This window comes from Gavia stellata, chromosome 5, assembly GCF_030936135.1.
Source record: "Gavia stellata isolate bGavSte3 chromosome 5, bGavSte3.hap2, whole genome shotgun sequence".
NCBI lineage: Eukaryota > Metazoa > Chordata > Aves > Gaviiformes > Gaviidae > Gavia > Gavia stellata.
The window spans coordinates 33,886,765-34,030,943 of NC_082598.1; the positions used below are offsets into that span (position 1 = coordinate 33,886,765).

Below are 144,179 nucleotides of genomic sequence, written 5' to 3' on the forward strand. Positions count from 1 at the left end.
TGTAGCTAATGAAAACATCAGCAAGCTTGCTGAACTTTTTTCTTCAGTATGCAGGAACTTAAAACAATGTAACCAATACTATAAACATCCATGGTAAAGACAAATGTCTCTGTGCATGTCTCATGAAATAGGCTTCATGGAGAATGCTCCCCAGCTGCCTGCAATATTGTTGGCCTCTGGAAACAAGGTAGCTAAAAAAAAAGAAATTAAATATAGCAAGCAATAGGGCCAACTTTAAAGTCATAAGAGGCAGGCCCTTGGTAATCTTCTCATTGCTATTACAGAGTTAACAAGAATGTTACACTGTTAACTAAATGACTAAATAGTGTTACACAATTTCATAGCAATACCTGAAAGAGGTCTTTGTACCTCTTTTTTGGCAAGACTCCCCTCTGACCAGAGTAACTTTAACAATCGCTGAGCTTCTGGATGAGGTTGTGCAATGTGTTCATTCGTTTTTAGCACTTCCATTTATCAGAATAACATATTCCCCTTTGAACTACAGGAGCTGTGTCAACTTCTTAAATTTCAAACTGCTTTTGAGCCTTTAGTTCAACAATTGATTTCCTTTAAAATATCTAGCCAAGTGGGAGACAGTGTCACCTGCTCAGACTTGTTCAACAGCACAGCAGTTCATGTGGTAGCATCACTTCCTTGGTGACAGTACAGCAGGAGAGGGAAAGACAATGTAAATCTATTGCTGCAGCATTGCTCAAGTAGTCTCCCTCAGGTTTAATGGTTATGTGTACCGATCACATGCAGTTCTCAAGATTGACCATAACTACAGAAGCAGTGCCTTTAAGGAAGAATATTTGGTAGTTGGGATTTTTCCCCCCTTGCAAATGTCAAAATAATTATCATATTTGTATACTATGAGAATTATTTTACTATATATTTTACATAGTTTTTATTTTACCAAAAGCCTCCTGGGCAGGCCTGGTTCTTTTTACATTGATACAATTACACATTTCCACATAAATTAACAGTGACCCCAGGTAAGAGAATGAAGCCTGGGAAACAAAATTTAAGTGACTTGTCAAAGTCACATGCCTAAACCGGCCAGTATTGTTATTTCTATTTCCATATTTCCATACCCCAGTCACTGCTCTGCTAAGGCAAGGCAGCAGCAGTGGACGGAAGGTAGTTGTTTCTTAAGGGTTCAATGATTATTCCAACCTTCTGATGAGCTTTTTAACTCCAGCTCAACCTCAAATGATTTCCTTGGCTGTCAGGCAACAGCAGTTTTAAAGGTCAGTGGTTACTTACTGTCTAGAAGGTAGAAGGAATTTCCTGCATGAATGATAGCAGCTTACATGCAAGTGGCTTTGGTGTTTGTAACAAGAAACTTCAAGTCTTCAATTAGCATAAGGAAATGATTCACCTCAAATTTTACAGCAAATATAGCAACTTATACAAAGACCTTTAGAGAAAAGTATTGACAGGAGGTGAACCATGGTATAAATATGTTGAAGGGCAACAAACTCATTGGTACAGATACAAAAGTCACTAACTTCCTTTGAAACTTATCATTAGAGTTGGAACTACTGGTTAAGGTTGAGTATTTCAAGAAAATCACTTGTTTAATTGCTTGACTAGCACTAGACCTTTGGCATACATTTATGGTGAACAGGGTTCTAGCTTTTCCTGGAAGAAGCTTTATGCTAAAATTACCAAAAAATATGTAAAATATTTAAAAGTTACTGAATTGGACAAAGCATTTGCTAACACATGATATTTAAGTTAAAGCTCAAAATATTAATACTCAAATAGAGAAAAATATTGACACAGTGCTTACAGATAAACAGAATTATTTAATTATTTTGGACCAACAGGACAAAGACTAAGCAGGTATTTCTGTAGTCTGATTTCTGTATACAAGGATTCTTCATTACTTCATAACAGCATTCAAGATTCTACTTGCAAGAAGTTTAGAGCTGAGGAGTCTCCTGTATTGTGGAAGGAAACTATTGACAAATTAAGTCTTTGTATTATTTACTGTACCATACTTACTTTTCTGTACTGGTAGCCTGGAAAAGCTTTCCTGTTCTCTGTTACATGAAGGGGTACACTATATTTGATCTTCATACATTTGTATGCACTCCTCTTGCATGTTTTGTTTGAGGCCCTAACATTGCAACTAGATAAAGTAAGTTCTTACCAGTGGCTAGACAACTGTTCTTGTGACATGACCAACTGTTAGATTGCTAAACTCTATGTGGCTTTTCTCACACACACAAAAAAAACCCCTGAATAAAGTGAGCATTTGAATGAGGTGAGTCCTTGTAGGATGCCTTTACCAAGGATATGCACATTGGGTCCCTATATTAAGCCAACTGTACTCAAGTATTTTACTATTGCTTAATTCTGTAATGTTATCTACATTACTTTTTTTTTTAACAGCCATCTCAAAGTGAATCACTAATAATCACAAGCAAGCTCTGTGTAACTTCTGCCTACAGGAGCAGCAGCAAGGGTAGAGTTAAAATTTTCTAAGGGTTAGTGAACATTAATAATTTGTCCAGTGAGGCTTCACTATTGCTGTTCTGCTATGCTGAGTAGGTACTAAGAGTTTTCAGTATTTGGAGGAATATTCCTCCTTAAAGATCACTTGACTAATACAAGTAGGAGAAAAACCCTTCAATCAGTACAAAAAATTTATTTTTTAAGCATTCAGCTCAAATACAAGCGATCAAATCTCTTTGACCATAGAAAATAAGAATGTTCCAAGATATACTTTAAGCCAAGCTTTAGCCCACAAAAGATTTTCATTAAAGTTGAAACCGCTAGAAAACATTTTAAGTACTGACACCACTAACAAGTGGTACCCTAAAGAGGATTAAATGAGAGCATAATGTTCCACAGAAATGGCACCCTTAACTCATACATTATGGAAAATTAAGTAAATTTAATTATGAAATAGTCAATCACAAGTTTAAGCATATTACAAGTTTACTTACTGTAGAAGCACTGTTAACAGTCTTGTTCATATGTCTGTGTTCCTCATTACTAGCCAAGATTTTTCAAGTCTTAGGTAAAAGGGTTTGAAGTGCTTCTCCAGTTGAGTTCCCTAAACACTTTCCATCCCCTTGATTCCTGTCCCTAAGCTACTGGAAAACACAGGGAAACTCTGCACATATAATTTACCATAACAGTTTACCTGTATAGCCAGCTAACAGCATTAGCTAAACAGTAGTGTAACAATGGTCCTGGAAGCAGTATTGTAAATCCCAAGCTATTGTAAGCATAGATAGTGTTTTGTAATACTAATTTGAAGTTGAACCTGTGTTTAGCAAGTACAATGTAGAGATCTTAAACAGGTCGGAGCAAGGGTGTAGCAAGTCTACGCAATTACCTTGTTGCAGCTGAAGCTCAGCATATGACATTTCCAGAAACGCTGACACTCTCAGCCTCCAGTTCCAGCAGCCAGGACAACTTTTTTCCCTTACTCTACAGAATCTCTTGTACAGGATCTTTTGCCAAATGAACTGGCAAAACACTGATATCCTGCAGTCTAAGAGGGAAGGTATGGCAGAATTAGCAAGAAAGATAAATACACAGCTACCACCTTCGCCCTCTTCCTCAGGTGAATTTAGCCAACCCTGAAGAACGTTAATACAAATGCTAATGCTTAAAAAGGCAAAGTGTGTCACCAGATACATTGGAATTCACAAATTACTTAAGATTCTTCTTGAGAACTGAGTTAAGAATGCACCCAATGACAATTATTGCATTTTTCTCTTTGGCTTTCAAATATACATCTAGTTTATCCTCAGCAGACGGCCTCAGCAATGGACATGCTGTTTTGGGGAAATACGAGATTCTTTTTCAGCAGGTAAGATGATAGGTCTAGGTTTCTAAACCTGCAACTCAACTAGTAACTTCTGACCTTGAGGGCTACCGTGGTTCTGACAGTGACCCTTGTTGACTTGAAAGCCACAATCCACTGTATCCTGCAAAAAATGTCTCCTCGTAAATGGCAGAGTTGTGCATGGATATTAAACGAAGAATCCATGCAAAATATGGCCGCAATTCAGTTTGATTTTAAAATTAATTCAAAGTTGCATACTCAGGTCGGCCAAGACACTAATGAGTCCGTTGACAAAGCTTTTCATGCCATTTTTTTACTGAACTGAAACCAGAAAGATGAAGGAAACTAACCTATAGTACTAGTGGCAGTCTCTCCTCATTCCTGGGTGAGGGAATGCTAAAAGCATGCATACTGACAACATTATTAAGGAAGTACATGTCAATGTATAGTCTTCAGCTTTTATCCTTTATTACATACACAGCAAAGAAGGCAGCATTAGACACACGCACAGTGTGTTTCATCCATTCCATCCACAGCACACGCACGCACACATGCATACACACAGCCTTAAAAAAGTGTCTGTGATAAGGAACATATTATAAAGGTTGTGATCTTTATATCTAAGCCCCTGAGCTTTTTCTTATAGTTAGGTGAAAAGGCAATGAACAAGTCTTTCCTTGCTCTGTAAGTGCTTTGTGCAACAATGTCCATAGAGGTCATAAACAAGTCTTTTTGGGAGGAGCAACATGAATGTCTTACTCCCATATTCTCAGTCTCTTTTCGCCATTTTTGCACCAAATAGTTTCCAGTTGTGTTTAGTCATCATAGTCAGCTAATATAGCTCTTGCTCCTGTGATTAAAGTTGGGATCAGTTCTGCAGATCACAAATGAAATGCAATCCCCTCCTTCTCTCAAGAGATGTCATCTTGGTGATACTGTGGGACTAGAAAAGTTACCAGAATTTCGTGGGGACTGAAGAGGCACGGATGGAGAACTGGGAGAGAGTTTTCTTGGGCTGCATAGGTCGCCATTGTGCAACTTCCACAGAAGTTCTTCGTTCTCCATTGACAGGCGTTTGTTTACTTTTGATTCTTTCTCTAGTGACTCCTGTAAAACGGCTTGCTCCGTAGAAAGTTGCCTGCAAATGGAAGATCTACATCAGAACACATAACCCAAGTTGGAGGCTACAATATTGAACTTAATTGTTGAAGAGAGGTTTCAAATTGCATAAACCCCTGCTTAGCTTATTTCCTTAAAATGAGGACTTAGCATGTTCTCATCCTTGCTGGATTTAAACTGGTAGCTTGCAGAAAGCAGGAGGAAGTACCAATAGGAAACATCCCTGAAGACCAGAAAAGCATCTGAAAAGTGAGGCTTGTCCTGCTTACAATGACAGACGCTTTTAAATGGCCATGCTGCAGTCTTTGGGTCTTGTTGCAGGTTGAGCTCTACATAGAAGCTGCATTTCTTTAGTTTCCTTCAAACTGGAAGAGTTTGCCCATCCGTTTAAGCAATAGTTGAAGTTAGGAGAACCTCAGACCCATTTTATTAATGTTAAGTATTCTTATTATTGCTAAATAAAACACACTGGTCTTTTCACTGATCTAAATTGAGGGCAAATCACTCAACTGAAGTGGTTGTAAGTAAAACCACGTTTAGCTCTCAAGCCAGTAATACTTGAAGAGCCAATCTATAATAAGATGGTGTTTCTGAGTTGCTTTTTCTTCCCTGAAATACTGTTTTGGAGCACTGAAAAACATACTGAGCATTTACCCCCTTACAATCTGTTCCTGCTTGTTCTTCTACACAGGGATGCACATTTGTAGAGATACAAGTGGGATTACAGAGTACTACAAAGTCGCAGTCACTAATATTTACACAGGACTTTCTTGTCACAGGAACACCTTCCTGTGGTTCATAAGAACATCTAAAAGTCCACAGATATGTTTCACCTTGAAAGCTCCATGTGTTTGTCCATCCGAGCTTTTAATTCTTCATTTTCTTGCTGAACCTTCTTTAATTTATCCATTAAGATTGTGTTGTTCTCCAGCTTAGAAAAAAAAAGTCACAGTTTAAAATAAAACCCATACATGCACTCATCAAGATACTGACTAATCAGAGACATTCATAATCTAGAGTTTGCAGACCTTGTTATGGTAAGTGCAAAAACCTAGAGTAACGTGAGACTGACCTGCTATCACGGTTTAATATTCTGTAATTGTCAAATAGATCCTACTTACCTTATCCTTGCATAATGCTGGCATTTTGCCACCTGTGCTGATGAGATGCCAACAAAGGAGGACTTGATAAGGGATCTACTAGTTAACCAGCACATTCTAGTAACTTCTGCCAGTGACAGGCAGCAGTTTCAGAAGGTGTTGCAGACAGAAGACTGTCTAGAAATAACATGCTACTGTGACAAATTCAAGAGCTCCCCTGTGTAAACAGCTCTCCCTGTTGCTCTCCTGATTCCACTTCATTGCTGCAGGATGTTATCAAAAGTTAAGGAAAAACAGTGATTAAATGGTTGGATGGTCCAAGGGCTTCTAGACTGTGGCCAGCGTCTCTCAGAAAAGAGAAAGGTTTACTAGTAATTGTAGACCAGGGCAATGTATGATGCTGTACAATACTGAACAACTGAGATGAATGTATTCCTTTGTATCCAAACCTCTTTCTATACTTCTTCATTAAAATCTTGCTTAAGCAAGTATTACAACAGTCTTCGAAGGCCTCACCCAGGATAAGAACCTGTCCTGCCACAAACAAGAGCATGCTAAGTAATTGCAAGTTCTGCCCCAAAAATTGCCTTTTCATGTGGAATTATGCACAGATCAGGAGCAAATCCACACAGCTAAACAAGTAGCTTAAAGATAATAGCTAAAATGATAGACCTAAGCTAATCAACTCTAGATGAAAACATTTATTCCATTTCATATTTGATCCCTTCTTGTTTAATTAGGAACATTTCCATGTTAATGTTTTCCTGACAGTGCAATCTATCTTCCATAACACTCAAGCAAACATAGCAGGTAAGGATTTTTTCTTTGGGGGTGGAGAAGAGAGGGAAGAGGAAAGGAAATGTTGAATAGGGTCCCAGATAACCCCATACTAACTTAGCTACAGTTTATGCAAATCAGTAATTGTCTTAAGAGGTTAAAATGTCATTTACAGCATCTGGTGATTCCTTCCCCCTCTTTACATTACAGCCCAATGCAGATACAATTGTACCTGCAATGTGAGCATGTCCCATCATCATTTCATGTTTCCTTTTAAACAAAAAAACCCAAAACTAATCCTCGCATGTAAGGCTGACCAGCCCGAGTTCATTATCAGAATATAACTCGGAAACGTGGTCCAAACCTGCCAGACCCCAAGGAAAACTCACCAGTTTTTCCATCTTCATTAGCTTTACATCCTGCTGATGGAGTTTCTCATTCTTGATCTCCAGCACTGCTTTCAAACTTTCCAGCTCCTGTTCCAGATACATAATCTGTGGGTTTTTCTGAAAGATTTGCACAGAGTTTGCTTAGTACCCTGAGTTTCAGGAACAATTTAAATATCTCTGCTATTTAAAAAGAGTAAGAAACTAAATATGGTAACAACAGTTACTTGTTCTAAATGAAATCAAAGTTGAACAGTTTAGAATAAAAAAAAAATCTGCTACCACCTTCTCCTCTGATTTTGTTCGTCCTTTGGTGTAGGTGGACAGTTGCAGTTTTCCTTAGAAGCTGTTCAGAAAACGCTTTACGCCACAAACGTGAAAAACCCTTGTGAGTCAAAGGAAGGCACTAAAGCTGTCACAGCAAAACTTGTTTTGCAGGAGTGCCCAAGGGCTCCCTTTAAGGCTAGGAGTTCCAAAATTTATTTCATATTACTCATAACCCATCCCAAGAGGTAATTAGAGTAAACATCTGAAGAATTTTCAGATGCTGGAGTAGTTCAAAAATACGAGAAATTTAAAGCTATGAACTTGACTGCAGCTGATTTTCCCTGTTTTGTGTCTGAAGGTAGCTGGTTCATAAGCAGAAATTGAAAATTTTCATTTTTACATTCTTCTTAAAGCCTTGAAATGCAATTGCACGTAAACATCTTGCACTGCTGTACATCCATGACATCTACAATACAGCAAGTTAGGACTTTCTTTTTTATTTTTCCTTTTTTTGTTGTTTTCTGGGAGGTGGAGGGGAGAGCAGGAAGGGGACAGGGCAGGTTCAGATCTAGTTTCCTCAAGGACCTCTTTTGCAGAGTTAGGAACCTTTCAAACACCGCAGAGTAAAACATACTCTCTACATTTCAAAGACAAAGTCACAGACAGAAATAAGGAGAAATAAAGCAAGTCTTAGTTCACTTCCAGATAGTGCGAGTGGAACACAAACAGAAATCAATGATTAAGTGTATTGTGTAACTAAGTTTCTTTAAAAACAAACAAAACTTGTTTTAGCATATTTGGGTAGGAATACTAGTGTACCACCTTGAGTAACAGCTTCACTGCCGCATCAGAAACCTAAGACTCGGAGGGCAATAACTGCAGTTTTGTGGGGTACATTTCACACCTAACAAGGGCCTCATCACCTACATATTTCATTCTCCTGCCTGTTTTTAAGGTCTGTGGCATTAGTGATTCTTGTTTAATTTCTACTTTTGAACAGAAGTGCGCATGAGGGTGGGGTGTGCTGTGCTACCTCAGAGGAGGAGGCAGACTATTTGAACTTCGTTCTTCCCTTTTGTGGCTTTACATGTGGCTTTTTACTAGGAGCTAGTGAGAAAAGTGATCCTGAAAAGTTTAAATGCAGCTTTGTGTATGTTGAAAATTTTTTTCCTCTTTCCCTCCTCTGCCCCAATGGTCTTAAAAGGTCTTTTTAAAGTTAAATCTGAGCCACCACATTAGCTACTTATAGTAGAGCACAGAGCCAGATAAAAAGACTGAAAGGCCTGCATAAGATTTTAGCAAAAAAGCTGGGAGTATCAAGTGACACTATCTAAATAATACTGGAGAATTGGAAATACACCTCTGTCTTTAAAGGACTAATGGGAATTCTGATAGTGCAGAATTTGTGTTTAGTACAGAAAAATACACTGGGTCAAATCAGTATTTTTCCATAGAGAAGCCTCAAGCTTATGATGTGTCTTATGCTGTCAGGATGCAAAGTGCATCTGCAGCTCTGTAAAGGCACTTGACTTACTCCTTTAAATTAAACAACATCTGAGCATGTCTATGGAATACAGTTCAAACTCCCAAGTGCAGTATAGAACACCTTCTCTTTGGTATTATCTCTCCTAACCACAGCAACATATTGTGGTTGCAGATTCTTCTTCTGGCAGCTCTGTTCTGCCACTAGAATAAGCAGTAAGAGAAAAAAATCAATTTAATTCCAGTGAAAACTAGGGCAACTTCTCCTAGGAGCATCCTAAGTGAGTTTTTAAGCATGGAATTTCTCTTCATGGGATAAGCAATACTTCTGGTATTCTAGTTATTTCCGGGTAACCAGAAAGATAAGCATGTTTGTGTCTAACCCTCCCAGTGTATGAAAAACGTCTCTCAGAGCACATTTCTAACCCAGGAGCATCCCAGGTAGCAGCAGCCTTGGGAGGAAAGGCAGGACAAAAAAGAACTTTATCTGAAGGATAAATCAGCAACAAGTATGAATCAATGTTTGAGTAAATGCATTTAAGACTCAAGCACAAGAAGTGGGTTTTGTCATAGTGATGTAAGCACACACTGATCATAGCACTGTTAGAGTGTTTATCAACTGTCTAGAAGAAAACTATGGCACAACTTTTGCATACATGTAAGCCTTCAATTTAACTTAGGCTGTAACTTACACCACTGACTTAGATATTCAACAGCTTTGTAGATTTATAATGGTACATTAATACACAACACTGTAGTGATTGAGAAAAAACTTTTGGCAGGCAAGCCATTTACATAAAATACTAGTTTAGTATGGGAGCCCTACCAGGCTTGATTGCAAACCTTTCATATTATAAAATAAAATAAACCCAGGCTTACAAGATCTGCTCATCTGCATTGCTTTTGAAAATAAAGACTTACAAGATTAGCTTTTTCTTTGGCTATTTGTTTTTGCTCTTCTAATTTCAGCTTCTCACTCAGAGAGTCGTTTTCACATTTTAATTCATCAATTTTTTTCTGAAATTGAAAGATATGGTATAGTTAGGCCAAGAATTCAGTGCACATCTCCAAACCACCTTTTAAGTTTTAAGACTGTTGCAATGACCCCAACCCTTAACAAACCTCTAGCAATTCCTGCTTCTCTTTAAAGGAATCTTCAAGTGACTTCCTTTCAGATTCATGGGCGCTCTTGAGCTCTGCAACAAATTATTTTTGCAGATTTTTAACACCATGTTAGACATGAAAATTCTTTTTGAAAAGAAGCAGCACCAAAAGCCAGCCAATACACATAAGCACAGATGCAGAGTCAATGACAACACAGAAAGAACATTTATCATCAACTGATCCAAAGCATGTACAAAGCATAAGTTATTGCTGCTTCAGATTTGTTGATTGCCCCCTTGCATATCCATTTCTTTAGTTGACAGCGTGTCAATTTTGAAAGCATTCATCTACATGCAGCAAATGGATGAATTGAGCACAAAAGCCACATCTGACAAAAGCTGAGTTTCTGATGGGAAACAGCAAAAATTCAAATTGTGTCTTCCAAAAACTAGAAAACCATTTCCTTTCCTACTTTGGAGATGCCACACACAGAAGTTTGCTCTTTGACTGCAGTGGAAGCGTCACCAGTTTTAATGATGTAAAAGTATCACTGGAAACTTGGTTATCAAGTGGAGTTGGAGGGAGGATGGAGATTATCATCACTTAAATAATTAGATGCAATGCCATTTCAAACTGAGCACACTCACCACCCCCTCCCTGAAGAACAACCTTTGCCCCAGTATAGTGTAAGCAGTGTGTAATATTTCAACACTCCTATGTCAGTCTGGAAAGCACACAAATCTGCTTACCCTCAATTTCAGTTTTGAGGTGCTCCTTACAGAACTAAGGGGGTGGAAGCAATTACTCATTAACTTGAGATTTTGAGGGTAGACTGCAATTCAGACATCTTTTACTGGAAGAAAGAGTCATCTCCACTCTTAAACTGTTTTAAAAGTTTCATTCAATTACAATGGGATCACAGTTATTTCTGTATGTAAAATGAGACTCGTTCAGTTCCAAAGGAAGGAATTCAGCCAACTTTTTTAAAGATAGCTGACCACCGTGACCAATGAAATGAACATATTGATGAAAAAGCTTGAATATTTTCGTTTGTGACTAGTAGCACTATAGCATATGTACTTGAATACAAAATACTTGCCTGAAAAAGAGGATTCATACTCTTTTTTCAGCTCCTCTACTTTTTCTGAGTGGCTGTTTTCGAGTTCCAGCTTAAAGTTTTCATGTGTGATATTTAAGTTGTCCACCTGCAATATGACAACATGATTTTTTTCCCCTTGCATGTGTCAACTTAACCTTTGTTTAAAGTATTGTTCCAATGGCTTTATGCAATACATTGAGTACATTTTAAATGGTCTATGTAGCACTTAACAGATGGTCACAGGAGAAGTTAAGCCACATACAACACTTGGTAGTAGTAAACTGTAAGGCATCATTCTCATCTACTAAAAGGATGATGTATGCATCTGTGGCACACATGGATTTGTTACAAAGGAAGGTCACAGGCTGGGTGTTTCTATAAATCTTAAAACTCAAGCTGCCTCAAAATATCCAGTGGAGCTCTAGAAGTCATTGAATTATACAGAACATGAGGAATCTCCATTACATTTAAAACACAAGCTTAAGATCTGGACAGCTTACTGTAGTAATATTTTTATAGTTGCAACAAAGCGGAGTTTCACATTAGATAAAATAGCTCCATTATTAGCAAAACCCAGGATTCTCTGAAGGGTCATTTGTAGCAGAAAGCAATTGCTAGAGAACATTTCTACTTTGAATGTCACAAACCTGCTCCTGGAGTTGCGCTTTGTACTTTTCAGCTTCTTCAATGCAGATACTTTGGAGTTTCTCACATTCTGCAGTGTAAAACTGTTTAAGCCTCTCCTCCAGCTCAGCTAAATCATTGTGATGTTGCTGGTTTAACTTCTGCAGAAATCCTTCATAAGCAACTTGCAGTTCATTCCTGTCTCTCTCCAATTTCTCACAAGCTGCAGAAGTGGTTACTGAAGATGTAAAAAAAAATAATTCAATTGTATCAAGCTCAATGCTAATTTCACCATCTTCATTGCAAGTATTGAAGATACTGAACACTGCATAGCAACATGGTTATATGAAGACAAATATAATTTATCCACAAAATGAGTGCTACCTCCAAGGACACATGAGATCTTTGCAAAAATACCGAATTCAGTGTTTCTTATGCTGAGAATTAATTGAATCTAGTTAAGCCAGGAAATATAACCATAGAGAAAGCAGAATTGTGACAGTTTGTCATGACATAGAAGAATGAATGACTCACAAGAGACACTGGAGTGCTCCAATAAAAAAAAAATAATTGGGTTCACTACTTCACCTAATTTGATCCCATTTCAGTAGCGTGTTTGTCAGAGTACTTCACTTTTTGATATATAAACCACTTAGCTAAATTTGAAAGTCTTAATATCCTGAAGACCATCCCTTCAACATGTTACTCCCACTCAGATATGCAGCAGAGAAGCAATTCCAGCCTGACATGGACTGCCCAATACAGAACCGCCAATCTGAAACATACTGCTAATATGCATATGCCTGAGATACTTAAGTATGCAAGATACAGAATAGTTTCAGGCAGAAAGTGCAGAGTATTAAGAAAACAGAAAGAAATGCTGTGTAATTCTCTTTACATTTATATTAACACAGGTCAGCTAAGAAGACTGCCTAGGTTTGTCTCCCCATATTTACAGCTGGTTAAAAGGCAAACCAGAGGTTAGTAACCTGTACTTTTGAGTTGGAAATTTAGCATTGCCAACTCCAGCCAGACAGGCCCAAATAGGAGGAGAGTCACTTTGCTGCTGTTAATATGACTGGAGCAAGCACCTTATGTGGTTCCAGCTGCACCCAAAGCCTGGAAGTAGGGTGAAACAGGACCTCTAACACAAGCATGTGGTCACTGACCTTAATTAAGCAAAACTGCTTCTATACAGACTCCACTGCGTGGGTTTAAAATAAATTAGTCAGATGAGTGCATACTTAAGAGAAAAATCAACTAAAACGTTAATTTGACCTTGAATCAAATACTGGAGAAGTCATACATATACACTATAGCAGCTTGGCACGCTGCCCAGTATCAATATAAACTTTATGTAAAAGCATGGGAAGATTCAAGGATTTTTGTACAGGCAATGCAGGAAATTCTCACCACATCTGTGCTTGAACCTTAAGACATAAATTACAGTATCTTCAAGGACAGATTCCCAAAGCAGTACTGGGCTGGGCTCTAGGGAAAGCAGCCTGCCCCAGCAGAGTGCCTTAAGTTACACGTGTCCAATTCCCTTTTTGCTATGGCTCATCAAGAGCAAGTGAGTAACTTGATGAATGACACTTGCACTCTCTTAGGGAAACTGTAAAGAAGTCTTGGCCCTGCTGCCATCACTTGGAACCTGCAGTTGAACTAGAAGGTGTAAGAGTGAGCTGCACTGCATGGAAATCAATCCGCATTTGTGTCTACCTGAATTAGTTTTAACACCAGGCTTAGCTCTGCACTAGGTCTGTGTGAATGATCTGCTGATCAGGACAGATGTAAGCCAAGCTGTTCATCCCATGACTGGCAACATTACAACTAAAGGCTCAACTGAAACGTACTGCAACATTCTCTGCAACCCAAGCAGGTTTCATAGTTTTCAGTACTTTCCATATCACCACCAAGGAAGATTTCTTTATTTCCCTATCTTTATTCCTTCCAAACACTCCTGTTAGAACTGCTCCCTTTGGAAAAAAAATGGAAAAATTAGCATTCACAATTCTATCACATCGCATTGGCGTAATGTTACTGAATATATATGCTTGTATTGTCATGTTTTTGGTGAAGAGGAAGCATCACAGGTAGGGGACTTTATTTTGTAATGCAAAGAACTAGGCAGCGAGCCAAATGCAGACATTACACAGCCAACCACATGCAGAACAAATCTGACCATCTATAGCAGAGTAAGAGGGGTATAGCCGAGAGGCAGGCAACTCACATGCCTCGTTTGAAATAATTGTAACAAAGTGCTTCACATGATCCACTTCCTTTAAAACCAAAAGAGGAAGAAGCAAACATCCAATTCTTTATTTGTAAGGCCGGAGCCATTTGTTTGCCTCCATTTGGCTAAAAGAATGTGCTGCCTATCATTGTCTTCTCTTTAAAAGTCAGCACACAGCACTTCAGATGATGCAAAACACTTCAGAAAAAAGCAAACAGCAAACCACGCCTTTATCAAAGAAAATAGACGCATCAGTTCTTATTCGGCCAGTTTGCAATTCAGATTTGTAAGACAACTAATGTTACAAAGGCAAACAAAAACTTTTAAAACTTGTATTGGCAGTTGAATGTTGTGTTACCTTTAAGGTAACATCTGGCTTTTGCAAAGCTGGAGGCTGCAATGCCTTCTTGCAGATTGAAAGCCTGACTTGAATCCTTGACATCCAAACAAGGATCAGAACCATGACACCACCAGTGAGCTCCCAGTATCATGGTGGCGCAAGAAACTGCATGTGTGAAGCTTCAGCAGAAGCACCAACTGAAGAATTGTCAATTTGAAATTATCCTGTAAACCAAAATTAGTCCCCATACTCAAGATTCAAGTGTCTGCAGCAAGTATTTTGCACAGCCCTATCCATCTCCAGACTGTATCATGTATTTTATGACTGTACATTGCCTTGTTTTAAGAAAGGGACAAGCCATGAAAAAGGCAACTAATCCTTAGTTTGGCCACTCATGCACTGCAAGAGGATGCTGCAAAACTCCTGACTAATCAAATGTGATGGCTACTGAACTTGAGAGTTTTCTCCTTGAACCAGTGCTTAATTTTCAAGAAAAAATTGTAACTGGAGCATGTGCTTTTCCAGTAGCACACACAAAATCTCTATTTTGACTTCTCATCCACTTCAGACACTTGAAGGGCATGCTTCAGAGTTTTTGTACATAACTACTGTGCTTCCTTTCCCTTCTTAAAGCGCTTCCCTCCGCAATTCTACATCTTCATTATGTCACACAGACCTTGAGCAAGAAAACAACAGGAGACAAATGGTCCAACAGTATTTGAGGGAAAAATCAAGCCATATAGATGAAAAGATGCACTATCCATTTGTCCATTAAGTTTGTTCAATCTCACCTGTAACACTAAACAGTTTAAAGCTTTAAGGATAGAGCATATGGAATGGTGTACTTGGCAGCCAGAAGCAAGATTTACTTCTTTATTCAAACTGCAAAGCCATTAGTATTTTTCTCCTACTTGGCTGTCCCAGCCTCTCCTCCCAATCACACAACACAGTCTCTCCCTGTATTATTGCAACAGGGAGCAAGATTAATCTGTATTTTTAGGCTTCTTAACACCTGTTTATTATAAACGAAGAGCCTGGTTCTTTTGGGCAGAACCATGACCTCTGGCAATCACAGAAAGTTTCTGAGATTTGGTAACAGCGTAACTTCAGATCAAAACTGCTGTTTTTGACATGTAAAATTAACATTCATCTGTAGTAGTTAACAATGGCCACTCACATCTTAGGTATTTCACTGAGAAGCTCTGTATGTGCCAGAACCATGACACAAAAGCCTGCAAAAGAGATGTATGGAGAACTAGGCATGTGGCAATTCCCTGCAATAGTGCAAACGGCAGCAGATCCAAACCACAAGAACCAGCACCAGCTGAAGGAGAGGACTACAGAAGTTGCCTTACTATCCCCAAGAAATCCTTTTCCTATTTTCAGTAAAAGTAGCCAAGAGATAAGAGCTTACAACTGTGCAGTATCTCCTTCTTACAAAATCTAGTTTTTTCTTATTCTAATTACAAAACACAACTCATCATCCAATTCAGTCCTTATGGCTAAACTGCTTACATAAAATCATTTTTCAACTTACATCCCCCTAAAAGTCACCATAACCATAGCTCTAAGACGACAACACATGAATTTATGAAAAGCCATTAGACTGACATTTTGAAAGAGGTCACTAGGACAGTAAACTAGCAGCATTTTAATAGATGTGAGGGATGTGAAAAGGGGATAATTACCAGAAAACATCGAGTATTTAGCATGGTGTTATGCCACAGCACATAACACTTTATTGCTCTAACTTCATGTTTCCCACTGCAAGATCTATTGTGTATGTTCTGTGATCAGTTAAGTCTACTGTAGACACAAAGGCTCATTTTCTTCTCCATATAATATTTTTTTTCAAATTGTTATCTAATAATTAACTCATGATTTTGGCATATTCTCAATATTGGAAATTCTTCTACCCAAAGATGCTTTCAAGTTTATGATCAAGTTTCTTGGTGTTACTTCTATAATGAGACTAATGGTATGGGACATTAGGCTTCATTTCATATTTTGGTTCCTGGGCAAGTTGAAACGAGGCAGGTAGACCAAAAAAGCATGCTTTAAACTACATTTAAGTGGGTATGGTTGAATACATATGTGAAGCATCCAGGTATCTGCCAAGAAGTAAGCTCCCACCCTCTAATGCTGCAAACACTACAGTGTCAGCAGGCAGGCAAGCGTATGACTTACGGCAAGTTAGGCCCTGCCCCAAATAATTGGCAGACATGTCTATCTACTATTAGGTATTCTTAAAGATCACGAAAACCTGAAAATCAAATCACATTCACTCCATCTATCCATAAAACACAATAGTCTTTATCCCAACCTCCAAAACATTTTAAAGGTCATTTATCAGTAAAAAATAGCATGAAGGTATTTAAGACGACACTGTTTATCAATTGCAATGCAGCAAATGGAGGGGAGAGAGAGGTTAGGCATTTGGCTGGCTGTACAGGATACATGCAAGCTTCTCCAGCGCACTGAAAAAGGCTCACGAACAGCAATTTTCAAAGGGCCAAGGCGGGCACGGGCTGCGTCAGCTCTGCACCTGCTGTTTTGTAGCAGGACTGAGCTGGATCACGTCCAGCATTGTTGCAAAGAGGCTCCGAAACAATTTGAAGCGTAATTAATTTAGAGGAGTAGTTTTGTACCTCTCAAGAAATACGCAGCTCTTGCAATTGCTACTTTCATAATTAAACAGGTAACTAGAAATAATTTACATGCTAGCTTGCATCTTAATAAGAGGGGAAACAGGTGACAAACAGGACATCCGTACCTGGTCCAGGCTCCCAGAACCAAGGCATTTACATTCAAAGCACAAAGTTTGTGGCTAGAGATTTTAAGGAAACCCAAGTTCAGAACCCGACTGTGAATGAATTTGAACTCCTTTGAAAAGCACATCCCCAAACACATGATCATGGCTAATCCTCGCACATGTTTCCAGCTACCAAGAGCAGAAAGCAGTGTCCGGCAACCATCCTTCCCACACTCCGTGCAGCCACACGGTCACTGCCAAAGGCAGGTTCTGGGATCATAATGCAGATTTAAATAATTACACAACCAGGAATTTTGGTAGAAAGGGTCATACAGAATAACCCAGCAAAAGAGACAATTTGACCGCAAGTCTATTTAGTCTTGCAAGGTAAACCAAGGAGCTTGGGAGCATGCACAATTAAACTTGAAAGGAAGAAACTGAGGAGTCCAAACTGTGCAGGGTGCAAGCTGCAGGAGACTTCACATTCCTTTCAAACTTGGCAACATGCAGGGCACAGACTACACCGAGCTGGGCACAGCTGGTTCCCCTTCCTAGCCTGCCTCTTCCCAAACTGCAAACTAACAGGCATTAAAAACATGGCAGCTGGGACTCCATAAAACATGTACACATGGCGAAAGTAAGATTCAAACTGTACTTAACTTTCTGAGCCAATCTGTGCCTTGATCATACTGTGAATCAAAATTCACAGTTCTTAAGACTTCCATAGGCTATTTTGACATAAGTTCAGCTATATCCATTTAACAGTGGCAACAAAAAGCTGATTAGCAGGGGTGTATTTAAACAGATTATTTTCAGCTAAAGCTACCATTACAAGAATGCTTTTCTCACACCTTGTCAGCAAATGAGGTCTGGCTGGCTTCATATATTTAACTTTTTTTTAAAAGAAAGAAATCTTTTTAAAGCTAGATAGAATTGAAGACCTGTGTAGTTTCTCATTTCTGTGATTAAATCCACTCCCTTTACATGCTGAGGAGAGAAGTACAGATAGGCTAGATGTGTGACATGGTTCAGACAAAGGAGCTGCAGGAAGATAAATGCTTCACTGAAACCATGATCTGGTAACCTTACAAAGGGAAGCAAGCCCAAGGCTGCCATTCAGATGCTCCTGCAGAGCTGACCCGGTAAGATCAGCTCCGTGAGGGCAACGGCTGACGACCTGATCCAGCAGCCCGCTAGCCAGCATCACTGGCTGACAGCTCTGTGCACTCGGGCACCACAGATCCATCAAGCTCAGTTGCATTTGACATTTTTTCTAGTTATCAACATATTGAATGACATTCTTGCAACTGGAGTCCCACATATGAGCTCAGCAGGCTGCTAATCAAAGCAGGAAGGTAGCAATTTTATGGGAAGCTCATTTAGAGTGAGGCACCCTTAGAAAGAACTAAGCTTTCAAAAAAACAAAAAACCAAAAAGTGTTAATGGGCAAAAATGCTGGCTAGCTTTTCATCTGCCCATCTAAGCTGAATTTTCCCTCTCCTGAGTTGATAAAGGAAAAATAATATTGAAGATGCAAGCACATGGAAGAATAGAAACTTTCTTGCTCTGACAGCAATCCTTCTGAAGTAATATTCATGATAAGGTAAACAAAAGGGTTTGCCCAGAAAGTCACACGTATGTACAGAAAAAATAAATAAATCTAGTTTATAATGTTTATAACACAACTTTGTAGGAACGCAAGCCCATTTCCACACTAAGACTCTAGTTTTGTTGTTGTCACTTTAGGACAACAGAAGAACAGAAGTGCTGGCTGCAGCTGATGGGGGACACAACCCGCCACCCTGATGCTCCTTCCCCTTTCTCTGCTCCAGCACTTGTGCTCCTTCAGCCCCATGCTGAGCCAGGCCAGGCAGCTTTGGCAAAACAGTGCTTCAAGCCACTGGTTTTCAGCTGGCTTAGGTCCACAGGCAGCTCACCACACGGCTCAGCGCATGGCTGCCCAGGCAGCAAGCAGTGCTGGCACAAGGCAGGACAGAGGGACGCAAAGGCAGAGGAGGACCAAGCTCTTTCACAAAGCCAGCTTACTGAGACCTGCCTGAAACAACTGCAAAACTGCAATCCAACTGCTTCATCAGCAGGAAGGTTAAAGGATGCAGCTTGACAGATGCCCGACTGCACCTGCTCTACAAAAGCCTCAGCTTTTTAGTACTAAGCTTCCAAAAAAAGCAAGCTACACATTTCTGCAGTGTCTTTGGTACTCTTATCTATCTATTTAGGCTGCAAGACTTTCTCTGCTTGTGATACTGCCCATTCAGACTTTTGCAATTTTATGCAGTATCAAATAAAGCTCTCAGAAAGCTACATTTTAACAAAACCCTCTAAGTTGAACAACAGTAATAGTGGCAAGTGGAGAAGCTGTGCTCTGCTGCTTCAGCTGGGGGGACGGGGGAACCCTTTCCTCCCCGACAAGCTTCCAATTCTGAGTAGTTGCCAGGGGATGCCAGCTTTATTAATCAGTGCTAAAAAATAAATCTGAACATTAAATGCACCACCTGCATGTAACAAGACCTACATTCACACTCAAGTTTGGCTGAGACAATACTCAACTTCAAAAGCATGTGAAAATAAACATTTCCAACTTTTCAGTAATAAGGGACATAACTGAAACTGCTCCATACAATTACTTCTGCTTTCAAAGCTTTTTTTTCCCCCTCTTTTTTCAAGGGCCTTCATCATAACAGAAGTGCACTTTTCTAAAATGCTGGCATCACTTTCAAGTCCTATCAGTTTCAATCCAGTGACTTTTTGTACTTCACAAGATGATTCTGCTTTGAGTTCAAATAAATTATATGAAGTTACCATTAAATGCAGTTAAAACAAGCTTCAAAGTTGGCAAAACCAGCCCCTGCACATTATAGCTTCATTTCATATTATAGCTGTCCACTAGGATGAGTTCAAAGATTTAATCTCATTAGCTTGATAGCATTTCCTTCTATTAGTTTTACACTCATTCACATACAAGCCACTAAGGCAAAATACAGATTTTGTGCAGTATATTTTACAGGTTTATGGATTTTTGCCAGCAAATCTCTAGAAGACAGCATACAAATAAGTTAGGGATCAAACAGAAGTATATATACTGTCAGCCATCCTCCCATTTTTAAGAAAGTGAGTGCTTTGGTCATCAGACACATGTTTTGCAAGGAGGCCCCACCAGGCACAGTCAGACCAGTGCCAGGAATTTGGTGAACCTGGGGTCACGCTGTCAGGGCTCCAGAGAAATGCAGCAATTAAAGCATCTGAGCAGAATTCAGTCAGGGAATTAAACGACTGCCATTACAATACCAGGGCATCTGTCCTTCCACAGATCCATTTTGCTGCATTTCTGTTCTCATGACGAATACAAAAATAAATTCTTACCTAGTTCTCCTCGAAGGTTAACTAGTTCTTGAGACAACTCTTTATGCTGTTTCAGTGCTTCCTCCCGCTGCAGAGAAAAAAACAAACCCAAACATTTGGTTACTAGTGATCTGAGCAGGGCACCTTCCAATAATTAACTTATACGTGTTCTGTAGAAAAACAAGCGGCAGGAGCAAGAAGCCAAGATATGAATCATTTAGGGTAACAGTTCTGCTGTTACAAAACACACAGATGTTCTTCTGTTGTTAAGGAAGTTATACTTTAAAACAAAGAATAGCTTTTTCCAGGATAACACTGCAATTAAAATCCTACTTTGCAGCAATTAATTATGTATTTTATGATGGGTGTAGCAACATAAGCCTCCAGAACAAATCAACCGCTGGCTGTCAAGGGCACAAAAGTATGGTATCTATGTGAGAGGCATGCATTAAATATTTATCTTAAGCTTACTCAAACACAAAACCAAAAACTTAGCTAAATGCTCAGTCTTCCACGAAGGAAAGGCACAGCCCTGTTCAAAGTTGAATACAACCCACCCCACTGCTCACAGTTCTTAATTTTAATATATATGATGTTTCTTATACTGAGAGAATCGAAACAAATCAGTGCTCAAAACAAGCAGACGCACCCATCTCCCTGCTTTGCCTAGGAGCTGTGCCTCAGCCAGGGGAAGGCGGCAGGCCAGGCCCTTCTGCCCCCATACCCACACCCCCGGAGCAGCTCAGGCACGGCCACAGCGGAGCTGCTCCATAGCTCAGTGACCGGCACCGCACACCCATGGCCATGGCACGGAGGTGACAAGGTCCAGGCTTCCCACTGCCAGGGCACTTTCACCTTGCTCACGGCCAAGCTCCCATCCAGCTCCCTGCAGTCAGAAGAAGCACTGCAAAACAAATACTGATTACCCTTGCTGCAGCACACTGAGAATAGAGGCACAGTTTGGTGCTAGAGCAGCCCATCTTCCAGCTCCGGCAGCCCCCCACTCAGCCCCCCGGCAGTCATCGGCGACGCGCAGGTGGCGGCACCACCAGCCAGGCTGGTCCGGCCACGGCCAAGCGGCAACGCTGGACCTTGCCTCCGCAGGTTATCCTACTTCCGCACCGATCGCTCCCGACAGCGGCAGATACTGCAGCTTCTACAATTGGCACAAGCAGCCAGTGATTACTTAAAGCCACAGCCCTTCTTTTATGAAAGGCGAGCCCCAGACATTAGACCAATCGATCTCCGCTTGCTCAAACGGCAGCCAGGATCGTGAAGGGAACGCTGCCCTTCTCTGCAGATAATGGAGCTTATTTTCTAAGCCTTTTCAAGCCTGCTATACACTGCTTCCACACTTAATTTGTTGATGCAAAAATAAGCCATGGGAGGCCTGAGCTGAATGGGAGAGCCACAGATACAGCAGCTTCGCTGCTGTCAACGCCCAGGCTTGCGTTCATTGCCTCTGCACATGCAAAGAGCTTGACATTCACTTTGCATGCTTTTCCTTCGGCTCGAATACATTAGAGAAAAATTAATAATGCACGGGCCTAAAAATCACTTAGACTTCTTCCTTTAGCTACAACACAACTGACCGCAGTAGGAGAGTTTGCACACTGGCAGGGCCACAGCTGCACCTGGTTTTCCCCAGGGAAAACCTCACCTTTACAGCAGGTTCCCCGTTTGCCCCCTGTCACTCTCAACACAACCTGACCCGAGGCTAACATTGGCACTTGCTCACCAGATCACCTGGTTAAAAACACCCTGTCCTGGAGGTGGGTAATACTCACTGCAGGCCTACTGAACAAATAAAGCAGTAAAATACACAGTCCTTAAGATAAAAAAATAGAGAGAATGAGCACACAGAAACTAGTCATGCATTAAGGTCTGACACAAGACTAATCAAAATGAGTGATTATTATGCTATACACCCTCATGTGCTGGAAGTTATAGGAAATTACACTGCTGCTGAAAAGGCTGGTTAGAAGAAAGGGCCAGCCCTTTACTAGAAATATTTGTATTTTTGACCTTGTATGGGAAACATCCCCTTTTAATCACTACAGTTTAAGCAGTCTTAACAGTTACTTGGACACTGACACATTGCTAGGGGCATTAAGTAGCTGTGTTGAAGTTTTACATGAAGCACTTAAAAGCTTTTTACAGTGACAGTGGGCTAAGATTGAAAACCACGCCTCGCCCTCCACGGTAAATTCTCAGGAGAGCAGCAATATCAGTTATTGAAAGGACTTGCCCTGCTCTTCCCTGCTCAGGAAGGAGAGATGAGTCATTTCACTCCTGTTCAACACCAGTTCATGCTACAGACACAGCATCTGATGATGAAAACGTGAATGCCGCAGTGAGGTATTTGAGCTGCACACTGGGACACAACCATGCAGTGGATTTGCAAGCAGGTTAACTACCAAAGCACTTGTATTTTCATGCTGCGGGCTCCTGATGGTATTTTCCTAAGTTTTTACAGTAACCTTGTCCATTACTAAAATCAGTGTACAAACACACTTAGGAGGATTGGGGCTTTTTTATGTGCCCCCTCCCCTTGGTTTGCATATTCATTCTTTATTCTAATTCTCAAAAAGTAATCCTTGAACCTGATTTCTTCCAGTCCACTCTGTTAGTAAAACATCTCAAATCTTCCCCCATCAGGCTAATGGCTGGACCACGCTGCAGACCCTTTGGAAAAGCTAACGTTTTTGCTTAGTGTTTCTAAAAGGACTGCTTCATGGTCCACACATTTTGTATTTGTTTTTATTTAAAGCAATTTCATGAGAAAAGAGCATATGAGATCAGAATATACTAAAAACCCAAAACAAGACAGAGTAACACTGGCTTACTAATTTTTTTTTTTAAAACGTATCTTGCTTTCTGCTGCTCTTAAGCCCTTTTGCTTTTTACTGGTGCTGTTTTAACCTTGTGCCTCAACCTCCACCTTGTCTGTTCATAGTTTCGCAAATCAAATAATCAAGAAATCCAGACAGATAAACTTATACCATGACTTCCTGTTAAAGAAGATATTCAGAAAAAAACTAGCCATAGAGGCTGCCAGCCTAAAATAAGAAGAGTAAGTTGCTCATATGGTTAAACAGCCACGTGAAGTAGTCAGACTGACTAGCAGTTAATTTAGCACACTTTTATCTAAGTTCTCTCAGAACTGAAGCTGCGAGTACAGGGGTCTCCTCAAGAAAATATGAAAGTTTCCAAGACCTGAAAGCTAAGTTCAGTGAAATACCAAAGACCACTTGAATAATCCAGTAAGGGCCATCTTCAGTATTTAATTTAGAGACAGGTGTGCATGTGCTTTGGGTTGGAATATCAATCAATCTTCTAGTTTGTGCTTCATGAGATTTTAGTTGAAAAATCAATACCAGAAATTGAAAGAGCAGAATGCGAAGTGGGAGCACAGAAGATCGAGCAATTTTGGCATTGTTCATCTATCCAGATAAATCTGGCAATAGGGATCATCCTCGCTTAGTTGTCAGAGACTCAAGGAGGGTCCTCATACGTATTTAAAGCTGTTTCTGGCACAATTTATGAATTTATGCTAAGGTCATGTAGGATGACTGGGTACCTATTTTTCTTATTTCAAAAGAATCTATTGTAGGTGCACAAGAAATCCGGTTGAGCTTCAGCCAAAAAACGTTCCCCCACCATAAACATGGAAGCTGTAGGAAGGAATGACAATAGAGTTTGGGGATAAAAGCTTTGCCACAGGCAGTATCAAGGTGGCGCACCTCTGCTTTCAGATGCTACAAAAAATTTCTCAGCATAAGGAAGGGGACTTAGACATTTCTTGTTCTGTGAAATATTAGGCAGTTAAAAATCCTTCAAGTTTTGAAAAATGTGACAAGCAAGTTCAGGGGTATGTGTGCCCCGCAGCAAGGACTTGGGAAGGTGAGGTATGCCCCACTACAACTGAATAGAAAAAGAAGAGGTCCAAGGTAGGGAGTTGGAGAACATGACAGTTTCAAGACGACAAAAATGACAAAGTCAGGAATGGAATAAATCACAAAATTTCTCATTCATGTTTGTGTTACTGGCAGTTACGGAGCCCAGTTACAGGCTTAAGAGTATTTTTTCTGGCAGCCAGCTGTTTTTGCTGCAGCTTGAGATTCAAACAGGCGAGCCTAGGGTCATTTTAGATAAAAACAAGGGTGAAGATGCATCAACATCTGAACAGTTTCCATCGCTCTGCTTTAACAGCAGGAAGCTTTACAAAAGTCCATATCCGAGAATGAACAAAAAAGGTATTTATAGCAAGCATGCAAGCAGCCAACCTTCCTGGCTATGTACCTATACCAAATCTTCACGGGAGAAAGACAGGAGATGCCTCCAAGAGCTCAGGTTATGAGCAATTCTCAAGCTGTAATGGGTGGGTATTCTTCAAGCATCCCACAGCTCCTTTGCAGACCCCAAATCCAGGAGCATGCAGTTTTATGGCAAACTGGCAGCTCTTGTTTCCTAGACAGGACGTGGGACTAGCTGGACTAACCATTTCAGTTCTCCCAGCACAGTCCTGCTGCTGGCCAGGTGAGGTGGCCCGGGTGTGGGAGCCCCATGCTCTGCCTGCAAGTCAAGGCTTTGAGAGCCACAGATAGGCCATGCCTGGCCAAAAAGCCCTCTTCACCTTTTGCAAGTTTTTACTCTATGTTAAAAGCCACAAGTCCTTCAACAGCTGCTCGATGTAAAAGACCAAACCATGGCAAAAAACAGGTTTCGAGTATGCATGTCCAAATCAGCTAACACCGCCCATCTGGTAGTCATTATCCACACATCCCAGTTCACATTTTAAACCACCATACTCCTTCTGGAAACAAAAGGTGTACTCTTTTGGAGTTGTACTAAAGAGAGGAGAATTCACAAGAACCAATACTGAATAGTTTGCGTTTATATACCAAAATAAAGGGAGTTTGGGTTTTTAATTTCAAGCAGCTCTGTCACACCAATATCTATGTGATAAGCTACCCATCACAGTTGCCTAGTCTACCCCATGCAACGTTATCACCTCCTCCAGGAGCTCTGTGGCATTTCAAACTTCTTAGCAAGCTTCCATCATTTAACAAAACCCTCTCGCTCCATTTTTCATTCTCGGATTAACGTTTACATATCTTCCTCAAAATCTTACTCATTCGAAGCCTTGTATCTTCTATCCATTAACAGGTTCAGAAGAAGCATTATGCATTGTCTGAACTGAAAACTGCAAGCACTAGTACATTGCAAAGGAACAGACACAACCCACTTCTAGGTCCTGAAATATCCCAGGGAATCAGGCCGTGCCGTAGGACTTCTCCCATGACACAAACATATAGCGATCATACTGGAACATTCACCTCAATGCTGGGATGCAACATGGTCCCTGCCCAGAGGAGGTGGAGAAAGGCCCAGATGATGCTGGTACCAAACACTCTGCAGCGTGCGGGCAGGCAGCTCTGAGCCACACCAAAGGGCAGCAACTGTACCTGTCACAGGCCAAACTGGCAGATGGAAACGTCTCTGATCTGCAAGGCTGCAGAGCAGCCTTCTAGTTTTATCAGCAATACACTTGGCAAACAAGTCATTTCAAGAGTCAAAACTTAGAGGAGGATAACTTTAAGTGTTAAATGTAGAAACATTACAATGCTTTTTTAAAAAGCATTTTATTAGACCAGACTAAATAAAATTTGTTTAGAGCACATAAAACAGAAATTCATCAGCGCAGCAAAGAACGGAAGCACTTAAATGTGTTTTACTACTGTGTAAAATCATTTTAATCTGAGAAAGGAAAGCCTGATTTTTGAAAGCCATTTGCTGTCAAACCACAAGCACTAAAAATCAAACTTAGAGAGAAATAGTGAGCATCTTAAAAAAAAAAAATTATGGTTATTTGCAAGCACTTCTGTAACATGTGCACTTAGACCTTACAGGAGATAAGTTTGTATGGAAGAAAAGATCATTTAAGCATTTTTTAATACTGGTGCAGTCTCAGTTGTCAACAGATCTCAGTATAGGATGAGTCTCTCTCATCCGAGATGTTCCCCTTACAGACAGAGCATTAGAAATTGGAGTCTACTCCATCATTCTGCCACACCAGTCATGAAAAGATGAGCATCATCACTGGCTGTAATGTAGAAATTGAGTCACGTCTTTGCATAAACTCCAGTCACTCATGTGTCATCAGCTGTAGCCTGGAGGTAATTATGAAGGGGTAACAGAAGGGCCATTCATATCCGCTTAGCAGTATGACATGCACTTTGATTATTTTGGTCTTTTACTACAGTACTGCTACCAGTCCCTCTTCCTTCTTTGCCGGCAAAACACAATTCTCTAAAGAAGTGTTCTAATTAGAAGTCAGCAATTTTAGAAATTAATTCTTTTTTAAACTCACCTGCCCCCCACCTCACTTAAAAACCCCTTGAAATGTGTTTTCTTTCACATCACTCGGATGCAAAAGCAAGCTAAAAGAAATGAGCCAAGGAAATGGCACAACAAACTAGATTTGCACCCTCTGCTCCATGTATATTTTTGAAAGGAGCAGCAGACTATTACTGCAATAAAGTGAAAATGTCATTAACTATCTCAAATCAATAAATATACAGAGAAATGACTTCTTCCAAATTATTCTTGGCCTTGTTAGTGTTATGCATTGCCTTCTAAACAAATGAAATAAGCAATCAGTTTTCACCTTGACTTATTACTTCAAACAGAAGTCAATTAAGCCTCAGAATACAACACTTATGTGATGAGCTGATAGACACTCACTGTAATTTCTAATATTTTACTTCCCTCATTTACTAAATAGGTTTATGGAGAATTATATGTTTATTCCCTGATGTTTAGTGTGTGATACACTAAAGCAGAGAACCAGCCAAACAGGATTCCTATGAGTCACCTTAAATATTTAACACAGATCGTATACTTGCGGGCTCTTTATGCTTTTACAAGCTTTACATAGAATCTTATGCTCATATGGGATCTTTGTCTTCCTATTTAGAAGTGATATCCACCTTCATGCAATAGCTTTACAAAGTTAAGTCCAGATGTAGCAATAGAAGCTATTTAACTTCACTTCTCTGCAACAGCCTGTTTTCTACTCTACAGGATTTCTGAACTCCAATATTAGTTTTCACTTGTCACATAGAATAACTCCTTCCTTCCCTGTAAAAATTCTGATCTCAAAAAAGTTAACCCTATTTAAGCAATTACTTATTTCTCAGTATTTTCTAAAGTTTTTTGTCTCAGTTCATCTGAGTATGACACAAAGTCTTCATCAGATACCATGCAGCTTTGACAAGTTATACTGTCACAACTTAAATTCTCACATCTATACAATTACAATTATCTTTATAAAGCTCTTGGAAATGTTAGAATATGAGATCCTGTGCTTGAGGACAATATTACATTATTTTCTTTACGTCATTCCATTTTTAAGGCTGTTTAGAATTTCATCTGAAAAGGCAGCACAAAACAAAAGAGGGAAACAAGAAGCAAAGATGTTATTTTCTTTCTTTCACTAACTGCTTCCTTTAATTTTGATTTTGTAATAGAGATATCCAGCTTGCTACTGTCATTAATTCTGCATCTTCTTAAAAAAAATTACGATAAATAACAAGGTAGTCATGAGAATCAACTTCTTCATAGAAAGCAACACTGGTTGCCTGAAACACCAAGTTTGTTTCAAAGGTGTCTTTTCTCAAGACACCTTTTGCTAGGAGTACCTACAGGCCAGGACTCCCAATTCTCTCCAGCTGTAACCCATTCTGAATAACCAGATGTACCCAATAAATTGCTTAACTGAGGCACCTCCAAAAAATTATTTCCACCAAAGCTTAGTTTCGCAGTAATTAATGGATTAAAAACTTGTTCTGGATTTTAGAGCTTACCAATCATCAATCTGTTGCCAAAAATATTCTTGACCATCAGCAGCCACATGTTACAGGGACCTTGAGAATCATTTGAAACTTCCTTGCTTTCCAACAGCTGTCAGATGCAAACTGCTAGAGCCTAGGTTTGCCTTACAGGGGGAAGTTACTGTGTTGTTACTCAAATACTCTCCTTCACAGAACAGAAAATACCCGAATTCCTCAAATTCAAGATATTACATTGAGACTTCTGTTCTAAGTGACTATTTTTTTTAATCTAAAGAAACACAAAAATTATCTAAATTAATTATCCTTATTCTCTCTTGTAAAAAGTTACATCCATATTTTCGGAAGCCAAATTTAAAGAGCAGAAGTACACTTTGGATGAAAATCCTAACATCAAATTTGGTCAGTTCTCATTAGGTTCTAAAAAATTAAAAGTATAAATTTTAATTCAAAGATAGCTGCTCTAAACAATAGGCCTGCCAATATATTTTGGATTTAGAGGGCAAAAATATGACTGTTCCAAATGAAAATATTATAAATATTTTTTGGTTTAATGATGCAATGTGTACTTCTGCTCCTTAAGCTAGATATGCATTTCTCCTTTGATAAATATAAACATTTTCTGCTGAACTTCCACAAAGGCCAGGACAAATTTTTCTGATACATGTGCCCATGTATTCCAAGATGGAAAAAAACTCTTTAAAGTGCTAAGAAGTTTCCAAGAAAACTAGTATCTCCACTCTTACAGTCATCCACATGTCACGAAATGCTGGTAATAGCTCACACACTAATGGTTGATTTCTATTTCCTCCTAGAAAAACTGAAGCCTGTTTCAGCCACACAATTTCTAGGACATTACTTATGTTGTTTCCTGTGTCACATCCACTATTAGTGGTATCCACATATTATTGTCAAGGCTCTCAAATGGCATTTCCCTCTATGAAGGAAACTTCTTGAAGATGTCATCACAGTCATTCCCAAGTAAAGTTTGAACTGTAAGTACCAGTCTTCCCGTAACCATACCAAGATAAGCACAACAGTGAAATTTATTTTCTGTTCATCACTGTAGCACCCTGTGGCATAGACACAAATTTGAAGCTCATTTCCACAGCAGAATCTGTTGAGAGCTCTCAAAACAGTTAGATTCATTTATTAACTAGAAGAACAGAAATGGCGTTCATAATAATTAAGCATTTTACCATCTGAAGTTTTTTTAAACAGCCTCAGTAGTTCTGAATGGGGCATTTTATGCATTAAAATGAGAGGATGAAAAGGTAATATTTGTTAATTCACACTTTAAACAGTCACAAAGCCCTTCAAGTCACTCTAACAATACATTACCTTTTCACTCGAAAGCCGCCTTAAACAGTCAAAACCAGATTTAAAACCAAGCTAGTACTGTGCTGCTAAAACGAACAGCCTCCACCCCCAAACATTAGGAGTTTATACATGCCAGTGAGCTGGAGCCTGGAACACCCCAGGCTGCAGCACTCAGGCAGCCTTGCGGGGGGCAGCCCTGAGGCAGGGGAAGGGGCTGAGCAGCCCTCAGGAGGCAAGAAGCAGAGGCTCACGCAGGAGTCATCAGGGCCTCAGTCTCAGCAGCTGGTGATGTACTTTTGCAGGACATCACAGAAACAACCCGAGTTCGGGATTTTCCTTCCCAAGGGAGCATCTGGCTGCCACCCACAGCAGCAGACCTCTCATGCACACATTCCCACCCCACCCCAGCACTGGTGGTTCTTCACTCCTGCTCCTTCCCGCTGTGAACCACTGTGCAGGAGCATACCCATAACACTTTGGGTATGGACAGACCTACAAAACTAGATCCACAATAATTTTTTTTTCTTCCTGACTGGGTGCCTGAACTGTCTCCTCAAGGCCAGGCAAGCACCAGCCCGTGCAGACACGAAGGCAAGGCTGCAGGAGTAGCATCCACAGCCTGACTTCAGACAGACATGCTAAACCATGTGTTTAAAGCCTCTGTGAACGCATTTGTTACTGAAGGGACAAGAAATAAATTCAAAATTAATACGCAAAATGAATACCAGGGGAAGTGAAAAGATCAACTCAAATGCAGTGGTGCAAACTTCAGAGCTTAATGCAGTTAAAGGTTAACGGAAGATGGCTTTCCTTGGCACTTCATGCACTTATTGTAAACGGCTGATCTCACCATTTCCTCTGTACTGCCACTTTTCCTTTCTCCTTTGAACTTAAAAAACAGGAAAATAGTTATGAAGTCACAGGAATTACCAGGGAATCGGGGGGGTGCAGCAGTCTAGAAAGACTAAGCTTGCTTTTGTGATTAGCCCGCAGTTTGACACGTGTTTCTAACACTGCTAGCGCACGTACAGCTGCCTGACAACAGAAAACCTTGCCACAGCGTGGTGTTCTGGTCAGCCACACCATTCACTGCCATCAAGTATTATGGATGACAAGAGGGTTTCCATCTTGTATTAACCCAGTGCAACAGTAGCTCCTGCAAGGCAGATATCAGGTTTTTAGGATTTTTAAATTCAGAAGAGTAGTAAAGGTAGTTAAGCATAGAAACCCCCTGGACAAACCCTGATGTCTTGAATGTGAAGGTATTCTCAGAAGCAGCTGTCAATATTGACAGCTCTGAGATAACACTTGCAACAAACAGATCTGAGCTCAGGCAGTTTTGCCAGAGATTCCTGCTCAGCTAGAAACAGCATGGCAGCATTGCTTAATCTCATTTAACCCTTCAACAGCAGCCTCGCAACTTCACTCCAGATGGGCTGGCTGCATTTTTGACAGAAGTCATTGCCAGCAAGTCCTGATTTTGTTTGCAGCTATAGCCCATTTCAAATGAGCTCCTAAAAAGCAACTTCAAACTTTTGTGCAGAAATGCATTGGGACCTCTTGGAGAAAAAAAAAAAGGAAAGCAAACCCAAACAAACCCAATAGCTGAATCACTTCCCAGTAACTTCAGCTTTGCAGGGAAAGCGGGAGAGGCAGGGGCAGGTTTTGCCAAGAGGCTCAGGATGGGCTGCACAGCCTCGAAGTGACCTAACAGCTCACTCCAGCTCTTTTCTCCATTTGGCCAGGCAGCCTGTCCTCGACCCCGTCTCACCCTCACGCTGGCTCTGACCACACATTAGGATGGTCCACACCGCTAATCTGGCAAAGAAATGCTCTCTCTTTGGCTGGATTAGCTTTCTGGTAGTTGCAAGCTGAATCAGCCTTCTGCGGGGACAGACCAGCACCAGAGGAGTCCAGAGCAGGACCCTCCTCTGGTTATAGCAATCTGTTTCATCAGCTTACACAGCATTGCGTCTCTTCACACTTGCTCTATTGGGAGGAATGGAAGCACAGCTTTGTTCTTCATGTAATCAACTACGCATGATTTATTTTATTTTTTTTAAACCAGAGAAGCTGAAGCTACTTTCAGTTGACTCTGCAGTAGTTAAGCTACAAGCCCCTGCCTTACGAGCTAAAACCTAACTCCAAGTTTCTCCCTGAGTTTACCCAAAGAGTTTGAAAATTACATCAAAGGGGTCCCCAAGAGATACTTCAGAAAAATAAACATATGGCCAGTTGAAATTAAGTTAGCTACAGCAGACTCCACACCTGACCAGAAAGGAAAAAAACCCAAACCAACAAACAAAACCAAAACAAACAACAAAACCAAAACAACTCTTCACAGTCTTCCCTAAAAACCAGAAATCCTAGAGGATGTTGCCCCCAGCTAACTACCAGATTCTGAGTATTCCTTACACTACTATGGCAGAAGAGTCCTTCTCACCCCTATGGTAAGTACACAAGAATAAGACAGTGACTGTTCACCAAGCATTGTCTTATCCTGGGAAAGAACAACCTCAATACAAATAATTGGTATGAAAGTACATTAATATGTCATATTTAACCCAGTTTCATGTGCTTAGACTTAACTCTCGAAGATTTCTTATTTTATACAATTCAATAGAAATTTCATTTCTTTTTTCTTTCCATCTGCAAAAGAATAATGAAGAGGAAGAAGGAGCAAAATTACTAGTTTCCTCCACGCAGCTCTCTCTTTCCTCCATCTTCAACACCACTTTTTTCTCCCCCCCCTTTTTTTAAATAACCATTCCCATTATTAAAAAAAAAAATTATATTTAGACTAAGTGACCTGTAAAATAGCCTGGAAGAAGCAAATAGGTATGACAGGCTTCTTCTCCTTAAATATTACATTAATGAAGTATACTTGAATTTTAAAAAGTTGCAATACAAAATATTTGAGAGAAGAATCTAGGCCAAGGCATGTAATTATAAAATTTACCAAAAATCAAGGTGTTTCTTACACAGTAATTAAAGATCGCACAGAAGTTTACCACTGAGAATTTCACATATGAATTTCACATTAGATAACAGGCATCCAAGAAATCCTGTATGAAACTGCTTTGAAGATCTTAAACTGGAACACCTTTCTCTGCTAAGGAACTAATCAACAGTTTAAAAAAACCCAACCCAATCCACAAAACGGGCTAAGAGCCACTGCTCTTACTGAGTTGAACCAGACTTGGACTTAAATGCAGTATTTTTAGATGAAATGAGCGCGAGCAGGTATTATCCCACAAGAAGAGAATGCTACATTCCTGGCAACACACTAAGACAACTCAATGCTTTTTCGTAAACCAGACTGTAAAAACACTGCGTATCAGAACACCCAAAATAAAATTGATACTGAACTTGGAACAGTAGTTATAAATGCAAGAGAAACTGTTATTAAAGCCTTCATGAACAGTTGCAGCATAAATCCATAACTGTTATAATTTCTTTAACTTCAGATTTTTCTTCTCTCAAAAGTTTTCAAAGCAGACTAAAAGTTTCTAGTGTAATATCAAGCTGACTAGGTCATTATGTCTGCCAGACTAAAACAAGTAAACGTTAAAACACATCAGATTAATTCCACTCTAAATTCCAGGTGCATTTCTAAATTATTTTTTTAAATGAAATATTGATAGTTTTAGGACACCACCAATAATGCAGGATTCCATAAATACAACCATTATAACTCACACTTAATTCTGAATAGCTCAAAACATTTCTTCCCCTTATATACTCTATCTAATGTCAGTAACAAAGCAAGATCATGCCTATTATCTGTTGAAACTAGTCTTTCCTACAAGGGCAGAACTTGAAGTATATACTTGGAAAGGTACTCAACCCCGAAGGACTCTCTGACTACAAATATTTAAAAACTTCTCTTCTAAAAAGATGTGAAGCTGCAAAGAGGCCATAAAACTCTGTATCAGGGTTTCTATTTTCTCTATCCAACTGATGCCAGGAGCAGGTTTACCACTATCTCCACAGGAAAACAGAAATCACTGGAATGGAAACACAAATGTTATGTATCAGTATATTAACATTTCCAGAAGCCCTTGTTGAGAAGAGTTCAACAAATTAAAGCCAAAATTGAATAGCTGTGAATTTTTACCTCAGACTGCAGGTGCTGGATCACAACTGTTAATGCTTCAAACTTCTGGTTACTGCTTGTCAGGAATTTCTTCAGCTGTAAGATGATTCCACTTTGTGTCTCACATTTTGTTTTGTACTGTGTCAACTCGGCTGGTTTTGTGCCAGGCGAATGCGCATCTGTGGAGGCTTGAGTTTGTACACACGAGCTCTTGGGACTCCGCTGCTTGCCCTTGTCAACTAAAACAACAACAATTAATTAATATGCACTTTATGTTGAAGTCTCACCAAAACTTAAGACAGGTGCAAAAGTAAGTAGTTAAAAATTCTTATAAACACTTCCCAAAATATTAACTAGGAGAAAGGGTTATTCAGCAGCACTGCAGAACTGGCACTATCATCTGCCAGGTTGATTTCTAGCACCACAACCGTGTATACAGTGTTTTGCACTTCATCCTTACTTTCATGTATTCTGTGGCTTACTTTTCAGCATACTCTTCACACTGTGCTTTGAATAAGTATTTTCATAAAATGCAAGATCTCTGTCATCCCACCTATCCAGTAACTTAGTTTAACCTAACAGTTGACCACTTCTGTTTGCAACACAGATTCCGTATTTCCTGCACTCTAAAGTACTGCTGAACACGAAACCATTTTCCCTACATTTACTTGGTCTTTTTCTTCCTTTCAAAATTTTAATTGCAAAAACTCCCCTCTCTGCAGCTCAAGTTTGAGCTTTATTAACTAGAAGTCTTGCAGCATTTCTTAGTGTCAGCAATTTCAGTCCAAGGATGAGACTTTTAAAAGTGTTCTAAAATGTAATATATTTCAAGTTTGCCCCACCACTATTCACAGTCCAAGAATTACATCGTTGATTTAATATTCCTAGTTATGTTGCAACCCCAATCCCTTCACAGTACACAATCATCTCATGTCAGAGGAAACCACATTACATAATCCAGCGCTTGACTTGTAAACACTGTGGAGGTTACAGGTTTCTCTGCTGTCTTCACACTGGAAAGGGAGTACAATACTGCTGTGCAGATAGGGTCAGTCTTCCCCATTTGATCACATGGGGAACGAGCAAACACTTTTGCAATAAAAGGCTGATGCAATACATAAATATCCCTTGGCAATTTAATGAAGACATCTAAGCAAATTACTTTGTACAGTTTCAACTTAACAAGATTTCTTCAAGATAAAGTGAAAAAACCTGAGGGGTGAGATTTAAAGAAAAGAAAAATAGGAACATGCGGAAAAAACAGGGGACAAACTAACCAACTAGAAATAGTTCCTCATGAATCCTTTCTGAAGCCCAAGCACCTGGTTTGAAGGTGGTCAAGTGACTCTGAAATAGTCCTAGCAGTGTAAGGTTCAATCACACAACTGCAGACAGTATTAATAACAAAAGCTTTGATTCTCAGTTAATGTTAGTCTGACTGACACATCAACTATTGCATTAATACATCAGTCTTGCACAGCCTTCACTTGTTTCCAAAGCCTTTGAAAACAAGTTTCCTGTTCAAAATACTGCTGTCCCCTGTGCTTCTCTTACTGAGCTGGGTATAAAGTGCCTCCCGAGCCTATTAATTTTCCAAATAAATCCTCACTTGGCAAGTTTTTCTGTCATCCCTCATAGTTAGAGAATTGTCAGCATATTGTTTTATAACATTCAGATGCTCTTGTATTCTTGGAGATTTCACTACACTTCTGCTCAGAGATGCTGATTGGTAAAGGGTGTATTTTCAGTTAGAAACATACTGTTTAGTAACAGAGCTGTTAAAAGGTATATCAACATGATAACCCAAGTCAAAATGCAAATCTGTAAGGGAAAGAAAGATCAAGCTTGGCTGCCAGTTCTAGTTAGCTTATTTTTATCACCATTTTAACTAACATGACCACTTCTTTTCTTGCAGTGCAGACATAACAATGTCCTTTGAGCAGACCGCTTTAAATGAATGACAATTCACATTTGAGAGCAACCACGTCAGATTTCCAGCACTCTTAGGGAGAATATTGTGTTTAGGAAAATACAGGTTACTTTCTGAAGCTCCTTCAAAAATCACAAGAGACAATAATCACGGAGAGAGGAAAAAAAGAGCAGGGACTAGAGAACAAACATGTACAATCAGCCCTTCCCTGCCCTACTGGCTCACATACTCCTACTCTCTCACACATTCCACCTCCCCTCCTGAATGCTCCACTTACAAAAAAAGAGAACTACAGCACTCCCCTTAATTTAAGGGTACTGGGTAAATTCACTGATACAGATGCTAACGTCATCGTTTAATTAACTATATGAAATGACTTTTACATCCATTTGTAGGACCCTGGCAGAGCTGTGTTCAATGTGAACAAATGTTTGCAGACAATTTTTATTCTGGGAAAAAAAAGATTACATCACATACTGTTACCTAATGAAATTATTTCATTTAAATACAGTGATACAACAACTAACCACAAACGAAACAGGACTCCAGATATCCACTGTTTCCAGAGTTCAGGCAGCCTTTATCAGTTTGCTAGTTTCACACCATTGCTTTTATCATGGTGCCCAGACTACCAAGTCTTTTCCTAGAATCTCATTCAGACATCCAACCAAGCCAACCCTGGATACGATACTAAAAAAAGCTGAACAAAATACACGCGCTAGAGAAATTCAGTGACATTCCTGTTGGCAATTTTATCATAGACATGTGCTATACACAGCCACTTCAAATGCTGAAAAGCATTTCTCTGCTAACATAAACCCTCTGTAGCCTGAACTGCCTCTACAGATTAACACCAGCAACACTTCAATGCTTATTTATGGCCTATGTACCTCTGGGCAATGACAGATTGTTTCCAGATTTGTATAGAAGGCATGCTGTGATGTCAAAACAAAAGCCATGCTTTCATGAAAACAAAAACATCATGAGTCTAATTACTGATACAACACATCAGTGATGGACTCTAAATCAAAGACAGTATTGGTTACCAGCCCAAGTCCTCCTCACTTTCACCTTTTTACTTGCCACCTTTATACAGTCAGGCTTGTAAAGCAGAACAATTTCCACCCTTAAGTTATGTTCTGGACTCCTCTCCAACAGGCTCCAAAACATCATATCTGATCTAGTTGAAATGCTCAATTTCTGAAGACTAGAAATCAGTTTCTCAAGTACCACATGTAGCACAGTAACCAGACACAATCACTCTCTTAGATCCTATCCTTCATACTAGTAAAAAACTAGCAGCAATTGCGCAAAGGCTAAGCCTTTTGATCGCTGAATCATTCACAGAAGATTTGATATCTCGCTAGCAAAAAGAATACCCCATGACCTTGGAAAAGGTCCAGAAATCCTCCCCACTCCCTCTACAGTCACTACAAGGATGGCAGCAACAAACTCTACTTCTTTAGAGGAAGTATTTGACCCATCCCAAGTTTTCCATAGAGCAAACTGTTTCCCATACATAGCTTCTCTAGTTAATATGCATTCAAAAGCAAGAAATATACAACTGTCTGTACGTCAGGGTGTGTTCCAGTGAATTACGTTTAAGTGCTGGGGTATTGCCCAGTACTTGACATTGTACTTGGCTGTCTATCTCAGAACTTGCCTGGGACCGCTGGTTTCCTGAGCCTCTGTATCTTGTGCACTATTGCTGGATTACCAGACAAAATATCTATCACCCACTTCTTGGTTTGCAGAGCCAAATCAAAGCCTTACTTTGCTTATCATGGACTAGGAAGATCTGTGTAGTAATGTCTACACTGGCTAGAAATTATTTTCTTTAAGCAAGAAATTCAATTTCTAAAAAAAAATATTTCTTAAAAGCATTCCAAATAGCCTAAAGAAACTACTTGACAAGCACAAGTAGGAACAACCTCACTTCCCCCCCCACACTTCTGCAGTCACTGTTGTCTTACCCCCAAGAACCTTCTCACATTCCTCATCCAAACTGTTAGCTTCCACAGGTTTTTCAAAACCCATGTGTCTCTTGCATAAGCATTTTTCAAAGAAAAATCCTTGCTCCACATTTTCTCTTGCAGGAAGATGCAGACTGGTAAAAACTTTCTGCCTCTCCTCCATCTTCTGGAAAGCCTTATCTACACATGTTAAATTGGTGCTCACTTCTTTGATCAGTAAGACCAGATCAGTCTGAGTATTTAATCGAGCTTCCATTTCTTCTCTTACTCGCTGGATTTCCTCAAGCACAGTTCTTATATCCAAGTGACTGGACTTCACCTCTGCTTTGAGGTCTTCTTTCACCTGTTGCTGGCTCCTCTGCAGCGCTAACACTGTTCTGATTTCCTTTTGAGATGTTTCCACCTCATGCTTTAGTTCCTTCTGTCCAGCCTGCATCGCCTCCTGGCTAGCTTTCACTTCTGCCAACAGAGCAGCGAGGCACTCCATCCCGATCCCATGGGAGTTGCAGGACCTCTTCCAGTGTCACAGCTTCCAAGCAGCTGGAGACATTTGTGAGCTGGTAGCAGATTTCCCCAGACAGCAAGAGAGCTAGCGCATAGTCCTTGGTATGGTATCCTACCTCAATTTACAGTGTGCTGCAGTGAAGGTACTAGGTAGAAGTCTAGTACGTGACAAGACAAAGACACTAAATACTTCAATAAGCAGGGCTCTAGAACCAGAGCTCCTTCTCAGGACTCAGCCAGAGCACTAATCAGTTTAATTGGCAGATTATGCCACGCCTGCATTTTTTAAAATCTTTTGCTGACATCATTGTATGTGGGACGTCACCCCAAAAGCCACTCCCAACAGTCATTTGATCTGTGCATCAATCAAAATATGCCTGGGCATCAGTAACCAGGTTTCTTGCAATACAGCCAAACACTCTGCAAGAATGCAGCTGCCCTTCCCTTCCAACACAAAGGCTCAAAAGGAGCCTGAATTGCCTGCAGGAGCTGAAAGCGAAACAGTTCAACAGCACTTAGGTATTTCAATTGTATATTCAACAAGGTGATTATGCATCTGTCCTTCTGCTAATGTTTGCAGCGAGGGTTCAGGAGTACATCTGTGACCATCTTGGACATTGGCCCACTCCCACTGAACGCCCTCCTCATTCCCACAGCTAGCAACACCCTTTCAGCAATCTTTGGAAGAACCATGATTCTGAGGAAGCCCTCTAGCCCACAAACAATAAACAGTTACCAGAGCAATACAGGAAAACTGACTAATGAGGTATTTTTGGCAGGTTAAGGAGGCTAAGCCTTTTAGCTACCAAGCCTAAGTGTTAACTTTTGTATGTAAGAATTAAGGCTTCTTACTTTTAAGCACAGAAATCATAACAGGTCTCGGCTCCATGTAAAAACAAGTATATTAATGACATCAGGCTGTTAGCTATTTTGTTACACACTGATTTAATTGCCTGGCCATTGGATTCAGTTTGGAAAAAAATAACCAATGCAACATAGATCTTGGTCTACAGAAGGCGTCAGTCTCTGCCTTCAAAGAGGTGAGTTGGTATTCAGCACAACACCCAGCAGAGCAGGACTCGGAGCAGTACACAAGTTGGAGCTCAGGAGAGCTTTTATACCACACCTTTGGCCCTGTCACGACTCCAGGATGCTTTTGGACACAGTGATGATCTCAAAAGACACCCCAGAGCAGAAGACCTATGCTATCCATCCAAAACCACAGTAACTCCTGTCAGCACTGTTTTGGGCAGGGGAGCATCACTAAGAATGTCAATAGTCCACGTGTGCACAGATGCAGGATTTCCAACTCACCACAGTGCTGCTGGCCAGAAAGCCAATCTGCAGAGTCCCACTTGCAATGGAAGTTCACTGCTCACTTGCCAGTTCACCTCCTGTACTGGGCCAGAAATACTCACGAGACCAGGAAGGTATCGGAGACACACCCTCCACGCAGAGCACCTCACGGCTTGCAGGTATGCCCCAACTGTCCTGCTGTCACAGCGGTATCACAGCCCCTGGTGGACATAACACTGATAGTGGAGCTTTTTTCTGAGTTCGTATCACCAGCCAGAAGGCGAGACATGGGCTTTCTGAGGGGATTTCCCCAGCACATGTACAGGCTGCAGGTGTAGCTTCTTGCCCCCCTTGCCCCATTTCTAGCTGGATAGCTATCCCAAGAGTTCCTAAGCATTATTATTCACGTAGTCACCACTGAAGAGCAGTACACAAAACAGACTGCAGAACCACAGTCTGAAGTCTGAATCCAGGTAACATCTTTGACAAAAGATTTAGGTAGGTGGAGAAAGCGAGGTATGAGCACTAGCAGTACTTTTGCATCCCTAGACCAACACCTGCAGTAATTCAGCTCAGCAGTATAACTCTTCATTCCAAGCTTCACCATGCCTTAGCTGTTCCTAAAAATCTCATGAACAGAGGTGAAGGACTTGCAAAGACCTTGACAGACATTTCCTGGAAGCAAATGAGAATCCAGCTGAATTGATTTCCATTGGTTCAGTTACGATACAGGTGGAGAACAGGTCTCTCTCTGTGAGAGAGAAGGTATTCACCAGGCTCATAGATGTAACCATCTGAAATCTAAGCCTTCCTTACAGCTTTTGGTAGCCAACACGGATCCTGTGTTTATACTACGAGGAACAGGTTGAAGTGCCATCCTCATAAGTTAAATTTTCTGGTGATTTTAAAGGCATTAATTCCATGAAGAGTGCATGCAGTGATTCCATTTGGGGTAAAAAAAAAAAAAGATGGGTTTGGGGTAAAAAAGGGGGTCTCCAACTGATATCCCCTTGTCCGTCTGTAGAGGAACAGGCTCCTCCAGACAGGGACTCAGAGCAGAATCCTAACTCGGACATCAAGGACGGCTTAAGGGAAGCCCTTCTATATAAGCTACATTGAAAGCCTAGCTGACAAAGCTCAGGTGACTAAACAAGGTGCTGCAATTATCATCCTGTCCAACATCACCAAATCCAAAGGCTGCAACCTCCTTTCTACATGTGTGCACACCCACCCCAGTTGCCAAGTGCTCTCTGCTATAAACTGTGAAGAAAAGCTGTCCTTGGAAACTGGTCTCTTCCTCTATATGAATACATTAATTCCATCCAGAACATAAATGTGTTTGGTACCTTCCTCACTCAAACTAAGAGGTCTGATCACCAAGGACTCTTTAAAGATTTGTAAAGATCATCCTCTTCATGTATCTCCCAGGCAGGTTTCCTTTACTTTTTTCCACTCTGGAAGACACTCCTCAAAAAAACTTACGTAAAACTAAATTTCTAGGTAGATACTACAAAGCAAATTGTAAGTCTACAGAGGTTGCCGGTACTCTGAATTTTACAACCTGTCTCTCAACAGGACTACTTGGTAGCTAATGACACATGGACAATAGCTTTCATCAATGCACAAGTTTCCCAACCTAGAATTCATCGTCTCAGAATTACCCGTTTCTGCTGCTGTACATCATCTTCTGCTCCAGCTAAGATGCCTCTATCTTTGATTCATCTCAAATATCTTAATGTTTTCTCCTGTTTAGGAAAAAAAGACCTCCTGATTTCATAGACTAACAGAAATCAAACACTGATGAGGATTTCCTCTGGAGAGTAAATTAATGGTTAGAACAAGACAAAAAAAGCCTTATTTAAATAAATTCTGGTCTATTGGGGTGGGCTATGTTTGGATTTTTTGAAGTCTTTTGTTTTCAAAGTATTTCTTTTGCTTTACAGAACACAAATCTTTTACACAATTAGCTACACAAAACATCCCTATTTCTATAACTCTAATATTATAAGAACAAAATCCATGACGTTAAAACATCTGAGAAAAGCACCATGCATAGTTTTGAAGTCTCAAAAACTCAGCATAGAAACTCACTAAACCACAGTAACAGTTATACTAAACAGTGTTAAGTAATACAGCACATTTGAAATATTAAACAAAAGAATTTACACAAAGCTTACAGTGCATCATACAAAAAAAATCCATTATTTTGACCTTCAGGGTGGTTTGATGTTCTGTGAGGCTGACCAATTTGTACAACTAAGACTGGGGTCAGACTTAAAACAGCAACCAGATGTTTTCAATTCCAAAACATTAAAGAGGAAGCATCTACTTGCATCTATATATTGACTTTCCCTTTTTCAAAAAGTCTGGTTTACACCTAATTATAATTGGTAACTGAACACAATCTCCACCACCACCCCCCCACCACCCCCCCCCCAAAAAAAAAAACCCAACCACAAAACGTCCATCCTTGAACTTCTTGGCATTAGGCTGGCAAAGAGTTTGAGAACTAAGGAGAAAGACCAAATTAACGTAAAATAAAAAAAATAAGTAAGCACTAGACAGCAGTCCTGGCTAATCAGGGAGGTCCCAGTGGACTGGAGGTTAGCAAATGTGATGCCCATCTGTAAGAAGGGCCAGGAGGAGGATCTGGGGAACTACAGGCCTGTCAGCCTGACCTCAATGCCGGGGAAGATTATGGAGCAGATCATCTTGAGCGCCATCACGTAGCACGTACAGAACAACCAGGTGATCAGGCCCAGCCAAGCACAGGTTTATGAAAGGCAGGTCCTGCCTGACCAACCTGATCTCCTTCTATGACCAGGTGAGCCGCTTGGTGGATGAGGGAAAGGCTGTGGATGTTGTCTACCTGGACTTTAGTAAAGCCTTCGACAATGTCTCCCACAGCATTCTCCTGGAGATGCTGGCGAGTTGTGGCTTAGACAGGTACAGTCTTCGCTGGGTAAAAAACTGGCTGGATGGCCGGGCCCAAAGGGTTGTTAAATCCAAATCCAAACTCCATCCCAAATGGAGTTAAAACCAGTTGGTGGCTGGCCACAAGCGGTGTTCCCCATGAGTCAGTTTTGGGGCAAGTCTTGTTTAATATCTTTGTCAATGATCAGGACAGGGGGATTGAGTGCACCCTCAGCAAGTTTGCATATGACACCAAATTGGGCAGGAGTGTTGATCTGCTCGAGGGTAGGAAGGCTCTCCAGAGGGATCTGGACAGGCTGGATCGATGGGCCAAGGCCAATTGTATGACGTTCAACAAGGCCAAGGGCCGGGTCCTGCACTTGGGTCACAACAACCCCATGCAATGCTACAGGCTTAGGGACGAGTGGCTGGAAAGCTCCCCCACAGAAAAGGACCTGGGGGTGTTGATTGACAGCCGGCTGAATATGAGCCAGCAGTGTGCCCAGGTGGCCAAGAAGGCCAATGGCATCCTGGCCTGTATCAGAAATAGTGTGGCCAGCAGGAGCAGGGAGGTGATCGTGCCTCTGTACTCGGCGCTGGTGAGGCCGCACCTTGAATACTGTGTTCAGTTTTGGGCCCCTCACTACAAGAAGGACATTGAGGTGCTGGAGCGTGTCCAGAGAAGGGTGATGAAACTGGTGAGGGGTCTGGAGCACAAGTCTTATGAGGAGCGGCTGAGGGAACTGGGGTTGTTTAGCCTGGAGAAGAGGAGGCTCAGGGGAGACCTCTACAACTCTCTACAACTACCTGAAAGGAGTACCATAAACCTAACCCTGCTAAGTCCACCACTAAACCATGTCCCTAAGCGCCTCATCCACAGCCTTTTAAATACCTCCAGGGATGGTGACTCAGCCACCTCCCTGGGCACCCTATTCCAGTGTCTGACAACCCTTTCAGCAAAGAAATTTTTCCTAATATCCAGTCTAAACCTCCCCTGGTGCAACTTGAGGCCATTTTCTCTTGTGCTGTCAGTCGTCACTTGGGAGAAGAGACCAACACCCACCTCTCTGCAACCCCCTTTCAGGTAATTGTAGAGAGCGATAAGGTCTCCCCTCAGCCTCCTCTTCTGCAGACTGAACAGAAGACCTGGAAATTTGGCTAGCTGTAAATTACCACCCTAAAGTCTTTCAAAACTCTGGCTCTGAACTATAAACCCAGGAAGCAGTTTAAGAGAAATATACAGGGAAAGCAGTCACAAAACTAAATTATCAGTGTTTGCAGAGGGCCTGACAGGGTAGACTTGGCTGGAAGTCTTCCAACCCCACCCAGCTGCTCCACAGCTTGGTCAACTGTAATTTTTGCCTGCATCCAGCTTGGCAAGTGGTGAACACATACCTTCCTGCTGTCCTTCTTGGAGTCCAGGCTGGTGACTGTACAAACACAGACTCCTGAAGAAGGGATGTTTTGTTTCTAAGCTCTGCCTCAGGCCTGTCTGTATAAGCTAGTGCAGATAGCCCCGACTTGCTCTGTTCACACTTCAAGCATGCCAGTCATGAGCCAGTTCTGGTCCACAGCAAAGTGACTTCATTTTTCAGAATTGTGCTTGGATAACTTGCCCAATTGAAATGCTTAAGATGCTACTGTACCTCAGGAACTTTTCTAGCTACTTATTTAGCTGGTGTTGTCTCAAAGCAGCTGGAGGAAGAGAAACAGCACTTATCTTGCATCTCCCCCCACATCAACACAGTCATCTTAGGCTTCAGACAACTAAATGCTTGCTTCCTAAAGCAGCACAGCAGCTCTCCCTTTCCTTTATTCTTACTGTAACCTCTTGAGTTTCCCTTCTCTAAGGTCAGGCATGAGGCCACATCCAGGAGCATCAGCTTATTTTAGCTGTCATCAAATCCTTTTCAAGTTGTTCTGAACAAAACAAACAACCACCACCACCACAGAAGCTTTTAAAAAGGTTGCAGGAACTGAACAAAATTTAACTGCAGCCAGGTAAAACCTGACCTAGATGCTTAAATGGACTCAGCAGGATTAAAACATACACAGCAGGAATCCCTCTGCCTTTCTTTGCAGGGGTACAAAGGTTTTTCAGCATGTTGTTTTTAAATGCTGTACAGCCTGGAGGGGGAGTGCAGAATCATGATATATTATTCCAGGCTTTCAGTTTGAAGTACTGTTTCTGAAGTCTGTGTCTGTCCTCTCATGCCAACTCATCCGTTGACTTACAGTATTATAGCACTGACTTCTAGCCTCAGTACAGCATTTTAAATCCATCCCTTTTCACGCCTCACTTCTAGCTACAGAACTGGATATTCTCTTTACACACGATAGTGAAAAGGAAAGGGAAATCTCAGATGTATTTATGTACTTCAAAGAGCTCCATGCCTGTTTAATGTTTTAATTGCACGCTTCGCGCATACACATCTTGCAGCACTGGCCACACGGGGTTTCATGCTGGCAGGAGCAAGTCTCTTCTGAAGCAGAACCTATTAGCATGTCAAACATTTCCCTGTCCGTTACAATGCTATTAGGTGAGAAACCAAATGTTTACGGACCACTCCGGAGTCCTGCAGCCTAAAGCTGTTACCTAGAAACTACAGTATACTGCATGCAGCTCTGTTGGCATCCTGCTTGTTGACACAACAAATGGAGCATGAACCAAGGGGCTGTTTTGTTACAGTGTACTTACACAGAAACAGGGGTGGAAGAGGAAACCTGCAAATACAGGCAACTGGGAAGAAACCAAGAGATGGCAAGCAAGGCCAGTTTTCCAACTGCACGCCTTTCTAAGCGAGCTTTTGCATGATCTCCAAAAAGGCTTAGCAACCCCAAGCAGCCCTCAACTACCTCTGCACAAAGGTTCTTCTGAAGACAGATGCCAGCCTACTCCTTGCCAGTTAATCTGACACATACTTGGTACTCTGAAGTGATAACCCACAGTGTGTAGCAAGCCCTCTGCCCTACAGTGTTATGGCCTTGGCCTTTTCTGTTGGGTTATGAGCGTGCCCCTGCCATCTTTTTGTGAGGGAGAGAGTGCTCTCCCTGCGATCAGGAGGTGCCGGCGGCAGACATGAATCCGAAGCAAGTGAAATACGAACAATGCAAGCGTGACATTGCACTAAGGCTTCTAGATAAGCCTCAGTACATCATCTTTCCAGTTCCTACCCCAATAGACTCTTACTCACATGACAGCCTTTGAACTGGGTTCCCTGTGTGTACATGCCTATTAAAATTAACCATCCCTTAAAGCCTCAGTACGTCTCAACCGAAAACATGCCTTCATCCGAGTGATTAACACTAACATGTCTTTGTTTCCCTAAGATGTCACCTGTCCTATGGAATATGGCTCTTGAGCTTGTACAAGTGTTTTAGGACATTGTCAAATGCACTACTGATCCCCTGGAACACAGTGCTTTTCCCCCTAAAGGAAGCATGTTAGTGACACACATTTTTGTTTGCCAGTAATTTGGTATGATCTGTTATTATACTGATTAAGCATACAGAACCTCCATGTTGCATTAGCCTTACATTTCTGAAGATTATACTTTGTTTTAAAACGTACATTAACCTTACACTGAAGCTTTGCAAGAGGCTAGATCATGATGTTTGTAAAGATACCTAAACTACATCTGAGAAAATGTATTACCTTCCAAATTGCTGGTGGCTTCCAAAATAAAAGCACAAAGATGACTGTTAGCTCAACTCATGTCATCGCTGCAACTGCCTGATCAACCAGCCTGTGAATTTTTTTAAAAAGCAAGTTTTGAAGGAAAGGCCAATGATCAAGACTCTCTTGAACTGTGCCCTACACCGTCTTAGCGTTATACATTTCTTTGTCATTTCACCAGTAGCTGTTTCTTTTCCGGTCTTGATCATGACAAAGTTAGTATCCAGTGAGATGATGTCAAATGGCCACACATTTTGTCAACCCTAGTAGTGGTGCATTGACAAAGTCAGTGATGATGGCAGGCAAGAATTTAAAAAACACTTCAAAATAGCAATGTCCAAATTTTCTAGTAGATTAGAAGATGGGAAGGGATAATCTTTACAAGTCGCATTTTACAAAGGACTTAAAGGAATCCCAGACTTGAACATTAAGTGTGTAATTAATGTATCAGACAGATGTCTGCCTATTAAATACATAGTACACATGCAAGCCTGACTAATACTCTGAAATCTCAGTATTGTGCCCATAACACTTTTTACCTTATGTATCACAGGCCTATCTTAAAGAAGCACAAGTTGACTTTTGAACACTTAATATGCAAAGTGATTTTGTTTTAATGTTGCATTCACAGTATATTTAGTCAAGTTTACTGAAACTGTAACATCCAGAATTTAATTCTGTTTTCATCTAGCCAGTACATAACAAGCATGAATTAGCCACCCATCAACTACGAAGATAAAATTATTAAGCAGCCCACCATACATTCAAAGATGACTACAAACTAAATAAACAAATTTGAAACACCATGCAATTTACAGAAGACAACTCTAACATGCACCAACCAGATTACCAGTGGATCAGGTTTGTTCTGGTTATTTCCTAAATAACCAAGAGCAATACTGATGCTAGATTTCTTAGCTTGTTTTGAACTAGGACAATGCCTGACACATGCTAGTTAACCATACAGTGCTACATACCACTACCTGAGGAAAAAGAAAAGGAGGTAGAAGATGGTAAAACTAGTTTACCATACTAATAATGCAAAGTCTAGAGCATGGATGTTTTGATATGAGAGGGATAGGCCGTATGTACACTAATAAAACAACTCTTCATCCACCTTAAAAAAAGCCAAACAAACAAACAACCCACTGCAGTGAGTCATCCACTTTTAAAGACAAAGATGACAACAAGATGGAAAGTAATTGCATGAGGATGTGTTATGGTGTGCTGATGCCTTGGCCAATAAGGACCAAGTTAAAGTTTGTGAACTATATCTCAATCTATTATCCTTGGTTTAGGCATTTGAATTTTGCTATGTCAGTTCATCATATACACTGCAGGCAACCTTAAATCTTTAAATTCCCTAGCTTTCAATGAAAAAAACCTGCTATATTGGAAGCTAGCAATTGTATTTACATAAGGGGCTTACGTTTAACTAAGTTTTTAGTTCAGGTATTGCTCTGGGTAGGCAAAGAGACATCTGAAGCAGTACTTTTTTTTCCTGCATACCTTCTTAGAGTTGCAGTTATGCCCTGTCATGCCTGAAATGGACACCGGACACCTGCCCAAAGAACCACGCACAGAGTGATGTTGAAGACCGATGTTCCTCACTCCACTCTGCTCCTATTTCCTCTACTCTGTCTTTCCTCTCCATTTCCATCTCCTGTACAAGAAGTTGCTCCTTGATGTCTGGTGCCCTCTACTGCTCCATCACAAGTACAGGACATGGCATATTTTTGCCCTTTGTTCTGCAGCTTCTGTCTACAGAGTCAGGACCCAGAGTCAACTGGGACCGGGAATCCCACCATGATGAGTTCATACCATCTGCAAGCCCTTCTCAGATCCCATTAATTGCTTCTCCTCTGCAAATCCTGATCCTTTCTTCTCACCTCCACATCCTTCTTGGATACATTCAGGGTTGCAAATTTCCCTGTCTCCAGATGTTTAGTCATGGGGTATCTTCACATCTGGGAAATGACTTTCAGTGGGGACAGTGTGTGTGTGTTGTTACAGGAAGAAGCCTGCTATATATCCACACATGTGTAGGAAACCCTCACACAACACCAGACAGCAGAGTGATATCAAGACAACCTTTCTCCTTTTCCAGCCTTTCTCAAGATCCCAGCTCTCACATGCAATTGGGGGTGAAATGGCTGAAGCACGGCCAGAAAGGAAGCAGCCATCTGAGTTGCAATGCTTGAACTCATTCCTTCCTTAATACCGTAGTCCACCTTACCATGCTCAGCATCAGAAACATTGGGCTGGAAGAAGCCTCCAGAAACCATTTACATCACTCCTTGTTGAGATAAGGGAAACACTACCCAGACATAAAAGGCATGTCACCAGACTGCTCAACTGTTTCAAGTCTTATCACAAAACACCCCCCCTGCATTTTTTTCATGATACCTTTTCTTCTAGCTCAAACCTGATCTGAACTTCATGTAGATTAAATCACTGACTGAAATCTCTCTACGTGCCACATATTTCATGCAGATACTAACAGACTGAGAAATTTTCTCATCTGTTCTCACACATGCACAGCAGGCTATGTTCTGCAAAGTCACATAGGTAGGCAGCCTAACTATTTTTCAATTACTTTTTAACATGCTTCCTTCCCAAAGGGCTGGCAAGCATTTTAAGTATGCTAGGGATAAACATCACGTAACTGGGAGAGACACTGTTACTCACAAAGCCAAGTAAGAGAAGTTAACAGACTTCATTTTTTGCATCACAGATTTATTCTAGATCTATGTCTCAAACTTGGCTCTAACAACCCTAGGTTTTAACAGCTAACTGTACAAAGAACTCCAAACAAATCCAGACAGGATTCTTGTAGTATATAGAATTAAGTCTTTAAGCTTGAAAGCCACTTTCTGCTTATGTACTATGGAAATCCACTTTGTTGCAATAAAGGCAAAAAAAAAAATCAAGCCAGAACTAATTTCGAACATCAACTGAATCACTGAACTTCATTTCTTTGATTGTACCTGCCCCTAATTTAATGTAGAAATTCTTGCTTCACAACCAACACATGATTAGTTAACTGCCAGAATATTTATTAGCTCAGCTTAACGTTAAATTCAAAAATTTGATATTTCTCCCTAGTTTTTCTGAACTACTCAAAGTCTTTCAGAGTAAGAGTCTACGTAAGGCTCAGTAATTTGAAAGGAACCCTAACCTTTCCGTGAAAACAACCATACAAAAGAGAGCTGTAAAATACATTTTTGACCACAAGACTAGCACATTAATATGTGACAGAATTTCTTGCACAGCATCTGCAGCTATCTTGAATAGAGAAGACAGAGTGGCTTTTAGTTTGAACTCAGAAGCTATTTATTCAACCACACTAGTATGAGCTGATGTTATATGACTGTAACAAATGTCACTGGACTTAAACGTGACACTGAAATGCTGCCTAAAGGATGTTACGGAAGGAGAAAGTAGGACAGGCAGTCGGAATTTAAAGAGCCTCCAGAGCCTTGGTTATATTTTGTATTACTGCCTTTGTGCCAAAACTGTTTCTGAACATATCCAGCAACAGCTTCCTGTATTTATAAAACTCTGTATCTATTTAAAAACAAATTCAGATTAGATTCAAATTCACTGATGATTTTCTTTAAAAACATAGGTGATAGCACTTCTAAGCATGTAGGAAGCACTATAATCAATGCTAAGTTATCCATAATAATCATACTTTATCTACCAAAAGATCACTAAAAAGTTCAGTTCTAATATTTTCCTCATAAAATAGATGACTGCAGTTTCCAATTTCAAGTTACAAATTAAATAGCAAACATCCAAATTCTCCTTTTGTTACATGCAGATTCACCTTTTAGAGAAGTCACAAATTTTTGAGCATAAAATAAGAGTATAAAACAATTCAGAGACCAAGCTAGGACATGAATTTTGCCCATGGATTAAAAGAAATAACTAAATTCATTGATGATATAGGCATGATTAAGCTTATAGGTCAGAAATTAAGTGAGAGAAGTAAAGTTTACAGTAACTGTTGGACTTACAAAATCCTTTCAAGAATTAGACCTAGAGCTCTTAGGAGCTATGTAGAAAATGCTCATGTAGCATTTTCAACATTGTTCGCTACAGTATCACCTAATGACCTTGTTTCAATCAATATCTTGATTGGGTTTAATCACAGCCCAAAATGGCAACCCAGCAGGCTGCTCCTCCCCAGCTACACTGAGTTCGTCTGATGAGTTCAGGTTCAGACTCCCAAACTGGATGTTTTCCCATAACTAAAAAATAACCAAGCAGTTACTTTGCAAAAAGCATTTATCTGTACCATCGTTTGCACACAACAGAGCAGAGGCATACATCTACTCTATTTGCAGAGGGCTATCCTGTCATGACTAGAAGATCACATAAGGGCAGTTGCATTAAACTTTTTCTATATGTAACTAGAGGATTATCTATTTCTACGACTGTTTCATAACTCTGTTAAGACTCTGGGTTATTCTAGATTAGTGCTGTTTTTCTAAGGCACTAAATACAGTATTCACACATATCCACCTCCACTGGATTGGTTCACATAGCGCAAGTTATTTTTACTTTCATATACATATTACTATTCCAATTTACAGTTTAAGCACATGTGCTATTCATCCTTTTGATTACACATACCAATACAGTTAAGATCAAGTAAAAGTCTCTGCAGAATGAAGGAAAATTTAAGCAGCCACCAAAATCAAAGATAAGCTTACAGCTTCAGGAAAATGTTATTGTAGGAGGCAGCGGCATATCATGTTTCAAGGAATACCAGCATAATTGAACATGCGTCTAAAATTAACCTTGAAACCATACTTTAAAGCTACCCTAGTGATGAAACAATTTAGTGGTCAAGAGAATAAAACAGCACCTTAATAGAACCACTTCAGTTGCTGCTTGTTAAAAACATCCATGTGAACTCTATCTTTAACATTTCAGTGCAAGTGCAAGACAGAAAATATGACATCAAGTGCCCCACACCAGCCTTAAGTGCTGCTGGAACATCCCCTTTTCAAGACAGACAAAATGCACTGACAATTCCTGGCAGTCACCCCTGTCATACTTAAGGACCTATTTGTGTCTTTGCTGTTATGTTAAATCGTTTTCCTGTTATTAAGCAGCAAAGATGTCCCCCCAGGGACATGCCTAGAACATTGCACACCATTGTTTCAGGAATAGCCTCAGCGCAGCTCAATGGAGCCCATGTGAAAACATCTTGCCAAGCTGAAAACAGATCAGAGAACAGGGCAGCACCCAGCGCTTTTATTAGCCACAAGATATAATATGTCCCCACCCTTTGAGGCACACAGTCCTTCTGTTGCTTGCTGACTGCACCTGAAGTTAAGGAACTTCTCTTCCCAATGACTCCTAACCAAAGCATGCAACTGAAGTTCAGTTTGGCAAAGGCGGCCTGGCAGGTACCAGTGCTTCCCTCAAGGAGTGATTCCTTGCCATGCCTGCTGTGGAGACCAAGCAGTTCCTGTGGAGGAGGTTTAAAACATTCATCACATTACGCGTTGCATTTAATGTTTGCCCGAGTCTCTTCTGTTTAAGCTAGCAAACGACTACAAAGACAGCAGACTTAGATTTTTGCTTAACTGGGTCATAAGTAGGGAGGGAGGAGAAGACGACTATAGAAATTTTCTTGAGGAGCTGATACCCCAGTGAACACCGCAGTTACCTGAGGTATACCAATAACTTACTGCAAAGACCACAACCCGTATGCAAGGTTAATGCCTATGAACAAACACCTCTACTTGTACCACTAACGAACAGAGCAAGAAAAATATTCACTGCGCATTACACACGCATCTTGTCTTCCTTGACCCTAAGCCCTAGCTGAAAGGTCCCTCCTGAGACACAGGAACACAGGATTAATAGGGTTATGCTATTCATTTCACATTAGGACTTCTGGTTTTTTTAAAGTGGCAAAATACCTTAATTTGATAAGCAACTTAAGCAGGTAGTAGATTGTACAGTAATATTTGTGGAAATACATCAGCCTTGATTTTATATTGGTTATACAACAAGTGGCCCATGCTTATGGCTAAGAAAAGCAAAGTTTTCTAGCCTTTTGTTTTATTTGGAGTAATAATTTGCAACTGGCTTTGTAAGTAACTTCACTCATTCTTCTGCTGGAAGCATTTCCAATATTCCTGGTTTACTACCTCAAATATTTGGAAAGGCTTAGCACAAAGTCTATTCTTGCAATAAGTATAAACCCAACTTTTTTAATAATTTAAGTGCTTCTGATATTAGCAATATCCACACACAGATAAAAATGAAGGCCAGTGAAAAATCTGAGAGTCTAAAAATATTATTAAAGTGAAGTCATTAATGAGTATAATTTGTAACACTTTCCTGACTTTTCTACTGAAGGACTGCTAGTTCTCTTTAAGAAAAGGATGAGCTTTCATTAAAAGAATTTCGCCACAGATGTTCCCAGCTGTCCTGTTTCCCGCCTAACTAGGGTTATTTCCATAACATCACATACAAACTGTTTACACAAGTATTTTGAGGAAGAACCTTTACTTGCTGTAAGTGTATAAGCAGCATACTACCATGACAAGAAGTAGCAGAAATAAATGTAATCAGGAATTGAACACAGGACCCAGGGTTATAGTGCCCTTGCTACAACCACTAGACATCTGCAAAGATGATACCAACAGAAGGTTCATAAATAGCAACTGTAAAGAAACATCTCAGCTAGACACAAGCCAGGTTATTTAAGGTGGGTTATTTCTACATTTGAGTATGTGGACAACTAAATTGAATAGAATTTTTTTTAAGAAGAAGATTTAAAGATATAATTTATACTGCTTGTTATACTGACACATTCATTTTTCAGACAATCAAATGCCATTTTCTTCTCCCTGCAGGAGAAAGAACAGAAACAATACTCCATGATCAGGAAAAGGTAATGGGGAAGCACACTTTTGGTGGACATGGTTAGGAAGGTGCTGGTGATACCACTAACGATAAACTAAATTATTAATTAATAATTCTGCAGCATTAGTTTACCATATTATCATGGTAAAAATAATTGCTTAACCTCCTCTTAAAAATAAGATTTAATTCAACCAAATCTTTCTGACAACAACATTACTCCACTGGACCACAGACAGCAGATATATCTAGAGAAGAACAAATAGAAGTACAGGTGAACTCAGCAAGCTAGCCAGCTTGACCAATGCAGCCTTCACTGAGTTTTGTTCTGGGGGAAGCAAAGCCAAGCCAAGGGAGATGGGGTCTGCTTGCAAATATTTTTCCAAATAGTTTAGTTTTGGTATGATATTTGGTGAAACAGTCAAGAGCTGTTTGATACACCAGCACTTTTCCTAAAGGCATCAAATCTATTAACTTTGGACCTAGGTTCTTCCTACACATCATGCCACTCAGGAATTAGAATTTTTTAAAATTACAAAAACAGTGGAGACACTGCTTCATTACATGACACTAAATTAACAGCCAATCTATACACAGAAATTGTCATCTCTTGCCATTGATTGCAATGAAGGTGTTAAGTGTGGTCCCTATCTATTCAGTACTGCCTCCACAGTACTTAACATATAATTACATTTGATTAATTGAAGATGCAAGAAACTTGGTTTTGCCTTCCACCTCCCTCCCACATCAGTTTTCTGTGCCAAAAAAGAAAGAGTAACACAAAGAAGTGAGCCAATCGTCTGCAAACACTCAAAACATTGCATTCTAGCACTGAAATTTCATGGTCTCGTTTTCCTCAAAAAACCTATTTCTTTATACCTTAGAAAGTCTAAATTAAAAGGACTAAATAGGTAGTAATGCTTTTTTTATTTGACTACTGCAAGCCATTTCTACTATGGTAACAGATTCATTTGCACAGGCTGCAAAACTGGTAGAGGCAGCTTTTAAAAGTTTATGTCCTGTTTTACCACACTGAAGATCCCCTGAAGTAATTTAAAAGCTATTCAGGTTTTTAAGTGTAATTGTAGCTGCCTGTCACTTTCAAACCCCAAACTACTTCACAGCAATAGAAGTTGCAGCCAGACCCTTTTCACCTATTAGACATATCAAGTGGGAACAAATGCACACATAGAGTATGCAATGATATTAGCAGAGATAATTTGCTAGGTCTTTTATATTTACTCTCCAATTAACTATTCTGCTATGAAGTTGAGCTTGAAGCAGCAATTCTATTTATTTCATGTTGACAAATACTTGAAGCATCTTTCACATACAATTAATCCATTTAAGTAAAGGAACAATGAAATCCAACATCACTCACTACAGTGGAGCCAGAATGCAAAAGCTGCCATGCATCTTCTTTTCACAGCGCTCTAGTTGTTCTTTCTCTAAAGATTTTTTTTGAGCAAATCTCCTCATTTACATTATTTTGCATGCTTTATTAAATACATGCGCAGTTTAAGTGTTACCATCACAATAATATTATTGTTTTGACTTTGGCATTTTTTTGTTGGTTTATGGGGGGGGGGTTTGTTGGGGTTTTTTTGATGCGTTTGTTTGGGTATTTTTAGCAGCTCCTTTCAGCTATCCAGGCTTCCTTTGAAAAGAACTAGTGTTATCTTCATTTTATACCCATCATAAATACACCAATTGGATGAGACTTGTATAGAGTACAAACTATACTTACAAATTCCAAAACACAGAGCTCTACCACCTAAAAACAAGAACCTCCATTTAGCTATCACCTACACGACTACTGAAGCTATGACTTAAGATCGAAATCAAGCCCATCAGGCAGGCCAGTTAGTACAGATGAAGTCAGGAGCAAAGAGCCTCATTCACTTCAACAGGAACATGATTAAATCCAAAATCCCCCATGACGAATCGTTTCCAGCTATTCAACTTCTTTTGCTCAGAGTAGATAAGCTGGCTCTACTTCTGAATTTTTCCTTGGTAGGTGACACAAATATCCTGTACCAAATCTCTCCAGCAGACTTTTAGATTTAGAATACTTAGTAGGGTTGAGTGTGTTGGGTATCTTTCTATAGTTCTATATTAAACTGTAGTGTCAGACATTAATCAGTACTTCAGTTATTCTTTGGGAGGGAGAGGGGGAAGGCAATGAACAGTTAAGCAACTCATGACACCTGAGGCTTTCAGAATCCTCCTTTTAAGTGCACTGCTTTGCTGTGCACAGAAGTATTTCATAGTTCCCAATGTGATCTTAAGCAGGATTTAGGGAAGAAATTGTATTGAAAAAGGATGTCATCTGTTCAAAGAAGTAAGTCTGTGATGTTTGCTTATTGATAGCAAGGCAAAAAGGACATTTCTAAAATTGGTATTGCTGTAATGATATCAGCTACTGTTTGTCCTCTGAGACACCTCTTATTCCCAAGGTATTAAGAGAGTAAATAGGTTTAATAAGCAATGGAAGTCACAAGAGAGGTAAGAGTACTAACTACAGTTTGCTTAGGGGAAGAAGAGAAAGAGGATGAGCAGCAAGAAGGCCTGGATGAAAACATTGAGACAAAACAGTTCACCACAACAGCAACAGTACAGTTCAGTATACAATCCTTGAAAAAACTCTGAACAAAAAGGCACAAGAGCTTTGACCTCCATTTGCAAAACTAGTTCCTTGTCTAGAATTTTATTTTTATGCAACAGAAAACATCAGTAACTGAAAAGGACTCTTTTGAATCACTCATAAAAGAATGTCTTTCTCTGGCAGTTTATACAGAATCATACAGAGATGATTTACTCTGTCACACCCATTGATGCATGAAGAGCACAAGAGCACTTTAGTCACTCTTTGGTAAAAATCCTTAATTATTTGATTAAGTAAGCAAATGTTATATTTCATCACTGAAAGACACTGGTTCATACTTAGCTCATATCTATCATGTTTCTGCAGTTCTGAAATGGTATTTTTGTTGCAGTTACTTGCTACAAATAAGTCTTACAAGTCACAGGATGGGTAAATAAAGTATTTCCTGAAACATTTCAGTGTTTTTATTTTGCTGAAGGGGACACTCATCACAGCTAACAATGCAGGTGTACTATACTTCCAGTAGCTCAGAAAAATGACACTTCAATGTCTGCCTGCATTTAAATGGAGAAGAAACTTCTGGATATGATAACCTTGAAGCCGTGTTGAGCATACAGTGATAGAAGTTAGACACAAGGCAACAAGCTGAGTGACCTTAAGAAACACTTTAAATTTAACAGCAAGTTTCCTCTGGATTTATTCCATTCCTAGAGAAGAAATTCCAATTTTATTTGGCTTCCCCTGAACAGGCTGTATGCTTATGCTGCAAGATACTTGAACTACTCCAGTTACTCTTTGACACCTCCACATGGATGAGATGTAAGCAGTGCAAATGCACTCCAGCCCAAGGATCCATTTAACTACAAATGCAATGACTAATCTAGACTAACTTAACACTAGTGTAAACAATTGTATGTCCAGCCATACTACATACTGTGAAGAAACTGTGGCAGGCTACTGCAAGACATCCTCAAGTCTGAATGAAAACTGAAAAGCAAGTTCCATCCTCTTCCTCCCAACACTGCTTGCATCCTAACTTCACCAAGTTACTGCACTGCGAACTGTCAGCCAGGACATGGTAATAAAAGAATCCAACTTGACCTGTACTCTAGACTACTTTAAAACTCCACATTTCAACAATTGTGGTAAGTATCACAAGGATGTTCTACAGTGATACAAGGTGGTTGGACTATGCTATTACAAAAGGGAGCAAAGGATGAAACCCATGATAATGCTTATTAAAAGTGCAACCTACACCAAAACTGGAACTGAATGTTTCTTACATAACACTCATACATATTTACATTCCTGCATAGACCCTGAAATTCCTTTTTTTTCAATTACTCCTTCCCTTATTTGTTGACATAGTCCCTAGTATATTCTACTTCTCATTGCTTATGTGACCTTGGAAAGAAGGCACATGTCATTTTAATCCAATTAAACCACTACAAGAAAAGATACTCATTCTGGTGCTGCAAAACCAAATATGGCTCCTCCTGGCATTTAACACTTGGATATTAGTTGTCATTGCCTGGTCTACTGTTGCTGTACTTTATGAACCTGAAATAATCACTAACAAGATTCAATGCATACCACTGTATCTAAAACCACAGTATATCTATACATACTCGCACTCTCCAACTACAGAATATGACCTGGTTTTCAGATGCCCTACTTTTTTGGTGTATTCAGCTCTAGCTAACCACTGGTCAGCTTTCTGCTTACACACTGACTTCCTGCAAGACACAGAAATAGCAAAGCAGAAGGGGGACACAAGGCAAAAACCTCTCTAAGCTTTCAATGCTATACCATTAGCCTGGACACACTGCACATCGAGAAAGGTCTATTCAGCACTTCTTATTTAGCAAAGTGCTGCTTAACTGGAACACAGGGCTAGCAATTTATTTTACATACTGTATTTAACAGTGGCATCCTGCAGACAGGTTTTGCTTTCACATCTACTTAAGCAATATAAATTCTTATCACTGTAAAATTCCCTTGATACATGCACTGACACCTGTTTTGATTTTTCAAAATTTCACAGATTTCGATAGCAGTTAACGAATATTTGGAAGATTGAACATTATCCCCCCTCCTTCTCTTTTAGGATTTTTGTCCCTGGAAATATGTGCTATGTGGAAATTTCACACTGTTAGCAACATAAAGGATGTTGCTAGGTATATGGTATATGCACAAAGACTCCCTTTCATAAGAAATTTCAGCATCAAGGTATTTTAATCCTAGCTTAAAGCCATGCAAGCAAGCGCAAACCAAAGCCTATATTACATTTGGATAGTTGGCCTGTATTATGTTCATAACTGAACTTATCATCCAGGAGGAACTCAGAAACCGGATTTACTTTGCCAGGGGTAAGTAATAAGAAGGCAAGTGGTTTAAGCGGCTATGTGAAATGCCAGGACAGGAAGGAAAGCTGACTGGTAGAACTGAACTCCAGAAAATAAAAGCAAAGAGGGTGGTGTTCAAGAGAGAATGCAAATGCCTGAGAGGAAGAGCTTCTGCAAAACTAGTTTATGTAGCTGCATGCTCCTCCCTACTAAGTGAAATGCAAGAAAATTACAAATAGTGCAGTGGAAAAAAAGACATGCAATATGGACGGTGCCATCAGTTTCTCTAGATGTCATGTATCTTAGCTAAAACAAACAAACAACTAAAGACTGCCACCATCCACCAAAACAACACATGTATGTCCTGGAACAAAGCTCAGGTTCGATCATCTTGTTCCCATTCCAGATACTTGCTTTATTTGCTTTACCTGCCACTGAAGATGAAAATCAGGTCAGATGCAGCTGAGAATTTTGTGGTATTTTTGTTTGTTTTAGTTTTTTTCTTAGCTGTTTTGGGGGTTGTGGGTTGGGGGGCTGGTTTTTTGGGTTTTTTGTTTTGTTTTTTTAAACACACACACACATTTGTCTTGAACATCTCTAAAACTTCGTATTTTTTAGGTTTGTATCAACACAAGCGAGGATACAAGTTTGCTTGTCCTGCTTGCAAATAAGACATGTTTAACATGACATGTATAACAGATATCTACAAGTATTCAAATATTTCTCTCAGACAGCCACATTGTGACAGCCTATATTCATTCCACTTCCCTCCCTGTTCCCCCCCACCCCCAATCAAGATATAGAAAAGACAGCACTCCCAGCAGATAATCATTAAAATGATTAGATAAATATTTAAGCACAGACTTCCTGATACTGTTTTTGGACTTGTGGGAGGAAAGAACAAATTCCGATTTGCATTTCATTAACAAAATAACCATCTTCCAAACGAGCAGCTCAGCACGGGTGCATGCACACACAGAGACTTAGAATATGAAACTACTTTCCTCAAAAGTTAGACTTCTGTATGAAATTCAAAAACTTTCATGCCCAGTACAGTTTTTGTTTGCTAAAACTAAGCTGCTGTTGAAGTAAACAAGATATTCCCTCAATGCATGCTCTAATCAGCATATTAAAAACCCACAAACCTGTATGAAATACAACAGTGCTTTTCTTGTAGCCAGAAGGTAGACGAATGTTTCGGAGCAACCCCTTTGCTGTCAGCCGTACACGCATGTTGGATAAAGAAAATTTCGGGGACCATAACATGTCTTCAGTGCAATTGGAAGATAAACAAGCAAGAAATAGCCTCCATGTACCGTCACATACTACGTTTTTAAATTGCCAACGGCAGAAGTGAGCAATTCTTGCTAAAGAAAACAGGCTTGAAGAAATAATCAAGTCTCCATTCCTTTGCTCTTATTCCTTATGCACAGACAAGCAAAAAAAAAAAAATCAGCAAAGGCAGATATCCACGGCGTAAATGCTGTAGCAGCTTTTCCTCACCAGATGTTGTGGAAACAAAGCTTGTCCTCGGAATAAAACCGACTTAGTGATTCGTAAAACCAACAGCCTCTGAATTGCATCACAGTGTTGATGCTTAATCTGCTACTGGACTACGTGGGGCTGGGAGCTAGAAAAGGAGAGAAGGGAGGAGGAGGATGAGGAGGGAACAGGAGGAGGAGGAGGAGGAAGTGGGTGGGCTCCCTAGCTGAATATATCATCCAGAAATGTCACAGGCCATGTAATTGTTCTTTGGAGACTGTTAGGAAGATTATTTGAATATTCCTGGAGGCATATTTCAGCTCTCCTCTCCAAGAATCCTTTCAGGGTGCCTTTTTTAAAAAAAAAAGTTTATTTCAATTGACATGAATTTATCAAAACAGATTTATGAGCTAACATTTTCTACCAGAGTTTCTTTTGGCATTAAATATTACAACAGCATTTAAAGTCTTAACAAATCCACAAACATGTCTATTCTCTAAGAACATGTTTGAGATCTGCCTAAGGGAACTACTATTTAGTTTAGCAGCTCAACACTGCAGGTGCTTCCATTTATCAGAAGAGGAGCAAGGAAGCAGGCATCAATTTCATATTAAAACAGATCTCTGCCAGCTGGGTTTTGAAGGCACCCAAACATCATAGTAAACAAGCAGTGTTACAGGAGTTCCTTCAAAATAGCTGCTGTCTCTGTATTTAATTAGCCCTCTTAAAAAATCTCTTACTATTTAATGAGCTCAAAAAGTTTTGCATGTAGCTTGGTCCCTTTCAGCTGCCACTAACAAAAATAAAATGAAAAATAGTTAGAAACTAGAAAATAGAGAAGAGGAGTAACTGTTCTACAGAGATCAGAATATGTCACATTCTTCATGTATGACCATGACTATAAATACATGCTGCTAAGGCACAACAGACTTGCATTGGCCACCTTCTGTGCAAAAAGAAACATTTCACTACTTTGCCTACAGTCAGTAGCTGCCCGGCTAGGCAGCCATAGGGAGCAGGGACCACCCAAGTATCTCACAGCCAACGCAGGACACACAACATACCTCAGCTCAGGAGACACAGCTCATACCTTTTCAGGTTGCTTGAAGAGCTGCCCTGTACCACCTTTGTAACTTTTTAGAGACAAAATTAGGTACTTTTCCATTGATCCTGCACTTCTACCATTTCACCAAACACAGCTAATGCTCCCTAGCACCTATCCCTCTGACAGCTTTTCCAGTTCCAGAAAACCATAAACTTGCTCTAAAGCAGATAAAACACAAAGCAAACGTAAGTCACACTGACAGGTCTCACCCCAGAGGTGCCTTACCTGTCCTCTCTTTAGCACAAATCTATTCTATTTTAATAGCATGTCTTACTTGCTCAAGACACATAACATTTTAAATTCTCCAGTGCTTATTTACCACATCAGCTAGAACTAAAAATAGCATTTTGATGCTTTATCGTGGTCCTTGGGTATCTCTAACATCATACAGGCCAGTGCAGTGACAGTAAAACAGCTCAGTTTAGCAGAGCAAAAGAGCCACAGCCCAGCATTGGGACAGTCAGACCTGTCAAGCCAACCCCCACAACATACTGCAGGAAAATACCACTGAATGTTTTATGATCATGTACCAAAATATTTATTTCCCAGCATAGTGATGGACCACCAACTCTGAAGTACTATAATACATCTTAGGTCCACATAAACCCACTCAAAATAAGTACAAATAGAGTAAATTATCTTTTTTTGTTTGGTTCCCAGGGCAGCCTCTGCACACAGCAGGGTGGGCATGTCATTACTGCTATAAAATCCTCATTGATTTCTTCTAGTCTGAAGAGCTTTGGCACTAACAACTTGTGTTCATCTGTCTTTCCAACAGCCTGCAGATCCAGACCCTTTCCTAATCCAACACCACTATCAAAGACATTGCCTCCTTTCTGTGCTGGAAAATTATTACGCTTGAAAACCATGCTCAACAGTAAGCCAGAAGGCTTCTTATGGCACATTACAGAGGCCTTGTGTATTCAGCGTAGTTCATTAGCCCATTTCTTCAAATATTAGATCAAGTATTGCCAAATCCTCTCTTAATGAAGGCATCTTGAGATTTCAACTGGGCCTACAGCCAGTCTTCAAACACCATTCAACACCATCCCAGATTTTACCCTTCTGCCAGGGCACCCACGGGAACTCGCTTTTGTTTTCCTCCTGCCCTCCTTGGCTCCCCAAGGGAGGGACTGCTCCATGAAGTATACGGTCACTCACCATCCCAGTACTCACAAAGATGGAAACAGTCCAATCAGGTTCAAAAAAAACCCAATAAAAGCCCACACCCAAAAAACCAACCCACCACCTCTCCCCACCCTTGCAATAGTGCCTGGGAGAAAGGTAAAGAACTTATCAGCCTGTAAAACCAGAGAATTTGAAGTACCCCACTGAAATCCTAACTTCCTTCCTAGGAACAGGAGCTAAAACAAAGAATCTCTAGAGGGCAAGTGTGATGTAATGAACCAGTTTGGAGACTGAGGAAGGAATGAATCACTAGGCAAAACACGAGCAGATATAAGCTCTATACCGACATAAAAGCCCTTGTAGCAGAGCCCAAAACCCCTCTTAGAGATACACAAATAATACTTGCACTGCTTCCTCTTTCCCACCCTTAGTCTCAGTGGAAATAGACCATGAAGAAACAGATGCATCATAACATCAGTTTTTCTTGAAAACTTCTGATTTGAGGCATATGCCTTTTTAGCCTCTAGGGTTGGAGTCCTGCTAACCCCACAAACCTAAAACAAGTCTGCTTTATGCAGAAGTACGACCTGACAACACTAATCAAAAGCAATAGAGGCATGTCAGTCCCATCTAGCACCCAGCACTCAGCTCTGAGAGCAGCCAGCGAGAGGACTGCCTATCCGTATGTAAATAGCTCCCAGGAGAGATTTAACTCACAGACAGGTTCCTCCAATGTAGCGTTGCCAGAGCTCTGCATTCCACCATGGTACGCTCCATCACAATGGTGGCTGTGTGTCCACCGGCATTGTTCCCTCAGCTCAGGAAAACAGCACCTCCAAGTCTGTGCCTCTGCTCCTACAACCATCTAGTGCCTGGTGCCGGCAGGGTACAAAGCCAAGATGTAATCCACGGGATCCTAACACAGCTCACCAGGAACTTGCACTGTCTATATTCCATGCATAACATGAGGATCACAGAGAGGTCTTTCTATCCTGACATTGGATAAGGGCGATGGAAAGTGGTACCAGAAAACAGCAGAATAAAATATGAAGTGATACACAGCCCAGACAGAGGACAAAAGGACTGACAGGTTTTACCTACTAGAACCTTACTGCTGGCTTCCCTCCAACTCCAAGGGCAAAATTGGTGATCAACATGGAGAAAGGGGCTCTGCCCCATTATGACCAACCAATTTAGTCTGGGTTCCTAAATGCATCGATACCTGATGACACAATCTGATTGATCATGGGGCTAGACCTATTTTAATCCCAGAAAATTTAGCATATCTGCTACTCTCTGGGAACCTTAGCAATGTGACAAGAAAGGAACAAAAGGGCACTGGCATCAGTGGGCTCTTCAATTCAGCCTCATGAGGCCAAGTCTGAAGTATCTGTACACGTTTCTGCTGTCTCTGTTCCTCTTTCTACATCCAATAATTATTAAGAAAGCCACTGGAGTACAGCAAGTGTCTCACTGCAAAGAAGTCTAAATCAGAGGCTACATCGTTAGATGCGAGAAGCCCACATAAAGGACAACTGGCTCCATGTCATAAGACTGCAGGGGCAGTGCAGAGCAGATGGATTTTACTGGCATGCTCTAATTTGGGAAGAACTGAGAGATGATTGCTTATGCAAAGAGAGATGTGAGAAGCAGGAACCTACTAAGAGCCAAAGGGTCATCTGCGTCCTCATTTTTGTTTCTGGAAAATGACTGTCCCCTTTCCACTTTCTTGTGACCACCTTGCTCTAGCCAGCACTCCAGTTGGAAAAGCTAACATTCCCGCAGGCAACAATACCCACTGCCACGACGAATGCAGCTTGCAGCTTCAGGACTTATTTTAAGCTCCAATTCTCACCTGAAGAAAAACGTAAACCTCTTCCTGCCTCAGAGCAGGCACTAAGAATTCTAAATGATTTAAGTTTCTTCTAGTACACAGAAGCTTTTAACCATTATAAATTCAGCAGCCTGTCAAACACAAGGTGATACTGCAGTGGATTTCCAGGCAAACAGCTACAGGAATCAGGCTGATGTCTCTCACACAACATTGGTGGCATTTACAGTGTCTGCACTCTTTCAGAATTGAGAACAACAAAACACTGCAAGAATAATTTCATTTTAACTTAAGGGAGCAGCAAGTTTTTTCCACGTGTAGGAAGCCCCTTCCAAAACAGCATTTTTGTTAGACTACCTCAGACAAAATCCTACAGTGCTTCGAAGAAAAACTGTTAGTTGACAACAGTGAATAATGTCACTAATATTAGGACAACATGCCTTAAAATAAGAAGTTTCAATATCTAGCCACATGTGTCAGAAACAACTATCTCTGTGCTAGGGACTTCTGCGGTCCATTAACAGGCTAGGTGCATACACGAGTCCTTGTCAGCTCAGGCCCCAAGGAACAGAGGAAAAAAAGAAGTTTTACTTAAGACCACAGCTTACAGATCTATTAATTATTTATTCACACAATACTGATTTATATGTATTGTGCAACTGTTCTTCATCTGTGGCCTCAGAACAACAACCAGTACCCAGACAGCCTCTACTGAAAAGCAACATTGCATGTAAGGACAATTTAGGCAAGTACATCTAAGACATGCTGGTCATTTATCAACTCTAATTACAGCTCCCAAGGTTCACAGAGCACATTAAAGACAACAGGTATGTTTTGCTCATCTCTGGGGGCTTTGTATGTTCTTCATAGCCCCCGGTGTGCAGACAAAAATTCAGATGTACATTCAGTTTACAAGCTGTTTAACTATCTTTGACACAAAATCCATGAGTTTCATGCCTCTGGGACAGTTCCATGGTTTTTCAAATATTTACGTCAGCTCTTCTCCCTAACAGGGGTCAATGACAGCAACAATGGCAGCTACTGTACCTGCTGAAAAATATCCTAACAAATATGGGGAACGAAAGGACTTGAAGAAAGCTAGAAGGAACAAGTCAGAGGACTTCAAAGTAACTTTTTTTAAAAGAAGTATTGTAAGAGGACATCAAGAGTCAGCTTTGGGATACCTCATACACCTCACCTCAAAGTTAAGGAAGAAATCCAGTACAATGACACCCAATTATTCACTGTTTACTGCAAACACATAAAACCATGTGCACAACCTAAGGAACTCCAGAGAGTGAAAGAAAAAAAACAAGTCTGAAAACATTAGAAGAGATCCATAGCTAGGTTTAACTGGAGAGGGAAAGGACAAGAAGATAGTAGACAAAGAACTAAGTTCCAGGATGGCATTTTCAAGGTGGTGACGTAATTCAGCACTGCACACAGCAACTCAGTTAGGAATAACAAAATGGAAGCAGTTTGCTACTGGTACATGACCCTGATGGTCAGTCAAAACTCTAAAGTCTCTTAACAAAATAAAAAAAATTGAAAAAATTAGTGAGAATTTAAATATTTTAAATTAGTTCAGATGCAATAGTAATAAAAGCACCATCTCTGGCTAATCCTAACAATGAGGTCTATAATTTAAAGCCATTAGGACAGACTTCCATGCTGGGGTTGTAATAATAATCCCAACATTTTCAGTCTACAGACTTGAGAAATTCCCAGCAGAATACCACCACTTAAACAGAAGTGGCCCATGTGTTACTCCATAGCAAGCCTTGAGGTTCTATAATTCATTGTTTTTGTAAAGATATCTGCTGAAGGCACAAGGAGAAGTGCTCATTTTCAGCACGGAACAAGAGACAACCTTCTCAAAAAAAAGTTAATTTTCAGAAGATCAAGTTTGGGAAGAACACTAGGAACATGCATGCAAGTACACTGATACACTTACTTGACATCTGAAGAGACCTATCTGGAATACATTAAGATTGTTTTGTCATGTGTCTCAGTTTTTGCATCCTATTCTCTACTCTGACAAACATACTACCTCAGAAAAAAACACCACATATTTTAAAAACCCAAAACACTCAAAACAGATTACTTCAGAGTTTAGGGTGGTATTCTCTGAACATCAGCACCAGCAATTTCACTTTGAAGACTTCTGGGGCATAGTAGTTCTCATCCAAGGAATTAAATCCAGCTGTTGTACTACACTTTATTCGGTAACACTGGAAAAATCTGCCCAAGAAAGTATCAGCTACTGAGTTTCAAAGGTTATTTCAAGTTTACAGCTATTCTCTTAACTCTTCAAAATAAAAATTACTATATCTCCCTAATGAACACATTTAATAAGAAACTCAAATTCACATAAACTTAGATTAATTCTGCATTTATTTATATAAAGGTGGCATAATGAAGACTTGCTTTTATACTCAGTTTACATGTAATAGCTACACATCTTAAGCAGCTTTACTGTCTGTTTATAAGAACATTCCTTATTAGCCTGAAGGTATTCTAAGGCTAGATCACAAGACAATTAAGTCATTCAGATAGTCCTCATAGTTCACATGGATAAAAAAACCATCTAAAAATATAGCTGGCTTTATATCGCAGCTAGAAAGGCAACAAAATGGTCCAATGCACAGTACTTATACTGCAAAATAAGTTTAAGCCCAATTCCTTTTCTGCACTGGAATAAACCAGGTAAGAGCTTTAAAATATTTAAGACATTTACCCACCAAACTGCTCCCTGTATGATTAAGGGAACTTATTTCCCATGAATTGCAGAGTACAGCATTAGAAGACACTGAAAGAAAAGTGGAGTTGGTTCAACAACAGGAGAAGTTTTACTTCATGGAAAATTTCCACAGATTACCATAGAACATTTTTTTTTTTAAATGGATATATGAAACTTAAAATTCCTGTTTAGATGATACTGAAATACAGTTTGTTTGACAACTGCCAAGTAGAGCTCTGCAACATACATTCTGTATTGGAATTGTTGGGGGGGTTGAGGGGGCTTTGTCTCCTTTTTTAAAAACAGTTTAGGACATCTAGGATTTTTTGTTTTTATATGAATGGACATTCTTCTGAACTGAAGAAAATTTATTTTACACTTAATAACCTTGCATCTGCAAAGTTGGGTACTCAAGAAAAACAAGTAATAACCTGTCTATATTCTCTAGTAACAATCCTAATAATAACATTTATGTTATACAGCAGGGAAAGTGTATTAAAAGCGAATACTAAGATAAAGCCATCAAAAAAGAACACTGAAAGTGCTGAGACAGAAGCAGTTTGCTCTGTTTTCTGCATGTTGCTAGCACCATGATCTATGCTAGAACTGCCACCAAAAGGACTATCCTTCCTGCTTTGTTTTTAACTCAGGTGAGTTCCCCAATCCTACCTGCTCTATCACCAACCATATAAGCACTTCTGTTCACACTTGCATGAGGATCTTTTCAAGTTTCCATGCAACAAGAAAACTGCTTGCACAGTTTCTTCTACAACTTGCAAAAAACACGTTTGCAAACAACAAAAACAACCCCCCCACACACCACCCACTCCCTCCCAACAAAACAAACAAAACCCTTTTGAGCAGATATGAAAGGAGAATAGAGCAATAAGCCACTTGACCTGATAGCCCTCATCAGTAGGGTAACTTGCCATACCATGCTGAAGACTACTGATGATCAACTAGATGAAAGAATTCACTGAAGACCAAAGTACTTGACATTCATAACGATGTTCGTGAGCTCTCAGAATTATAATCTTCCCAATTTTAAAGGAAGTTTACACATTTTCATATAATCATGACAGATTTTAAAACATCAATGATTTTTTGTTGTTGTTAAAAAAGCAAAAGCGCAGTGATATGTACATTATTCCCTTGTTTTCCAGACATTGAAAGCGCAAGTATTTTGAGGGTAACCTATTCTATCAGGGAATCTACAACGTAAGAAGATATTTTTACCCTCTGTTTACCCTGATTTTCAACAGTGATGACTAAGGGCATGAAAGAAAGGGGTGTTAACTGAACCTTAAAGTATGCCTTGATAAATTTTTGTTTGAACCAGAGTATTGTGTTAGTACAAGTATCCTATCCCAGTGTAAGTTTAAGTGAGAAGCCAGCATCCACTTTTAACAACCTGTTCCAAGAGACAGCTTCATGGACTGTTCCAGTTATACCTATTTTTCCATTTGAGCTTGATCAGCACTACTACTCACTTTTGCAATAAGCCACCGGACTGGAGTTACTCCCTCCCCCAGTGTTATATTCTTCTCACAAATGATTAAAACAAGCAGCCTTTTAACCTCTTTAAAAGGCTAAGACAAGAGAATACCATCTTTCATGATGGAGTGTGCGCCATTTGTGGATGAAGCGTCTTTGATTTTCATGGCTTCTATAGCCTTTAATAACTGACTCCTCTACATACGCTCCGTCATAGTACAAAGCGAGATGACGTACGTCACACTGTTCTTACTTGATAATACTTTATGGGTATATCCAGCAGTTGCCCTAGCTTTCCTGACAACAGCGTTGTGTCACAAGTGTAAGTGTAACTTGTTATCCATAATACACCATACATCTCTTTCAGGGTCACTGAACAACAGGTTAACGCTTTCCAATAAATATTTGCATGATTTATTCCTGAAATGATAGCTTTACCTTCGGAACTGCCAAAAAGGATATTTACTTTTGCTTACATAGTACCAGGAATTATTGTTTTGTAACTTAAGCTTAACCTTCAGTCAATTATGGAGACATGAGACTTGAATATCCACTGCATATGCACACTACACTGTAATATACTGCACAGGTATTAGAAGTAGGTCACTGATTCTACAAGGAGGCCTGGAGAAACAAAGGAAAAAGCACTAACTTTACACATTTTTAGAGGCAGTTTTGCATCTAGTTTGCATCTTACAAGGGCAACATTTTTAGTCATATTTACATTAAGACATTACAGTAAGTGCACAAGCATATTCTTACTTTCAAGTTAGCAAGTTAAGAAGTGTAATAAAACGTATGCTCAAGAAAGTAATTTTGCCTAAGTAGTAAACCCAGTACTGAAACAAAACGCCACAGAACTTGTAGAATTACCTGATCCACTGGTACATCACCCCTGAAAAATACAGAATTCAGAAAAAGGAGCCTTGTGAATGTTTTAACATGAATAAGGAATGAACAGCTGCAAATACATAAGTCTCTCCAATTCTACAGGCATACTAACAGTATGTTGTGCCTGGCTTTGCATCACTGCTGTAAATGAATGGAAAATTAATTAGTATGGTAATCAATTTATTACCAGAGTCCTGCCTCAAGAAACTAGTCCTGACTCTTCAGACAGAGCACATGGGCAAGAAACAGAAGTGGGGTTGGACCTCCTCACCAAATAAGGCTAAGAACTGTAGAATTAACTATGGCATTGAAATAAAAGAACAAAAGCTTTAGCTAGCTAAAAAAAAAAAAAAAAATCACTAGAACAAAGCTTCACTATAATATCAAGGCCACTAAAAAGAACAGAACAGTGGGCCCCATGCTACATGGTACCAGCTGGCATTATTTCAGTTCATTTCAAAAAATGATCATTTGTCTTTTCTTAGAATGTAAGACATTGTACTGCAGAATATCCAAGCAGCCACACAGCATTTTTATTCTGTTCTAAGAACTATCTGCAACTGTGAAGATGGGGGGGCAGAAATCTTTCTTAAAAAAGCAAAATACTCCATCAGAAAGCTTTGCATGCATAAATGGAAAATTATATTAATGCTCTGTATAAGTTAGAAATGTATTAACTTGAGAGTCTAACATATCATCTAATTTTGGAAGCTGACTCAATACAGGAAACAGTTCAGATTTATTAAGACAAACACCGAAATACAGCTATTCAACTGGCAAAAGTACAATGCTGAAGAACATTTGTTAAAGAATCACTAAATATTACAGCTAATTTGGAGTTTATAGCTGTGTTTTTACAGCATTGAATATAATACTTCAAGGCTATGTGGCTACATTCTTTGCTAGGTTGGAAAAGATGAATCACAAAAAAAAATTATATTAAGCTAGTAAAAAGGGGAGGGAGCACTAATTACTTTTCTGCATGGAAAATGCAGAGAAAGTGCCATGCTAAATTCAGGGGAATATAAAGTTCTATTTTAATACTATCATAAGCAAGTGGAAGAGTAATTTAATTTTCTGTTTCTAGTCCAGAAATGGACATTGCTGCTTATAGTGAGTTTCTTCAACCCAGCTAATCAGAACACTATGTTGCTTGCTGGATCATCCTCTACACTCTTACATAAAAGGACCACATATGAGCTTGTGAAACTTAGTGTCAGGCTACACCTGAACTAACATTAGTTCAGCCAATTACCAATAAAAGCAACAAACATACAGAATAAGCACTTTGTGCAAAGTCTTATGCTTGCTGTACAACAGAAGCCCTGACTCTTAACAAGAGATATTGAGCAAGGTACTTGGTCACAATTAATATGCAAACATTTGACACCCAAGAGAGTAAAAGGCAAAAGCATTAGACTCATGTTATGACTACAGGAAACTAAAAACATACTGCCACAGTACCAGAGTTACAGGTCAGAACTGATTTAGCCAGTAATTTCAGACTCAGAATTATAACATCTGCTTGGCTACAGCACCTCTTTCAGAAAGAGTCATCTGCTATTCACTCAGGGGACACAAGGCTTTCCAGTGATCTTTAGTATCTTTCAAGAATGGCTTTTCAATAAGTAATTATTACAAGCAGCTTTTAATTTGGCAAATACACACTGATGCTCATGAAACTAATTTAGACTGCCAACTCTCTTGAAAAGACCTGGAAATTGCTGCAAGTAGAAACATCTCAAGACTTTACTGTCTCCTGGCTGATAGAAACTAGCACCAGGTGTCCTGACCAGCATAAACACAAACCCAATGTGAACTCCTTGAAACTCTGCCACATTTCAGAATGCCATCTGCCACTTAATCAGCTGCCATTCCTCCCCCTGCCATACAGGCAGACACACACATCAACACACTCAGATAATTTCAACTTCCTATTCAAGTGTAGTTTGCAGTGATACACAAAGACAGCTGACAAAAAAGGTATCTACCAGGAACCTTTCAGAAAAACCTGTTATTCTGCACAATTCCTCTACTTATTTTTTTTAAAGCCACAAAACATGACATTACTTACCTCACTGTGACTAAACAGCAAAAACTATATTTAAGTTTCATTGCCATATGTTGGTTTTTTTGGTCACAGTTAAAACCACCTTATGCTTCACTGGAAACAGAGTGCCAGATAGCACAGACTGCATATTCTAAGAGCTGGGTATCCAGAAGACAGTAAGTAGAAAAAAAACCAAGAAGTTTTCTCCATATTCCTTGAAACTGGAATTGGTGATAGTTTACTGAATTACCTGTTGCAAAACTGTTCTTCCAAAAGAAGAACCAATATACTAATAAAATCTATAAACCTAATTTAAGTTGCACCACAGAACATGTAAAAACGCATTCAGAAAACTCACCAGAACCCAAATAAGACAGGCTTTGGTGTCCATTTCTTCCAGGAGTACCTACAATGTTCAGAAGAAGAGAAAAAAGGAGGAGAATTACAGTTCAAACCAGTAAGAGGCAGTGGGGATACCTTTTTTTTTTTTTTACATTCTTTCCACATAAGCTCCTCAAACTTCACAATCTCAGTTTCTTTCTTGGAATGGCTGATGGCGTGTTCAACAGCAAGATTTATCATTATAAGGTTAAACTATTAGGAAAATGCATGATGAATTCCCAATAAGCCAACCTTTTTTTTTTCCATTACAATTATCATACTTCATTTAAGCCAGGCAGCATCATTTCATTTTACTCATTCACAGAGGACCACAGATAAAAAACAACTGTCTATACTGGCATCATAATAACTTTTTTCCGCCTATACGCTCCAGTTATTTTATTTGTATAAAGGAGGTATAAATTAACAGCACTCAAATGTGCTACCAATCAAGTTAGATATAAATGAAAGCACTGAGAAGGTTAATCTACCCTTACTGTATTGTTTTAGAGTCATGTGAAAACTGACCTAAGAACCTAATTATTTCAAAGGATATTAATTAAATGAAAGCACTCTTTCGGATTGCCAGGTATAAGTGCAAAAGTTTATTAAAGGTCTGTTGACAACATCTATCTGTTTTCTTTAGGCTTTACAAATAGTGTGTGATTCAATAGCAGTTATTTCAATAGGAAAAAATCTGCTTTGTACCATTACTGTATTTGTTTCCCTCACCTCAGCCATGCAAATGGAACTTTGCTTCCAAAGTGAAAGTTTTGTCTTACAGAGCTTGCCTAAGGATTCGTATCTATTCTTTCGATTCACTCTGGTCAAAGTGACTAATTTCAATTGCAAGTTAAAGATAAAACAAGCATCTGATAAAGAAACATTAAGTGGAGTAAGTATTACCCTCATCCTCAACAGCCAAAGCTGATCAGCACACTCTCACAAGAATCTTGCTTAAATTAAAAACAAACTTGCGAAATCTAATTTGGATTGTGTCTTGCAAGTATACCATCTTATAACCAGGTGACAAAACATAATTGAACAGACATTGTCAAGTATTCCGAGTCCTCATGGGATGCAAGTTTCAAGCAGATAGTGGATAATGAATGCCCCCATTTCCCCCCCCCCAGCCCCCAGATCAAACAAATATATAAGGAACACTTTGCAGATCCAGTCTCCAATACTATGAACTACAAGAAAAAAAGAGCATACTATCTCAATTACTCTGACATCGTAGAGCATGACTGCTTTTTCTTAAGACAGAGGGATTCACAAACACAAGCGAAAAATTGACTTTACCCAACAGCAGATTACCTCTAGCCTCACTGACTTTCCTTGCCGAGTGCAGTGGCCCAGATGATTTTGGTATGCACTGGTTCAGTGAAGCAGACCTGGCTTTAGCTCCTAGAAGTAGAAGCTTAGATCAGGTTTAAAAGTAGAACTATGTCAGCAATTAAAGACATGCCTAATATTTCATATTTACATTTAAGTACAGGATGCACAGATCTATTCAAACACAAAAAGAGATGCCTTCTAGAAAATTTAAGCTATATTTAAACTTAACTTAGCTGTACCAGAACTCACTTTGAAAGAAATAAAAAGATGATTTTAATAAAACTTAAAAGCAGAAGAAAATGTTAGTAAAGATTTCACTTTAGCACTAAGATCCAATTACTTAAGTCTCAAAACAACTGGAAATACAACACAGCTATGGAAACATTGGCAGACAGGGACCCCTGGAGGTCCCTATCCAGCCTCTCACCCAGAGCAGGGCCACCACCAAGATGAGATCAGTTGACCATGCTTTTGTTTAGCCAAGCCTTGCAAACCTCCAGGAAGGGAGGCTCTATGGCCCTGGCTGGGTAACCTGTTCCCCAGCTACACAAGCCTCCCATAATTCCCACCCCATCTGCCCCAAATGCTACATCTCCTACTCCACAATTTGTGATCATTTCCCATTGCCACATTACCTGGTACTACTGAGATGAGTTTGGCATCACCATCTTTGTAGCTGTCCTCTTCAAGTAACTGGAGACTGTTACAATACCTCCCCTTACTCTCCTTTCTCCTTGAGTATACAAGTTGAACTCCCTCAACCTCTCCTTGCAGGTCACATGCTCGAAGACACTGACCATCTTCGTAACTCTCCAGCTGACCTCTTCCAAACAACCCTCTTGAACTGGGGAGGCCCCAAGACATAACAGAGTAATCTGGGCATCACTGAGCCAAGGGGGGAATACCAACTTCTTCCAGCGACAGCACTCGAGCAGATGCTGGAGGCACACTTCTAGCACCCAGGTCACCAAAGATGTTGAGCAATGCAAAGTTGTGTCACAGATGTTGGACACCAACAGAAAGCATCAGCTTGTCAGACAGCCAAGTAATTTGTGTTTGTTTCAAAGTGAGTTACAGTTTGTGGCAAATTCTGTTTCTTTTCACTGTTTACCATTTTAAAGCATGTCATTATAGCATGACATTTGGCAGGCTTCTCTTCTATTTATTCTCAACTATGTCAGATACCAGCTTAAAATTTAAGCCTAAAGCAGGAGCATAGTATTTAATTAGGTTTATCCAATTACAATAACCAGTTCACCAGAAAGATGGTCAGAAGCAAGCTGATTAGAACTAGGATTTAGGAGAGGAAGACAGCAAGCCTATTTACCTGCTCCCATTATGTCTTTAATTTTGGCCAGAAAATGAGTTGTCAACTACTGTTTGTGGCTTGAGTGGAGAAGCACTGTTGGCTGATCGAGCAGTCCTGGCTCAAATAGGAACCAGAATAGTGTTTAATACAAAGCCAGAAAATACATTGAAATTAGTAAAAGAATCGTTCCGGTTGGAAAATACCTTTAAGATCATCAAGACCAACCGTTAACCTAACACGGCCATGTCCACCACTAAACCATATCCCTAAGCGCCTCATCCACATGTTTTTTAAATATCTCCGGGGATGGTGACTCAACCACCTCCCTGGGCAGCCTGTTCCAATGTCTGACAACCCTTTCAGTGGAGAAGTTTTTCCTAATATCCAGTCTAAACCTCCCCTGGCGCAACTTGCGGCCATTTCTTCTTATCCTGTCGCTAGTCACTTGGGAGAAGAGACCAACACCCACCTCTCTGCAACCCCCTTTCAGGTAGTTGTAGAGAGCAGTAAGGTCTCCCCTCAGCCTCCTCTTCTCCAGGCTAAACAACCCCAGTTCCCTCAGACGCTCCTCATAAGACTTGTGCTCCAGACCCCTCACCAGCTTCGTTGCCCTTCTCTGGACACGCTCCAGCACCTCTATGTCCTTCTTGTAGCGAGGGGCCCAAAACTGAACACAGGATTCGAGGTGGGGCCTCACCAGTGCTGAGTACAGGGGCACGATCACCTCCCTACTCCTGCTGGCCACACTGTTTCTGATACAGGCCAGGATGCCGTTGGCCTTCTTGGCCACCTGGGCACACTGCTGGCTCATCGTCAGCCGGCTGTCAATCAACACCCCCAGGTCCTTTTCTGTGGGGGAGCTTTCCAGCCACTCGTCCCCAAGCCTGTAGCATTGCATGGGGTTGTTGCGACCAAAGTGCAGGACCCGGCACTTGGCCTTGTTGAACCTCATACAATTGGCCTCGGCCCATCGATCCAGCCTGTCCAGATCCCTCTGCAGAGCCTTCCGACCCTCGAGCAGATCAACACTCCTGCCCAACTTGGTGTTGTCTGCAAACTTGCTGAGGGTGCACTTGATCCCCTCGTCCAGATCATGTTTCCTTTAGCACAAGATGATGAAGCAAAATTATCTTATCTCTGTTAAAAATTAGAGCAAACCTCTGCTTCCGCTTTAGCCAGCAAGATCATCATCAAGAAAAAGCAGCATGAAGAGCTATGCTGTTTCTGGGACTCTTCCCTTGGAAAGATGGGACAATGCCATTCATCTCCAAAAGAAGACACTTCATCTAATCATACCTTCTTCAAAAAATATCCCCATCCCCCAAGGTTCTTTCTGTCCTGAAAGGGGTGAAGCTAATGTAAAGTCTGCACGAAGAAAAGGACAACCATACACTCAGAATAAATTCAAGGTATGTCTACTGTGCAGATCACCAGCAGCCACAAAGCCTGTGCCTGCCTGCACTTTGTGACAGAAAAGAACTCTTAAAACAATGTAAATCCCACGTGATGACACCTGCCACATCGCAAAATGCATTTAGTACCTGTGCCATGCAAATCTAGCCACATCACAATGCAGACCTCCTCCTCATTTGCCTGAAATACCCCAGTCAATTACAATACAAAACAATAGATTCTAGCCTTCCTATGAAATCTTACAAAAATTGAAGCACCACTGATGTGATTTTACTTCCTTACACTATTTTCCCAGACAACTGTTTAATAAACACTGCTTCAAAGAGACAGCCACCTGCAAAAGCTAAAGTACCATAACAGCAGTAATTATAGTTTCACTCTAGCTACAAACAGACCCATATACCTTTTGGAGTTGTCTTCAACAAGTGTAATCTAGGTTTTGGTACCGCTTTCAAAGGGACAGATCCCGCAATACCATTCTCACAGGATGGTTTTGAAGGCCATTCTCCATTCTTGATGATGACTGTGGCACTTGCAGCTGCAAAAAAGAATGACAGGGAACTTGTTCTAGGCAGCGTCTAGTTTGGGGAAAATGAAATCCTAAACCAAGCCTGTTTTACCTGAGGCTTAAGTTACGAGAAACACAAGTTGGAATAAAAATACTATGAAAACTTCTGATATCTTCAGTACAGACTGATGAACTCTAAAGATGAGTCTGACTGTTACTCTATGACTGTTACATCTCAGAACTAGACATACAGCTTTGAACTTTGCGTAAGAGAGGGTTATATATAAAAGCATATTGATCAAGATACATAACTAGAAGTCTGAGCTTGCTGTATAGAGCAAACACAGAACACATTTCCGTTTAAGCCAAGAAAAAGCATCATCAGTACATAAAGACATTCTGACCACAGAATTGAACATAAAAAAATAAAAAACTCTCATGCAACACCTTTTGCTCTTCTCTCTTGTTTGAGCTGAGCACGTTGTTTCAATGACACAGTGCACACACCACCAGCAGACTCTGCACTCCTGTACTCCTGGTGGGGCACTAAAATTGTGAGCCCAACTCCATTCACCAGCTACCAAACAAGTTTTAATAAAGGTACCTGCAGTCTCCATTCATAACTGCAACCTCCTCAGTAACAGCAGACCTCAGAAGACACCCACCTCCAGGACACATACCTCTCTCCAAAGGAGAGCTGAAGTCATGCAGCAAAATATTTCCCGCTAAAAGGGGAAGACAGACCCAAATTGGGGCAAACAGGACAATAAGCAATTGCTATCTCACATCAAAATTGAGTTTCCAACTAACAGGGCAGTTGCTAGAGACGACATTCTGTTCCATTTCAAAGGAATTTGACAGCGGTTTGGGTTTAGTGTCACAATGAAAATTTTTACTTGAAAAAAGAAAACTGAAATTTGACAAAAGCATTCTTTTATTTTTCCAGAAAAAAAATGAAAATATTACTGAAGTAAGTATAGATTGAATACACTTTGGTTCAGGTACTAAAAAGTTATGGATACTGACACATTAAAGAGTAAGAAGGACATTGCATTTACCAGAGACAAGCAAAAACTAAGTCACACTGGAACAGTTTGTCACATTGTTGATTTTTCCTTTAGTCATTTAGAGAAAAAAGGGGCATGTCATATAATATCAGGTTTGCCTCAGATTAAATGAGACTTTTTTTAAACACTAAAGGTAACATTAACTACCTATCCAATATTGTTCAAAAGATGGAACATACAGCCTTGAGATTATTTTAGTGACTTATGCTAGTGCATTTAAAGACATGTAAGTTAACTGCTTCAAAAAGATTCTTTTTGGCCATGAATCAATACAACTCTTACATCATTAAGAGGGACAGAACTGCTTTCCCTTTTAGAAACATACGCAACTGAAGCCTTCGTCTTTTTTTTTTTTTTAAAGTTGGAGCCTCTCTAAAGGCACAAAAGATAAATATTTGCAAAAAAGTATACATGAGGAGCAATTTGCATACACATCAATGTAATGTGGGAATCTGACCCCGATCAACATCAGATCATTCAAACTAATTCATTCTAGCAAAGCATGAGGCCTGAAGCAGTCCTTAACTTTTTCCGTAAATCACTAAATTAAGGATTTTTGCTCAGAGTTCACTGCAAGCAGCCTACAAACTGCTGTGCTACTTTCTTCTAAATCAGAAGCATGGCATGGAAGTAACACTTTGGATAAGCAAACACACTTCTGCTGTGGGACTAGTTAGGGCGCTGTTTCTTGGTATTAGAAGCTCAGGAGTCAGCTAACCAGGCTATGTGCAGAAAAAAGGCAAACTTGCAAAGTTGGTTCATTATATGATTCAAAGATGGTTTGTCACAGAATTAGGAGTCGCTATTGCAATCCGATGAAAGATGGACAGATATGAAGTCATCTCACCCTAGCTAGAGTCTAAAGGGTTTAAAAACGCAACTCACTAAGAGAGTATTGACTGTACAGAAGTGCAGCTCCAGGTCAATTGCTAGGATCAGCTTTTTAACTTGTAAAACACTATTTCCTTTGTATGCAATTATTCTAATGCAATTCGAATTTGGATTCTTGTTCTTAACCTCAAGAGTTTAAACATCTCCGTGTGCACAAATCAAAGTATTTCTCAGCTCACCACTGAAATTGGGAAGTCTCTTTACTGTTAAAAACGTAATTTTTCAATGTTCAAACTGACAGCTTGCATACAAAATATGCTTTTATTAACAACATTTCAAACTTCATGATTTCCAAAATTCTCAAATAGTAAGTCTTTTTAAAGACAAGAATAATAAAACTCAAGTGTTAATTAGACAAAAAACCCTAATGCTGCCACAGGAAATTATCAACCCAAGGACATCCCGTAACAAAGGGCTGAGCTGACACAGCAGGAGAAACGCTCTCTTTTGTAATTTTTTTCCTGCTAACACAAGGCAAACTCCTTAAGCAAAACAAGCCAAGCGATTTTGTCAATTTAATACTGTTGACAGGACCACAATAGTTTATCATAAATTTCATTATATTCAAAGCACAAGCCTCCCATCCTGATCTTTGTGTGTCCCACCAATCTAATAAAAAAATTTTAGGTTTACAAATACGGAATTTTTTCTTCCCCCGATATTATTGTACAGTAGACTAAATGAAAGAATTAAAAAAACCTCCAAGAGCAGCACTGTGCAAAGTAAATTCATTAGTTCTTTCCAATTTGATTCAAAGTCATAAAAACTTCACCTTACTAACATACAAATCATACGTAACCTAAATTCATTATACACACAAAACCTGACCATCAGACTTAAATCATTCTCATCAAGCATAGCAAAAACTGAAGAAAAATCACCTCGTGGAAAATCAGCAAGTCAAAACATTGCATACATTTACCAACCTCCACAAAACAAAATACATGCTTTAAAAAAAGAAATAAATAAGAATAGAACCTACTTCTTTTCCCAGTAAACGTGGCTAACAAAGGAATAATACAAAAGCTGTAAGATCCCACTACCAGCAATGTCAGTAAGGTAATATCATAGTGGCTTCCTGAGTCAGTCGGTGGCGTTAGTGTAGAATTGATGAAAATATCAGGAGAAAAATTAGTTTCTGTGCAACTGCGGAGTCCTCCTGGTATAGTCATTTAAAAAGGATCAAAGCAAGCTCAAAGCCAAAGAGACTGCAGCCATGTTCAACCTCTCATAGTGCTCTTGCTTGCTCTTCGTGAATCGGAGTGGAAAAAAACTGTAAGCTTCAAGGCAGTGGACAAAACAGATTAAACCAGCTAGCAAATCAGACTAAATAAGGAGTCATCTGTTTGGATACTTAATCTGAATACATGTCTTTGTTGTGAAGCGATGACCCTTTCCTTTGTTACACGAGGGAGTAAAACGAAGAGAGGACAAAGCTGTAAGCATGTAAGAGTTCCAGATACAGTCCTAAACCTGAACAACAGAAGTCAGCATGGCTCTCACGGTAACCGAACCAACCTGACTACTCAGGAACATGCACTGCATATTTTACTACACATACTCTTATTCCTTTGAGGAATATGCTAGGTTTTTATTTTTTAATGAAGGCATTGCAGAAAAAAAGAACAAGAAAATTTAGTTATATTTGTATGCATGCATGCGCATACATAAACTATAGACGTATTTAAAGCACAGTTCTCTTTTTCAGTCCATTGAAGACTAATTTAAATGACATCTAGCACAAAGGAAAGGCCTTTGCCCCGTCTCCAAGACATAACAGATGATGCAATAGTAACAGAATATTTGAAGGTACTCATTTGAATATGTATAGCTGGGAATACTGATACGTCTGACAGTCACTTGCGTGCTATTTCCTTCACATTTTTGCCCCTAGAACTCCTAAAACTGCTGGTACAGGCCCTTTGTAGAGCTTCAAGTCAAAGCTAGTTCTGTCAGTTTTCTCCCCAGTTTTAATCAAGATGGATTTGGTTCAGGCCATACACCAATGCTTAGTTACCTCAGAAATTACAGAAGTCTACTCATGCAAAGTTTTACCTTCTAAAAGCAGTTTCACTCACCTGCATTTTTTCTTAAAACTCTGAAAGCAGGTATAATCTGGTTCAAAAAGAGCATTTAGTATCAAAAACCTTTAACATGCTGTTCCCAGTATTATGACAGGTAATCCATTCACACCAGACTTAATTTCTTATCACACTATATGTAAACACAAGGAAACTTTTGCTCAAGAAGACCTGCTGGTTTTGTAATGTTTCAGGACAGAAGAGGAGCTGTACAGAAACCTCTACTCAAACCAAAATCCAAGGCTCAAAGCTCCTTCAGGTGGCATGCCTCAAGAAGGAAAGTTGTAAGTTAAGAGGTCTCACTCCTTTGAGCAAGACCTAGAACTAATAATAACTGAGAATTAACACAGCCCTTTGTCAGACAGAACTCCCTTCTAGGGGATTTTTTTCAACAAGCAGTTGACACTGGCTATCAGTTAAAACCCGTAACCTTGATGGATACTTACAATTACTGCTGAAAAGACTTCGCTCACTCTGAGTGCTGCTGACTGATGAGATGCTAGGCGTTCTCTCAAGCACCGATCTTTTGACAGGCACTTTGGATTTGGTGAGCGGTTTACCAGAACTAGCCCATGAGGCTGGAGAACTTTTTACGGAGGCATGCTTCTCTCTTGGCGAAGATACTATACCTGTCAGTTGGAGGGGAAGGGAGAGAAAAGAACAAAAGGAGTTGGAAAGAAGATTAAACAATTGCTTCTTCTACATATATGCTTACAAGTAAAAAGATTTACACAATAGAAATACATAAAAAGGCTTAATCTACCTCACATGGACATGGTAAGAAATGCTGTAAATGCAGAAAAACAGTTCCAAGGATTTGAAGGATCCCGTTTTACCTGCATATTGACCTCAGGAACAAGTCAAGAGCTTTACAGACTGGCTTTCAAAGCGGACATTTGCATGCACAAATATGGTTAGCTGGACTGTCAATTCCATAAAAATAACCTCCGGCTCAAAGACAACCCAAGAAAGATTCTTGTTTGTTCCCACCCCCAAAACAGAGATTCCCCCCTGCCCTCAACCCCCCTTCAGTTGACAGAGCACTCCAAAAGAAAATATCCCTTCAAGGACACAAGCAGCACTAGAGTATCAAATTGTGTTGTACTCACATAATATACCGAAAACTGACTAGTTCTGCAGAACCAGTTTAAGAGCACTCCCCAGAACAAAGTTCTTACTGACCAACTGGTGCAGATGCATTTTTGCATTAATCGCCGTTTTCATTTGAGCTTGTTGAATACAAATGCCCAATAGCTAAGTTAATCAAAGAGGAAGGGTATCTATATAGGAGACAGGTGTACCATCTTCAAACAGGAGCTTACTCTGGTACTCCTAACAAAGCAATTACACTTTCTCAAGACAATTTAAGTTTAGTTAAACTTTTAGTTTTTCTGAAAAGTGTGCACCCAGATTAAAACTACAATGGTACAAAGGACATTCACAGACTTGTCTTTCCAGCGCTGAGTTGACTCCTGTCAGCTCTGACATCAAGATCTTTGTACAGTCCTCTGAATAACTATGCAAAAGATTTTAATTTTTGACAAAAACAAAAGTCGAGATGGAAGACAGACTTACATATTTTAAGAAAATATTTTGTTATTTATTATAACAAAATATATTTCACAAAATATCTTAACTTCTGATGTCATTGACATTTTCAAGTCTGACAGACATAGTTTATCTTACTTGAAAAGAGATTACTACAGTGTTTCAGACTTGACTTAGAACAACCAAGTTTCTACTTAAAGTAGAAACTCCGCACCTGGAGTACTATGTCCAGTTCTGGGCTCCCCGGTTCAAGAAGTACCGGAAGCTGCTGGAGAGGGTACAGCAAAGGGCTACAAAGATGCTTAGGGGACTGGAACATCTTTCTAGTTGAGGAAAGGCTGAGGGACTTGGGTCTTTTCAGTCTGGAGAAGAGAAGACTGAGGGGGGATCTTATCAATGCTTATAAATACTTAAGGGGTGGGTACCAGGAGGATGGGGCCAGTCTTTTTTCAGTGGTGCTCAGTGACAGGACAAGAGGTAACGGGCACAAACCTGGTCATGGGAAGTTCCATCTAAACACGAGGAGGAACTTCTTTACTTTGAGGGTGGTAGAGCACTGGAACAAGCTGCCCAGAGAGGTCGTGTAGTGTTCTTCTCTAGAGATATCAAAACTTGCCTGGACGCATTCCTGTGCAACCTGCTCTAGGTGAACCTGCTCTGGCAGGGGGGTTGGACTAGATGATCTCCAGAGGTCCCTTCCAACCCCTATCATTCTGTGATTAAAGGGAATACCCTTCCCTTTATTCTTGTCACTATAAACCACATTGCCATTTTGCTTAAGCTATGTAAAAGACTGTTGAAATATGACAAAATTAGCTAGTAATTTCACTTCACTCAACATTGGTTTTACTGCAGGATTTCCACTCTTAAATACCAATGATCAAGAAACCATCAATTTGCACTAAGACCAAGAAAGCACGACATTAAGGGGATTACATTAAGATTTAGGCAAGAAAAGCACTTATGCCCAATGTCTGCTTTTCAACAGCAGGTGGTGTGACAGGATTAGACAACTTGTCTCAAAACATTCTGTATCAAGTACGCAAAAACAGCAACAGCACTAGTAAAGGAAGGTATGTTCATATGTCCAACCTATTTCCCTCAGTTCAGATCAACTCAGTAACAAAAAAACCCTACATGCAACATATACTAAACATGCATTAGGATATTATATAATACTGGTCACTGAACATAGCACACAAGCTTCAGTGAGTAATTAAACACGCTTTACATCAGACCTCCCTTCAGAGGTGCACTTCTATTTGTTTGGTATTACTATGCAGAACTGTGATTCTATATATGGCTTTACTCTAGCCTGGTATTAAATCTCGGAGACAAAATTATCAGCCATATTCTAGAATTTCTTTAAGTTACTGCAATGGACACTTGAATATATCCAACTCACTAAAGAGCATCCAACCTTTGTCATGCTGCGAGAACACCATAAACCACAAGCTCACACTTACTGAAAACACTTCTGAAACACACAACATAACTGAAATCATTTGTGTGTTTGGAAAAAGAAAAAATTTCTGTGACATCTAAACTTCATACAACAAATGTGACAGCTTTCTGAAATTTTCCATGTTGTTTTCTAAAAGCTCATTTCATTAATGGATCAACATACCAGAAAAGTAATTAGTCCAGACCAGTCAGAAATTCCTTTTCTAAACAGCCTCTCAGCAAAACAAGGTGCAAAAATCAAACAAACCTCACCCCCCCCAAAAAAAAAACCCCAACAAAAAAACAAACAAAGAGGGCCACTGTACAAACACTGCATGTTAAGTTTGTATTACTTAGTAAGTTAAAGCTTTACATTTCCAAAGGCAGCTAGAGGAACAAATGCAGCTTATCAGCTGCATTTTTTGTTTAGAGATGACGGTAGCATGCTTGATTGCTATTGTGCTGGACTCATTCATCCAGTTCAAAAGGTACAGGAATGAAATCCTTTTTTTTTCCTTCACAGTGAATTTCTCTCAAGAGGGGTTGAGGCAAGCATGTGAAAATGCTTGGTCCTCTCTCGTACAGCACGTTCCTCATATATGATTTGCAGCCAGCCCAGCTTCTCTGCAGACACGGGAACACAGCAGTGCTCTAAACCAGCTGTGAACTCAAATCCATTCAGCAAGCACAGCAAGCTCTAGGACGTCCAGTTTCAGAAGCACATCAAACAGAAGACCTTTGCTCTTTTCTTAGTTCTTCTACTGCTTGGTGCTTTCCTATGAGGCTTCCATTAAAATAATTACTCAAGCACTCAAATACATTTTTTCAGAAGCCCAGCTCAAGGGAGTATTTCTTTTAAGTCATGACACAAGATGATTAAGCAGCTAGTGTAGGTGTGACCTCAACGAAAAACAATGATTTTACAAAGTATTTTTAAAAGTACCATTCCTGAAGAAAGGAGCAGCACAGAATTAAATCAAAGGCTTTGAAGACAGAAGCAGGAAGATATAGTATATAAACAAAAGTAGTGGTAACAAGCACAAAAGCAGGATATTTAGTGAACCATTATTATGAAGACAACAAGCAATAGCGTCAAAGTAAGAGGCTTTCATCAGTTATTTAATCTAGTCACTGAAGTAGAATACTAGAAATATCACATTCCTCTGCAGTGAAGTAATGAGTTGGCAATCCTTTAGAAAAAAGTTTCTATGCAACAACTACGTTACTTCAAGTATGTTAAAGTATCTCTTGTATTGGAATGGAAATAAGCAAGGAACAAAGCTCATTTTTCAAGAAGCTCTGAAGTGATATTTCATATCCTTACTCAAATAATCATCATCTCATATGAATCCCTCATAAGGGTTATTGTTAAGAATAAATTAAGGCTTCCTTTAAATAGCACTGGGGCCTAAAAAATTCAAATTGAGAGAATAAACATATGCTAGTAGTGGTGACCTTGGGACTTTGTTGACACGAGGCAGATTGTAAAGTTGCATATGTATTCTCCAGTTCTGAGATTCCATGTCCACCACTTCAAAACACAAACACATTTCATGTCTAGAACTGAGCACAGAGCAACCGGCATTCACAGATCTATATGACATCTGGAAATGAATGGTTGGAAGCCTTTCCGAAACAGAAATTTAGGGCAGACTAAGTGCAAAAGGAGTCTTTGGAAGGATGCTTTTTGTTGCTGGTTTTGTTTAACCCTAAAGCAGTAATAGTTGGTTTGGCCTTTCATTGCCTTATCTCTTGAGTATGTTGAACTTTGGTTTTTTGTCTTACGCTTTTCTGATTTTTCCTGCTGGTTTAAAAATCCAGAGGGCTCTACTTTAGAAGTGCTAAACTTCTTAGCTTTTAAAAAAATAATTAAGCATGATGAAAAACCCCAGTCTAAGCCTACAGTACAAGGTCTTTATAAAGCAAGGGGAGTAAACCTTCAAGAGAATATATTATTTTTTGGCATCTATTGAAAGGAGCAAGTAAATCATGGAAAGACAAACTGGACTTTGGTATTGTTTCCAGCAGATCGATCTTAACATAGTTGTAACAGCATTTATGGTTGCTATTTTGAGCACTGTAAAGCAGTAGCAATACTAACAGATTTCTGATGGCTGCAATACATCTATCTCTGTGTTCCTTCGAGGAATAAACAGCATGTTCCATAATTCTACCAAAGATCTACAGGTAATCTCTTTCTAGTTATCACTCCCTTTTGAAGTCTCAGATCACCACCAAAATTACCAAAAGAAAAGGCAGGACACAGTTATGTTGGTAGTAATGCCTCAACTGCTAAACATAAACATGGACAAAGACAGGGAATGTTAAGTTACTGATAGGTCTTGAAATATTTATGTGAGAAAGATTTATTTGTTTAGGGGATAACAGCTGATCAGAGAACAGTTTACACAGTAAACAAGACCCAATTCCCCATCTGACGCAGACTTCCACAGTATTGTTCCCATTCACCTACAATCCTTACGAAAGTGCTCCTCTTGGGCACACGTATCAAGGAACCAGCAGCAAGTTAGTGCCAAAAACATAACCAGGCTGCCAGCAGCCAGGTGGGTAGGTATTCATGTGTTCCTCCTCTTAGAGCTCAATGTTCTTAGACGGAAACTGGAAAACTGATCTTCAGTGCTATATAGCATTACATTAGCAGTTAAAAACAGCCAAACCAACCCTTTTCATTCTCTCAAGCAATTCCACTGTCAAAAGAGTGATTGGGGTGTTTTCAATGGGGGGGGGGGGAGAAAGAACAACATTCATGTACACCTGCTGTTCCATTTCCCTTTTTTCCCCTTCCTGTTTTGCCCAGTTATGAAATTTGGCAGACTTCCTCCCAGTTAAACCCTTCCACAATCAGAGAGACTCCTCTCTTCCCATCTTTCCTCAGGATCAACTCCTTGCAAGTGACCTCTCCAGCACCTAGAAATAGCCCTTCTCCTCCCTGGCCTCAAGTCCGAACTCACACCTGCCCTCCCACCTCCAATACTGTCTGCCATCACGCTGCCTGCTGGATTTACTCAGTTTTAGGTTTTTCATTTTGTAGGCTGAACTAGAGCAGCCCCATGAGAGACCATGTCCGCACAGTCATGCTGTCATCTCCCATGACCCCAGGTAGAACCAGTCTCCCAACAGTAGGTAGTTTTACACCAGCCTCCCAGGGCAGCTGCACAGCTGTGGCAAGACTCATCCACTCCAGCTTTGCTAGGAGACTGTCATAAGCTGGTTGCATCCTGACTTAAACAAACAAACCCCGACCACTAGCTTTAACACAGCTGTCGGAAAGTTCTGTTCACTTAGGAGTAGTGGGCACAAGGAGAAGTCAAATCAACATACTACAAGGAAAGCTGAGGCAAAAGAAAACCACCAACTACATCCAAATATATTTTTCATTATTGTCCAGCTCTTCATACCACACACCCCTTCATGTTACGCACGGAGAATTTTTTGATAGTTTTCAGCTTTTATACCCTTGTTATCAATAAATATTTTAAGTTTTCTGTTGCAGGAGTTTGTGCAATGCTTGCACAAAAAAGGAACCTCACTGTAGCAAAAAATAAATACGATTTTCTTCAGGAAGACAAGGATTCCTATTTCTCTCCTCTTTAACCTTCATCCCGAGAGAATTCAGAACCAACCAGTACAGGCGAAGAGTTATTTGAAGACACACCAGCATGTCCTTGCAAGTAAATGACTAGGTACCAAGAAATTCCCCTGCAGGGAAGTGGTGCACACCTCACTCCTAAAGGAGAATATTCTTATAGATGCATCCACATTTCTGACAGCATTGATATGTGGACTGCTAGTATCAGCCTCTGCAAGTATGAACACATTTCTTTCTACAGGTATAACACATTAAAACCCTGATATATGGCTAGTCACAAGTCACCTGTAAAAAGTCAGGGAATTAAGTTCTCACGTGTTTCCAAAGTATGGTCACTGATGGCACCAGAAACAAAGCTGACAGCATGAAATGCTCCCTTCTGGAAGCTGGAAGTCAACAGAATACTGGAAATACCATAGACTTTGGAATAAAAATCATTTAAGTTCATCTTCAAACGCTGCCATCTCCCCATTTCTTCCCCTACCCCAAAAAAATTCAGAAGACCACACCTAAGGCTACCAAAGCAGAGGTAAATCAACTTGCTTTGAAATCATTCATTGAAACAGATCTCGTATTACCTCACAAACAAAAAGCCTTCTGCTTTTACTTGTTTCCTCATGGTCCATTTGACTTACAAAACTAAATAGGAAATAATTTATCCCAAATGGGTGTTTTTATGCTGAATCCTATGTAAGGCTTGCAAAACATGCGTAGTATCTATCAAGCCAAAATGAAAGAGAATTAATTTAACAATTATGAACAAACAAGCAAATCAGTATTTCAAAGTATCACTAAATATTTTGTAGTCTAACAAAACTTAAACATATTTCTGTACCATATGGGGAATTATTTTTCCTGTGCTTCAGTTAGTTGCACAGCACCAGGAAAGTCCCTTAGTATGATCAACTTTTCAAGAAGGAGAAGGTCTCACTTGTCCAAAATCATCTTCAAGGAAACACAGAATTCAGACTTTTGAGTTTCTCACTACCCAAGCTTTCATTACTCTAGTTAAACGCTATGAAAATATTAGCAAGTGAAAGAGGGACTACCACTGGGCTAGACTTATGGAAAAGTGAAGCACAGAGCTTTACTTGGTTATCAGTGACTTATATCGGAGACAAAATGGTACCTAAAATGTCAGAAATAACTATCAGACAGTGAAAGATATTTTGGTTACAAAGATGATTTACATGGCTTCCAATAATTTCTGGAAGTCATTAACAGAAAGTGAAGAATAATATTTTTGATGGTTTCATATCCCCAAATATTTTCAATTACGCATAAGGCTTGACAGAGCTTTCATAGCTAGGAGATCAACAACAATGCAAAGCTTCATACAGTGGGAAATAATTGAAAGCAATGGTATTATTTTAAGGCAGAAGTGTAGGTCAAGTAGTAGCATATCAGAAATCTTAACTTACAGGTAAAGTTCCATGCCTTGACATACTTACAGGTAGGTTATAGTCAGCACTAAGAGAAAAAACCGCAGTGGTGGGCTTTTACATTTTTAAATGTGAAGTAAACCATTTATATACCTGTTTTACACTGTTCAAACACAAATCAAACCATTTCCCATGGCTCAAAATGTCACAGTGTTTCCATCCAACTGCACGGGTGGTAGCACGAGGTTGCTGGGGCAGGCTGACAGTAGAAGAACTTGAAGCTACGTTCCATGGGACCACCAAATCTCCTTGGCTTCTCCAGTCCCCTTCCACCCTTCCCTTCAAGTGAGAAAAAGACATGACTTCCCAAGCCCTAATACCTCAACTATTAGCAGGCTATTACACCTCCACAGTGGTTATATACATCCAATTAGAAGGCTGTGTGTGTTTGCTGGGAACGAAAACAATAGTTGCTTTCATTTCTGGACCGGTTCAAAGTCCTGAACCAGGGATCCAAAATTACACACGCCTTCCAGTAAGAACTAGGTAACTCAAACACCTTATTCTGTGTCTTGAATTCTAATAAATGTTTTCACTAATATAAAACTAACATAGCAAAAGGCATACTGCCTGCCATCCAGTACTACAGAAATCTATGCACATGACCATGGAAAAATTACCTGTAGAGAATGAAGATTTTTGTTCGAGAAAGAGTGATTGCAGGTGATTCTCTCTTATAACTGAATGGAGACGAACAGTTACAGAAATATTTTTGAGGTGTCTAGCTTGCAACTGCAACCTGATTTCTAGATTTCTTGCAGAAAGGGGCTTTGCCATTTCACAAGCCACTTCGGTATACTCAATCAAGTTGGGCTCACCTTTTAGAGAGCCAATTTCTAATTCAGCAAAAACTCCGAGTTCCAGCCAAGATACACCAACACTGGTGAACAGTGGTCAGTAACCATTTTGAAATAAATTAAGAAGTTATTTCTAGCTTAACGTGCTCTGCAAATAACCTCACAAAAATATAACGCTTGAGATACAAGTTTTCCTCTCCTTCTGCTGTCTTCTGTTCAGGAGAGTATCAGGCAATTTCCTTAGAAGACATAATTCCTGTTGGGCTAGTGCATTACCACTGAAAACTTACGGTTTACATTTACAAGTGAGAAAAAATCACCAAAATCTCAACTCCTGCCAAGTTGCAAGGATCTTATAATGTGTGTTTTATATAGGACATTTCTCTTATTTCTTGGTTATAGGGGAGTTTCCTGCTTCCCACTCAAAACGACAGGGCATGATACAATCCACTGCTCCCAAGCTCTTCTTCTGGGAATAACACATACAGTAATACATTTTGGACAGACAGCCTGCTTCTGTCCATCAACATACACATTTGAGAGATGACACAAAGCTATACCAGCACTTCTCTTGTTCAGAGTATTTAATGGACTCACTAGACTCACTACACTGATTTGTCTTCCTGCCCAACAACACAAATACAGCCAGCAACTGGTTAAGAATTACCTGCGTTTATGTTAGTACCTCAGGAAGCAACGAGGTCATTAGAATTTGGACATTTTTAAGACTCAGCTTGACAAATACCAGAACAACCTAGTCTGCATTCGGTGCTGACCCAGTTACAGGCAAGGGGGGCTGGACTAGGTGACCTCCAAAAGTCCTTTCCATCCTGGATTTAGCTAGTCTGTCTGTAGTCTGAAGAAATCCTGACAGGAAACAACTGTACAGCTACCGAGTTATTTACCTGTGCTGCTGGAATTATACCAAAGCACAAGTTTAATACCAAAGTGCTCAAATGACTTAACTGGAAAAAAAAGTTATTCTCTACAGGAAGGCTTTAGCTAAAACAGGTAACTTGGTTTCGTTTACAAGGTGCCACTTGGCCACAGCAAGTGTACGTACAGTTTTACTTCAAAAACTTTAAAAACAGATGGGGTAAGCAGCAGCGGATAGGCTTTTACCTGAAAGGTGTGGTCACGTAATATAGCGGGGCTTTGGTAGCAATACCAAGTAACTCCTACCTTTCCCTACTCCTGCTTCTCCCACTCCGTACTCCCATCCTCTGATTTGCATCAGTATTATGTTTACCAGAGAGCAAGGAACCATGTTTAAGAATTCCCTTGGCAAGGGATGGGGAAGTTAACCTCATATAGTTTCATATGTCAAATCCTACTTTGTAGCACCAAAACATTGCATAAGCAAAATGAAGGGTAAGATGTGCGAGGAACAGTGGGTGTTGGCAGCGGGGCTAGGGAGAGGGGCATGAAAAAAAAATTTCTCTCATGGGCAGCATTAAAGTTCCAGTCTCATCAGATCATAGCACAAGTTTGAAATGTTGAGGTGCTGCTTCATGCTTTTACCTTAAGCAGCCTTTTTCCAATAGGAAAAATTTGAAAGGTATTCTACTGACTACCGTAATTTCAACATACAATGAGTCAAGGAGTGACAGATTTCGCTAAAGAAACTTCGGGAGTAGAAGTTTTTATTTTCAACAGCAAACGACTTCTGAAAGTGGATCTGATTTTTCATGAAGGGAAGAAGTTACTCCTATAACCCAGCCATGCTTACATTTATTTCTAATGATGGTGTCATAAATCTACCCTGGATTAATAATCTAAGGGACAAATACACATCTGTATCTATAGCCATCTCAGTTCTAAGACCATAATTACAGCTAGGAAAGCTCTAAAGTAGTATTTAGAGAGGTGATAAGTCTTCCAAGAAATTGGTGGCTTACAAGCAGGTCCCTAGTTCACTGAGCAAGTCCCTCACATGAGCAACGATCAAGTCAGAGAATAACCTATATCCACTTTCTTTGAGGGACTCATTCCACAAAGGACTACAGATACAGATTTTATCATGCTTCACCACCTGTATGTAATTAAGAGGAGTATTTCGGCCTGTTCTATAATCTAAGATTGAGTGGGTTAAAAAAACAAACAGGTTTTACTGGGTATAGCTGGGTGTGCACACTTTCCAAATTACAGCGTACTGTAGTGTAGTCATTTACAGCCAGGCTACCTTTGCCATTAGCTATATTGCCACGCTTAGAAATTCTCTTGTAGGTTATGTGCTTTTTTAACTGAATCTCTACAGTACAATTATAGAAAGTAGTTTCCCGTCACCAGATTTGAACAGCAGCCTACAGACTAGTTTTGAGATTCACCCCACCACCACCCTTGGTATTAATCAGTCTGAGCTTAAGTAGCAGCTGAAGCAGTAGTCTCTCCTTCGATTATGTTCTCCTCTTTCTAGAAACTATAGAGCTGTACCAAAATTAGGTTGAACAAAATATGCTATGTCCTGAAATAAGGACTTATTCCCATTGGGATAGCATACAGTAGCTTATCGTAAATGCTTTGAACCTGAGCTCTGTATTTTCTCCTCCTCACTTTTACATCTTTTGAGTAATTTTTAGTTGTAATTCGGCAAAGTACTGTTCTATAACAAAACTATAAATAATATATAAATATTGTTTCTTTAATAACACCACGTCCTCCTAAACACACTCCTTACAAGATGAGATTTTACCATGATAGGGTGTAACCTGCCTCTTCCCCCTGCCCTGTATTAGCAATTTAGATAGAATCATATTCAGCACCAAAAATACAGCTCTGTACCAGCCTAAACATTCTGTCATAAAGAAAATTAAGATGTCATATTTAATGTGAAGAAACTGGTTAAGTGGTAGTATTCCAGTGAAAAATTCTCTTACCAGAGCTTGATGACAGAACCGCTCCTTTGTGAGAAGGTGCTTTAATTGTGCAGGTAGCTTTATTTTCACATCCTCTCTTCAAGGGCAACACAGATGGCACCATTTTAACCTTGGGAGCTGATACACTTCGTAGTGTGATTGGGACTTTCTTCGGTATGTTCTTCTCTTGTGGTGTCTCATCTTTCACAGAAGGCATCTGTTTTTTTTTAAAAAAAACCAAACCAAACACACACCACCCCTGTGAGAAGCTGAAGATGACCCTTTCCATCATCTGTAATCAAATACTGACCACACAGGTAAGGGATATGCTTAGCTGTTTGCTGCCACATTGTCCGCATCTGCAGTTCGGGACCTCAGGAATCATCTCCTGAATGGCCCTCAGCAGCACAATACTGTAAGTTTGAAGCTAATCACTAGTACACACTAAAAGAAGTTACAGAGGTCATTTTACATCAGAGTTTCTTCCTCCCCAAACTCTAATTAAGCCATTCAGTTACATGACTGCACCTAATCTCAAGATTAATTCTTTACCAGCCCTTCCAATAGGTTTCTTGGTCTAGGTTGTCAGTTACAACACAGAAACAGGTTAAAATCTTTCACATCCAGGTGCCATAGATGACATAAATTCAGGAGTGGACCCAGGACAGGTTTAACATAACCGATTTATATGTACCACTCATCTGTCTTTCATACAGAATTATTGCTCCAGTTTATATAGGCACTAATTCATGACCACTCATGCTGTAAAGTTAAGGCTAGAAAGGTAAACTCATAAGAACATACAGGTCTTCATATGCTTTTCTGTGACTCAGGCCGATATGCAGAAATTTAGTGCTGCATATTAATTATGCAATTAATGCACTTGCCACTTTTGACTCCAATCCCCACCTTCATTTTCAGAAGAACACTTACTAAGTTTAGTCCAGCCGATTGGTCTACTGCACATTTTCTAGAAATTGCTCTATGGATTTTCCAGGTACCAGCAGAACAATTAATACCACAAAGGTTTCCATCTTGGCAACAGGGTGAATTAAAAGCATTCTCTCCAACCCTCAGCACCAAAAGGAAGGAGTGAAGCAGAATCCAAGCTCTGAAAGACTTTAGACTAAAAATAGACCATCCTTGCTTTCATGTTAATTTAGGTTTTCAAGTTAAATTGTTTATTATAATAAATAAATTATATTATTAATTTATTCTGTAATGTTTCAGAAATGGAGAGCTGTTTCTGTTTTACCTGAAGTAAATTCCTCCATATAAGCTTTACTGGAGTTTTTCTGGCAAATCAGTAAAGCCTGACAAAAATTCAGATGACACCAGTTTTACTGATAACAGCTGCTGCCTCCATTTCACTGATTTAACATAAGCTGTTGAACCCACAAGCAAACAACAGGAGGGACTCCATATAGCTTCAAGACTCCAACTCTGTGTCCCTACCACGTTTCCCAAGATGAACCCAGCCCCAAAGCTCTTCCCTTCTTTCTCACCATTCCTTTTCTTTTAACCTTCTTTCAGAGTATTTGAAAGCAGCACGTTTCTCCTGACAGGCAGCTGACTCGTCCGAAAATATTTCCCAACCAACCAGCACATGCATACCTCCCGGCCAGGAAGTTTGCACCTTCCAGCTGGCTGACTGCCCAAAACCAGGTATATGCCCTCTGCATGAGAAATATTTCCTGGCTACTTCTAAATATTCTAATAAGTCCTGGTTCTACTTCAAGTAAACAAACTCTGAAATTATTCAAAGCAGACAGTTAAATTAAGATGTTAAAAATAAAACGCTTGACCAACTCGTTGGTCTTGGGGTTTTCTGTGACTTAGTATTATTGTTAATATAGGCATAATATTTCTGTAAGTAAATTTTTGAAGTGTACTTTAGTACTAAAACATGTTTTGAAAGAAAAAAGACTGAAAACAGCAATTTATCTCTAATGTCTATTTAAAGTTACAGCACCACTAGAATTATCTTGATAAAAGCGCACATTAAAAGCTATATTTAGAAAGACCTTATCAAGTTACATTATGCAATTATACCAGTTAGACTAAATTAAGACTTGTTTGCTTTTATTAGAAATCTTATCAACTACATTGTCTTAAGATGACTTTACCAAAAAATTTATACCATGAAATAAGATGAAGGCTGAAGACACTAAATAGCACTTGAGGCCAAGTGCAACCAGTTTGTAAAACTGTACTTCTTCATTCCCTTTAGTAGGGAGAGACTTAACCTTCGAAATCAACACTACAGTTACATTTGTAGACACAAAACCTGTTCCACAATTTCCATTCAGCACTGTGCAATGCAGAATTCCCTTTTCCCAAATGTACAAAACATATCATTAAGTAGGTCAAGAAAAAAAGCTTACCAAAGGAACAGAGTGTAGGTCAGATGTTTCATTTGCCACATCTTTTAACAAGGCTGCTTCCAGAAAAATTCCCATGTTGCCGTTTTGCTGTTTTTCACCTCCAGACGGAGAGAAGTCTTGAGCACAGGGCTGCATTAAAGAGTCTGAACTTTCCATCTTATCATTCAGCATCTCTTTCGGGTTTTCTACACACATTGGAAGCGCAGCAGAAACTGTGGAGCATGCCGAATGGGTAGAGCTTGCTTTGCCAATGTCTTCCGGATTCTGTTTTAACACAGCTGTCTTTGAAGCCTTGTGGGAAGCATTTCTGGGATGTGTTGTGGCATGTACGACTTGGCTAGTGAAGAGGTGTTTGTTAAGATGTAGCTTATGGGGCTTATTCACAGGCAATTCCACTTTAGTACCTTTAGCTAGATCTATTTTCTTTTTCAGCACTTTTACAGAGGGGGACAACTGCCTCGGGGAAGCAACCAGTGAAGATGAGGAGACAGCTGTTAGTTGAGGGGACTGGGCAGACTGTTTTAATGCCGCACTCTCTCTTGACTGTAGCACAGGCCTAGACATAACCTTTGGCTTAACATTTTTGAAATTAGGTTTGGGGAAACTAACAATCTCAGATTTCTTCCCTTTGGTTATTGTTGACACAATAGGAGACCTGCCCACTGGTTTTCCTGCGGTTTGACCTGAACTAGCTTTAAGCAAAGGCCTTCTATTCTGTCCTCCTACAAGCGCCTCGTTTGGTCTTCGTTTAGGAGACTGGTCTCCATGTTCTGCCAAAGCTGAAACAGAAAAAGTCGTATTTTTTGATCGTTCTTTAGGGGTTGAAGTACGTAGAGCAGAATCACTTTCATCAGCCATAGGACTGAAGACCACAAAAGTTGCTTCGCATTTCAGCTCAGGCATAACAGTCCTCTTAAATTTTGGTACACTGCAAGATATGAAAGAGGTGGTGTGCATATCCTGAAGAGTAGTGTTTCCAGAGATACTTTGTTCTTTGGTTAAGGGTTCACTGGTTTTCTTTGATAGTTGTTCTCCATCCACTTTATCTACTGGAAGAAGGTGCATATTACTTACAGGACTATCCATGTATGTTTCAGCATTGGAATTCCCAGTTTCATCATGGTCAAGGGTATCCTGCAAGGATTTCACTTGGTCGTCTTCATTAATATGAATGCATGGTGATAATGCATCTCTCCTATAAGGAGCTATACATCCAGCAGCTAGTTTTACAGACTGTGCTTCTGTTTCCTGTGATTCTTTATCAGTCTCGTTAGTGTTTTTTAGATAGTGTTCAACACCTGCAGAGGCAGGACGATATACTTCAAGTTCTGAAAATGCATCTGGGCATTCTGAAGCCACTATTGCAGAGGAGAAATTAGGTGTTCTTTCTGAGCTGGTTCTATCAAATTTCTCTCTCGTGCATACTTCAGAAGAGATTAACGTTTCCCTCAGCTGCATGTCACCACTTTGATCAGTTCCCAGAGTTTCACCTATAACATTAGTAACATCCAATGTGCTCAGGTGGCAGCATGCCCTGTCCTTTACCAGGGACTGTGTGTTCTGCTCTGAAGCAGGAAGAGGTAATACACACTTAGAGTCAATCTGACTGTAAGGCACCAGTTGTTTGATACTCTGATTTTGCATTTTTGCCGTAGCAACATTACCTTTCACTAAGTTTGTTGTTTCTTTCAAGTCACTGTTCAAAGGATACACACAAGTCTGTTCAGTCACAGAAGACTTGCATGCAGCAACTGCATCTCCCAAGAAAGCTCCTGTGCAGTTGTATTTACCAGGTGTCTTCTGCAGATGAAGTTCTTCAATACACTGCTGTTTTAAAAGAATACATCTGAAGTCACTCTGATTTTCAAGAACGGTATCATCTTCATGTTCAGTCACTATGTTTTGGTCAGTTGCATTACCGTGTATCTCAGTGGCACAATTCTTTGAGGAAGGTGTAGCTCTGTCACATGCGCAGTTATTTCCATTTTCATCCCTTATAAGTAAGGAAGACTTCAAGCCATTCTTTGCTTTGTCATCTGACTTTTCAACATTCATTTTGAAGGCTAAATTTCAAACTATTTTCATTTTTACTTATTTAAAATCCCAGAGAAAGCAGATTATTCTGAACTTCGCAGAAAAAAACCCAGCTTTTCCCTGGAAAGTGTCAACTGTCCTAAAAGGTATTTAAAAAGTAGTGTTTTGTTTTCATGTTTCCCAAGAGGATTCAGAAGTTCTGGAATTAAAAAGAAATTAAAAACAATTAGCCAAAACAGGATTTTAAGACAATAAGCATGCTTAAGCTCTTAGTCTTTGAATCAAGTGCAGCCATTTTGACCAACTTCCTTAAGGTAATTAGGCTTTTGCAATGATGTTGTTTGTGCATGTTTACCTTCACAAGCCATTTCCGCTTCCCTGGCTGCCAAGCAACTTTGAACCCTTTGGTCATTTGCAATCTCAGATACTTGGCTTCCATGCAAGCAAAGGAACAATCCAAAAGATTTGGTTCCTCAACAGGAAAAAATTATCTGAGGGACTACATGATAGAATGAATCATCATTTTTCCCTCTTCCAGTAGCAGGTACTCAACAACAGGGTATGGTTTCTCACACAGTATGTAGTCAAGATAAAAAACCCTACAGAAGCAGAAAGGGTTGACAAGGGGAAGTGGCATGGGGAAAAAAAGACCAAAAAACCACAACACCCAAAAAACTAAAAGAGCCCTTGCAATGCCTAAGAACAAGTTCCTAGCAAGCACTAAGACTGCACCCAGGAACCAAAACCATGAGGACATGAATGAGAGAGAAGATCCAAACTGTCCAAAGCTGCTAGATGACCTCCATAGCACGACTCCATCTGAAAGGCTCCTAGTACCAGAAATGAGACCACAGGTAGGAAGAACTTAAGATTTATAAGATATGGTTGCAGTGGGGTGGGGGATCTGGCAGAAAGAAAGGTCACTTTCAGAGCAATAAGGACTAAATGGGAGGGACAGAGTTCACTGGATCTAACAAGGGAATCGGGTTAAAGATGCATTCATTGACAAAGGTCACCTTCCCAACTGAAGAACAGGGAAATTGGACAGATGTTGAACACCATGACAGATCTGGAGTGACAAATTCCACTCTCTAATCAAAGAACAGGAAGTAGGAGGACACTTGCCGTCAAAAATGATGAGCAAACAGGTCAGTGGTATTTCACTAAAATGCAGACACCAGAGTGTGGCACCTCAAATGAGGGTACTGATATAATGACATGTTTGAAATTTAGTGCGAAGAAAGCAGCAGAACATGAACATCAGGATTAAGTATACAGGATGGACAGAATAATGCACACTAATATGAGAATTATATTCAAGTCTGAAATTATTTGACTGTAAGTTAACCACAATGAGTAGCAGACTAAAAATCCAGGAGGTAACAGAAAAACAGAGAATATCTGATCTGCACCGTCTCAACTAGGGTGACAACACTGCTTGCAGTACACTGAGACAGGTCAAGAAGGCTACAAGATCAGGAAACATAATAATAATAATGGGAGATTTCTGTTATCTCCATGTTGATTAGGCATATTGAAGAATAATTACCTAATTTTTTTTTTATTTTTTTTTAACACACACAGAGGAATCAATGACTGCTTTGGGAAACAAGTTTGCCATGACAAGAGAAGCAACTCTCAATTTGTTCTCTAATAAAGAAATTCAAATCCTCACAGAAACCATATAAACCATGTTGGAAACCACAGCAGGGGAAAGAAAACAAACTCTTATCAACAAATACTTTGGAAAGTGCAAAATAAAGCCAGCACACTAAGCAGTGAAAGCTAAGTTACTAAAAGCAAGAACGCATCATTCAAAAAGCTGACATTTTTCTTTAAACCTTATTTTCTTCAGCTGGAAACACAGCCTGAATAGCTACATTCAAAATAAATACTTTTTCATACCAATGAAAAGTATAAAGCTTTCCAGACAGGCTGTAGGGCCCATAACAGTTTTGAGTACAAAGCAGCACTCAAATTAAGACCGTTCTAGAACTGGAGGCCCACAACCTTGTATTTACATGGGACTTCAAACATCTGTCTCAGGCTGAGCGTAAAAAGACCATGGAACAAGGAAACAACAAGCTACCAAGATCAGACAGCACCCTCCTCTGCCCCCACTTCCTTCCCCAAGATGAAATGGCTTGACTAGCTTAACATCTCCTGGGTCCTTAAGGCTGGTCTAGATCCTTTGCATACCCACTATTATTCAACCCCTACAGACGCATGAACAATTTTGGTACCGTCATTTTCATCTTCCATTAGGAAATGCAAGGCAGATTCAAGAGTTTTTCCAAAAAAAAGTCTTCCCTAGAGGCAGAGCAAGAACCTGTCCTGAATAATTTTCCATTGATTTAAGTCAATCAATCACAGAATCAACTCCTGAAAAATATTTGCAAACTTTGCTTTCACTTTTGTTTTGACACATAAAAACTAGTTTCTACTTGTCTGGAGACTAGCCCGTAATGCAGCTTGCTCACCTAGTCATGCAGCAAAAACTTAAGATTCCATTTTGATTCAGCATTAGCTCAGATCCAACCAGCAGCCTTACCACTTGGAAGAGCTTTCTCACTACAGAAAACAGGGAACTTCAATATGCCAAGACTTAGCAAGACCGAGATCCCAAGAATTTAAAGAATGGCATGTTAGCTTACAGAATGCATAGCTAATAATGTCAAGATTTGAAACAACACAGGGAGCTAAGTATACCTTGATCCAATCGATGCTGAAGAAGCTCCCAGAAAAATAAAAGTAGTTTTGAGACTGAGTAGGGAAATGAGGAAATGCATTGAAGTTGTATATACAAATGTGTACATGTACATAATAGAAGTCTGCTCACTCAGTCCTCTGGACTTTCACATAACCAGAAACTATACAGTAATAGACCACCGATTCAACTATTTTTAAAGTAAATTTTCACTTTAGTAATTAATACTTCCATGAGCAACTAGACCAGCTTCAAATACAGCTTCATATCCACATTTAGAGTCCTAGAAGTGTCCTGCAGAAGTGAGGTATTCCTAAGGATTAACTGTAGTGTATAAAAATCTGTAACCTAGATGAACATTAGTCCCCAAAAATTGACACTAACTCTGCAGGTACTAATACATTCATTAGGCTTATGAGAACGCTTCCTGGTGATGAGAAATTCTTTGGATTTAAGACCTGCCATAGGAGGCTAAATGAAAAATTAACCTCAGCCAGCATCTCCTCCATAGGAGCAGTCAGTAGCAGATGCACAGACACAACAGTTGCCCTTCCCGAGAACATTCCTTCCCAAGAATACACTGTTCCTGGCAACTAACGACTTGGGGAATTCTCTAAACTAAATGCTACTAAACAAACTCGCTTTGAGTTTGTCTTACATCAACAAGAATTATGCACGCCTGGCCTCCACAACACCCTACAGTGCAGTGCAAGAGTCCAGCTGTTTTGTGCCTTCAGTAAAGCTCAACTTGAAATATACAACTGAAATTTGGCAAGTGCTTACAAATTGCAAAAAATGTCTTAGTTATCAGAGCTCTAAGCTTTCCCCTTCCTCAACAGACATAAGAGCTTGCGGTAACAGAAGCATCACTTCGAAAAAAGGGAAAAAAGCTTGGCAAGCAGATTATCCTAAAAGGAGAGAGATCAGCTGCCAGCAACCCCATATCCAGGAGAAAAACACTACAACACGCAGAACAGGGCTCAGAGCAAGATCTTGTCACTTCTACTAACCTACAAGGAATGTCCATGGTTGTGCTGTAAAAGGGCAGAGGGACAGTGACTTGTTCAGTGCTGGGTAAACAGGAATCAAAACCTTATCAATTACAATAGGTAATTCAAGCTACAAGTTGACAAGTTACTACAAGAATGCAAGTCAGTTTGTATTACTGTCACAACACTGACAGTAATAATTTACGCTTTTCCTGGTACTCCATCTGGAACTCTGTTTTCATTCATACCATCACACAGCATTTATTCAAACTCATCAGCTATGTTTGTGCAGCCTGTATGAAGGTGAAGGGAATAAATCTGAAAGGCAGTCTAGAAGTCCTCTAATCAACTGACCATGCTTTGATACCAGACAAACTGCACCGTCAGCATCTGTATTTCAGCAGAAAACCATATTACACTGCCATGATTACCACAGTCACTTAAGTCAGAAACCATTTAAGGCATTTCATATGTCAACGCATTACACTACAACCAGTTTAGCTGACCGTGTTCTGGAACACAACACAATCACACATGTCTGACTTTTTCAGCACGTACACATGAATGCAGAGATGGCAGCATCCAAGAGGGAATCTGCAGTGACCAGGTATCTCTCCCAACATGCTCTATCCAGTGTTGCTCACACGTGTTACATCAGAAAGCACTGGGAAAACACGGAATTTCAGGTAACGCTGCATTTGCACCGCATCATGATTTCGGAGCTCCCTGTGCAACCTCAGTAATGTCACATTCTGATGTGAATTAGCCTGTTGCCACGCTAATTCAAACTATTAGAAGAGAGGATGAGTTAAGCTCCTAAAACAACTTCACCCAAACATTTGTAACATTACAAGGACAACATACTCCTAGAAGTGAATTACATTAAATGCTCATATGCTAATAGCATTGCTTAAGAACACACAGTATCCTCAGTGCTGGCACTGTGAAGGTGCTGTGTTTATAACAAAAAAACCCCACAGGGTAGTTAAGGGACATCTGTATGCTTTACTGAAAGCCATTTTAAAAATCAAATGTGAGACACTTGCTGTGGTAAGCAGAAATAATGTGCAAGTTATATTTGCAAGCAATCATTCAGCTGTGTTTGACTGAAGGAATAGTATCACTTTCAGAGGTTTTGCCTCCCACTTGGCTATTTGCCAGCCTCCTTCAAGACCCAAGCACCAGCATAACATACAAGTGACAGTAATGAAGGAGCATGAATTCTAAGCAGTTAAATCTTGGCATTAAGGTATGGAAGAAGTAAAGTGGAAAGGCAATTGAGCATACAGCTACAGAAATCAGACATCCTGGAGTTGTGGGAGAGGTGCTGACTTCCTGTAAGGTGTTCAAACCATGACACAGTACCATCAGACTACCCCAAAACATATGACTGCTCATGCTAACAGGTATATCTACCCTAGTAGCTTGCTCCTACTAGTGACTAAATGGTTGTCTAACAGAGACAGCAATGCCAGCGCCTTCCCCAAACTCACAGCCTCTAGTCATTCAGTCCTGAGAACACTGGTTCAAAGGAAAGCCTCAGCTGCTTTTGGACCCTTCTCTTCCTTGCCCATAGTCACTGCTTTCCTACGATGAAGAGTCCTTATTTATTTAATTGTTCATAAACTCTGGCCATCCCTGTTGGCCTGTCTTCAAGGATGTTAGGCTGTTGTCTCCATCTTCAATTTCAGACTATTATTTGTTAGCATATAATACACTCAGACATTCCAGTTCCATTATCTTAATAACACAATCTTTCTTCCTTTAATAATTGCCAACTTCTTATTTTTATTGTAAGGTAAGTTCCGGGACAACTCTGTATTCAGAAGTGAAAGACTGGTCCAGTGACTTTTCTTAAAAATTAATCAAGTCCACCTTTTACTTAGATAACCAAGACACTTGAAAACAGTGTCTAGAAATGGCACCTAGTATTTTGGGGATTTGAAGATGCAACCCCCTAGACCAGGAAGTTCTGCAAGTGCACATGCCTTTTCTCCACTCTGTTTTACAGCTACTGACAAGATGAAACCCACGGAAGTAACAGAGATAAGCATACACATGGCAGTGACAAATGCTAGCTATTAAGACAGCGCAAGTAAGCGACTGTACTTTATTATTTGAGATTAAGTGCATGAGCTAACAAAACCAAAGCTACCTATTTGAATGTGCAGATGAGAATACCAACAAGCCTCTCGCTTGGATGTTCTGGGACACTCTCACAACTTAATCAGGCTCTCATTCATAGCTTCATTAAGACAGCATTCATTGCTACAAGTGGCACAGACTACCCATGGGGTTTTCAAAGTATGGTGCAGTACACAACTGCACACGTGGTCAGTTATATACTTAGTTATCATTCGTTTATCCATTGCCATCATAAACAAAGGCTGTGCATGGTTTTCTATGAGATCAATATTCAGTCTGTTACTCTTTAGGAACAAATAATGACATTAAGTTATTACTTTCTTGTTAAATTAGTTACCAACTTTTCAGGAAGATGCTTTGGGGGCTTTTTTGCTATGCTATGACAACTAAATTGTTTAGCAGAAGCATATGTTCTTGTACATTGAAGGGTAAGCTTTCAGGTCAAAATGAAATTAAGGAGCTGGAACTTTAAAAAACACAATAGCACATTTATTATGGCACTTCCTTAGAAGGTCAAGGTTCAAGTCCTTCTTTTTGAAAGAATTGATTGAACAGCTAAGCACAAACAAGACTGAGACTGTCAAGAGCACTATGTTCAACAATCCTAAGCAGTGTTCAAGTTCTTTGACTAGATCGGGGTTACAAATATTGCTTACCTTCTCTGTTTCCTGGAATTCAGCTAAACTGATTTTCTCCATTGCTATCATTTAAAGGGTACATTTACACATTCTGGTATCTTCAAGTTACAAAACAGTAAGCCAGGATTTTTCACAGGAATTTTCCCCTCTAAGATAGAAATATTATGAGTGTAGGAAGAAAGGTGGTAATAGATTATGAAGAACAAAAGCGCTTTGCGAATTCATGCTAGGTCTGCCCAGACACTTGCATACAGCAAATAAGTGAAACTTTAAAGTTGAGCAAATACGGTTTGTGCTCAAGAATGTCCTCGAGCTTCTAAATAGTATTCAGTTCTCTAGCAGCTTTCCTGAAGTCTCTCATGATACATTCTTTATCATAATTTCTCATTTTTTAAGGATATCTCAGCCATCAGCACCCTTGCTGCCCATCTTCATTTGAACAACCTTCAAACATTCAAAGCAGAAGTTGGGCTGGCTGGTTCTGAACTAACTGGTCAGTCCTCTCAGCAACATTTCTATTCTCCATTACGCATTTCTCCTCTTTTATGGAGCTGTCAATCCTCTTAACTTACCCCATATTCCTCACTTGCTTCTCATCCTAGCTGAAGTCAAATCTAATACAGAAGCAGGTACACAGGGAAGCAGTGCAGAATAGCCATTATACCTTGGATTCTCAAGACAAATGGGGAGGGTGTGTTTACTGCTGTTGGTGTTGGCATTTTGTTTGTTTGGGGTGGGGGTGGTGTGTGTTTGTTGTTTTTAATTTTGTTTTAAAATATCCCCTCTGAATATTAGGTCTACAGACATTTAATTCAGTGAAGACTTTTTGTCTGCTGCTAATCTCCTCTTGACTGACAAGTACAAGGCTTTCACAAAACAGCAAGTAAAAAACCAGCAGAAACACTCTGCAGGAGCAGGACCAGGCTGCAAAGGTGGCTAAAATGTCAGTCATAACCCTGGGAAAAAAAAATAGTTCTGGTTTCCTAATAATGAGCCATAACTTAGTCATTCGTTTAGCAAGTCGGAGCAGAGGTGGCTTTAACCATTACCACTGAAATAATTCCTGCATTAAATATTTGCCTTTACAATCAAGTTTTAACACCAAGCAAATATAAACACAATGCGCTAGGCAGCATACACTGAGACAATCTCAGGTTATGTGCTGACTTGAAGCTTTTCATGTTCCTGAACTATTTTATGAAGCATCTGTGCCCCCAGCACACAAAATGTAGCTGACATTACCAGTATTCTGGCTACTACAGTGACGGTGTCAATGGAATCAGATAGTTAAGGCCACAGAAAGACTCATCTTCTCCCATGCACCAGATGTCCTTTCAGATCTTCACCAAAAAAAGAGAAGTTGTTCAGCAACTGGCTATATTTAACACCAACATATAACATGAACTAGTTTACGGAACATCTGGAGTACTCCCAACATAATCCGTAGTGAAGCAAGATACAGTAAGTACAGCAGTATTATTTAGCTGTAGTGGATTATTCTGTGTGACAAATCTATAACTTGATTAATTTATCTGAGAAAGCACATCAACACAGCATCTAACAACTGAAAAAGCACCATCTTTGCCATGATAGCATTTGCAGTACAAATTGATGAATTAATGAAGACGATTAGGATTTCTCACATTAACCAGGTCAGAAGTTTAATCAGCTCATAGTTTTTGCAGACTCAAAGACACTTGCTATGCAGAAGTGGTCATTCATTTAGTAAAAGACTACAGCCAGCCAAGAACAGTTTCCACTTACTATACAAGAAATCCTACCACTGAATTAGGACTGCTCCTTTGAACAGCAACAGCATCACAGCAGAATTTAATTCTGAAGCTGTTGCCAATTAAAGAACAGTTGTTCCTACACTTTTTTAAATATTCAAGGCTACTGATTATATATAGCGAACAAAATCCAATAAAACTGCAGTGAACTAGTTACAGGAAATACTATTTTGGTAGGCAAATATGAAACAGCTCCAACTCAATGATGAGAAGTCTTAAAGGCGCACTGGTTTTTGAGGGTTTTCGGTAAGTATTGCTGAATAGTAGTTTAAATCTTAAGTTTAACCATTTCACCAATATTTCACCTGTAGAGTTGTACAACTGGCATCTGCAGCAACCAGGCAATTCACAGCCATTGTACCAAATGTTGTAGTCTCAGAAGAAAAAACAACACATTGTTTTTATATTTAAAAAACGTTATGTTCCCTACAAAGGAAACTGTTTCTCACAGCAAGATCAGCCCCGCTACGAGAGTTTATTTTTATATTTTATTCTTTTTACATTTCTTGTTTGTTTGTCTTTCGGTCCCACAACACAGAACCCTCCGAATCCAACAGGAACTAGCTCTGCAAAGCCAAACATGGCACCACACATCTGCAGGAGACAAACAACAAGAACGACACCATGACAGTCTTGTAGAGCCGTTCAGAGAAAATAGCTTGATTTATGCAACACTATGAGGCAGTAGGGTACAGTCAGTGCTCTCTGGAAAGCACGAGCTCCCTGTGCTGCTTGACATGACTGCCAACAGGCTGCCTGCAGCCCTGTGAGGGCTGAAATTCCACTGGGACCTGGTGCGGGAAGGACCAGAGAGAAGGGAGAGCTGGGCACACATTGCTTGAAAGGCTGCCAGGGCAAGGTTGTTGGTCTCACCCAGGTGATCTGGAAGGGATCCAGATGTGCAGGCTGCTGCCTGGCTCCCCATGGATCCCCCTTGGCTCTGGGGAAGGGGCTCCACTTGAGTCCTAAGCAGCAGCACTCCCACAAAGGGTTCTGCATCCACAGGGCAACAGAGGGACTCAAAACTCCTGTCTAGAATCTCCCCTCAGTCCCGCTGAGACTGCTCAGGAATGCTGCAGTCTAGCAAGGAATTACAGATTTCTTCCTTAAGATGCAAGTGATGCAAATCCATTACTTTAAGCAGCTTGATTCAATGAAAAGTATTAGTTAGGCATCAAATCCAAATGCTGCTTATTATCATCTACATTTTGTTTTACAGCACAGCCAAAACTCTACACCAGAGCTTTAACCAGGGAGCTGAAAAGTGTTTTAACTTCAAAACGCTAACCTCTCAAACAGTTCTCCTCATTCAACTATTTAGCTGATTCCATAGCTTCCCACAAGAGTAGACTGTATATACATCACTAGATTTTTGCAGATACCCTGGAACTACAGTTGTATGGGAACATTAGCTTTGATTTCAACTCAGGACTGACCAAAATCAATGCAAGGGGCAGTGAGAGTGTTGCAAATCCAGTGCCACATTCATACCTGATGTTCCCAAGTGAGTTTCAGCTGCTGCTACAACTTCCTCTTGAGATGAGAGATGCCCACAAGAGGACATTGCACACACTGGCAAAGTACTGTCTCTGTCCTACAAAGTGAAAGAGCAGCACCCTGGTTTTGTAACAAACTAGATCATAACCCTTGAATAACTGACAAACTAACAGGAGCTACATGATTAACAGGCAAAAACTGTCTTTCTCTTCCGTTGGCTGGTTTGAGAGAGTCAGCTTGGTCTTTTTTGCAAGGATTGATCACACATTAACTTTTACCATACAGCCACCTCAGTCAGATGGTTCACTCATACACATGGATTGGTTCTCTGGAGTCTCTAGGACTTGGTGCCATGTATAAACTACCCAGTCTGCAATACAGCTCACCTCACATTTAACCCTTTAGGCTTTGACTTCACTGACTTGACAAGCCTGATGGAGGGAAAACCTGAATTACATTCAAGTAGTGATAGCAGCAAGATGATTTAAAGGACACTGATCTGATCTGGTACACTTTAAGCAGCCACTCTACAGCCAGACACTCAGTTTGTTAGCAGCAACCTATAAAATTCTATTTCTTGGGCTAAACCACATTTAAGACATGCAAATCTGCAGCAGAAAATAATTGGGAGAACACACAGATAAAGGGGCTTTCCACTACTACCATTTAAAAAGTGTTAGTGGAATAAAATTACTGCAACTTCTGTAGATTCTGCATAGGGACAGGCAATAGAAAGATTCAAGTTAAATGATGTCTTTATATTCTTACAGTCAAAACTCAAAGCTTCCCCTGCTCAAAATTGTAGAGAGCACCGGGATGTGCAGCTTCACTATGCACTAACTTCTCCAAAGCTGTGCTTTCCAGGCTGTTCCTCCAAGAACTTAATACACATCCATCATCAAGATGGCAATAGAGACAGAACATTACTTCTGGGTTTATGTTGGTCACAGACCTTCATTATTTAATTCTGGTAAGTACCACACCAAATGGCAGCCACTGAGTCAAACAGTCACTTAACAGTACAGAAAGCCATGAAACTATCATCCATATCAGAAGTGAGTCAGAAACACTAGCATTTCAAACAGCAAGTATTTCACCAGTCTGCAATGCGGGTGGAAAACGCCTACACAGGGCTAATACAAATAAATGTACTTGAGTAACTTCATACAGTTGATGTTAGTTTGGGACACGGATAAGCAACTATGCCTCCGGTGTTTCAGCTTAAAGAAGCAAGAAAACAATTCTCGGATTTGGACAGGTATTTGGGCTGTGCATACCATAAGTGGGTTTGAGGTTTTTTTGTGGGAATGAGGAAGAAACACTGTTGAAAAAACAAACAAAAAAGTAAGTTGCTTAGGTACCTAACAAAAGTTAATTGAACTTGCACAACTGAATACTGTCGTGTGGAGGGTGACCAACTTCTTTTTTCAAAGCAATCTCAGCAAGTTTAAATTTGCATCGCAATTATTTCATCTATCAGCATCAAGTTCACCAAAGCATGTTAACAATGCTGCAGCTTCTAGATTTCCATCTATAAATTCACCAATTCACAGCGCGCAAACAAGGATCCTCAAGCCCTGCTCGTTCAGGACTCCAAATGCACAGTTTGCTGATGTATGGTGGGGGGGGAAGGAAAAAAAGGAAAACCCCAAACCACAGACACACACCCAGTGCTGAGTAATCCGAGAAAATAAATAGGGGGAAAAGTCATGAAGCTTCTCCCGGTAGGAAAATACATAACCCTAACTGCTGAATGCTAAGGAAAAAAAGTTGAGCTGAGCAGACCGTCCAGGAAGAATCCACAATAGATCTCCATGCCCCAGATTTCTCGTTTTCATGTCTCTAAAATTAGAGAGTATTTATTCACCCAGTACTGGGGGATGTTCCTGGAAGAGGAGGCTGTTTCTACCTTGATGTTTTCCCTTCAAATCCACCACTGGGGTTCTGTTTTCTCTGCGCCAAGTTAAACATACCAGAGGCATTTTCACAAGTCATTTAGGTAGTATACTGCTCACCAACATCAACTGCAAGCAATTAAAGCTGCATTACGAACTTTCTCCACAGGAAATTGCCTCACAAGCAGCAGGGGTGGAAGGGACTGGCACCTGGAAACCATGCACTTCAGTTCTTTGGAAAGTCCATCTACGCCTAAACCTTCAAGGTCGCAAAGCAGTATTTGGTGATTAGACTTCAAATTGTTCAAAACGTTTTCTGAAAAAATATAGAGGAACAGCAGTCCATCAAAATAGATCTAAGAATACACTGGTTGTAATAAGCTTCCTTGGGCTGGATTTCTTGCATCTACAAAGAAGTCCCTAGTCAAAACTAGGTATGCTGGAAGTCAGAAGGAGGGACAGTCCCCATTGACTGGGACAGCTCTCATGCAGAAAGCCAAGGTTCAGTTGGGCACTTGGTACTTGTAGGCAAAATTTGTTCTGCTCTTCTGATCTTCCACATGATAGCCCAACTGGTGGCTAGAGCACTTAATTTCTGACCACTGATAAGGATCTTTAAAAATAATCTGGAGGTGGTCTCTGATTTTTCTTAAAGCAGAAAGGATAAAAATGTATATTTTTAGCTGATCGCATGACAGGTAAACAGCTTCTACTGAGGCACACATATCAGTCTAAAAGTCAAGCTGTGTGTCAGACAATCAAGCCTTACATATCAAAAAAAGTTGTTAGACTGAGTCCTTTGACCATTTTCTTCACAAATCACTGTATTACAGGGAATGGCAGAAGTAACCATTTTCATAAAATTAAACTGTACTAAAGTCTCCTGAATTTTTTCATGCCATCTTCCTCTCCTCACCCAAGGCACAAGCAAGAACAACTGCCTGCTTAAGCTCCCAGTTTCTAATGGTTTTAAGTCTTACCAGTTTACCACCCACCTCTTAGTAGTTGCACTGAATCTGGTTTGTGTTTCTCCCCATTGTGTCCCTGAAATCCAAGTTTGCATATTAAGACTGAGAATTTGGGGGTTTCAACTATTCACATCCACATTTCAAACTAGAAGTTAGCAACTAACAAATGTAAATGCTATGAACAGGCTACACTCATTCCTAAAAATTATTTAGGTATACAAACTAATAATTCCATGTACTACAAGGAGACTTGTTTTCACATATCAGGTGGTAATACAAACTAAATCCAAGCCAAGCACATGCTATAGCAGAGAAGCAGCATTCAGGATATTATCTGAGAAGGCTTGTTGTCTCCAATATATTTCAGAGATTCCCAGAGCCTCCACTGAAAGAGCTTTATACCTTGAAAATAAAGTGACATTCACACACCAGCAAGCTGGAGAGTATGCTTTGGTTTAAGCAGAGTAATCACTGCAGCCATCAGTGCCTTCTCCTGTTCAACTCTAATCTTGGTACACCAGCTTAGTAGCCAATTTTTACATCTCCATCCTATCACATTAAAGCATGGTTCAGTTATTTTGCACAGCATGGGCTGGACACAAGATACAGCACTATCCTACTGTGCTTACTTCAACAAGCCTACTCAGCATTAGCTTCCATATGTAGAAGTAAAATGGAATAAACCTCCGTATTCAGGTTTATTTATATGCCAGGTACCTGTATGTTTGCCCATAAGACCACACAATAGAAAAATACATTTTAAAAGATGTTTGGCAAAGCAATCACAAGTCCTATCAGAGCCACAGATTTAGTGCAGTAACACATCGGAGCTTACTGGTAGGATAACTTGATGAATCAGATGCCTATCTCTGTCTTGTGCTTTGATATAAATGGTAACTCATTTATGTTCTACAAGGATAAAATACCAGGTCTAGTATAGAACTATAAAATACTAGTTCTTTAAGTAACACCAAATATATTTACTAAGACCCCTGTTAGGTTAAGCATCCAACATGAAGTATGTACGCAAATCAACAGTTAGATCAGTGAATAATTCTAATCCCAAACCAACCACAGGAGAAATCACTTCTGTTCTGAATCAAGCAATGTAATAGCAAAGTCAGGCTGTGCTAACTGAAATCAGAGCACCAGCAACCATGAGCATCAACACCTCACTGAGAAAGAGTTCACATTTGCGTAGACTCACCCCATGGCTTGCACAGATTTATCTTGCACATACCCAGAAGGTTCAATACATTCAGAATATTCAGAATGGGAGGGGAAACCAAATACCAACTTAGAGAACATTCCTGTAGTCTCACCACGAGACCTCTCTCAAATTGAGGCTGCCAAGTTTCATATATCTCATGTTACATGAGCCACAAGAGTTTGACAGCCCTGTCATGCCTTCCCACCTCTCTGCCGAAATGCACAGAGCCAGTTGAGGTCCACAAAAGCTGACAGCTCCTCCAGTACAAGAACCACCTCAGCAGCTTCTAACAGCTAAAGAGATACAAATGCAGCAAACAGAGCTGCTCACACACTTAAACAGCAACAACAAATACAAGGACTATATCATCATCAGGAGAGGAAGGCACACCCCAAAAAACAGACTCTCTTGACTGCAGGCTGCCACACATTTTCCTCACAAGAAGAATAAACCCCAACAAGTTCACACACTTCTTCAGAAAGTTATGGATGCCTGGGGACAAAAAAAGTTTAGAAAAGAAAACCACCATTTTCAGCTCCTATCCAATCTAGCCTGCTAGTTTATCCTGTCCTGTTGTTGGCTAAAGTCTTACTAAAGTTTTAGTCAACATTGAAAGAAAAATTAATTAAGGACCTTCGTGAAAAAGCGTGCCTGAATAACAATCCCCACCCAGAGCAGAACCGCAAAGATGACTTCTAGATTACTGACTAGGAAAAAAAAAAGCTTAAGAGGTGAGTGAGAGTCACAAGACCACTTTCTGCTTAATACCCACCATATTCAGAAAGAAACAAGATGTCAGTGCTGTCACACTTATTTAGAAAGAATATATACAGAGAAATACCAGTCACTAGCTCCTTCTCCCAACAGAAGGTGCTTGCAGACTTTCAGGTATCAGTGAAGTGCTTGAGTGGCAACAGCAATTTCCTGCACAGAACAAAACTCAGCCACTGTACTGATGCAAATACAAAACACCTGCTTTCACCAACTAAAGTCTCACTGGTAGAGCAGAGAGCAGGCTGACAGCTGAAAGTCAGGAAGCCTCAACTGCAAGACACAGGTGGGCACATTTGCTTTTCAAGCACCTGAATGCATTGTCACAGACAACCTCATTTAAGGTAGGGTGACCCGGAACAGGACAAGATGTCCAAGGATCATACAATTGCTCCTTTTTTTTCCCCACAGATGAAAGCCCATTCCTGGGCAGCAATTGGTACTATGTGATCACTTCAGATCCCACACTCCCTCAGATCACAGTAGGGGAAATGAAGTTAGCAGTCCCCATCGATGTCTCCGTAGCCTGCACTCCATCTGTTGAGGAAAGGATCTGTTTCAGAGAGTAATGAAAAGCAGCACATTAGTCAGCTGTGACAACGGTTTCCCCTCTTCAGTTTGAAAAGCGTATCTGTGCGTGCACACAGACAGGGGTGTAGGTCAGAGCCCACAGCAGTTTCACTGTTCCCGTTTAGTTAAACGTTTAAGCAGATCCAGCTTAATGCACTTTTCCAGACCTTCTGGTTGGAGATGTTAGCCCACTGTGCTACAGGCTAACCCTGTCTGGCTGTGCAGGACACCCGACACCATCCACAGTTTCCACTCTGACTGTTACTCAGAAAGATCTTGAGCATTTTGGGAAAGCATTGTTGCCAGTCCTACTCTATGGAAATAGAAAGCCACAGGTGAAGATGGGAGGTATAGAAATGCAGGCATGAAACTAAAACTAATTCCTTCCTTCCTCCACTGCCATTTCAGGGTTACAATGAGAGATACTGAAAACAGATACCATTCTTAAAAGGTTATTAGATAAATTTATGATAGTATTTCTTAGGTTAAGATATTACCATTGCACTACAATCCTTCAAAAGCTACTTCTGGGATTTCTTTAGAAATAAATTACTACTCTTACCTAACAGAGCCCCATATGCAGGTCTGACTGCCATATCCAGCCTTTCGTCCTGCATATCTGTTTCAGGACGAAAGGTAAAAATCACAGCAGAGCTAAAAGCTAAGGTGAAGCCATGGCTGCCTGTTTGCTTGAACCAAACTCCCCTGAATCACCAAGGGAGAATGGTACCAAAAGCGGCCCACTACCACCTGAACCACAGCTTTGTAAACACTGATTTGCCTGTCCCTGATGTTGGGCTCTACCCTTGAGCACAGGATGCTTGTTTCTAGGTTAGTTAGTCCTGCCTACAAGTTCAGGTCTATTAAGACAAAGTATTTATTACACTTTAATAATACATTCAAGTCAATAACTGTGTCGGTTTAAATACATTTTGCAATATTACATCAATTTTTTATTTTTTTCCCATTCTAGGTATAGGTCTCCCCTCCCTTCCATAAGGAGAAAAGCATTGTATTTCCTTTACCACCTTTAAAAGCTTGATTGAACTTTCCTTCTATTGAGAAATCAAATACTGGTAGCTCCTGTTTTAGTATCTTAGCTTAGCTCAAGATAGCAACAGATGAAAAAGCAATGCCTTAGCATGCAAAGATCAATGATCAAATATCACCTCAAATACTGAGAATACCAAAAAAAGCCACTAAGTGGAGGCCTTTTATCATCCCTGACTCTCCATTAAGAACTACAACTTGATTGTTCTCCCCAAACTTCAACAGAATATGGCATATTAGACTAGTTTTGCCAACACACCAACCAGCCTTCCAGGAAATAATGTGTCAGCAACATATGGAAACTACTTGCAGGGGTTTTTTTGGCATTTGTCTCCCAGCCTGGCATGTTTTTAACATTAATTGTGGAAGCCACTAATACTTCTGTTTTAGCTGTTAAATTTAAAACACCAAAGAACATTAAATCAATGACAGTACATGGTCATCATTGGATAGAAGTTACCAAACCTCCCTCACAAAGACTACCAGCTTCTATGTAATTTTTGCAACTAAAAGGTTTACTTTGGACTACATTTAGGCACACAGCTTCAGAAAGTACAAGTCATCTTATTACCCTCTAAGTAGCAAAGAATAAACTGTATGAGCCACATTTAAGAGCATGCTTCTGTATTTTTGGAATAAACAACTTCAAGTAATACATTTGGCAAGTTATTTGGAATACAGTAGCATCTCACCCTAGGGCATGGGGGAAAGAAAGACACACCACAAACTACTTACATAGTCAAAGCACAAGCCTTTTAAAAGAGATGAGTTGAGGCTGAGTTAGATTAGTCATCAAAAGCTCTCCTCAGTGGCATACATGAAAGCACAAGCAATCGGTAAGATTAAGGGGAAAAGAAAAAAACCCCACAGAACAAAAACATAGAAGCCAGACTACACAGAGTCCTCTCACGAGATTCCAACTTTCAAAGATCAGTTCAGCCACGCAGCAATAAAAGGCTCAGGCTGAAGAATTTTCCTTAGACTCTCTGCCAGCACTGCATCAAAAGCTCCCTGCGTGCTAGCAACACGTCCTAAGAGCAGGTTTGACAAAGGACTTCACAGATTTGACAGATGATACTTGCAAAGAGGTATTTTCCATAACGCTTCAGACCTTATTTACAATTTGGGACAACAGCTCTGTTCAACAAAGTAAGCAACTGGTTTGCCTGGCCAGCTCTGGAGTGAGGGGAGGATGGACTTGTTCAACTCCCCTTTCTGTTACCGAGGGACTCGTACGATTAAAAAACACAAACTGCTATTTTCATATGGCTGTGGGCTACCACAACTCAAATACAGAGCCAGACTACAAACTTACTCCACAGCAGCTACAGTGCCCAGGAATTTTACACAGTGCCACCCATGCTGCCTGCACAGGGCTCCACAAGGAGATGGATGTTCAGAGCTGGGGTGGCGGAACACTGGGGTGGCGGAACACTGGGGTGGCGGAACACTGGGGTGGCGGAACACTGGGGTGGCGGAACACTGCCCCTGCGCTCCAAGTCACAAAGGAAAACACACATGGACATGCAGGTGTTTCCCCCCCACCGCCGTCGTTCCCCCATGCATCACAAATTACAACAAACAGCTACCCTGGAAGACAATGTTATATTAAGTCTGCAGAAGCAGCTTGGACAAATTTAATACTAGCCTACCTTCAGATAGCCCAAGGAAAGAACATTGTTTGGAAAAGTCGTATTGCAACACGTCAAACAATTATTCATTTTTGCCCTACAGAACTAACAGTTCTTCCTCACCTTTTTTAAGTGACATAAACCGCAGTCTCTTACTCCTGTCTGCTACAGGCAAGGAAAGATGAATATGGCGCTTCCAGAAAGATGAACTGGAGACTTCCCTTTACTCTATAATTTAACCACATCACAGATTTACCCTAGAAGTGTATAATTTGCTGTTTTACCTATTTACTGTAGCCTTCTCAATTAATTCAGCATTGCAGAAAAAGTTAAAAAAAAGGAAAGCTAGGATACACTAGTTATGTCAGACAGTGTTAAAGAGTTAAGGTTACTTTCACCCTCTGCAAGTATTTCTTTCCCCAGGGTATAGAAGAACTGCAATAAACAAATACATTTTAACAAAGTCAAATTTAAATGTGAAATTATGACAGCTATATTAAACTCCACTGTAATATATTAATCATTCAAATTAAGACATTTGAGTGGCATGTGCTCACTGCTGATGTTTTAAACACAGACATACCACTGGCTTTGGGTACACAGAGTTGAAGAGTTAAACATTCCAGAATAATTTCTCTTTCCAAACAAGAAACAGAACTTTCTCTCCATTAATTTAATTTATTCAGTTCAATGACTAGGTTTTAAACCAACTTGAAGTCTCTTAAAAGATCACAAAATAAAATAAAATTTTAAAAAACCAACCTCTAATACTGCTGAAAAAAGAAGTTAGGAATCTAAGGTATAAAATGCATAATGTGCATCCTGTTGATGATACATAAGTATTACAAGAAATGATGCAGTTATCTTCAATTATAAATGCAAATTGATAATGCACCATCCTTAAGAGAAGGCACAGAGTACCAACTAACTCGTTTTTCCTACAGAGTAATACATGAAAACTCTTACATTACCAAGACATCCTTTAGCAAAAAATGCTCAATGACCAAAATGCTTGCTTTCAGAACAGGAAACAACTCTTAAGCTATCCCATGTTCCTAGATGACAACCTCTACCAATGAGCTTAGTAGCATTAAAATACTTCAAGGTGTCAAGCGAACTAATTTGGCAAATCCAAGTCTCTTTCTGTTCTTGAAAGAGCCTTACAGAAGTCATCTGGGTGGCAATAGGTTTCAAACTCCATCTAAAACACAGCACACTACAGCTCCGCTGAGTTACCAGTGGAAGACGACAATGCTGGGACAGCCAAGACTTTGGCACTACACAGTTCGTCATTGAAATCCCATCTCAATGCCTCAAATACTGGCTCCCAGTTCACCATGTTTACCATCAGAAAAATACACTGCACCAGAAACTTAATAGAAAAGCAGGCTATAATCATCTCTCAGAGCAAAAAAAATCCCACACAGAAATCAGAAGGAACTAAAGCAGCAAGTATACATCCACTAACTAGGAGGATACTCAGTTTGAAAAAGCTCCCCTTCAGCACCACAGGCATTTGCCATTCAGAGTTTCACTGGGTGGCAAGTCCTGCTGCTGTGCTGCTCAGCTGGCGCACAGGACAGAGCAGGATACAATAAACATAGCCATCTAACAACTACGTGCTACCACCCCCCACCAAAATAAAACCATCACCAGCTGAAGCTTGCATGTCCAGGCCACCCCTCTCCAGCTGTACCAAGCCTGCCATCACCTCACCATTACCTGATCTTCCTGGGTCACTACTTGAAGTTGTTATGGCTTGGTCATGACCTTAAGGATTTCTGAAAAGCTGCTCTTTAAGGTCTGCCAACACTGAGCTATGGGCTGATGTTTTTGCTTTATTACTCCCCACTTTGCTCGTGACAATCTCCTTCCTGGAGATTAACATGCTTTCACTCTATATAAACACAGCCCAAACACCTCCCTGCAAAAAAGTGATCACCAACCACCCTCCCGTGTTCTCCTCTCCCCTTCAGAACATAGATCCAAATTTATCTTCTGTTTGACCCATCCATTCATATTTAGTCAACTGATGAAACTTGCATGCTTTCTTGGACAGGTTTCTCAAATTGTTTGCCTACCACTTTGACTGCTAGAGTCTTTTCCCTTGACTAAGGATGCTGAAGAGCTTTGCTGGAGCAAGCAGACTCCACACGGCAGCACTGGGCAGGGAACACTGTAAGCTTCCGAGAGTTGAACCAACAGTCTGAATACATTTTTCTCCTCCATCCAACTTAACACACGAGGGTAGGAAAAGAGTTTGTTTCTTCAGAAGTAAGAGTTTAAAATTTCATCTTAAAAAGGAAGGTGTAGTAAAGCTCCTACTAAAAGTTTTCTAGATGAGGTATTTACTGTCTTCTTTCTTAGACAAAACACAGATTATAATTTTATTATCCATCTGTAAAGCACTCAAAAGTAAACTCTGATTTCTTTAGTTCGATCTTCCCTTTTCATCTGAACCACCAGCAGACGACATGAAGAGGCTGGTCAATGAAAAGCACGTCTGCCTTCCCTTCCTGGGATGGCAAGTGAAACAGTATTTAAGTAGAAATTTATTTCATTTATAAGGAAATGCCCAAATACATTAAATTATCATAAATTTTTGCTCCAGCTATTGACACAGACGGTAGAAAAAAAGTAGTTCATACTAGTTTTAGAGTTGTAGCACTTACACTGCCAACAGGAGAATGCTTTTTGGCACTGTGCATATTTTATAACCATTTACTTAGGCACCACCCCTTTAGGCCATATAAATCACATGATAATATGGGATATATTAATTCTGCGTTGGCCATTTCCAGTATCATTCCTTTCTTTAGGATATGCAAACATGACCTCAAGCAATTAACTGTAACACTGGCCCAGAGTATTTCACTTCCGTGCTGAAATACAAATACCACACAACTTAGTTAAGCAAAATACTAGTTTGTCTGGGAATTTGTTGTAACCTCAAATATTTATTTCATAGGCTTGAAGTTACAGGATTTATAATTATTTTCATTAAGAGTTCTTAAGTGTGACATTTCACATCTACAAGTTGAAAAGCTCACATACTTGTTTAACTGGAACGTGAGATTTGTATAACAAAACAAGATGAGGAAAGAAAATTGTCTCCATCTGCCCAGCCAGGCTTATCTCAGCACACCTTGTACACTGCTTCATTCCCTCAACTACAGAGAGCATCCAGTCACCAGTGCAGCATGGCTGTGACCTAGCCACTAATAGAAAATACTTGGGATACTTGGCAGAAAACCTGGGTTTGCATCATCTGGCACAAGAGGCGGGAAGCGCTCCCCGGAGAGGGATGCTTTTAGCAGAGTTTTTGGTAAGCTTAAGGTCGGAATAAGACTGGATCATAGATGCAGGTCCAGGGTCGAAGCTCCCACCTCTCTTCTAGACACAGGCAACATATCCCCCGGATTAAGGTAAAGAGCACTAGACATCTGAAGAACGCCAGTGCAATTGCTCTTGGCTTTCTTCTTTAATTTTTTCCATTTCAAGTCACAAGTTCTTAGACTCCCAAATTACATTTGAGCTTTACACTCATGAAACCTTTGCTTAACCCTTGCGTTCCAACCCAAACAAAGAGAACTAAAAATAAAGTTACCCGAATTTAACAAGTTACCCAGTTTTCAACAACTTTCAAATTCCTTTAAGCAGATCGGTATCGTTTAGCATTATTTTTACCAGAGTCTACACTAGCTTGTTTATACTGGACTTTGACCCACAGATGAGTGCTCCTATTTAACATAAAAAGTTCAATACCATCTGTAAAAATTCCCTTCCCCTCAGCTAAATAATATGTAGTGCTCCTTTAGGATATCCCTGTTCAGGATTAGCCTTAAATTATAACTTTGAAGTTACCAGATCACTGCACTATTGAGTAATTTTTATTTTTTTTGGGTACCCAGGGAACTGTTTGAGTCTCAGGGTTAAGCACATACTGTTCTACTTAAATGGCAATATGCCAAATCTATTTAAATATTTAAACATTAACCTCAAAGTCACTGGTTTGTAGAAAGGCAGCCGTTAGTCCAGAGAGATTAAATTTGTTCTCCAGGCAGTATTGTTGAGTACAAAGGCCATTTTGCCACTTTCTGAAAGTGATTGCTGGAAGAGCTGAAGAGCATGGAAAAGTTACTGGAGTATTCATAATCACTTCAATGACAGACTTGTTTTCTTTGCAAGTACGGACAGACGCACATTATGTGACATTTTCCCCTTCTGGCGCTACAGATTCATCTTTGTGTTTAAAAAAGCTACTGTTCTGCATTAGGAAAGTCAAAAAGGTTTGAAGATTTCATAGGAAAGTTTTCCTTCGGTTATTCTACGTCAAAACCCAGCTACCAAACAGTAGTAACCAGTATTCTACACTGACAGCTAGAAGTCAAAATAAAGCAAGCTTTAACAATTTTTCCACGACAATAAAAGAAAAAACCCAAAACACCAAAAAACAAAACCCACAACACTGAGCTCATGTCTACATTTACAAAACAAGTACTAGACAATTAAAAGCTGAATGAACAAGCACAGGGTTGCTACACTTATTCTTCTTAATAGGTTGTATCATTACCCAATTATTGAATGTTTTTTTGAGGCAGAAAAGAAGTTGAATTTGCCATTTAGGGTCTCTCTGAAATGATGCTTCTCTCAAACAAAACCAGAAAACAAACCACACATACTGAAAGGCTATTAACATTTAAGAGATTCAAGGATCTGCATCTTTGTGCACCATTACAATTGTTCACTCGAAACTAAGTAAGAAGTGGGATGAACTTGAATACTGCATTTTTAAATGAATGGTTTTGGGGGGAGAGGGAGAAGATCAGCCAGGTGGCAGGGAAGGAGCCAGCACACTACTTTTGCAACTATTTCATAAGCCACCTTCTGCTACCTAGAGACCATGATGAGTCCTGGAGATTGAGAACCCTACTTCTCCACAGCATCTAGCTATACTTACAAGCATAAAACTAGTTCTATATGAAGCTATTAGTTGGCAAAACAAAACAGCCATCAAGAACACATTGCAACTGACTTTTTTTTTTCCTAGAAACCTTTTTCCCCACAACTTTTTTAAGAACAAAGTTCTAGACTGCCCCTCTACAGGAAGCTGTCATTCACTGTGTGTTTATAAATAAATAAGCAGTTTTAACAGTAGCTTTACTCTGGGTGTTGACCTCTTCTCCCAAGTGACTAACGACAGGACAAGAGGAAATGGCCTCAAGTTGCACCAGGGGAGGTTCAGGCTGGATATTAGGAAAAATTTCTTTACTGAGAGAGTGGTGAAGCATTGGAACAGGCTGCCCAGGGACGTGGTGGAGTCACCCTCCCTGGAGGTGTTCAAGGAACGTGTGGACATGGCATTGTGGGACATGGTTTAATGGGCATGGTGGTGTTGGTTGATGGTTGGACTTGATGATCTTACAGGTCTTTTCCAACCATAGTGATTCTGTGATACCAATCAGATACAAACAAGCTCTAAATTTAACTTATGTGGATACTATGGAATGACCTCTACAGAACCAAACTTGTTATCAGTGATATGCATCCCATTACAGATTAGATAACAGAAAGACTGCTCCCAAAGTCTCCCACCCGGCTTCCACATGGTCTTCAATAAGAAAGCTAAACAACTGGAAATATCTGAAAGCCTATGATGGAGTGACCTTGTAGAAGGCAAAGCTTTCTCACTTACATTGCACTGAAAATAGCACATTAGGGGCGAAAAAAACCCACCACACAAGCTTACCACATTTAGAGGACAACTTACCTACAGGGTACCCTACAGGAGAGTACAGGCTGGAGGCATGCCCACATGCCAAGCTGTACCACTGAGATGTCAAGCGTTCTGCTAGAAGGGCTGCTCTAACCACTGCAGTTCATTACCTTTGCTCTTCTCAGGTTTGGGTACATTACGCTCACTCCTCTCAAGGCTCCACAGCGCTTACTTGTTTAAAAAGTGCACTTTTACAAATGCGTGTCTGTGACTACACATAACTGTAGAGGAAGTCTTACACACCGGCACAACAGTGCCGTGACCTGTGGGATGCCAACCGTTCAGCTTACAGGAAACACTGCTACAAAGATAGGTGGGCACAGAGGGAAAGAATTACAATACTGATTGCCACTAGGCTAGTACCAGTAGAAAAAGCCATACACTGAAAAAAAAAATCCAGAGACCCCAATTAATATGGTATGCATCACTGCCCAGTGCTTGAAGCACCCAGCCAAGAGGCTACAGGGCAAACAGGGTAGCTGCTAGTCCAATATAACAACAACAAAAAAAGAGCACGCTCACTACTTTTTTGCTAAAGTAATGGTTAAAACTGCAATACCTGTTTCAGCAGAGGCAGCTTTTAGCAAGACTTCAGAAGGTCTAATGATACAGCCTCCTCATCTAGGAAACTGAAGACAGCTGCTATTCAATTATCACCTTGCAATTAAGCTATTAAATGAACCATCAGCTCAAGCTGGCTAAAACTTGGAACCACACTTAGTAACATCATAAGTGTTGAGATGCAGCACTATTAGAGCAGAGAAGCACAAATAAATACTAGTTATGCCCAACACAACCATTGTGAAACCTATGATAAACCTATGATAAATCTGTGACACAAAAGAATTGCTTTATGGTATTTGACTTTGGAGCCCATTAGCTGAGCAGCAGGACACTTTAACACATGAAATCCATGGCACCCAAACCCAAATAAGTTCAGGGCAAGGAAAGTAAGTTAATGAGTCCTAATCACATACAGAAACTGCTCATATATCTTCATCTGTGTGTTTGTGGAATAAGGTAGAAGCAAACTTTTACCATGAGAAGTATACATAATGAAGTGGACGACCAAGACCTTTTGTAATCTGCTGAGAATACTGTCAAGCTCACGAGGTTTATACAACTTTGTAGCTCCTTGATGTTCTAATACCAAGGACGAAGAACCCTTAGGTGAAGCAATGCGCTGCACAACTCCAAATGAGTATCAGATGAACCTATTCATTACATGAGTTGGTACAGAGCAAGAACATTTATTCAGCAACTACAGATTCAAGCACGCTAAAGTGAGTGAGCCTCGTAACTGCCTGGCAAGCCTCTGCCATCCTTCTAGACAGATACTGAGAGCGCAAATGCCTAAAGGCATCCAGCTGCCCAAGGCCACCAACCCATGCTGACTGCAGAACCAGCCATCATAATCTCCTGGCATCAAGGGTCTGGCTGATTATATTACTACAGTAGGAGACAACACCCAGACAGTTCAGTTTTATAATACTCAGCTGTAATAATTCCTGAACAGGTCCTATGAACTGTTTACAAGCATGAAACAAAGCAGAGGAAACACAGGGGAGATCTGTAGCTTTGAGACACTTTTACACTGAGACACAAGTAAGGACACAACCAGACCAAAATATCTGTGAGGAATTCTTTTCATTTAGGGAAAGCTTGCAAAGGAAGAACTCCAGCAATTCACCTGTAGATACAAACTTGACAAAAGTCTGATTACCTGCAACTGAGCATCAAATAAGATGACCCCCACTGCATCCAAAAAATGCACGATAAGTACTCTATTATGTGAGGGAAGAGTACTTCTCAGAAAGACCATGCTGGCAACAAATTCATTAAGTTGAGCCACATGTTATGTGGTAACACATGCTTCTCTATGAACTATGAATCATACCAGCAGCTCTTCTTCCAGTACTTTCACACTGTTGATGGCAGCTGCTGGTAATATAGACCTGAAAAGGATGAGATTACACAAATAAAAACAGTCCATGCTCCACACTGCTTGGAAGATAAAAGCATAAAGTGCCTTAAGTCTGGCTTGCATCACTAAATGAGGAGTAAATAAAATATACAAAATAGCATTCCCTTCAGTGGAAATCTGCAATAGCATTTAGCCCCTGCAAACTTATACCTGGAATACAACTGAGATCATACGGATACCATATGGGCTGCCCAGTTACAAATATGCGGTAGAAAGCCTATGTGAAAGAGGGAGTTGTTCAGATAGTACTAGCATCCAGAAACACCAAATTTCCACAGACATCTCCCAGGTATCTACAATGCAATAAAACTATTAAGTCAGGTGTCTTGCAGAGGTTAAACTGGCAGACAAGCCATGCAGTTAGGTAGCATTGCAACAGTGGAATATTGCAATCAATAGGGTTCCCAAGATTAGATAATAGTCAAGCACGGAGTAATGGTTTTAAGATCCTTGACTACTGATGGGAGGAAAGCAATAACCAATGCACAATCAGATGAGAGCGCGCTACAACAGACGGAGCCTGCTTATGATGCCAAGAACCGCTAGGCCAGTACATCCAGAAATGGCCTGCATCAAACAGCCATAAACAAGCAGTATCAAAGGTCAGGTTTGCACTGTCATGCAACACTGCTGAGATGGACTCAATGGAGACAGCATCAATGGGAAACACGCTTAGACAGTCAGCATCAACAACGAATCCACAGGACCATCAAGAGCTCCAGCTCCGAGTCAGAAATAATCATGTACACACAGGAATGAATGATTGCTGCCCAAAAGGTGAGAAGGAGCAGCTGAATACAAGCATTCCTTTTCCTCTTTTTCTTCTCCCCAAAGCAGTAACTGGGGGGGTGGGTATCTCTAGCATCACAGTAAATTAAATATTTCACTACCACTAAAACACTTGAATCAGACATTAAGAAAAAGCACCTCAAGCTTTGTCCAAGAACTGATGACCGTTGTAGACTACGCATTAACAGGATGTGTGCTATGCATAAGCCAGTGTCAGCAGCATCTTCCATTTATACCGCCAGTTTAAAAGTAGTCTCACATCATGGTCTTGAAATACTACAACTATCTTACCTTTAGCTTTCTCAAATAAAACTAATCACATTTGACTCATTAGGAACATACTGGTAAAACACCAAGTAAAATAAAAAAGGTACATCATGTTTATTGCAAGAATTGGCACACAAACCATAGCTGATGGACAAGTACATAGTCTTTATTGTTTCACAGCAGTTTATTTACCAGCCCATACTCTTTACCACGACTCTATCAGACTGCCTGTTGGCATACACATCCTTAGTTCCCAAACCCTCCTGGAATGATGATGCAGCAAAATGCTTCTATTTTCTAAATTCTTCAGATAAGATTATTCAGCCTGCTGCAATTCAACGCGAGACATGACCAGCCTCTCTCCAGTAGCCTCAGCTACAACCCCAACAGGAGATGAACAGAAGTGAAACAGAAGTCTGCAATACTCCCAGCACCAAATACTCATGCTCATCCAAGAGTACAATCACACTTCTTCAGGAGCACCATGACTAAAAGCATTCTTTTTTGGCCAGTCACGTAGATTTACAGTTGATCTCAAAGGAAGAAGGAGCACCATTTCACAGGTCCCTCCGTCCAGACCTCACAGATGTCAGCTGATGCCATCAAACGAAACTAACAAGCCCAGGACACACTATATGGACCTCATACATTGCCAGGAGATCAGGGGTAAAACAGAGTTACTTAACATACCTACAAACATATTTTTCATAGTAATGAAAATTCCTCCTTCAATAGCCCTGGTTTTGCTTGAAAAAGGCTTGTCCGCCTTCTTCACTGACATGAATAGGTCCAACACAGCAGGGGAAACTGGCTCTGGAAGCAAGGTTGTCTTGTTTCTTCCTGTTAGAGACAGTATACAGAGTATACAGTAAAAGGTATTAGAGATACTAGGAATACCAGCCATTAGAATGAAGTGCTACACCACGCACATTCAGATTGTTTTACCCCATCTCAGGGAGTTTGCTGTACAGTTGATGACCACCGTCACTCTGAGTAGGAAGACAACCACCACATGCACATTTAGTGGGGTCTGCCACAGGAACCAGCTCATCAAAACCCAATGTAGGCTACAACATCTCAACTACCAGTGCTTTGAGTGCACCAGTTCTGTTTCCCTGCAGAATTCCCATAGAGCATGGTAACACGTATCCACGTTTATATTAAATGCAAAAACGAGCTACGTCCATTTTTTAATAGATATTTAAGATTGCAAAAAGAAAAATAATTGTGAAATATCTAAATATTTGAAGATTGCTGAGAGCACATTGGCAACAGCATTGAGATTTCAGTAAACTCGAAGAGCTAAAATAAATTTTATGATAAAGTCAAACAAAATGACAGACCTAGAGGAACCGTCTGAAGAGAAATGACAACAGAGACTGGAGAGTTGATACAAGCAGGCAATGCACAGATCTCATCGTAACCATCCACTAACAGCAGCTTCAGTTCTTCCTTACCCAAAACGTAAATGGAATACTGACTGAAGCAGTTTGAGGTACATAACTTAAGTGGAAAAGTGCCAGAATCATTAAGGGTTAATGCAATTCATCCAAGGGAAGGAAAAGTCAATGAAATAAAACTGGAGTTAACATAGGTGCTAGGAATGGGAAAAAAAAGGTAAAATCGTACTGTGCAGTGGAAAGGTAAGTCCCAACATAACTTTTTGGTACTGGAAAAAGCCTACTAATGTAGAAAACTAAGACTCATAATTAATATTATTTTGTCACTTAAAGGGCAAAGAAAATTATCAAACAGCACTGATCTTTTTCAAGTAATAAAGTACACCTATGCATAGCCAACATACTTTGTGGAATAATCTCACTGACAACAGAAAATTGAAAAGAAGACGACAACTCTTCCCATGCCTCTATCAGAGCAACTTCTGAGTCTAAAAACATCTTCATACATGAATTAGGAAAAGGAAAAAACTCCACAGTGCAAGTACTTCCTCAAAAATAACTAGGCTGTTACCATTCTCACTTTTATGTTTGCTTAAAAGAAACTGTACAACAGCCAGTTACACGTCACAAACACCGAAGAAGCACTAACTGTTGTTTCCCTTTCCACAAGAAATCAAGTAAAGCTGAATAAAGAGCATTAACCTTCTGCAGCTTTAATTCCAAACTACTGCACAGCCTGAGCGTTCAACAAACTCGCCAAGTAATCCTCTAAGTTCTTGGGATAAAGGCAACTTTAAAAGGGCTTGTTTTTCACAATTAAACAGTAAATCAGGATATACTATGAAATTGAATGAAGAGAACAAAATGACCTGAACAGAAACAGGGACTTCGGGCCAGGCCATCACTTCAGCAGTTTCTGCTGGATCATACCACACATGGCACTTTAGCTCATGTAGGTACCTCTCAACATCATACAATCATAATACAGCACTGGCACACTTTAGCATCTTACATGAATATGTAACATACCACCATTTATATATATAAAATGTGTACATTTTAATGTATAAAAAGCATATATATGTATAAAAACATACATGTTTTTATTTTTATATATAAAATCAGTCCCACACTATCAGCTGGCCCATCTGCATTCCACAGCTTCTATTACAAGTCTAAGTAATTATTTTGCTAGATTGCCAAGATCATTAGCTACTTGACATGTTAGATCTTAGCTCAATGCTAAGTTCTACAATTTAAAAAAAAAAAAGCCTCCTGATTGTTGACATTTTTCATAACAATCCACCTCTCTGCAAGAATCTTGGCTCTTCCTAAAAAAGAAACTCAATTCTTCCATACACGATTGCAGACAAAAGTTTGAAGCCCCATAATGCAAGAGTTAGAAATAAGAGCCCCAAATGCATTTAGAGTGTCATTACTCTGTCAATTCTTGACTTTGTCAAGGCCTTTACATTGCATTTTTGCAGACTTAGTCTTACAGCTGAAATCAATACCTCAGAGGTGACTAAAACACATAAGAACCAGGAACAGTTATGCATCCAACAGTAAGGCTTGTTATTTACTGAATCTAAAATGCTCAAAAAGATACCATGAAACAAGTTTTAAGGTGCCAGCTACTCAAAGTTTAACATTCGTTCAAATATTTTCAAGTTATGGAATTTTTACGCACAGAATTGTGTTTACCCTGGATGGAAAAGGACAATAGGTAAAGTTAGTTTTAGTATCAGAGTTATCAGATTACTATCACTATTTAGCCACAGTTCTGAGGCAGCCAGAAATCAGAATTCTACAACAGTTTAGTAGTGACTATATGAATTTTAAATACAGCCTTGTTACCACATGTACAATTAAGCTCCATAAAAACAGAGCTCAGAAAGCAACCTATTGCTCACTCACGATAATTAGCATTGGGAGAACTCAGTTAGCCCAGTGGCTGATACGGAGTCACGCAGGCCAGCCGCTACAATGCATCGCTGTAGCTCCACAGGAGCATGGTGCACATCATGAGGAATAAAAAATTTTTAATACCTGTCTTATTTGGTAATCCAGACAGTGAACTCCATCATATTGGTCACCACTATCCATTCTGAAAATCTCAGTGATATAAATCAAGCAGGTTAAAGTTTTTCTGCTCCCACAAAAACAAGTTTCATTATATGAAAAGCTTACCTCTCCTCACTTTAGAGAGAGAAGTATTACTATGTATTGAGTTCATTTAGAAAAAAGGAGAAGGAAGAAAATTACTAACCATGAGTATCTACTCAATATAAGTATCACCTGATTTGTTAGACTTAGTATTAACAATACTTTACATTACAGCTACTTCTAGACTGTGACCAACCTTACCATGCGTAGGCAACGACCAACAATGATTTATTTTACCTAAGTGGAAGTCATGTATCTGCCACAGTGTGAGACTTCATCTTTCAGATAACCCCTGGTGTGGGGTTTAACCAGCTGTACTGTCCATCACATCACAGGCATAAAACAAACAAACAAACAACCCCACCAAAGCACAGCCTTAGTCCTAGTGGCAGACTGTCAGGGCTGTGTCTGAAGCAAGAACCTACGTATCCCTAACGAGAAGGGGATGGTCGGTTCTCTGCTTTGATCATATACTAGAAAAAACACAGGGCAGGGGGGCTTGGGTTGTTTTGAGGGAGGTGTTTGCTGGGGCTTTTTTTGTTTTATTTTAAATATCTGCACTCTTGTCTTGGCCTTGGAACAATGGTATCAAGTTTAAGCTCAATGTCCTTTGAAACGCAGGCTCTCCTCTCCCTGCCAACCTTGCGTGGTATAAATAGCAGCAAGCGGAGGAGCAAGCATTAAAGATACTCTTTTAAAAATCTCCAAGAGCGTTACTGCTCTTGCTGGAGGACCGAAGCCGTCCAGGTGCACGACAGCAAGCTGCACCAGATTTGAAACATTTCAAACACGATGTCAGCATTCAACTACCAAAAAAGCTAAGCCAGCAATGCACAATTTCCGTATCTTTAAAGATAAAAAACCCCAAACACCAACTAAGGCCCCCCTGAAGCTTCGACTTCTCGGCCCAGTGGAAAGGCCCCTCGGAGCAGACCTCGCTGCAGCTGCACCTGTGCTGCTCCCGGCCGAGGCTGCGGCTCGGTCACACCTTGCCGGAGCACGGGGGAGCGCGGCAGGCGGTTAATCGCCGAAAAGAAAAGAGAAAACAAAGTAAGAAAGCACAGAGCGGCGGTCGTCCCCGGGCCGCGGCAGTGACCCACTTCCCCGGCCCCGCACCTCGGCGCCCGGGCAGACGCGGCCCCGCTCCGCGCCCCGTTATGCGGCCACCCCCGCGCCGGGAAGCCCGCGCTGGGCTACCGGGGTGGGGAACTAACACCTTCTTAAAAAACATGAACTCGGTACTTACTCCGGCGCTTACACGCCGCCCCTCACTTGTAGCTGCGTTACACAGGAGAAAACTGCCCTGAACCGCCGTGCCGCGCTGCGGCCGCGCTTGCCGCCGGCACCGCGGCCCCCTCCGCCCCCGCGGAGGCCCCGGCAGGGCAGCGCCGCGCCCGCGCCCAGCCCACCCGCTCCTCGCAAGCGCTGAGGCGACCGCAACAGCCCGCCGCGGAGTGTCCGGCTTCCCCTCCTGCGCTGCGCCCCTCCGCCGCCTGGCCAGCGGCTCCGCGCCCCTTCCCGGGCTGGGCCGGATCGGATCGGGTCGGGTCGTCCCGAGCGAGGCCCCGCAACCGCGCTCCGGCCGCACCTGCCCCAGAGCGGGCCCCGCGCGCCGCTCCGCTCCGCTCCCCTCACCTGGCGCCGGGCCGCGGGGCCGGGCCGCCCCTGGGCGGTGCTTTTGTCAGCGGGGGCGTGGGGGCTGCCGCCCGCCCCGGGTGGGCCCGGCCCCGCTGCGACGGGCGGTGAGGGAGGCGCAGGTAGCTGAGCGGGGGAACTGGGTCAGCGACTAAAAATACCGCGAGGGAGCGAAGAGAAGGATCTTTCTGCAGCGCCCGGGGAGACTGTCGCCCCTCCTGGGGCTTGTCGGCGGTGCCGGCGCCTTTCCGGGCGGAGCGGGGCCCGGCGGACGGCGGGTCCCTCCCCGCAGCCGGGCCGGGGCAGGTGGTCACGGGCAGCCGGTGACCTTGCCCCGGCCAGGCAAGGTGCGCTAGTTCAAAATGACAATCGACGATGACAAAACCTTTCCTTGTTTTAATTTTTAAACGGTGTGTGGCTTCATGGCGTGTGGGGTGAGAATCTCGAGGTGTCCCCTGGCAGGAGGGCTGGGCCACCGCCTTCGAGCCCCGCGGCTGGGCCTGCGGTAAATCATCAGCCCGGGGGAGCGGCAGGTCAGGACGGGCCGCATTCCCCTGGCAGGGCCCCGGCCTGGCCGGACTGGGCTGCGCTGCCTCACGCCCCGGACCTCTGTGGGAGGTGGCTGGCTCGCCCGGTCGTGCCCAGTGCTGCCATCCCAAATGAGGGAGCGCGGAAAACGGAGATTGTTCCTGCGAAGTCAGCTGTGAGCTGTCATGGGTCTGAGGTTAGCATAATGGTGCGCAGCAACACTGCGGCAATGTCTAGGTTACAACAACAAAAAAATCCCAGGAGGTTCTGGCTTAATTTTCCTGATGGCCTAAGCTGCACAATGTCGGACTTGTGCTAATCTTTGCATTTATGCAAAATAGTTTACAAGTGGAAACCACATACAAAGTGTTTGAGTTTAGTAGTGGCTGACCACAACTTTAACTCTGCCTTTTAGCACCCTGTCCGCGGTATTACTTGCTGCCACTTCTTTGTGCTCGACATCCTGGATTTGAGTGGTAGTGGAGCCAATGCTTCCCTCCAGGATCTGTCCTCTCGGGGGTTTCAGTGCGAAAGGTACATCTCATGTCAGTCTCCCCGACCCCATGGAGAGGCTGCTGGAGGTTCGGCACTAAAGCGGTGTCTTCAGCTGGTGGTGCTGTCCGTAACAGGAGGCAGAGAGGGAAAACCTTTTACTCATCTTTACAATGCCCCAAACAGTAAATTTTGCCTATGTGATGTCCAAGGAGAAGAAGCCTTCAAATACCAGCAAGGTTGGCGACACTTACCTGGCGTGTCTGGTGCACGAGGGCACAGCAGCCTTCGGGCTCACTGTGTGCAGGATGGAGGAGCCTGTATCCAGGACAGATTTGGTGACTCCATAGGAAATGCTTTCTTGACATCAAGCTAATTCCCTGACCTTCCCCTCCACCCTCCGCTACTATATACAGTTGCTGGCTATTTATATACGTGATGAATGTGATGCAGAATTAAACATGCCAGGAAGACACTGAATCTTTCAACCTAATAATTAGAAAAGGAATATAACATGATTGCTTTGTTTCATCACCACATGAAAGAGAACTATTTATTTTTATTGTGGTTAGCTTAGTAGTAATAAACAAAATATTTTATTCCCATTCATGAAAAGCAATCTTGCCCATCTTTATGGGCTTCATCCAAAGCGTGCTGGAGTCAGTAGTATTACGCATGGGCTTTCAGTTAGCACGTGACTGCAAATCTCGTGAGTCGGATTAGAGCAAGAGTGCTTTTGGGCTACAAGACTGTGCATTCTACAAGGCTTGGACACGCTGAGAGGAAACAATGCCCATCTTTAGTGAGGGTCTGTACGGTGCTCCAGACCTTGGGAGGCAAACCCTTCAGTAGCACAGCTGAGGCACCCTGGCAGCAGTCCGCTGCTGTGGCTGGACGTGCGCAGCGAGGGACATGGTGAGATTTTTGTGGTGTCATTAGATTGCTGCTCATGTGAAACTGAGTGAGAGATAGTTTACATAGCCAGCCTTTTAGCAAAGTTCACAGGCATGGCTCCAACTGTATGTATCGAGGCTAATCTCAATTACAACTTAAAAATGCCTCTGTCTTTGTCACTGTAGGGATGGTCTGTAAAGTATCGACTGATCGCTACAGCTGAAAGCTTGTCATGTTGATCTTTACCCCACCAACAATCACAGTTCATTCACCTTTTGCTGCAACCATTCCACGCAGATGGCTCTTTCCTTTTTCCTGGTTTTGTTGTTTGTCTAGGCCTTTCATACAGCAGTAATCAGGGAAAAAAATCAATTTAAAAACCAGAGGCTTGGAGTCTTGTAACATGAGATAATAAATGAAAGAATTCAGGAACAGTTGCACCAGCATTCCTTTAAAATCTTCCCACCCGGGGAAGATGGTATTCAGGTTGATGGTGATCATTGAAATCACTACATGGTGGAAAATTCTGTCAAATCTCATCAAGGAGGATTTCAAAGTAGCCAAGGACTCTCAATGCAAGGAAGGAGCAGGAACTAGAGAGGCCACTGAGGTCTGTGTAATTTACATTTTTTGCATCATTTGCTCTTGGAAGTCCCTTTCCTGGGATTCTAGTCAAAAGCTCTTGGAAAACAGTTGTTCTGATCAAAACCTCCTGACAGCCCTTTCTTCTCTTGCTAAGTAACCATGAAATGACTTTTGCTTCTCTGCCTTTTTTTCCCTCCTCAGCTCTTCTGGTCCATGCATTTTGAGTTTCATAAATGTAGGAGGAAGACCACAGTATCATGTCACTTGATGTTGAAAAAGGAGGAAAGGAAAAGAGAAAGAAGAGGGAAGAAAGGCAAAAAAACTTACATGAGGAAGAGAAATGGAAGACAAAGGTTCATGAGGGGGAAGGTAACTGAGACTGCAAAGAGGAATAAAGCATGGGAAAGAATTGGAGAGACCAGAGCAAGGAGTGAATATCACATCAGGTGGGAAAGGGAAGAAATGGAGCAACAGACATTTATATTCTTTCCTTATTCCTTGTCAATAGGAGTTAGTCAGGAATAGGCTCCTCAAATGCCTCTGAAAGGGCCAGGAAAAAACCCTACCCTGAGATGGCTGTATGTCTGTCTTTAATAATAGGTAGGATTGCAGCAGGTGTAAATAATTTGAAATAGTACCAGGTAACTTGAGTATCAATAACAGTAAAAATGCAGCAGCACAGGATGGCCAAGTCTGTATCCTGTTGGTATCCAGGGTAATGGAAGGTTTTGAATAGGTTATTAGGGAACTCAGTTTCTGCTCCTGACTCTTAATGGTTGCTCACATACTTTAATATTATATGGTAATCAGCTAGAAAAGCAGTCTTGTAACAGGAATTGAAATTCAAATTTCCCTGCTCCCAGCTAGATACCTTAATTGTTGCACTGTGAAGTGATGCCTTGCTTCCCTGGCCCAATGAATGTGGATTAGTTTGTTCAGAGTAACAGCCTTTCAGCAGGCACAATGAAAGGCATTCCTCCCAGCTAGCCTCTTGGCTTGGTGATGAAGGGAATTTCCTGGGAAGTGCCAGATAGGGATTCAGTGCTGTCCTCAGGACTCTCCAGGTTTAAGCTCTACCTGTTTAGCTGCAGAGAGGACCTCTCCTTCCTCCTATCATGCTTTTGAAAGACGCCAAAGACTAAGTGCAGACCCTGCTCCAGTGTAACTCAAGAATTAAATGCTTTAGATGCAAAGAAGGTTGTAGTTCCAGTGTCAGTAATTGGCAACTCAGGTGCTACTCACACTGCCTGTTAGAGGTTCTGGTCCAAGGTATGAACGCTTCTGGTGTGGTGGGGAGTAGGGGCACCTGGCCGAGAGCTGGGGGCTCCTGGCTAGGAAACTGGTGCTAGAACTTGGGGGCTGCAGCTCTTAATGCTGCAACAGCTTGGCCTGTGGTGGATTTATAGTCCGTGATAAATCTTATCTTGGCTGTATTTGGGAAAACACCATGTTGCGGATTTGTTCATGTCACACTGCGGTGTGTTCATGGGTAATTCTCAGCATTGCGAGGCTGACTTCTGTCAGATAAAATTCTAGAAGGCTGGAGGTTAATGTACTCTGTTGTGATTTTTTTGTTTTGTTTTGTTTTTTGAGGTGGGGAGAGGGCCAGTGGAGACATGTAATGAATGCTGATAATTGCATTTAATTTCTTTGGCAAGTGGTAAGTACTGTTCCCTTTTGTTTGCTTATGCAGACTACATTTAAAGTACTGCATAATATAAAACAAACCTTTCTGGAGGCCAGTGCCAATTTTGGTTGAAGAAAAGTATAGCACCACAGCTGAAAGTCTTCATTATCTTCTGAGGCTCAATTACTAATGAATATTCTTTAATTTTTGTTACCACACACTTCACATTCATATGACTTCTTTTCTGCCCAAGGTCTATTTGAATCAAATTGTATACTTCCTGCTTTGACAATATACTGATGATGTATGCTAGAGAAAATCATTCAGAGTAGTCCTGCTGAAAAAGTTGAAAATGTCTTTGGATGGTAATTTGGGCTTGATCCTGTAATTTTACTGGTGATTTTACCTGTAATGGCTAAAAATGAAATCATTCTAAGAATCCTTGGTATTTCTCCTCCACAGTTCAGAAAAGAAACAGACAGACTGTGGGTATCCCCACAAAAAGTATTGCTGAACAGATCACAGATATCTGGGCTAAATTAATCCTTTCAGCAATTTTTTTTTCATACAAGGGTCAGTCCTTAACTTACAAGCAGCACTGGTGGAGAACTAGAAAATACTCTTAATGCTTTAACCATTAGACTAATTGTAGTTCACTTGATTCCCTAATGTAATAAAACTCTTCCTTTTGTGGGCCATTAGCTGTTAGATAAACCCCTATATTGTATGTGTTATTAATTATTTATTCCTTCCATTATTCTTAGATGCACATTAAAGAATTGGCTCCTAGTTTCTAGCACAATTCATAAGAACAACTCTGTTCAACAATTTTTGGAAGCATTTTCTTATGGCAAATAAAGTAATAAGGAAAACAGCAAGTTTCATCTTCTATGAAGTTAAGATATCAGTTTAACCATTTTATTCCTAATAATATTTTGAGAAATCTAGATAGGAGTTTTTTTTCCTTTCTGATATTAGTGATTGAGAATTAGTATATTATACTTCTACACTATTTTAATTACTTTTCTATTTTTTCTAGTTAGACAAAAAAGGAACTAATTTCCCCCCCCTTCCTTCTTTAGTGTCATTTCAATGAGCTTATATAGCCATATGCAGAATGACAACTTTACTGTTCTGTACCTATAGTTCTCACCCCTTGGTATTTTCCACATATGCTGTTTCCTAAGCAAACATGTTTTCACATAAGCAGATTTATGCAAAAATACCAAATATGGCTGTTTGTCTATTCTAAGAGGAAAAAAAGGAGATTGTATAGTGAACATGACAGCCCAGCACAGTTATCTTTAGAACAGTATTTTCAATCCATGTGAGTACAATTAAGAATTTAATTGCCTTTGTGAAGGCAACAGGGAAGGGATATTACAGCAAGGGAGATGGCTAAACCTTGAAAAAGTATACTGGCTGGGAGGACGGCTGCTAGGAAAGGTTAAATCACAGATCACGTGAAGATGTTTGAGAGATTCATATATTGCCACAATGTGAAGACTGCCAGTCAAACCTTCCACTTCCTAAGAGAATAGTGGTGTTCTTTGTAGATTTCAAGAAATGACTGAACAGAAGGAAAATTTAGAATCCTGGTTTTCAGTCATGCTGAACTGGAGCTGATGTTTAAATAACCACAAGGGCACTAACTTGATGAACTTGGTCAGAGTAGAGAGAGAGGAAGAGACCTGTGAAAAAAGTGCCCAGAGATGCTAGCTGGATCTCTCTGCAGGTAGGACTATTTGATGTGATAAAGAGATGATGGTTGACAACAAATTTCTATGGCACCCCATAGCTAATTAGAGGAGAAATTGAAGGAGCTCTCCAAACAAGACACTAGCAGATGAGTCAGAGAAGCTGGAAAAGGAGTGGGAGATAATCTAGCTATTACAGACAGTGAACAGGCAATGGAGATTTTCAGTCTTGAGTGCAGGATGAAAAGCAGCCAGCACCACACATTCTTACTTTTTTCTATTACTGATTGTTTCTTTGCTTCTTTCTTTTTTTTCTTTAAAGGAAACCACCTTTTATTCTAAACGTCCTCCTTAAGATCCTTCTGTTCAAGGAACCATCTGTGGGAAAGAAATGAATGTCAAGATAAAATTCCAAGAAGACACTTGCAAAGACCTATTTGAAAGTGTTTCTTGCTAGGAAACAAGTGCTCCTGAGCCTTTAAAGGCTATGCCTCTGCAACAGCTCCAAGATGTGCTTGCCTTCAGCTATATAAACAGTGGTTAACAGGGGTCCGCAGAAGAATTACTGGCACTAAGACTTATTTAAGGGAGACTAATAGAACAAAAAGGTTACACAACCAGTTTCTTTTCCTACTTTTCAGTGGTTTCATCACTAGCTCACTATAGTCTCAATGTTTTGAAGAAATAGATTTTGCTGAAGTAAAACCAATTCCATTCTTATCTGTAGCAGGTCAGCTGTTTAAATAGTGCTGAATACTATTTGCTTCTGTGATTTTTCTGTGATTAAGGAAAATGGTAAATGTGGACATGGGGATGAATAGGCTCTTAGCCGGCAGCAAATACATGGTGATGTGACTTGTTCTGACAGGAGAGATGGCTAAGCTAACTTGCACACAGTTTGCCTATAGCAAATGCAAAGTAATACATGCTGACAATTTCTGCAGATCAGCTGATGCATAGTAAGTTAATAGGTGCTAACTTGATGGTGCTTCTCAGCTCACAAGACAATGTAAATGTAATGTAGTGCACCACACTGTTCTTTGCTTAGACCCTGTTCTATCAGTAATGGGATTTTTCTGGTCTTTCAATAGGCTTCTATGGGTTTCAGATCTCTATGTATGTGAATGTGTATTGCATTAGACACACAGCACCTTAATATTTCAAGTTATGCCAGTGTTCATACTGGCTGGAATACTCCTCTTTAGAAGTAGGTATGGTATATGTAACGGGACAGAAACAACAGAGGAATGGGAGTAATTGTCATAAAGGTGGTGGGTACTGAACAGAGACTTGCACCAAGAAAATAGAGAAGAAGAGCTCAAAACTGGTTCTGTGTGGCAACAAGATGTCCACATCTGAGCCTTACTGAGACAGGATGGAAAAAAATAATGCTGTGAGGAAGCTGCGTCGCAGCAGTCTATGGCAGGATTTAGCACGGATTACTCAAAAGGGAACGGCTAAAGGTGAAATGTCAGATAACCAGAGAATGAAAACCTTTCCTCTTCTCTTTCCCCATCCTCTCTAATACGGACAGATGATTTCCAACATTAATGAAGGGACAGCATGTGCTTTTGATTTGGTGATTGAAACTGAATGCTGTTCTGTATACGTGAAAGGTTACTGAATGGACAATAAGAGAGTGGGGGAAAACAAATAAAATACAAAACAAGCCCTTTCTGCATGTCATTTTTAAGTAACGGTATGCATCCAATAGGAGCAAGAAAATGAATGTAAATTTAGGATTTTTTCCCTCACGGGTGGTAACACAAGCCAAATGGAAGAAGATGAGAAAACACATGTGGAACTTAAAGTTAAAATAATCCAATTAGGAAAAAAAATACTAATTTTCTTATTTGCACTTAATGCGTTTTAACCCATGTTTTCCCTTGCAGCGCAGATCACTTAGAAGTCTTACATAAACTCATGTCTGAACTGATCCTTATTTTCCTTAGAACAGGTCTGATGTATTATTTTTGCTCCCCCCTCAATACTTGTTCTAACTGACCAAAGAAACTTTGCTAGGGGAAAAAACCCACAACTTAAATGCAACAGCCTGGAAGACTGTTGTTCTTGGTGTAGTTTTAATGGCTGGACAGGCCTTACATAAGAAAATTTAGTCCTGTCTAGGGTTCAAGCCACCTGACTTTACAAAATGGACATGATTACTATTGAATCAGGTGCATCTGAAATAAGAACAACATTATTTTGTTTGAAAATTTCAGGTAAATGAGAAAGGTCATGCTTGTATTATGTGTCTGCAGCACTCTTCACCTGGGATGCAGTAGGCTTTATCTATGAAATTATGTGTTGTTGATATTTCATACTGTAAAGACATTGTAAATAAATGAAGTTATTAATAAATCTGATAAATTTTGAATTAATATTTTAGATGTGTTATTTTGGCTGTTGTGCAGTCTTAAGGATTAATTGGAAGTATAATGAACTGTAACAAAAAAGAAAAAGACAAACATATAAAGTTACAAAATCATTAACATTATCTGGGCAATCTATTTCTTTCTTTGTTTTCACTTCAGTTCTTTTTTCTGATAGGCCAGTAGTCCCGGACAGTAGAAGGAAAATTTAAATTGGAGTAGGAACAAACATGTTAGTTTCTTCATTGCTAGCTTCTTGCTTTCTCTTAGCTGAACTTAAGGTTAGCATGTAAATAAGCTACTGACATGCAGTGTCAGAATCTTTCGAAGGCAGAAGTCAGTTTATTTGCACAAGGGATTATAAAAACATGTATGTTTTCTATTGTGACCAGCTTGTGAGTCAGAGCTGGAATGTGCAGCGGAAGAATACTCATCCCTGCTGTCCCACGTGGTGCCCTCCTTAACCACAATCTCTTGCTCAGCCTCCTATTAGTGGGCATTTGTCAGTTTTTATAATTTTCCACAGTCTGAAATGCAAACTGTACTAACAAATAGCATTTTCTAAGCCCCTATGTATTACTAGAATTCTCCAAGGAATTCTCCTGTGCCTGACTTTTTTGCCCTACTTCGTATCTATCACATAAAACTGACTGAAATACCATACTATGCACATTGACTTGTACTTCTGGATTTCATTTGCCATTTACGATAAGCAGCTTGCAGTGTGTTTAAAATGGCTGTAACAGGCAGTGCTCATTAAGAGTTACCGATCCTGTCTCTCTCTGTGAATATTGATATAATGGATGGTGGTGCCAACTAGAGCTGATTACTTCCTGCTCTTCAGCACTGCCGTCTCTCTGGAAGTTGAAGCTGCAGACTTCCTTAATTAATCATGCCAGTCTAGAAACTGAAGGGCTAAGTATAGTGGAGCCTTCTGCTGTACTCAGCACTTCTTTCCTTTAAATACACCGCTTGGATGTAAGCTAGCAAAGGTAGTCTTTCAGGGAGAACTCTGGGCATTTTAAATATACCCTGAAATACTTGCACAGTACACGTCTCCCAGAGACTGAATTCATTGCTAGTGTTCTGAAACGGAGCCATTGTGCGACCTTAAATCACTACACAGACAGCGCACAAAGGCCTTAACCTCTCTTGCTATGTTGTATATAGTTCAGGAACTGCTGCTAGTAAGGTTTTATTGAAGTGAAAAACCAGAAGATTCCTGATGATAGGCAGAGATCAGACAGAACTAATAGCCTAGCCTAGTAGTAAAATAAAACGTAGTCCTTGAATTGCACGTTTCCTGAGGAGGTTTCAAAGTGCTCTGTAAAATAGTTAAATCATATTTCTCTCATACGTGAGGAGAGTATCAAAGAGTTCACTGACTTGCCACATGATACAAAGAAAATCAGATGTGATGGGAGAAAACATTCATTCTCATTCTTACATCTACGAATTCTAGGTTTCACTTCTTAAACTGAAAATGCATACATTTGGTTTTTATTCTTCTTCATATCAAAAAAATGAGATCCATGGGTCAGAAGGGTTCCTGACTTTCCCTGCCTTTCAAAATCTGTATGTCCCAGACAAGGGATTTTCATTTTGGTCACTTGTTCTCTTCCAACTATGGTTGGACTCCTTGATGGTAAAATAGGCAGTGAAATAAACACTACTGCAGTACTTTTTTCTTTCAGAGAATAATATAGGCTTTGCGTAAAATATTTATTTTTATCAAATAATCTAAGAAATGCATTTGTAGCTGAAAACTTATGTCACAACATTTCCAAGAAGCAGTCTGCTGAAATGTCTTTGTTTTTAAGGAGTAAGCAGAAATACACCCCAATGAAGGCTTTCTCTGGTATCACATCAGAGTTGCTTGCATTTAAATTACTGGCTCAGCAAGAAAGGACAGTGGAACCTTTTATTAGCAGCTGACTTCTCTCGAGTCTCCTTTTACATTTTTGGTTCCAGCACTATTCAACTGAAAGGAGATACTGTAGGTAAAAAAAAAAAAAAAGGAGGTGAATAACAGAGACAAGGCAGCTGCCGGACATCAGCCTTCACTGAGTTCTTCAAAAATATCTGTATCCTCACTGATATTATAAAGAACTATAATGCAGCATGTTTCCTTGTGAAACAGGTAGTCTTTTGTATTCTCTGGTAAGAGCTTTTCATGAACAAAGTCTATGAGACAGAGTTCAGTATTTTTTTAAAGCTGTCTTAGATGAAGAGGCTGCCCATCAAGAAAGAAACAAAGGTAAATATTCATATAAATTATATTTAACCTGCCGAAATCATTATGGTAATGCTGTTCTCTAAGGAAGTCCATATTTTCCCTACAGTCACTTTGTGATGTACCAGAAGACCTCAAAAGTTAATTTGATAACATTATTATTTCTGTCAGGAACCCTTCCTATGTTGGACAGCCTGATGCTCATTCATCCTTGTTAGTGACGGTGTTCTTTGAAAAGCTGTAGGATGTTGTAATTTCTCCCAAATTTTGGTTTTGAGGGTTAATTAGTATACAAATAACAGAAACATTGCGAGATCTATATAGAGAATGTATAGCCTGTTATCACATGCATCAACAAGTAAGTCTGAGATGTCATGGGCAATCACTTCCTTGCTTTCTAGCTCTAGCTCTTTCCAGCTCTAGCTGGACGTAAGTGCAGATATTTTTGTTGTTCTGGTAACACGGGAGAAGATTGTTGATCATTAGTACATGATGAATTACAGAGCACATACAGACTTACAGGGCTACACTCCCTGTAGAGTGTTATGTAATGAATATGGCTTATACCTTTTTAATGAGAAAGTAGAATAATGGAAAGGATTTGTTGTTAAAGCTGTGTTTTCTTTGGCATACCATGTAAATTATCTGCTTGAGGAACAGAATACAGGCCTAATTCATCCCCAGTGTAACTCTACTGGACTCAGTTGATTTGCATGAGATTAATGTTGTACATTCTTTTGGGAAGAGAAAAAAAGGTTGAGAATTATACAGCTGGGAAGGTGTACAGTTAGTATCTTATATATGAAACTTTTACGCCAGGTTTAGAGGCTTAAGTGCTTTAGTTTAATGTTGGGGAGTTAAAGAGAAATATAAAGTAGATTTTAAAGTTATTGTCAAGGATTGCAAATATTAATGACTTTTTTTTCCAAGTTGTGTAAACTTAAAAAGGAAGCCCTTCCCTTCCTTCAATACTCTAGAACTTTTTACTTAGAAATTTCAGGTGAGTGACTTGTGTTCTTCCAGCTGGGTGTGATTTTTCTGTTTTCTTTTTTCTTTACTGAGTCAGAGGGGCAGTGAAACCAACTCAGAAGCTGTTAAGGCCTTGTTAGGAAGAGTCAGGAATAGATGAGAACTGTTCTGAGATCTTTAACTAAGCATTCTGCATAACAGAAGTAGAGAGGATTCAGGACTGGAACAATTTGAATTAGCATTATTTCAAAAACTTCCATGGGATATTTAAAATGAGTCATTCAATGTTATTAGAAAATAAGAAAAAGGAGATACATTACAATCATTAAAATTTCCTTCATCACAAGATAAAATGTTTGTGTTGATAATTCAAACTTAGATACTGGCCTATAGAGTGAGACTTGCAAGACTTTCTAGCAATTATAGGCAGCATGAATTTTACATTTGCTGAGTACCACATGGATAACCCACCAATTTCAGGGAGAATGCTTTTCCCAGATGGGTGTATGGCATCTTGGCAGGAGATGGATTTCCTGCTCTCCCTGCAGTGAATTCACTATGGCACAAGCACTTACTTCATCTTGCTGGTGCCGCAAAATGTCAGTTTCCTGATCACGAGAAACATTCAAATGCTTTATTATTTGTTTTATGATACAAAGATGGGCCTCACTCCAGTAAAGTTCCCTTGAATGTCAGGGTAGTTGAGATGTGAAAAATAGAAAGAGATCACATCAGGGAAGAGCAGTAAAGGAATCATAGCAGGAATACAGGTATGTTAGTTCGGGTAGTGTTTGGAACTTACAGTTTTGTTTCTGTTTGCTAATCAGCAGAAGGTACGAATTACTGTTGTAATGCAAGGCTTTTTAAGTTAAAAGAGACCACAATTTAACTGCCTAAATGTGCCATACCTCAAGATAATTAGATGCTGTGAATTTCCATAGGGTTTAGGTAATCTCAGGAACTCATGTATGATTTCAAAAGTGAGTTAAGGACTAAATTCACTTAATTTTTGACTTTTTTTCTGTCATTTAATAATTAACTTAATCAGGAGAAACGTTTGTACTAGTTTACAGATGTGGTATTGCCTAAGAAAATACATGTACAGAGCACCATCTAGTGCAGGATATCACTAACATAAAAGCCTTCTCATATGTCACTTTTCTGTGTTTAGCTAATTTAATATGAACCATCATGTTGCAGAAAGTGCCAGCCCAGTGGCTCCTGCGGCAATATAATTTTGCAATTACATGGGAGACCATGGATTGAAAATTACTTGGGATCTTTTGCAAGGACAACAAAACTGGATGCACTGAAATTCAGGAAGTCATTTGTGAGAACCATATACTTTTAAGAGGAATCTGCTTATCTTCTTGCCCACAGTGTTGGGTGATTATTCATTACAATATTTCAATCCAATCTGTTTATAAACTAGGTTGGACACGGATTCTCACAATAAATTTAGGGACCCACCTGCCATTTTAGGTGCCTTAAGTATACCGTTCAGCTCCTCAGAGCCTTTGCTCAGCTTCTGCAGAACCTCAGAGCTAGCCAGGTTCCTTAAACCAGGCGTTCACAGGTATGCAAACCACAACTAATGGGCAAGATTAAAGATCTGACTGTCATTAAGAAGGGAAGAAAAGAAGAAAGGAAGAAAGCTTAGATTCTATAGGAGACAGGTAAAAGAAACTTATACACAGGGATTTATGAGTTGCCAAGGAAGGGCAGAAAAAAGTGAGCTACAGGGGTTTTTTTGCAAAGGCCACATTTCGGTTTTCCTGCAAGCAAATAAACAAATGAATTTGGCCCCAGGGTTGTTTAATCAATGTTTGTATATCAACATTATGTTTCTGATGTAAACTATTTAGCATTAGAGTAGGATTAAGAGGAACTGTCTTAGTTAACTGAAGATGTAGCAATGACAGGCTGGATTTCATCCTGCACTAAAACAAAGGTTAAGATGGCCCTCAGGTACTTGGAAAACATGATTTCTGGATGAACACTATGTATTAAAAAAAACCTAATTAAGCATCAAAGAGCCACTATCACTGTAAAGTTTTACATTCTCTTTGAGCAAGCACTTTAACAGAAAATAATAACTTTTCTCTCTCTGAGCATATATTGCATATGGATTTTGGCTGAAGGCTTGAAACCTTGCCGATTTTCCAATTCTCAGACCTGCTCTGAGAAAACAGCAAGCATATGTTCATATTAATTTCAAAGTACCTCCTGGTTTTGAATAGCGCTACTTTTTGCTTTCTAAGTTGACCTTTTAATAGACAATTTAAAAAAACAAGACAGACATAAGCAGAAATTTTGGAAAATTTAGATACAGAATACTTTCCTGGATACTTTTTCTGCTCTTTCTAAAGCAGAAATTTTGGAAAATTTAGATACAGAATACTTCCCTGGATACTTTTTCTGCTCTTTCTACCTCTTTCAAAACTGCCAAAGAGAACCTACTACTGAAGAAAAGAAAAAGGAGGGTATAAAAAGCTGCATTTTCATTCTTTTTGAGCTAATGAGGAGTAAACTAAAGGAACAAGATAGGAGTGTTCACAGACCTGGCAAGCTGTGGTTTGGTTCCCCTTTCTGGGTATACCCTTTTGCTAGCAGCAAAGAGAAGTAGCTTTGACAGAACAAAATGTTATCCTTACAAAAAGGGTTCAAGAATTGGTCTCAGGAGTAACAGCTTTGGGAATGGTGAGGAGAGGTAGGCTCTAGCTAGCCAGTAGAGCTGAAGAGTCTCCACTGGAAAGCAGTAGGCCAGACTGCAGTACCCCAGCTCTGTCAACACATGCTAGACATTCTAGGGAAAACAAGTGTTACAGCATATAAGGCTCTTTCACTGCTCATTTAATTCACCTGGGTGTGTGGTTGCCATTCTTCTAATCTCCAAAATGTTTAGCAAATGGAAGAAAACAGAAATAGACAACTGAAAATATAAAGGTGTTTCCCTTGAACAAATATTACAAAAAGAGGCATTTTTGATTACACGTTGCTGGTAGCTATCATTATGTTCTTCATTAAATCATGACTGACAAAACATTTTCCTTGTTATTTCCTTGATTCTTATTCTTCTTCTGTTGGGTTATATGATTTGTATCAAATGGTTTGTATTCATTTTCAGCTATTTGGAGTTATTATGTTGTTCTGTCGAATGCCTGAACAAATAAATTGGCCTTTGTTCTGCTATCTTGTAAGAATAAAGACAACCTTAGAACATGTTCATACCTGTTGAGGAAATAAATTAATACAAATAGGCCAAGCCAGGCAGAGAAAAGAATTCTCTTCCAAGCTGTACTGTCTTTTCTAGTAGCTATTTAAACTTGCCTTTTGAAAAGAAAGGGTTTATTTATTTGAGAACAATTATATGACCATTTTGAATTAAAACACTTTAACACGTTTTTCATGGGGCCAAAAAGATTTATTACACAAAGAAAGGACATAGAAAGATGGTGGGAATTAAATACTGTATTTGTATATTGCTAGCAATATGCTAGATGCTTTTCAGACAGCTAGGATATGAAAGTCCTTGTTCTGAAGAGCATTCAGTCCAAATAAACATGTAAATGCACTGTAAGATGTACAAAGAAAGATTTGATCCTCCTTCATTTTATGATTTCCAATAGAGAAAGGGAGTCAAATTTTACATCATAATATGACAAAAGCATCCTAACTCAGCTGAAAGATTTCATTAGTGCTCTCATAAGTAAAGAGGATGCATTTATGCTGCAGCAAACAACAAAATTACTACAGATTTTATGAGCACAATCTCTACATGTTAAGAGTCTCTTTTTGTTTGCTAAAGATCCAACTTTGCTGTACTTAAATCCTCCATGTCTTTTATTTAAATTATGTGGAATATGATCTTTCTTGATACTCTTCAAATACTTGAGCTAATTTTTCCATTTTCCTGTGAAAAACTAAGGGTGTTTTTTTTCAATTTCTACATCATGTCATTCATGTTTTTGCAAGGAATTAAATCCTTCTCCTCTGAGAGCAGCCAAAGAATTTGAAAATCATGCTGGAAATACTGTACTTACAGAATCTTTTTAAACTATTCCAAAACTTCCATCATATTATCAATGACCCATACCTATAGACCTGCTTATAGAGTTGCACAGGAACCCGTTTTAATTCTGTAATAAAATCGGATAAAAATACATATCAGATCTTCTCTTTAATGTTGAATGCTGAATATAGATATATCTGTATATAAGTATATACATATATAAATACACACACACATACATAGGCTAGTATGCCTTCCTGTCAGATACAGAATTTGATTCTGTTAAACTGATTAAACAAGGTTCCAAATAATCAGTTGTAGAGCTATCCATTGGTCCTCTCACGCAGGGGTGCAGGGACGTGCTAAAGGCTAGAAATCTCTAGCAGAGTATCTATTGATACATCAAGAAAAAGATTGGATTATTTAGAATACCTGCTATTACCACAAAAAGCACAGACCTCAAAACCTCTATACAGCAGATTTTTATCAGCACCATTTTCACATGATAACATTCTTTTTAGCTGCCTGAACCCCATTTTTTCTCTACTTAATTCACTTTTTTTGTTTAGGTGTAATCTGATTTATCTTATTGAGTGAGATTGTTTCATATGAACCTCTCTTCCCGCCCCACCGAGTTGTTCTACACATACTCCCTCCCTTATTCCATGCAATTCTTCCAAGGATTCTTGCCAAACTTCTGGTTTTGGAGGATGGAAATGGAAGGAAAAATGGCCATGCAGGGAGTTATCGTTCAGTTCACCTGTATTCATATCAATGTATTTATAAATTGACGGATAGATTGCCAAAAGTTAGGTTCAATTATGTTAAGCTTGACTGAAACTGGCTGCCAGGTTCAAAACCTGTTACTTGGACAGAGGGAGAGAGACTGGCAGTTCAACCACAAAAGCAAAATTATTTTAGGAAAGCAGGGAAATAAAAGTGCCCAGGTTTGGCTCAGATCCATGTGTTTTTTAAAACTTTCATTTGCATCTGCTCAACAGAAATGGATTACATTTCATCAGATAGCTTTCTAGAGAGTGTTCGTATCTTCTCCATGGCAGCAAGCACTAATCAGCGATTCTTGTTATTACTGGCTATTAGAGCCTATTGTGGTGCTAGGCACAAAAGCCAGGGGCAGGCAGAGACTCTCTTACGATTTTTCTTGTACAAGGAAAACATGGATCTGCAGCTTGAGAAGGGGGAAAGCCCAAGAAGCC

At 40.1% G+C, this 144,179-nt stretch overlaps 1 protein-coding gene across 7 annotated transcripts; it reads right to left on the minus strand.

The window, feature by feature from the left end:
- Positions 1-1,696: 1,696 nt before the first annotated feature.
- MTUS1 (microtubule associated scaffold protein 1) lies at positions 1,697-95,696 on the minus strand. 7 transcript variants are annotated; one of them, XM_059817551.1, is made up of 15 exons: positions 93,642-95,696; positions 91,279-91,474; positions 80,015-80,191; positions 75,419-75,553; positions 72,273-72,362; positions 70,933-70,980; positions 33,745-33,962; positions 20,476-20,542; positions 11,790-12,004; positions 11,143-11,248; positions 10,062-10,135; positions 9,861-9,956; positions 7,194-7,310; positions 5,761-5,858; positions 1,697-4,946 (listed from the first exon to the last, which is right to left on the minus strand). In XM_059817551.1, exons 1-15 carry the CDS (start codon positions 95,694-95,696, stop codon positions 4,730-4,732), a joined length of 3,909 nt encoding a protein of 1,302 aa, XP_059673534.1. In that variant the 3' UTR covers positions 1,697-4,729. The 7 variants fall into 7 exon arrangements, with proteins under 7 accessions (XP_059673534.1, XP_059673532.1, XP_059673533.1 ...); XM_059817549.1 differs by having other exon boundaries at positions 80,009-80,191; XM_059817550.1 differs by having other exon boundaries at positions 72,258-72,362; positions 80,009-80,191.
- Between the last annotated feature and the right edge of the window lie 48,483 nt (positions 95,697-144,179).

Coding starts and splice junctions, on each gene's coding strand:
- MTUS1 (XM_059817550.1), bottom strand. CDS start 95,696: ATGAATGTTGAAAAGTCAGATGACAAAGCAAAGAATGGCTTGAAGTCT. Junction 72,363..75,418: donor GTTGAAGACAACTCCAAAAG/GTATATGGGTCT, acceptor TTCTACTTCTAG/GAGCTAAAGCCAGGTCTGCT. Junction 33,963..70,932: donor CCTGTCTTATTTGGGTTCTG/GTGAGTTTTCTG, acceptor TTGTTGTTTTAG/TTGACAAGGGCAAGCAGCGG.